Source organism: Heterodontus francisci, chromosome 22, assembly GCF_036365525.1.
Source record: "Heterodontus francisci isolate sHetFra1 chromosome 22, sHetFra1.hap1, whole genome shotgun sequence".
In the NCBI taxonomy this organism is placed as follows: domain Eukaryota; kingdom Metazoa; phylum Chordata; class Chondrichthyes; order Heterodontiformes; family Heterodontidae; genus Heterodontus; species Heterodontus francisci.
The window spans coordinates 42174000-42300401 of NC_090392.1; the positions used below are offsets into that span (position 1 = coordinate 42174000).

At 46.3% G+C, this 126402-nt stretch overlaps 1 protein-coding gene across 3 annotated transcripts; it reads left to right on the forward strand.

The window, feature by feature from the left end:
- The first annotated feature begins 10505 nt into the window (after positions 1-10505).
- nfrkb (nuclear factor related to kappaB binding protein) lies at positions 10506-97893 on the forward strand. 3 transcript variants are annotated; one of them, XM_068053763.1, is made up of 26 exons: positions 10506-10566; positions 12230-12390; positions 19058-19259; positions 19602-19729; positions 21566-21743; positions 34426-34527; positions 35612-35685; positions 44991-45075; positions 47323-47503; positions 48973-49078; positions 49836-49962; positions 50968-51045; positions 52641-52720; positions 55621-55664; positions 59013-59073; positions 61697-61871; positions 63118-63224; positions 63758-63881; positions 70643-70722; positions 72992-73200; positions 75868-76138; positions 79953-80150; positions 81094-81813; positions 90623-90729; positions 96623-96758; positions 97538-97893. In XM_068053763.1, exons 2-26 carry the CDS (start codon positions 12256-12258, stop codon positions 97658-97660), a joined length of 3831 nt encoding a protein of 1276 aa, XP_067909864.1. In that variant the 5' UTR covers positions 10506-10566; positions 12230-12255; the 3' UTR covers positions 97661-97893. The 3 variants fall into 3 exon arrangements, with proteins under 3 accessions (XP_067909864.1, XP_067909865.1, XP_067909866.1); XM_068053764.1 differs by having other exon boundaries at positions 72995-73200; XM_068053765.1 differs by having other exon boundaries at positions 49836-49956.
- Positions 97894-126402: the final 28509 nt, after the last annotated feature.

The window sequence follows — 126402 nt, forward strand, 5'->3', positions numbered from 1 at the left end:
GTGATGCGGATGATTTCCTCCAACAGGGTTTCTGATTGTAGCCAGAATATGCAAAGATGGTCTGTCAACAGGCAGGATTTGAAAGTTTTCAAGCTGGAATGGAGAGAGAGACCCGCTCAGGTCTGCACGTGTCAGAGTCCAGTTGTTTCTTCTCTCTGTGCTGCAGAAAGACAAGCTTAAAAATCACGGGTGGGGAGGGGCTTGTCACATGACATCCCGCAGTCATTTAAGCATAGCAGTTAGCAGTATTTCTCTCTTGCTAAAAGAACAGGTAGTTCCTTTAAACTTCTTGGGTCTTGATTCTTGCTGGGGAATTAGCAGACATTTTGTCTCTCTCCTCACAAGCATTGCAGTGTCGGATACAATGTTGCAAATTAGGTGACCGTCCTAACCTGCCAGCAAAGTCATCCTTGTAGCATTTCTTTTTTTCGTCTTTTAAAAAAAAAATTCAGATCTCCAATCAGTGGATTAAAGAAAATTATCATTCAACAAAGCACATTGGCGGAACAAAATATTAAATAAAGTTGTGACCTAAAAATGAGGTGTCAGTCTGGTGAAGCTACAACACAGGACTACTGCATGCCGAGCAGTGGAAGTGGCATGCTATAGACAGGGCTAAGCGATCCCACAACCAACGGATCAGATTTAAACTCTGCAGTCCTGCCACATCCAATCGTGAATGGTGGTGGACAAGTAAAAAACTAACAGGAGGAGGGAGCTCCACAAATATCCTCATACTCAACAACGGGGGAGCCTGGCGTGTCAGTGCAAAAGACAAGGCTGAACCATTTGCATCCATCTTCAACCAGAAGTGCTGAGTGGAACTCGGCCTCCTCATGAGGACCCCAGCGTCACAGATTCTAGTCTTCAGTCCATCCGATTCACTCCACGTGATATCAAAAAGCAGCTGAAGGCACTGAATACTGCAAAGGCTATGGGCCCTGACAACATTCCAGCAATGGTACTGAAGTCTTCTGCTCCGGAACTAGCTGCGCCCCTAGCCAAGCTGTTCCAGTATTGCTACAACACTGGCATCTATTCAGCAATGTGGAAAATTGCCCAGGTATGCGTTGTGTGCAAAAAGCCGGACATGTCCAACCTGGCCAATTACCGCCCCATCAGTCTACTCTCAATCACCAGCAAAGTGATGGAAGGGGTTGTCGACAGTGCTATCAAGTGGCACTTGTTCAGCAACAACCTGCTCACTAACACTCAGTTTGGGTTTTGCCAGGGCCACTGACTCCTGACCTCATTACAGCCTTGGTTCAAACATGGACAAAAGAGCTGAACTCCAAAGGCAGCATTTGACCGAGTATGGCATCAAGTAGCCCTAGAAAAACTGGAGTCAATGGGAATCGGGAGATCAAACCCCCTGATTGGAGTCATACCTAGTACCAAGGAAGATGGTTGTGGTTGTTGGAGGTCAATCATCTCAGTCGCAGGACATCACTGCAGGAGTTCCTCGACCCAACAATCTTCAGCTGCTTCATCGATGACCTTCCCTCCATCATAAGATTAGAAGTGGGGATGTTCGCTGATGATTGCACAATGTTCAGCACCATTCACAATTCCTCAGATATTGAGGCAGTCCGTGTCCAAATGCAGCAAGATCTGGACAATACCCAGGCTTGGGCTGATAAGTGGCAAGTAACATTCACGCCACACAAATGCTAGTCAATAACCATCTCAAACAAGAGAGAATCTAACCACCTCCTCTTGATGTTCAGTGGCATTACCATCGCTGAATCCCCCACTATCAACATCCTGGGGTTTACCATTGTCCAGAAACTGAATTGGACCAGCCACATAAATATTGTGACATCAAGAGCAGATCAGAGGCTGGGCATTCTGAGGCAAGTAACTTACCTCCTGTCTCCCCAATGCCTGTCTACCATCTACAAGGCACAATTCAGGAATGTGATGGAATACTCTCCACTTGCCTGGATGGGTGCAGCTCCAACAACACTCAAGAGGTTCAACACCATCCAGGACAATGCAACCCGCTTGATTGGCACCCCTCCACCACCTTCAACATTAACACTTTCACCACTGACGCACAGTGGCAGCAGTGTGTACCTTTTCCAAGATGCACTGCAGCAACTCTCTGAGGCTCCTTTGACAGCACCTTCCAAACCTGCAACCTCTACCACCTAGAAGGACAAGGGCAGCAGATGCATGGGAACACCACCACCTGCAAGTTTTCCTCCCAGTCACACACCATCCTGACTTGGAACTATATCGCCGTTCCTTCACTGTCGCTGGGTCAAAATGCTAGAACTCCCTTCCTAACAGCACTGTGGGTGTACCTACACCCCAAGGTCTGCAGCAGTTCCAGGAGGCAGCTCACCACCACCTTCTCGAGGGCAATTAGGGATGGGCAATAAATGCGGGCCTAGCCAGTGACGGCCACTTCCCGAAAACCCAGAGACAGTTTTTCTGTCATTGTGTTCATTCACAAATCATCAGAAATGCACTTTGTAGTTCCAGTGGAGCTGTTTGCTTCTAAATGTGGACTACGGTTGTTATTGGGGCATTATTCCCTCTGTTTAAAATCGCGGGGCAAGGGGGTGGGTGGAGATACAGCTACCAAGGAGGAGTGAGGAATATTCTGCTGTTAACAGGTGAATTGTGTGAATCCAGGTAGGGAGGAAACAGTCATGAATAGCAATGACTTGTGATGGTGCTGCATCACATCTGTCAAAATCTATGTGAGCCTAGCCTCCTTCCATAAATAGGGCAGAATGCAGTGTTGAATTGCCTAAACTGATCAGGATGTAAACAACAACAAAGTGCACTTATATAATGTATTTACCAGACTGTCTCCAAGGCTTTGGTCAAGACTTTTAAAATTACCACAGGACTCAAACTTTTTACCACAGATACTGATGTCCATGTACGGACACGTTGCTGACCCCTATTTCTGGTGCAAGAGTCACTTCTGGGCTCATTATCAGTATTTGCACTGCGCTTTCCCACTCTCTGCTCTTTTACCCATTCTGCCAGTCTGTGGACCTTGCTTCTTGACCATCATCCTGAACATTTAAACACTATTTAAACTTGCCCATAGCTTTTCCTCCTTGTCCCACAATTGTCACATCCCTCCATTTCATTAGACTCCTTCTGAAATATATGTCACCCAAGTATCCACTCTGGCAATTGGCATGTGGATGTGATAGCTCTGTCCTGTGTGTCATGGTCACTCACATTACCACTATACGGCCCTTGATCTACTGCATTCTGTTCTGCAAGACCTTCATCACAAAACACATGAGCATTTGAGATACAAGGTGACTCGTTTACTGCTAGTAGCTGCTCAGAGTCCAAGATTTTGTAATTAATTCCAATAAATCATGAATAATGAACCTTAACAGTTTGGTTGCCGTGTTTGAAAAGTACTGTCTTCCCATCACAACCTTCCCAGGGCTTTTCCATCCCTTATGACCCTCACTTCTATATTATACTAAATCGCCTGAATTGAAGTCTAACTTTGATGGTCTTATGCGATGCCTCTGAGCTCTCCGAATTTTCCCCGATACTTCAGTCTTGATTAAAGCCTTTGTCCTGGCTTTAAAGCATTCAAATGGTGCAGAAAAATTGAACTAATTGTTGTACCTTCTAGAGCAGGAGGACTATTGCACAGAACTGTGAGTAATTTGGGATTTTGCCCATAGACTAATTGACAGGGACTACACCATCTAACCATCTGGAGTGAATTTTTTGCCTGTACCGCCCATGCCAGGGCCATTGTTAACTTGCAACCTCGTTTATCAGCTAAAATTTTGTGCAGCATTTCATGGATCACCACATGATTCCTTTCACAAAGTCCATTGTTGAAAGGACTTTCAGCTGCGGTATTCATGACCATGATGTTCACCTTTTCATATGTCTCTGAAGTTGGCATTGGCAAATTCCCTTCCATTATTAGTCAGAAATTTACTGTTCCCTATCCATTTTTCCATGATTTTGTCTGTAATAACCTTTTTGTCCTTATTACGTAAAAAGATTAAATCTGATTGCCACGTCTACAAAATATTCAATGAAAATATTTCTGTCTTTATCCCATATCGTCACATCCATGACAACTACCTTGTTAAAGACCTGTGCCAATGGAAGGCTTACATTAGACATGCTGACGTCCTCCGATACCTTTTACACATTTCACAACTTCAGTAATCCCTTTTATTAGCCTCGCATACTCTTCAAGAACTATACCTGCACCTTTTAGCAGGATTTTTAACCTCTGTCAAGCAGGGTGAGCAAATTGTCAAATTGTCTCTGCTACTTCAGAACCATTTGTTTTTTTATTCTCTGATTCTTATCACCTGATGCTATCAATACTTGTCTAACAGTCTGATGAGAAACATTGAGTTTTGTTACAACAATGTTCTGACTGGGTAAACTGCAGATCAACTGACTTGCCAAAAATAATTGCCTTATCATGTTCCATGTCAAGTTTTATTTGTGCCTTTTTCAAGGTTACTCAACAAGGTAGGTATCTCACGAGAGACCACTATAGTACTTTACACCAGATATTTTACATGGAATTACAACTCTCTTTAGTGACATCAATGTATTGTTAATCACCAAACCTTAATCATGCAGTACTTTTATATTCCTTAATCTTGCATTGCTCCTTAGCACTAAGTGAATCAAGATAACATTTTACCCAATCTGTCCCACATACTGTTAATGTATAAGTACTATCTATTACTGCACAGTTAAAGGACTCCATGATTAACACATTAAGCACAGGACTCAAACCCCTTGTGACCAGTATAGTTTGTTCAGATTCATCATTATCTTCTTCCTCAGAATTCTCTGTGTCATCTGTCATTTCAGGACCCTGCCTCTTCACTTTGGACGGTTCACTGCATAATGCTACTTCGAGTCATACCTGAAGCACTTATTAACTGTTCCTTGGGCATTCCTGAGATTCATTTGCCTATTATTGATGTTCCAATTCTGCCTTCTGCTGTATTTGCCAGACCTGCTAAAGGTGCTTTCATTCTTCTTCTTCATCTCCTTAATCCTTCTGTTGTGTTGATGCCTGCATCCTGTGTCTCGACCATTTCGAAATCTGGCAATCATTGAGTTCTCTATTTTTCACTGTGGAATGTCCCATTTGTTCCATGAAGGATGAAGAAAATGACTGTTTCCCCAGGATTTTGTTTAAAGCAGCAAATATTTGATCCAACATGGTCTCCTTTTCTGAGACCTGGACAGCACTTAGAACCTGAAGCCTGTCCATATGAAACACATTTGCATAATCCAGTAATTTAAACACTAGTAATGATCCAGGCATCCTCAAGTTGAATTTTGTTAATTTTAATGCAACCTGTTGAAGTCCACGATATGCTGCATGGAATGACCATCTGTTTTCCGAAATCTATCAAATTCTGACCATGTCTTATCGGCATTTAACAGATCATCTTTCTCGGAGATTTCATTCAAGAACTCTAATTATCTCTTCATTATCCAACTGATGGTATCCATCTCACAAAATACTTTACTTATGATTTTACTTCTGGTAGGAAGCAACAATGCCAAGGCCATACCTTGATTTATCTTTGGGAGGGACGTAGCCCGTATCCACATATCCATTTCATTCTTCCACTGGTCATATGATTCAGACTCCAAAAACATCAGAGGGTAATAATACCCTGACATATACACTTGCTTTCTACCATTTTGCACAATGACCATGAGGATTTTAGTTTTCTATTTTAAATTTTTTTTCATAGTTTCCAACTTTCACTTTTAAGCAACCATTCTCTGCTACCATGTGATACCCCAGATAGCCAGGTGGTGAAGGATAGAACTGGAGCCAATCTTTCCATGCTTTTAAAAGCATTTATTTACAGAGATACACATTACAAATGTGCACCACCCCACCCAACAAATGGTCTGTTCCTTTTTGAATTGGCACAAGTGAATCCCAATTAAAGCCCATCACCTGCATACAATTAAACACAATTAATATATAATTAACAATAAAGATATTATTTCTGACTTTGATAAGGGCCGTTTCAGTGTTCTAACAGGGATAGAAACCTGATCAGAGGTTCAATCATGGAGTTGAGGGAAAGATAGGCACAGATTGGGAGGTGACAACACATTCAAAGACTTTGGAGAGGAAAGTGAGGTTGGATATGGAGTGGTAGTTTTCAAGGTCAGAGGGATCAAGAGTGGGTTGATGACAGTTCCTAAGCAGCAAAGGTAGTTGGATGTACAGTCTCAATCTTAGTGACAAAAATGTTCATGACCTCCTCCTATTTGTTGTGGAGTAACAGTGGAAGCAACAATAGAAGAAAGAAATGTAAAGAGTTCGTTGGTTGTTGAGAAAAGAAGTTGCAAGTTATCTTTGCTTTTGAGGATGATCTAGGAATTTGGACACTTTTGGACGAGGAGAATTAGGCCAAAGAGCATGTGTTCCACCAGATGGTTAAACCTGTTGTGCACCAGATCTGTCAGTGACCCTTGGGGACCAAAGGTGGATGGTGACAGATACAAGGATATGATTGGAGATGGATTTGTTTGTGACTAAGACCATGGGAGAAACCACAGGAGTTTGTAAGGACAAAGAGAATGGCCATGAATAAGGGTTGGAGAATTTGTATGGAGGGAGAGGTGAGAGGTTATAAGGAGCTGAGGACGAGCATGAAATGAGATTTTGAAAAGTAAATTTTTTTAAAAATCTCTTTTTTTCTCTTTTAATGCAATTTTTCTTTCCCTTTACTTCTGTTCCTGTGCAGGATATGACAATGGATTCACACCCTTTCGAAGTTTTCCAGTGGGTTCTGATTTTTTTTTAAAAAGCTCACTGAAAACCCTGAACTTGTCTGAGGTTCGGAAGCGCAGTCTCTGCTCTAAGCACCTGTCAGCTGTGATTTAAAAAATGTATCAACCACAAAGCTGGGAGTTCCCACTCTCTGCAACTGCCAGAGAGAGAGAGTGAGAGGGGCAGAGAGAGAGGGGGGGGGAGGGAAATGACATGGAGAGGACGACACAGAGAGGGGGAGAGAGAGACACACACACACAGAGACAGACTGAGAGAGAGGGAGAAAGAAGTGGGAGAGAGAGCGAGCAAGATTTTAGATTTGGTAATGTGTAATGAGGTAGGATTAATAAGAGATCTCATAGTTAAGGATCCTTTGGGGGAAGCGATCATAACATGGTAGAATTTCAAATTTAGTTTGAGGGTGAGCAACTCGGGTCTCAAACCAGTGTCTTCAACTTAAACAAGGGCAATTACAGAGGTATGAAGAAAGAGTTGTCTAAAGCAGGCTGGGAAGATGGACTACAGGGGAAGTCAGTAGATGAGCAGTGGCAGACTTTTAAGCAGATATTTCATAACACTCAGCAAACATTTATTCCAGTCAGACGGAAGGACTTGAAGAGAACGATGAACCACCTGTGGATAACAAAGGAATTTAAGGAGAGGATCTAATCAAAAGCAAAGGTGCACAATGTGGCGAAAACGAGTGGTAGGTCAGAGGATTGGGAATTTTTTAGAAACCAGCAGCGGATGACTAAAAAACTAATAAAGAGGGAGAAAATTGATTGAGAGTAAATTGGCAAGAAATATAAAAACAAACAGTAAGAGCGTCTACAGGTATATTAAGTGGAAGAGAGTAGCTAAAGTAAGTGTGGGACCCTTAGAGGATGAGACTGGGGAATTAATAACAGGGAACAGGGAAATGGCAGATAATTTAAACCAATATTTTGCATTAGTCTTCACGGTGGAGGACACTATAAACATCCCAACAATAATAGATGAGCAAGGTGTAAATGGGAGGGAGGAACTTGTAACAATCACTATCAGGAGGGAAAAGGTGCTGGACAACCTGATGGGACTAAAGACAGACAAGTCACCAGGACCTGATGGCCTGCATCCAAGGGTTTTAAAAGAAGTGGCTGCAGAGATAGTGGAGGCATTGGTCATAATATACCAAAACTCACTGGATTCCAGTAGGGTACCAGCGGATTGGAAAACCGCTAATGTGATGTCCCAATTCAAGAAATGAGGAAGACAGAAAGCAGGAAACTATAGACCAGTTAGCTTAACATCTGTCATTGGGAAAATGCTAGAGTCTATTATTAAGGAAGACATAGCAGGACATTTAGAAAAACATAATGCAATCAAACAGAGTCAACATGGTTTTATGAAAGGGAAATCATGTTTTACAAATTTGTTAGAGTTCTTTGAGGATATAACAAGCAGAGTGGATAAAGCTGAACCAGTAGATGTTGTGTATTTGGATTTTCAGAAGGCGTTTGATAAGGTGCCACATAAAAGGTTATTGCACAAAATAAGAGCTCAGGGTATTGGGGGTAATGTGTTGGCATGGATTGAGGATTGGCTAACACACAGAAAGTCAGGATCAATGGGTCTTCTTCAGGTTGGAAAGCCGTAACTAGTGGGGTGCCACAAGAATCGGTCCTAGGGCCTCAACTATTTACTATCTACATTAATGACTTAGAGGAAGGGAAAGAGTGTAGTGTATCCAAATTTGCTGACGATACAAAAATAGGTGGGAAGGCATGTAGTGATGAGGACACAAAAAATCTGCAAAGGGATATAGGGAGGTTAAGTGAGTGGGCAGAAACTTGGCAGATGGTGTTCAATGTGGGAAAGTGTGAGATCATCCACTTTGGTAGGAAAAATAAAAAGGCAGATTACTATTTAGATGGAGAAAGACAACAAAATACCGCAGTACAGAGGGATCTGGGTGTTCTTGTGCATGAAACACAAAAGGTTAGCATGCAGGTGCGGCAAGTAATTAGGAAGGCAAATGGAATTTTGGCCTTTATTGCTAGGGGATTAGAGTTTAAAAATCGGGAAGTCCTGTTACAATTGTACAGGGTGTTGGTGAGGCCACACCTGGAGTACTGCGTACAGTTTTGGTCCCTGTATTTAAGAAAGGATATACTAGCATTGGAGGCAGTTCAGAAAAGGTTCACTAGGCTGATTCCTGGGATGAAGGGGCTGTCTTATCAAGAACGGCTAAACAGGTTAGGCCTTTATTCATTGGAGTTTAGAAGAATGAGAGGTGATCTTATAGAAACATATAAGATTTTAAGGGGGCTCGACAGGGTAGATGTTGAGAAGATGTTTCCACCACTGGGGGAATCTCGAACTAGGAGACATAGTTACAGAATAAGGCAGCACACATTTAAAACTGAGATGCGAAGGAATTTCTTCACTCAGTGGGTGGTGAATCTCTGGAATTCTCTGCCTCAGAGAGTTGTGGAGGCTAGGTCACTAAATGTATTTAAGGAGGAGGTAGATAGATTTTTGAAATCTCGGGGAGTCGAGGGTTAGGCAGAGCAGGCCTGAAAGAGGAGTTGAGGCCTGGGACAGATCAGCCATGATTTTATTGAATGGTGGGGCAGGCTTGAGGGGCTGAATGGCCTATTCCTGCTCCGATTTCTTATGTTCTGTGATTACTCCTGACAGATGGATGTCTATCCGGAGTATTCCACATCGCTACAAGAAGTGTGCAGGCAAACACTGACTACTTGTGCAAGCAAAAAAATGCCAGGTATCTCACTAAATCACTGTCTAACATGGTGACCAGAAAGTAAGTCAATAAATTAGTTTTTCCATTTAAAGCTTCTTCACCAAAATGCACCTTTTTGTTTTAATAGTAAGATACATTTTTAATGCCTTTATCTTTCCGAAATGGTCTCACCAGCCCATGTTAAAACAAACATTGTAATGTGCACCACCCCCACCCCCACCCCAACAAAAATGTCAGACGCCCCTGCCTCAAACTTTTAACCTTGTGTTTGAAAATAACCTCGCAGCAAAAGCATTGGCATTGCATGCTATCTTGCTTCCTAGCTAGTTAATACAGTCGTCCTGCTCTCCATTGAAGTATGCTTTGCTACTTTATAGGGAGAAATGTGTTTTAAAATGACTGTATTTTGATGGCATTAGGTTGGCTTTATACACTTCATATACAGATTAATCGCCCACATGTCCGTGGCTGAGTCGATAGTTTTGTCAAATGTCCATGGTGCAGCATCGCAATCCTGAAATCTCAGTCAGGAGTTTTCCTCTTGGTCGCCAAGATGCCCTGTTTGCCCCTCGGTGCCATTACCAGCAACTGATACAGAGGTAAGTCTAACTAATGGCAGGAGCTGCCGGATGCCTTGCCCTGGCGTGTATTGTATATAATTTTTTTTTTTTGTATATAATGTATTGTAGATTATGGGGTGTAGTGTACTTTATAGATATATTACATTTTAAGTGATATATATATATATTATTGAATATTGTAGATTATGGTATATCTTCTATATTATACGATGTATTGTATATTTCTTTCTTCTTTCTTTGGATTACATGATGTAAATTATGGGATGTGCTGCATGTTATGGCGTTTGCTCGTCTCCTCCCGCTCTCGGATCCAACAGGCCGCTGTGCTGGCGGCGGTCGGCCCGGAGACGGAGCCACTGCCCCTGGCGGCGGATGCGGTTCCACCGGACCTAGTGCTGATGTTGCAGTTTCCGGTCCGTCAGATGATACTTCCCCCCGGGCCGGAACAACAAAAGCCGGAATAGGTGAGGGAGGAGGGAACACGGGGGTGATGAGGGGTTACGAGGGTCGAGGGCGACGGTGGTGACGAAGGGGGAGTGGGGTCGGGGGGAATGAGGGGGTGACGGGGGGAGTGGATGGGGTTTGAGGGAGAGGGGGATGGAGGGGGGTGAGGGAGCGGATGAGGGTTGAGGGAGAGGGGGATGGTGAGAAGTGTTGCTCTTTTATCCTGGGATGCTCCTGCTGGCTCAATCAAATATACTCTGTTGTTGTTTGCCTCAGGATTTATAAGGAACTAATCAAATTCCTTATCAGATGCAGAGATGAACCAGGTTTCAGGTTCACAAGAAATAATGTTATAGAGACAAACAGAAACAGGGAGAAGGAGACAGCCTGGAAGAGAGAGGGTGAGGGTAGACTGAGCCAGAAAGAGAGCGAGAGAGAACTGGCTGCTCAGTTCAACCACAGGTTTCCCAACTCCTGGTGTGCACAGGCTCCGCTAGAAATTAACCCCAAATCACCAGCTTTGAAACTACAATTGGCCAGTTGTCTCCCATATTGTGGAATCTTCCAGAGATACATTGTTCAAATCCCTGCATAGTTTTGTGACATAAAGCGGCCCCAACAAAAACATCCTTACAGCTCAAGAATCAACCACATTGCTGTTTGTGGGTCTGAAGTCACATATCGGCCAGACTGGGTTAGAATGAAGGACAATCTGGTAGTTTCATTGTCAGCATTGCTGATGCTAGGTTTTGTTTCAATTCCAGTTTTTATTTTAATTAAATCTAAATTCCCCAGCTGCCGTGGTGGGATTTGAACTCATGACCTCAAATCATTAGTCCAGGTCTCTGGTTTACTAGTCTAGTATCAGAACCAAAAAGCTGCAGAGGGTAGCCAAGCTACCCTTGGCTGCAGAGTTTCCTACATTACAACAGTAACTATACTTCAAAAAAAACTTAATTGGTTGTAAGACATCCTGAGGTTGTGTAATGTGCTATTTAAATGAAAGTTTTTTTTTTAAATTGTGTTACGTTTCTGGAGGTTCTAACCTATCACTGGTCACCCATTCATGTGAACAGCCACGTGTGAGCTGCTGGGAAGTTTCTGACTGGAGCGTCAGTGCTGATCGCAGTGAAGCTGTTGTAGGTGGAGCAAAGGAAACATCAGGGCTGGGCATGAAAGGAATGCTTCCCTGGTGAGCACTGGCCGATGTCCGAGAGCAGGACAAATCAGGTTTATGTAACAAAAACAAGAAATGCTGGAATCACTCAGCAGGTCTGGCAGCATCTGTGGAAAGATGCTTTTCCAGCATTTCTTGTTTTTGTTTCAGATTTCCAGCATCCGCAGTATTTTGCTTTTACAGCAGGTTTATGTGTTTGAATGTTGTCTTGTGTTGAGTGAAATAAAAACAAGAAATGCTGGAAATACTCAAAGTCTGGCAGCATCTGTGGAGAGAGAAGCAGAGTTAATGTTTCAGGTCAGTGACCCTTCAAAATTGAGTGAGTTCATCTCAACTGAGGCAATGGAACAGACACATACTTTGATCGCCAAATAACTAGGTCAGGAGAGGATAAATTAGCTATGGATCCTGGAGTAGATGTTTCGATGTGAACAGTTTCAGATTCTCTGAGAATCATTTCTGTGACTTTACTAATGTGATTCGTGTCCTCTTGCTTCCTTGCCCAGTGTTCTCTCAGGTTGGATAATTAAGAATGGACTGTCTTGATAATATGCTGACAGACCCCTTGGAACTGGGATCTGCTGGTGAGGTCAATGGTACTGGTATAATGGAGGAGTGTTTGCTTGGTGGAACAAGGGTCAGTCTTCCGGAGGATCTGCTGGAGGATGTGAGTACTGTACAACCTACGAGCCCTTGCGTTGAGCTGTACACTGGCACTGAAGCATTTATGGTCTTCTACTAACTTTGTGTGGCTCTTAAAGTTGCCTGTAGCTGTTGGTGTGAATCACTGCATGGTGCCGCCATGGTAGAATCAGTAATGGCAAACAGACCAAAGCAGATAAATGCATCGAGGGAGCAATGATCCCAATGTAAGGTGTCAGCTGTGGCTCAGTCAGCAATACATGTTATTCTGAGTCAGAGGATTGTGGCTCCAAATCTCATTCCAAAGTCTTAAGTACATAATCCAGGCTGGCACTCTAGTGCAGTACAGAGGGACTGCTGCACTGTTATAGATGCCGTCTTTAGGCTGAGACATTAAACTCAGGGCCTGTTTGTTAAAATCCAGAAAGCCAGTTGGTGAAGTATAGAACTGGAGCCAATCTTTACACGCTTGTATAAGCATTTATTTACAGAGTTACACGTTACAAGCATACAGCTCCTAACCCAACAACCACAGTTTCAATCTGCTCCTTTTTTAATAGGGGCACAAGTGAATCCTTAGTTAATACCCACCATCTGCAGATAATCAATATACAATTAGCTGTTTCCCTTCTCGATCTTTAAATAAAAATTAGAGTTTATTTATACAAATAAAACTTCAAAACAAATTAAATCAAACACATCCATATTCTGTACTGTTGCGATCAGGTAAGGAGGGGTTGAAGGGCTCCCCTCTTTTGCTTCTTCTTGTTTGACCACAACAGGGTTTATTTCTTTTTGAAAGTAAATGTGATTGCCAATTCAGTAAAAATGACTAGCTTCATGTTTAGATTAGAGATACAGCACTGAAACAGGCCCTTCGGCCCACTGAGTCTGTGCCGAACATCAACCACCCATTTATACTAATCCTACACTAATCCCATATTCCTACCAAACATCCCCACCTGTCCCTATATTTCCCTACCACCTACCTATACTAGTGACAATTTATAATGGCCAATTTACCTATCAACCTGCAAGTCTTTTGGCTTGTGGGAGGAAACCGGAGCACCCGGAGAAAACCCACGCAGACACAGGGAGAACTTGCAAACTCCACACAGGCAGTACCCGGAATCAAACCCGGGTCCTTGGAGCTGTGAGGCTGCGGTGCTAACCACTGCGCCACTGTGCCGCCCTGTTCTTTGGGTCACCTAAGAATGGGAGCTTCAGTATACATTTCTCCAGATTTAATTTTCATAATGTTTTACTTGCCCTTAAAACATTGTCAATTTTAGGGTGTTTCATCGTACTTAACTCCCAACACATCAAAACTAGCATCTGGTCTAGTCTGAGTGGACAACCAGTTCAGCTGACCAATCAAGCTTTGCAATTGCTCTGTCTCTTCTTTAGATATGACATCATCTTTCTGTGATGCCCAGGTATGATTAATTGGGATGGAAGTAAACTCTGTAACTAGGATTGTTGGTTTAAAGTTATTCCAGATCCACCCTGCGGAATGTCTAAACCAGTATATTTAAAAGTGCTATAAGCCTGACTCCCAATTTTAGTTTCTACTCTAATCTTATTAACATATTCCACGTGAAAGTTATCAACATGCATCATTAAGATGCTGAAAGTTTCCTTTTATGATACCAATAAAACATTGCAGCATCTGCTTTTAGTTGAACGCAAGCTATTTTCAGCCAAACAGATTTCAAAAAATACCACACCTTTGAAGCATCATTCAGGTCATAGACACATTTGTTTGGCTTCTATAGTTTTCCTTCTACATCTGCTGCCTCTTTGGGTGGTTTAAGAAACAATTTTCTCTGAAAAGTTTTGCCCTGCTGGAATGCGGCTTTTATGCCGATTGATCTACACTCCTATGAATATGTGGCCAAAAGAACTAAAAACGTTTTTACTTTTACAGCTGTGGGAGAGTCCACTCTAACATCTGTATCGTCCAGTCACTCTTCAAAAACCCGAACAACTTGCTTCACTTTATCCTTATAAGTCCCATCTGCAAGGACGACTTCAATACAAGGCCACTTATGTGTCAAATCTGGTTACCCCTTATCTAGTGCCTCACAAGAAACTCCAAACTATCTGATTCCCTTTCTTTTGCCTCTCTTATTCATTTATCCTCAAGTTTATTGGCAGCCAGCAAAATGATCATGAGGACTTCTGCGTCTAGTTCTGTTTCGAGACTGTTCTATAGCCTTTATTTCATTGTGTAATTTATTCAAGATGTGTTCTCTACTTGCATTTTTATGTCTGTTGCAACTCCTACTGCGGGATCTCCCTCTTATCGGAGGGTCTTTCTCCGATTCATCTTCATTTTTTGACCCAAGTCAGTTCTGGACCCACTATTGGTATTTGCACTGTGCTTTCTATCGCCCCATTTTGCCAGTCCATGGATCTCACTTCTTTGCTATTCAAACAATATTTATACTTGCCAGTAATTTTTCCTGCATGTCCCGCAATTGTTGCATCCCTCCATTCACTAGACTCCTCTGGAATATATGCCACTCGAGGCAATTGACCTTTGGATGCAGTAGCTGTGTCCTGTATGTCATGATCACTCACATTACCACCATCCAACTCTTGATCTACCGCATTCTGTTCCTCAGGATCTTCATCACAAATCACATGAGCATTTGAGATGCAAGTTGCCTCATTTACTTCTATCAGTTGCTCAGAGTCAGAGATTTTGTAATTAATTCTGATTAATTGTGAGGAATTGTCATGTTTGAGAAGTAACTGTCTTACCATCATGACTTATTACCATACCAGGATATTTCCATTCCCTATCACCCTCTCTTTTATATTACACCAAATCTCCTGAATTAAATTCTACTTCGGATGGTATTATGCGATGCCTCCGAGCTCTCTGAGACATCAGTCTTGATGAAAGCCCGTCTCCCTGCATGTCAAGCTTTCAAATGTGCAGTAAAAATGGAACTAATTATTGTACCTTCTAGAGAAGGATGACTATCACACAGCATAGAAGGCAATTAGGGATTTTGCCCACAAACTAATTGTAAGGGACTATATCCTCCAAATCCCATTTGTTTTACGAAGGATGAAGGAAATGACTGCTTTCCCAAGAATTTTTTTCAAAGCAGCAGACGTGTTCCAACAGGGTCTCCCTCTCCAAGAACCGAGCACCAGTTACAACCGGGAGCCTGTCCATCAGAGACACTGTAGCATAATCTAGTCATTTAAACACTACTACTGATCCAGGGATCCCCAAATTGAATGTTGTCAATCTTTTATACAATTTGTTAAAGTCCATGATTAATTCCTCCATGTAATGACCATCTGTTTTCCAAAATCCATCAAAGCCTGACCGTGTCTCATCAGCATTTAACAGATCATCTTTCTTGTAAATTTCAGCCAAGATATCTAATAGAAGGGAGGCGCAGTGGTTAGCACCGCAGCCTCACAGCTCCAGCGACCCGGGTTCAATTCTGGGTACTGCCTGTGTGGAGTTTGCAAGTTCTCCCTGTGCCTGCGTGGGTTTTCGCCGGGTGCTCTGGTTTCCTCCCACAGCCAAAGATTTGCAGGTTGATAGGTAAATTGGCAATTACATAAATTGCCCCTAGTATAAGTAGGTGGTAGGGGAATATAGGGACAGGTGGGGATGTGGTATGAATATGGGATTAGTGTAGGATTAGTATAGATGGGTGGTTGATGGTCAGCACAGACTCGGGCCAAAGGGCCTGTTTCAGTGCTGTATCTCTAAATAAATAAACTAAATAAATAAATAAGGTTCAAGTTCCATCAGTATCTAGCTGACGGGCATCCATCTCACAAAATGCTTTACTTCTGACTTTGTCTTGTAGAAGCGATGATATCAAGGCTACACCTTGTTTTCTTTTTGATAGGGGCGTAACCTGTGTCCATATATCCATCTCATTCTTCTACTGGTCATATGGTTGAGACCCCGAGAACATCAGTGGGTAATCATACCCCAACTTGCTTTCTACTATTTTCCACAATGGCCACTGGGATTGTAGTTTTCTGTCTGAAAGATTTGTTCTTAGTTTTGCAGCAAGGCTATTCTAGAAAGGAGGGGGAGAGAAAACAGGGAACTGCAGGCCAGTTAGCCTGACATTAGTCATCGGGAAAGTGCTGGAATCTATTATTAAGGAAATCTTATCAATGCACTTAGAAAATCATAGTTATGATCAGGCAAAGTCAACATGGTTTTACAAAAGAAAAATGGTGTTTGACAAATTTATTAGAGTTTTTTGAGGATGTAACCAGTAGGGTAGATAAAGAGGAACCAGTAGATCTAGTATACCTGGATTTCCAAAAGACAGTTGAGAAGGTGCCACACAAAAGTTTAATAGGCAAGATAAGGACTCATGGAATTGGGGGTAATGTATTAGCATGGATTGGTTAATGGACAGAAAGCAAAGAGTGGGCATAAATGGGGCATTTTCAAATTGGCAGGCTGTGACTAGTGGAGTGCCGCAAGGATCAGTACAGAGAGGCTGAAAAGAGGTAGAGACAGGTTAAGTGAGTGGGCAACAAGGTGGCAGATGGAGTATAATGTGGGGAAGTGTGAGGTTATTCACTTTGGTTGTAAGAATAGACGAGCAGAATATTTTTTAAAAGGCATGAAACTTGTAAACTTCTAAAACATGGGGTCTCCTTATCTCAGGATAAAGGGATGATCATTTCGGACTGAGATGAGGAAAAACTTTTTCACTTAGAGGGTGGTGAATCTTTGGAATTCTCTACCCCAGAGGGTAGTGGATGCTGCATCGTTGATTATATTTAAGGATGGGATAGACAGATTTTTGGTCTCTCAGAGAATCAAGAGATATGGGAAGTGGGTGAGAAAGATGAGTTGAAGCCCGAGATTAACCATGATTATATTGAATAGCGGAGCAGACTCGATGGGCTGTACGATCTACTGCTGCTGCTATCTCTGTTGTTCTTATGTTCACCTTTAGGCAACCATTCTCTGCTACCATGTTTATAATCCAGAAAGCCAGTTGGTGAATGATAGAACTGGACCCAGTCTTTATACACTTTATAAACATTTATTTACAGAATTAGACATTACAAGTATACACCTCCTAACCCAACAACCACAGTTTCAATCTCTGTTTATTTGTCGGGATTCAAGTGAATCCCAGTTAATGCACCACCTACATGCAATGAGACATAATAAATATACAACTTAAACTGGCTGTTCTCTCCAGTGGCGATCTTGTGAAGCTATTTGAAGAGGAGTAGTGAAATTCTCCCAATGGTCAACGTCACTAAAACAGATGATTTGTTCATTTATTTAATTGCTTTTTGTGTGGCCTTGCTGTATGCAAAACTGGCTGCTACATTTCCCATTTTACAACAATAACTGCTCTTCAAATTTTGGCTGTGAATCACTTTGGGATGTCCTGAGATTGTGAAAGGTTCCATATAAATGCATTGTCTCAATTTTTCAAAATGTAACCAAAACTGTAGTATATGGCACAAAGATTGGCCTCTTCCCATTGGTCAAAGGATCAAGAACAAGAGGGGACAGATTTAAGGTAATTGACAAAAGAAGCAATAGTGACATGAGGAAAAACTTTTTCATGCAGCCAATGGTTAAGATCTGGAATGCACTGCTGAAGAGTAGTGGAGGAAGGTTCAATCGAGGCATTCAAGAGGGAATTGGATTGTTATCTGAAAAGGAAGAATGTGCAGGACAACGGGGAGAAGGCAGGGGTGTGGCACTAGGTAAATTGCTTTTTCTGGAGAGCAAGCTCAGACAAGACGGGCCGAATGGCCTCTTTCTGTGCTGTAACCATTCGGTGAATTCCGTAAAAGTAGAGGTTGCCTGTCACTCAGCTGACAATTTGATTTAAAAATAGTGGCTCCTGTTAGAGGCGGGCATTCGTTTGTGTCTCCAGGAAATCTTTGTGTCTAGTATTCTGTTTATTTCTGTGCTAAAGAATTAACTCATCGCTTTAGTAACATTTTGATGCCTCAAAAATGATCAGATTCCGAAGCCACTGTAAGTGGACAGCTGGGAGCTCTCTGTGTTAACACAAGTGTGAGTATAACTCAGCAGTTTGGGGATAACTGAATAGTTTGATTTCCTCTTGTCACAGTTCGGGGTGATTTGGTAGTAAGAAACATCTTGCTTCCCAAAGGCTCGTTTTATAATCTTAAGCCTGGAATATGACTTTCTGACTTGCTGCTTTAATGTGAAATCTCAGTGTCAGCTGGGCACGAGGGAGCCTTCAGTAAATGCAATGCTGTAAGCTTGAAGCACTGTGGCGTCACCAGTTACACCTGGAAAAGCCGAGGTCATTTCATTGGGCAAATAGTGTGCAAGTCTCTCATCCTTCACTGTAATTGTTAGTGGTGTATCATTTCCCAATTTCCAATATACAGTTCGGGATCCGTTTGCAGATTATTTGGAATGGCTGGTGTGGAAAAAAGAAATGGCGATGGTGTTGTTGGATCCAATTCCACTGTGGAGGCAGGATGAGGTGATGGTTCGGAGAGTTTGAATCATCAAAACAGTCTGCGCTGTTCCTTGGCTCACCTGAGGCTGGTATTGGTGCAGTAGTGGAAATGTGTTCCATTCTACAGAAATTCACCAACAATATTTTTGGAAAGCTCTTTAACTGGGGAATTTTTGACTATGGCACAGCCTTCAGGTATTGCAATTTAAGTCTTTGTCTCCACAGCCTGATATCTTCTTTGAGGTGGTGAGTCGCAGCACCTGGGATGAGGTCCTGTCTCAGTCCCAGAGAGACCACTTGAGGAAGTTTCTTCCACAGTTCACTGAAGATAACCTGGAGCGACAGAACAGCATCATCACAGGTCTCTTCAATGGAGACAACTTCCGATTTGGTAATCCTCTGTACATCGCTCAGAAACTCTTCCGAGGTAAATCCCTGCAGATTGTTGTAGCACCTTGTCAGTGTACAGCCATGTAACAAGGACTTTATGCTTAACAGAAATGAATGGGAGGGGCTTTGGTTCTTTGGAATTCTATAGAAAGGGGATGAATTGCAGAGAGTTGGTCCTTTGAAATTCTGTTTAATGTCAGTGAATAGGAAGGATATTTCATACACAGAATTCTAGAGGATGGGACTGAATGGGAAGGAGTTTGACTGATGGGAATGTGGGGATTGAATTAGAAGAGTTGATTGAGCTTTGTTGGGAGTGGAGGGGTTTTATTTGTTGGTTGGAGTGTTCATGTTGCTGGTGATTGTCTTTTGTCTGCAGATGGCCACTTTAACCCAGAGGTGGTTAAGTACAGAAGGTTGTGTATGAAGTCACAGTATAAGAGGTACCTGTACTCCCAACAGCAGTACTTCCATAAGCTGCTGAAACAGATCCTCGTCTCCAGAAAGGTAGGAATGACTAGAAGGATGGTCACGTGGTGGGAGAGAGGTGAGAGAGTTAATGAATCAGTTAGCTCAAGGAATTAACTAATTATTCTAATATTTGAAGTGAAGCGTTGAAGGGATCTCTCCATAACATGGTTCATGGTAATTGAGGGGACAAGAACTCTGGAGCAGAGGATAATACAACAGATCCCAGAATAATTAAAGGGTCAGGTTTAAGAGCAGAGTGGAGTGGGTTGTAGCAGCAGCGACTTGAGTTAATTGAATCAGAACTTGTGCCTTGTCTGTCAGTACGGGTGCGTGGGGGCCGTTACCTGGTGAGTCTCTGCAGCGGAGATCGGACGTTGCTGCAGGAGTTCCTCAGGATAGTGTCCTAGGCCCAACCATCTTCAGTTGCTTCATCAATGACCTTCCCTCCATCATAAGGTTAGAAGTGGGGATGTTCGCTGATGATTGCACAATGTTCAACACCATTCACGACTCCTCAGATCCTTAAGTAGTCCATGTCCATATGCAGCAGCTTTCAGGTTTAGGCTGATAAATGGCAAGTAACGTTTGCACCACACAAGTGCTAGGCAATGACCATCTCCAAAAAGAGAGAATCTGGCCATCTCCACTTGACGTTCAATGGCATTACCATCGCTGAATTCCCCACTGTCAACATCCCGGGGGTTACCATTGACTAGAAACTTAAGTGGACCAGCCATATAAATACTGTGTCCACAAGAGCAGGTGAGAGGCTGGGAATTCTGCAGCGAATAACTCACAACCTAACTCCCCAGTGCCTGTCCACCATCTACCAGGCACAAGTCAGGAGTGTGATGGAATACTCTCCACTTGCCTCGATGAGTGCAGCTCCAACAACATTCAAGAAGTTCAACATCATCCTAGACAAAGCAGCCCGTTTGGCACCCCATCCCCTACCTTAAACGTTCACTCCCTCCATCACTGACACACAGTGGCAGCATCACTGACACACAGTGGCAGCAATGTGTACCATCTACAAGATGCACTGCAGCAACTCGCCAAGCCTCCTTCGACAGCACCTTCCAAACCAGTGACTTCTACCACCTAGAAGGACAAAGGCAACAGGAGCATGGGAACACCACCACAATCTGCAAGTTCCCCTCCAATCCACACACCATCCTGATTTGGAACTATGTCACCGTTCCGTCATTGTTGCTGGGTAAAAAGGCTGGAACTCACTCCCTAATAGCACTGTGGATGTCCCTACACCACAAGGACTGCAGCGGTTCAAGAAGGCAGCTTACCACCACCCCTCAAGGGCAATTGTGGATGGACAGCAATGCTGGCCTTGTCAGTGATGCTCACATCCCATGCAGGAATATAAAAGAAGAAGTTGGGTGCTGGTGTGTCAGTGCATAGTTCTGTGAAGTTAGCGGTCTCTGTGGAGAGTTTTGCTTCTGAACTAGTCTGATCACTGACTAAGGAATGCACAGTTTATTGTACCACCTGACAGACCCTGTAGGGTTAAAATATTGTGATCTTAAGTTTATTATTTGCACGTTTTGACTATTTTAAGGGTCGAGAAATACACCTGTTTTAGGACGGGGAGAGATTAGGGTGCTGGGAGGAATGGGGGTGGCGAATAAGACATTGCTAGGTATTGAGACGAGCAGGGACACTACAGATGTGTGCAGGACTTGGTAAAGTGCATTATTAAACACTGGTCATGAAGCAGTGCTGGAAACTGGTACTCACTTCAGATGAGGAAGGAATTGGTTACACAGGTTGGGTACATTAGATCTAGGTCTAAACTTGACCCTATTGTAACATCAAACGAAACCAAGGAGTGTTTCTGTTCAATGGTTGGTGTTTCAGGAGTTGCTGGAGCTGGCGAAAAAGAGTGGTCCTGAAATGGCCCTGAAGAGGAAATACCATGCAATCTCCAGTCAGAAGGAGAAGGAGGAGGAGAGGCGAGCGCACAGTCGATATGAGAAGATTCTGCGAGAGGTCAAGGAGGAGTGCGAAGATAACAGCATCTCATCCGATGAGGAAGGTAAGAACCAGTGATGGCTAGCTCACTGCAGGACATCCAGCTGCAGGTGAGTTGATAAAGTGTTGGGTAAGAATGACTGGAGCTGGGGTGAGCCCACTTACCCTTAGCATGCATTCAACGAGAAGAGCATCTTTCTGTGAGTCAGTACCCACAACTGTTCACAGCACTCCAGTAGAAGATGGTTGTGGTTGTTGGAGGCCAGTCATCTCAGCCCCAGAACATGGCTGCAGGAGTTCCTCAGGATAGTGTTTTAGGCCCAACCATCTTCAGCTGCTTCATCTGTGACCTTCCCTCCATCATGAGGTCAGAAGTGGGATGTTTGCTGATGATTGCAGTGTTCAGTACCATTCACAACTCCTCAGATAATGAAACATCTTGTGTCTATATGAAGTAACAGACTTGGACTGATAAGTGGCAAGTAACATTCACACCACACAAATGCTAGTCAATGACCTTCTCAAACAAGAGAAGATCCAACCAGCTCCCCTTGATGTGCAATGGAATTGCCATTGTCAACTCCCTGCCCCCCCCCCCCCTGTCAACATCCTGGGGATCACCACTGATCAGAAACTTAACTGGACCTGCCAGATAAATATTGTGGCTGCCAGAGGCTGGAAATGATGCAGAGGTTGGGGGGCTGGGGCAGGGGATGAATCAGCTCCTGACTCCCCAAAGCATTTTCATCACCTATAAGGCTCAGTTCAGGAGTGTGATGAAGTAATCTCCACTTGCCTGGGTGACTGCAGTTCCAACAACACTCAATATTGTGGCACAGAAAGAGGCAGCCATTCAGCCCATCTAGTCTATGCCAGCTCTCTGTAGAGAAATCCAGTAATTCCCCTTCCCATCGCATATCTCTTGCCCAAAACCTTAAATTTGTTTCCCCCTCGTCCTTGTACCATCAGCTACTGGGAACAGCTTTTCTTTGTCTACCTTATCTGGACCTGTCATAATCTTGTACACGTCTGTCAGATCTCCCCTGAATCTTCAAGGATAACAAACCCAGTTTCTCCAACCTAACCTTGTAGCTAAAATCCCTCATCCCTGAAACCATTCTGGTAAATCTCCACTGCTCCTTCTCAAGGACCTTCACATCTTTCCTAAAGTGTGGACCGGAACTGGATGCAATACTTGTAGCCGAACCAGAGCTTTATAAAGTTCAGCATAACGTCCTTGCTTTTGTACTCAATAGCTCTATTTATGAAGCTCAAGATACATATGCTTTTTCTAACTATTCTCAATATGTCCTGCCACTTCAAAGGTCTATGCAGATGAATCCCCCAGGTCCCTCTGTCCCTGCACATTCTTTAGAACTGTGCCGTTAATTATATATTGCCTCTCCTTATCCCATCTGACAAAATGCATCACCTCACACTTCTCTGTGTTAAATTCCATCTGCCAGTTGTCTGCCCATTCTGCTAGTCTTTCTATGCCCTGTTTGTTGATTGGTATCATCCTCATTATTCACCACATCTCCAAGTTTGGTATCACTGGCAAATTTAGAAATTTTACTGTATTCCAATATCCAAGTCATTTATATATATCAAAAAAGCAGTGGTCCTCGCACTGATCCTTGGGTAACACCTCTGCCTACCATCCTATCATCTGGAAAAAAAAACATTTATCGCAACTTACTGTTTTCTGTCATTAAGCCAATTTATAGCAAAACTAACACTGACTATCCGATTACGTGAGCCTCAATTTTGTTAACCAGCCTTTTATGTGGTACTTTGTCAAACACCTTCTTAAAATTGCATTCCTCTCATCAACCTTCTCTGTTCAAAAAATTCTAATAGATTAGTCAAGCATGATCTGCCTTTTACAAATCTGTGCTGACTTTCCTTAATTAACTCAAACCTCTCCAAGTGCCTGTTAATTTTTTTTCCTGGATTATTATTTCTAAAACCTTACCCATCACTGATGTTAAACTGACCAGCCTGGAGTTACTAGGAATGCCCTTATATCCTTTCTTGAACAAGGGTGTCATATTTGTCGCTTTCCAATCTTCTGGCACCTCCCCTATATCTAGGGAAGATTAGAATATTATGGCAAACCCATCTGCTATCTCCACCCCCACCTCCCTTAGCAACCTTGAATGCAAACCATCCAAACCACGTGACTTATCCACTCTAAAAATAGCCAACCTTTCCAGCACATCCTGCCTATCAGTTTTCACCCCATCCATTGCCTCTAGCATCTCGGTTTCTACTGGTATTTTGTAAGCATCCTCCTCCTTAGTAAACACCGATACATAGTACTCCTTAAGTATTCTCGCCTTGCCCTCTGTCTCTAAGCAAATCATCTTTGACCGCAATAGAAACCACCCCGCCTCTTACTACCCCTTTACTATTTACATACGGTAGAAAATTTTTGCGTTCCCTTTTATGTTAAATGCCATTCTATTCTCATTTTCTCTTTGCCAGTCTCATCTTCCTCTTCACTTCCCCTGTCAACTGTCTGTATTTGGCCTGGTTCTCGCTTGAAGAATTCACCTGACATGCATCATACACCCACTTTTTGTTTCATCATATGCTCTATCTCCATCGTCATCCAAGGAGACATGGCTTTTATTCCTCTACCTTTTCCCCTTGTTGGGTTGTACCTAGCCTGTACCTGAATCATCTCTTTAAAGATCATCCATCGTTCCATTACAGTTTTTCCTGTCAGTCTTTGGTTCCATTTTACCTTGGCTAGATACTTGGCCCTCTTTCCTGCACCATGCCACCATCCTCCCTACCTATTTTTATTCTCGCTGGCACATGGCACAGGGAGTAATCCAGAGATTACTAGCTTCGAAGTCCTACTTTTTAACTTCCCTAGCTCCTGAACTCTGGCCATAGAACTTCAATATGTGTACCATAGCACCTGGCTTGCTCCCTTCCCCCTGCAGAATATTCTGCACCTTCTCCATGATGTCCTTTACTCTGGCACATCATGCAGGACTCACGATGACTCACATAGTCCTCCAAACTATGAACAATCCTATAACGACTGAATTTCTACGCTTTGATGTTCGCTCCCCCCACCTTCTGCTGTCCCTTGCCCATTGGTGCCATGGTCTGGACTGCACTCCTTCAAGGTGTTGTCACTGCCAGCTGTCTCCACTGCTGAGTACTGGTTTGAGAGTGGCACACACCCTGACGAGTCCTAATCTTCCTGCCTCTTCGTACTCTTCTGGTTGGCCACCCATCTACTATCCTGAACTGTCTCTGCCTGTATAGTGGCCACCTTCTGGAATGTACGATCCAGGAAACTCTTACCCTACCTGATGCTCTGCAGTCACTCCAGCTGCCCCTCAAGCTAGAAACCCTGAGATCGAGTTCAAGCACCTGGAGACACTTCCTACACACATGGTCCCCCAAGACACATGACTTATCCTCAAGTTTCCACATGAGACAGGGATTGCAAGAACAGGTCTCAGCTGCTCATTCGTGATCTAAAAAAATCTCTTTGCTCTTTTAGAATCTAGTTATTACTTTGTTTTAAGCTATTAGTTTGGCGATTAGGATGTAGACCTCAGCTGTCAGGGCTTGCTTTCTCTAATTCCTTCTCTCTGACCAGCGCTTTTTAAAAATACTAGAACAGCACCAGTTCCCTCACTGCAATGCCCGAGTTTTGTACTCTGTAGAAGTGCTCCGTAGAACTGGACTCCGTGCTACTTACTGCGTGCATTAGCAAAAGCCTCCTCTATTTATACTCTCAAAAATTCCAAAGACCTGAGACAAAGCCCCTGCTGATAGTAATTACCAGTTCTAACTAGCCACCTAATTAATAACTGTGCAATTGCCATGAGCAGGCAGCTTGTTTACCACTGACTGACACTGTGAAAAAAACTTAATTTTAAGTTAAATGCTCAATGCAAAACGAAATTTTAGAAAGAGATCAACCCTTAAAGTGCCTAAAATTCCCTCACGCACCAAATTCCCTGAGTTTAGTACTCTGTAGAAGCAGTACTCCTTAGAACTGGACTTCATGCTACTTACTCCTTACGTTCTAGTAAGCTCAACCCAGGACAAAGCAGTCCACTAGATTGGCGACCCCTCCACCACCTTAAACATTCATTCCCTCCATCATCGACACACAGTGGCTGTACCATTTACAAGATGCGCTACAGCAACTTGCCAAGGCTTCTTTGACAGCAACTTCCAAACTCACAACCCTTACAAGGGTGGGAGGCACATGGAAATGTTATACACACCATCCTGACTTGCAGGTTTATAGCCATTCCTTCATCATCGCTGAGTCAAAGTCCTGGAACTCCCACTCTATCAATAGTAAAATAGTTAAAGAAAAACTCCAGGTAAGGCCAACACAATGGGTAACATGGCACTGGTACAATCTCTTTAGATTTGTGCTCCACCTCTATGCTAACACAGTGCCATACATAGAACAGAAGGAAAGTCCAGGATGACAGAGACCCATTAAAGCCCACCTCACCAGTCCCCTCACTCTCCCATTGAATTCCATACTTCTAATTATCCTTTAAAGCCAATCTCTTTTCTTTATTCATTCTCAGGATGTGGGCCTCACTAGCAAGGCCAGCATTTACTGTTCCTCCCTAGCTGCCTTTGAGAAGGTGTGCTGAGCCATTGCCTTGAACCACTACAGTTTCTGTGGTGACCCCAGAGTGCTGTTAAGGACTAGCAACAATGAAAGAATGGTAATATATTTCCAAATTAGCATGGTGTGTGACTTGGAGGTAATGGTGTTCCCAGGTGTCGCTACCTTTGTTCTTCCACATGGTAGAAGTTATGGGTTTGGAAGATACTGTCGAAGTAGCCTTGGTGAGTTGCTGCAGTGCATCTTGTAGATGGTACACACTGCTGCCACTGTGTGTCAGTGGTAGAGGGAGTGAATGTTTAAGATGGGGTGCCAAACAAGTGGGCTGCTTTGTCTTGGATGGTGTTGAGCTTCTTGAGTGTTGTTGGAACCACACTTATCCAGGCAAGTGGAGAGTATTCCATCACGCGCCTGACTTGTGCCTTGTAGATGATAGACAGGCTTTGAAGTGTTAGGAGGTGAATTACTTGCCACAGAATTCCCAGCCTCTGACCTGCTCTTGTAGCTACAGTAAGTTATATGGCTGCTCCAGTTAAGTTTCTGGTCAGTGGTAACCTCCCTCCAGGATGTTGATGATGGGGAAATTCGGTGATGGTAACGCTGTTGAATGTCAAGGGGAGGTGGTCATTGCTTGGTACTTGTGTTGTTACTTGCCATTTTTCAGCCATAGTCTGGGTTTGTCCAGGTCTTGCTACGTACGGGCACCGCTTCATTATCTGACGAATTGCGAATTGAGCTGATGACTCCAATCCCCACTTCTGACCCTATGCTTGAAGGAATGTCATTGATGAAGCAAATGTAGACGGTTGGGCCTGGGACAGTGCCCTGAGGAACTCCTGCAGCGATGTCCTGGGGCTGTGATGATTGGCCTCCAACAACCACAACCATCTTCCTTTGTGCTAGGTATAACTCCAATCAGTGGAGGGTTTTGCCCCTGATTCCCATTGACTTTAATTATGCTAGGGCTCTTTGGTACTATCTCGTTTGGATGCTGTCTTTATGTCACTCTCACCTCACCTTAGGAATTCAGCTCTTTGGCCCAAGTTTGGTTCTGTCTTCATAAAGGAAGACGCAAATAACCTCCCAGAAATGTTAGGGAACCAAGGGTTTAGTGAGAGGGAGGAACTGAAGGAAATCAGTATTAGTAAAAAAAAAAGTGCTAGGGGAATTAATGGGGTTAAAGGCTGACAAATTCCCAGCGCCTTATAATCTATATCCCAGAGTACTAAAGGAAGTGGCCCTGGGAATAGTGGATGCATTTGTGGTCATCTTCCAAAATTCTATAGACTCTGGAGCAGTTCCTACAGATTGGAGGGTGGCAAATGTAACCCCACTATTTAAAAAAGGGAGAGAAAAAATAGGGAATTACAGACCAGTTAGCCTTACATCATAGTGGGGAAAATGCTAAAGTCCATTATAAAGAATGTGATAGCAGAACACCTGGAAAGCATAAACGGGATTGGGCAAAGTCAGCATGGATTTATGAAAGGGAAATCATGCTTAACAAATCTACTGGAGTTTTTTGAGGATGTAACTAGTAGAATAGATAAGGGAGAACTGGTGTATTTGGATTTTCAGAAGGCTTTTGATAAGGTCCCACATAAGAGATCAGTGTGCAAAATTAAAGCACGTGGGATTGGGGGTAATATACTGGCATGGATTGAGAATTGGTTGACAGACAGAAAACATAGAGTAGGAATAAACAAGTATTTTTCTGGGTGGCAGGCAGTGACTAATGGGGTACCGCAGGAATCAGTGCTTGGGCCCCAGCTATTCACAATATATATTAATGACTTGAGTGAGGGAACTAAATGTAACATTTCCAAGTTTGTAGAAGACACAAAGCTGGGAGGGAAAGTGAGCTGTGAGGAGGATGCAAAGAGGCTCCAATGTGATTTGGACAAGTTGGGTGAGTGGGCAAATGCATGGCAGATGCAGTATAACATGGATAAATATGAGGTTATCCACTTTGGTTGTAAAAAAAGAAAGGCAGATTATTATCTGAATGGTGATAGATTGGGAAAGGGGGAAGTGCAACGAGACCTGGGTGTCCTTGTACACCAGCTGCTGAAAGCAAGCATTCAGGTGCAGCAAGCAGTTAGGAAGGCGAATGGTATGTTGGTCTTCATTGCAAGAGGATTTGAGTACAGGAGCAAGGATGTCTTACTGCAGTTATACAGGGCCTTGGTGAGACCACATCTAGAGTATTGTGTGCAGTTTTGGTCTCCTTATCTGAGGAAGGATGTTCTTGACATGGAGGGAGTGCAGAGAAGATTTACTAGGTTGATTCCTGGGGTTGCAAGATTGACGTATGAGGAGAGATTGGGTTGACTAGCGCTATATTCACTAGAGCTTAGAAGAATGAGGGGATTTCATAAAAACCTATAAAATTCTAACAGGACTAGACAGGTTAGATGCAGGGGAGGATGTTCCCGATGGCTGGGGAGTCCAGAACCAGGGGTCACAGTCTCAGAATACGGGGTATACCATTTAGAACTGAGATGAGGAGAAATTTCTTCACTCAGAGGGTGGTGAACCTGTGGCATTCTCTACCGCAGAAGGCAGTGGAGGCCAAATCGTTAAAATATTCAAGAAGGAGATAGATATATTTCTTAATGCCAAAGGGATCAAGAGATATGGGGAAAAAGCAGGAACCGGGTAATGAATTAGACGATCAGCCATGATCTTTTTTGAATGGCAGAGCAGGCCCAAAAGGCCTACTCCTATTTTCTATTTTTGGACTAAGGCTGTAATGAGGTCTGGAGCTGAATGATTCTGGCAGAACCCAAACTGAACATCAGTGAGCAGTTTATTGCTTGAGTAAATGTAGCTTGATAGCACTGTTGATGAACCCTTCCATTACCCTGCTGCTGATTGGCAGTAGATTGATGGTGTGGTAATTGGCTAGATTGGAGTTTTCCTGCTTTCTGTAGTTGGGTCATGCCTGGGCAATTTTCCACATTGTCGGATAGATGCCAGTGTTGTAGCCTGGAACAGCTTGGCTAGGGGAGCAGCTCATTCTGGAGCACAAGTCTTCAGTACTACAACTGAAAGGTTATTGGGACTCAGCCTTTGCCGTGTCCAGTGACCTTAACTGTTGCTTGATATCACATAGAGTGAATCGCATTGGCTGAAAACTGGCATCTATGATGCTGGGGACCTCAGGAGGAAGCCAAGATGGATTGATTCAGCTGTCCTTCGTACTCATGCTGGGCTCTGCCATCATTGAGGATGGGGATGTTCATGGAGCCTCCTTCTGCTGTTGCCCACCACCATTCATAATTGATCTGATCTGTTGGTTGTTGGATTGCTTAGCTATGTAGCATGCTGCTTTCGCTGTTTATCATGTGTATTGTCCTATGTTGTAATTTCACCAGCTTGTCATCTCTTTCGGCTGTTCCTGGCATGCTCTTCTACACTCCTTATTGAACCAGGGTTGGTCACCTGGTATGATGGTGATGGAGAAGTGAGGGATGTATTGCGATTACAGATTGTTGTGGTGAAGTGGATTCTAATCCTAGCCCCTTTTTGGGACCATCCCAGATCAGGCGTACTCCCCAGATGATCACTCTCAAGGTTGAGAAAGATAGATCTCACAGAAACTTCAATGGATCTGAAGAACTGATCTAACTCTCCCCAAAGGAAAGGAACCATCTTGATTCTGTAATCTTTAATAACCTTGCCGAACAAATATCTATCAATCTCAGTTTTAAAGCTTTCAATTGACGCCCAGTCTTTTTGCGGAGAGAGTTCCAGATTTCTACTACCCTCTGTGTGAGTAAGTCCTTCCTGACATCACCCCTGAATGGGAGAGCTCTAATTTTAAGGTTATTACCCCTTCTACTGGACCCTCCAAACAGAGGAAATAGTTTCTCTTTATTACCCTATCAACTCCTTAAGCATTTAAACACCTCAATTTGATCACCCTTTAATCTTCCAATCGCAAGCAAATACAAGCCTAGTCTGTAATTTAACCCTATTAAGCCTGGTGTCATTGTGGTGAATCTGCGCTGCATGCCCTCCAAGATCAAGATATCCTTCCTGAGGTGTGGTGCTCAGAACTGAACTCTGTATTCCAAGTGGGGTCTAATCAGAGCTTTGTACAGCTGTAACATAGCATCTACCCCTTTTTCCAGTGGGCTTTTAAAAATCCCCGAATCTGTCTGAAGTTGGGAAACGGCTGTTCCTGATGTCAGCAACTGTCAGCTGTAAAACTGACTTGAGATATTTTTTAAAAGTCGCTCTGCAAGAAGAAGACAAAGGGAAGTTTCTCATCTCCAGTCACAGAGCCCTGGTGAGGATGAGGAATGACCCCGGGTACGGTTTACAGCCACGAGCCGGATGGTAACCTTTGGCGGACTGGATCCTGGACCGCGTGCTGTATGTTGGACAACCCTGCTCTACACTTTTAGATTAGATTAGATTAGAGATACAGCACTGAAACAGGCCCTTCGGCCCACCGAGTCTGTGCCGACCATCAACCACCCATTTATACTAATCCTACACTAATCCCATATTCCTACCACATCCCCACCTGTCCCTATATTTCCCTACCACCTACCTATACTAGTGACAATTTATAATGGCCAATTTACCTAACAACCTGCAAGTCTTTTGGCTTGTGGGAGGAAACCGGAGCACCCGGAGAAAACCCACGCAGACACAGGGAGAACTTGCAAACTCCACACAGGCAGTACCCAGAATCGAACCCGGGTCCCTGGAGCTGTGAGGCTGCGGTGCTAACCACTCTCAGTATCTTACCATTTATTGTGTATTCCCTTGCCTTGTTAGCCTTCCCCAAATGCATTCCCTCAAAGTTCTTGGATTGAGTTCCATTTTCCATTGTTCCGCCCACCTGACTACTCCATTGACACCTTCCTGGAGTCTAAAGCATTCTTCTTCATTATCAACCACAGGGCCAATTTTTTTTATTGTCTGTAAGCTTCTTTATCATACCACTACATTCAAGTCCAAATTATACAACAAAAAGCAAGGGACCTAGTGCTGAGCCCTGCGGAACCCCACTGGAAACAGCCCTCCAGTCACAAAAACACCCATCAACCATTACCCTTTGATTCCTGCCTCTGAGACAGTTTTGGATCCAACTGGCCACTTTGCCTTGGGACCTTATCAAAGGCCTTGCTAAAATCCATATAGACAACATCAAATGCACTACCCTCATCAACGCTCCTTGTTAACCTCCTTAATAAATTCAATCAAGTTAGTCAGACACGACCTTCCCTTAACACACTGTCTTTGATCAATCTGTATCTTGCAATTTATCCTGTTCCTCAGAATTTTTTCCAATAATTTTTCCACCACTGAGGTTAGGTTGACTGGCCTGTAATTACTCTGTCAAATCCTTTCTCCCTTTTTAAACAATGGTGCAATGTTAGCTGTCCTTGAATCCTCTGGCACCACACCTGTAGCCAGGGAAGATTGGAAAATGATGGTCAGAGCCTCCACTCTTTCATTAAGTATGAGGTGATGTATTTCAGTGGGAAGAATGAGGATAGAAAATACAAGCAAAATGGTACAAGAACATAGGTACCTGGGGGTGTTTGCGCGGGAATCTTTAAAGGTGGCAAGACAGGTTTACAAAGCAATTAATAATGTGTGTGGGATCCTGGGCTTTATCAATAGAGGCAGTTATACCAAACCTATATAAAACTCTAGTTTGGCTCCAGCTGAAATATTATATCCAATTCTGGGCATCAGACTCTAGGAAGGACATGAAGGCCTTGTCGAGGATACAGTAGAGATTTAGTAGAATGGTTCAAGGCATGAGAGATTACAGTTACGTGAATAGACTGGAGAAGCCGGAGTTGTTTTCCTTAGAGCAGAGAGATAAAGAGGAGATTTGGTAGAGGTGTTTAAAATCATGAAGGGTTTAGATAGAGTAACTAAAGAGAAAGTGTTTCCAATGACCAGAAGCAGAAGATTTAAGTTGATTGGCAAAAGAACCCGAGGAGATATGAGGAAAAATGTCTTTACATAACAAGTGGCTAGGATTTGGAATGCACTGCCTGACAAGGTGGTGGAAACAGATTCAATGGTAGCCTTAAAAAGGGAATTCAATTAATACTTGAAGGAGAATAAATTGCAGAGATACGGGGTGGGAAGTGGGTTGATGGGCCAAATGGCCTCCTTTGGTGCTGCACAATTCTGTGATTACATACAGATCCCTGGGGGATACTACAAGTCACAACTGCCAATTTGAATAAAAAGAATTGCATTTATATAGCATGTTTCATGACCACTGGACGTCTCAAAGCGCTTTACAGCCAATGAAGTATTTTTGAAGTGTAGTCACTGTAATGTAGAAAATGCAGCAGCCAATTGGCACACAGCAATTTGATAATGACCAGATAATCTGTTTTTTGTGATTTTAATTGAAGGGTAAATATTGGCCAGGGGATAACTCTCGATTCTTTGAAATAGTGCCATGGGATCTTTTACATCCACCCATGCAAGCAGATGGGACCCTGGTTTAACGTCTTATCTGAAAGACGTCACCTCTGACAGTGCAGCGCTCCCTCAGTGCTGCACTAGAGTGTCAGCCTTGAATTTGTGCTGGAGTGGGCTTGAACCTAGAACCTTGTGACCCTGAGGCAAGAGTGCTACCAACTGAGCCACAGCTAACACTCTCCCTGCTCTCTTTCTCCTTCCTCCTTAACAATTCCCTACCCATTTTAATAGTTTAACTCCAGTTCCATGTACTGTCATTTGTTAGAAGTCTCTTGGGTGGAACGTTATCAAGTGCCTTCTGGTAGTCCATACAAATAACATCCATCGACACTCCCTTATCTACCACGTTACTGACCTCAAAACATTCAACTAGATGCATTGACAGGCATAACCTTTACAAATCCATGTTGGTTCTCATCAGCTCATGTTTGTCCACATGCTCAGCTACTCTGTCCCTGGTAATAGATTCTTGTAACTTCCCCAAAACAGACATTAGATTAATAGGCCTATAACCTCCTAGATTGTCACCCCCACCCTTCTTAAATAATGCAGTGATATTGGCAAATTTCCAATCCAAGGTGACAATTCCTGAATTGGAAGAGCATGACCAGAGCAATGGCCCATGGGCTTGTGGATGCTCACTAGCCTAACCCTCTTATTGAAGTCCGTCCCTCTAGCTAACTAACCTTCCTGTTGAGAGACGTATGGCCATCTTGCACCACTCTCCCTCGCACGGCCATCTTGCACCACTCTCCCTCACACGGCCATCTTGCACCACTCTCCCTCGCACGGCCATCTTGCACCACTCTCCCTCGCACGGCCATCTTGCACCACTCTCCCTCGCACGGCCATCTTGCGCCACTCTTCCCTCGCACGGCCATCTTGCGCCACTCTCCCTCGCACGGCCATCTTGCGCCACTCTCCCTCGCACGGCCATCTTGCGCCACTCTCCCTCGCACGGCCATCTTGCGCCACTCTCCCTCGCACGGCCATCTTACGCCACTCTCCCTCGCAGGGCCGGGTTACACGGACTCTCCCTCGCACGGCCGGGTTACACGGACTCTCCCTCGCAGGGTCAGGTTACACGGACTCTCCCTCACAGGGCCAGGTTACAAGGACTCTCCCTCGCTCGGCCAGGTTACGCCACTCTCCCTCGCAGGGCCAGGTTACACGGACTCTTCCTCGCAGGGCCAGGTTACACGGACTCTCCCTCGCAGGGCCAGGTTACACGGACTCTCCCTCGCAGGGCCAGGTTACACGGACTCTCCCTCGCAGGGCCAGGTTACACGGACTCTCCCTCGCAGGGCCAGGTTACACGGACTCTCCCTCGCAGGGCCAGGTTACACGGACTCTCCCTCGCAGGGCCAGGTTACACGGACTCTCCCTCGCAGGGCCAGGTTACACGGACTCTCCCTCGCACGGCCAGGTTACACGGACTCTCCCTCGCACGGCCAGGTTACACGGACTCTCCCTCGCTCGGCCAGGTAGCACCACTCTCCCTCGCAAGGCCAGGTTACACACACGTTCCCTCGCACGGCCAGATTTGACAGCTCTGGAAACCATGGTAGGTCCATTTATTTTGCAGTGAACCTGTAATGTAACCATGTCCTGTTCTCTCTGATCTGGTAATGGGTCATGTTTCTCTGTATTGTAGAGATGTGCTCCTGGCTTCCAAGTTCTCCAACGCACCCAACAAGTCCTAGTGTGGCGCTGAGAGCTGTACCCACCCTCTCCACGCAGGACATGAAGACAGTAGGTAAGTACAATAGTGCCTCATTGACTCTCCCTTTGAACCCTCCGGTCAGTCACTGAAACCACCTTCTGATGACTCTTGCTTCACTTCCTCCTGCTCAATTCAGTGCTTTCATTAAATGAGGATGTTAGTGAGTGAGAGAGAGAGACGGGCCTTGCCATGTGGTGAGAGTCAGACTGTGCCAAATACGGTTTAAATTTATCTTCACGATAGCTTTTGTGGATTTTAAATTCACTGCTTGGGCTCATCAAATGACTCATCAAGTTTCTGCAGGAAGTAACAGAGCTATTAAACACCTGGTGCTGTTCTGTCACGGCGATATCCAACCCCCCCCCGCCACACACACACACGCAGGATGAGGGTGGGGGTTGATGTGAGGGTGGGGGTTGATGTGAGGGTGGGGGTTGATGTGAGGGTGGGGGTTGATGTGAGTGAGGGTGGGGGTAATGTGGGTGGAGATTGATGATGGTGGGGTTGATATGAGTGATGGTGGGGTTGATGTGAGTGAGGGGGAGTTGGTGAGGGTGGGGTTGATGTGGATGATGGTGGGGTTGATGTGAGTGAGGTGGGGGTTGGTGAGGGTGGGGATTGATGAGGGTGGGGTTGATGTGAGTGAGGTGGGGGTTGGTGAGGGTGGGGGTAATGAGGGTGGGTATTGATGAGGGTGGGGTTGATGTGAGTGAGGGGGAGTCGGTGAGGATGGGGGATGATGTAATGAGGGGGAGTTGGTGAGGGTGGGGTTGATGTGAGGGAAGGGGAGTTGAGGGTGGGGTTGATGTGAGGGTGGGATTGATGTGAGTGAGGGTGCGTTTGATGTGAGTGAGGGGGAGTCGGTGAGGATGGGGGTTGATGTAATGAGGGGGAGTTGGTGAGGGTGGGAGTTGATGTAATGAGGGAGAGTCGGTGAGGGTGGGGTTGATTTGAGTGAGGGTGGGATTGATGTGATTGAGGGTGAGTCGGTGAGGATGGGGGATGATGTAATGAGGGGGAGTTGGTGAGGGTGGGATTGATGTGAGTGAGGGGGAGTCGGTGAGGGTGGATTATGTGAATGGCCAGGTACACACACTACCAACCTTTTGTGTTCCAGATAAGCCTGAACTGGGGGATGAAGAGTTGAAAATCATGTTAAGGAAACATGTTGAAAAGCGACGGCAGCAACCGGTAAGCCGGGTTGTAGAGAGGTGTTGGGAACATGATGTTCTGTCCCTGTTTATTTAGTATGGTTTGCAGGTGCTGTGCGTTTGAGGGCAAACATATTGCATTGGGCCAGAGTTGGCCCTCAACCAACTGTGATATGATCAATACCGCCCGGAAGGCCCCTGGTTTGATCGTTTTTTAATGCTAAGCAAGGTGACCAGAGGCTAGGAAAGTTGAATGTTTTGTACATAAGGAGTAAGGTATTTCAGCCAGGATTCCTGCTTCTGATCATTATTTGAACATTTGAAAGTGGCCTCCCGATCTGAAAAGCATGAAAGCATTAAACAGGTCAACCAAAGGTTTCTTTCAGGACCAACCGAACAAGATAATTGGTCCAGCACTCCACATTTATCAGCTCAACATTGAAGGTCTATTTCGAGCAAAGTGTGCAAATTATCAATGTTCTTGTCCTCCAAGAAACTCACCACCTGAACCCAGCCCAGACTGGATGGAAGTCCATGGGTTCCATATGATGACATAACGATACCATGCAAAATACGATGTGGCCACAAAGTCTCAGTCAACCTGATTACCAAAGCTGAAGAAATCCCACCAACCGATAGCTGACCGTTCTCTATTACAGTCAAAGTGGGCAAACTGACCGTCGTGAATGTTTGCAAGCTGACAACCATCGCCCTACCAGCCACTCAGCCATCCACATCGGTAATTTCAACATCAAGGCCCATTGGCTCAGCAGCGTGTGAGGTCTCAGTATGTAAGCTGCAGCACATTGAAAGCTCACAGAAAGGGCTCTGGAAATGTGCAGTCACCATGTTTGATTTACTTTCTGCATCAGAATTTAAAATTAGCTTGAAATCTAAAGTGCAGATGTGGGTTTCAGATCAGTCCCATCTTTTATGATGGAGTGGATTAGGGAGTGAAGTACAGTTTTGTTGATGATCACTTTCTCTGCTCCCCTTTGCCTGCCCCAGTCATAAAAACCTCAGAAATAGGAGCAGGAGTCGAGCCTGCTTCACCATTCAACAAGATACAAGATCGTGGCTGATGATCTACCTCAATTCCACCTTCCCACGCTATCCCCATATTCCTTAACTCCCTTAGTACTCAAAAATCTATCGACTTCTGTCTTGAATATACTCAACAACTGAGAATTCAGGGTTCTCTGGGGCAGATTCACAACTCTTGAGTGAAGAAATTTATCCTCGTCTCAATCCTAAATGGTTGACCCCTTATTCTGAGATTGTGACCCCATGTTCTAGTTTCCTCAGTCAGGGGAAACATTTTCTTAGCATCTATTCTGTCAAGCCCCCTAACAGTTTTATATGTTTCGATTCGATCACCCCTCATTCTTCTAAACTCGAGGGAATATAGGCCTAATTTACTCAATCTCTCCTCATAGGACAATCCCCATATCCCAAGAACCAGTCTAGTGAACCTTTATTGCACTCTTCTAGTGCTAGTGGTCATTCCTTAGGTAAGGAGACCAAAACTGCATTCAGTACTCCAGGTGTGGCCTCATCGATGCCCTGTATAATTGTAGTAAGACTTCTTTATGATTGTATTCCAATCCCTTTGTGACAAAAACGAACATATCATTTTCCTTCCTAATTGCTTGCTGTACCTGCATGTTAACTTTCTGTGATATAAAAACAAAAAGTGCTGGAAATACTTAGCAGGTCTGGCAGCATCTGTGGAGAGAGAAGCAGAGTTAACGTTTCAGGTCTGTGACCTTTCATCAACTTTCTGTGATTTGGTCCCTCTGAGTGTGGATATTTCCCAGTCTCTCACCAGTCCAATAAAATTCTACATTTTTATTTTTCGTACCAAAGTGAATAACTTCACATTTTACCGCAAGATTACAAAACTTCCTGTTCCAAAACAGTCGAAACAAATTTCTTGATGTCTCCGGGATGGTACTTGGCCATAATATAGAAATACAGCCTAGTTTCCATTTGGCGGCCTGATGAAACAGAAATTGAATCTTTAATAAAGCTGTCTAATTAGTCCCACACCTCTGCTCTTTTCCCATAGCCCTGTATTTTTTTTCCCTTCAAGTATTTATCCAGTTCTGTTTTGAAAGTTACTATTAGAGTTTTTTGAGGATGTTAATAACAGAATTGATAAAGGGGAGTCGGTGGATGTGGTATACTTGGATTTTCAAAAGGCCTTTGATAAAGTCCCCCACAGGAGGTTGGTTAGCAAAATTAAAGCACATGGGATAGGAGGTAATATACAGACATGGATTAAGGATTAGTTAACAGACAGAAAACAGAGAGTAGGAATAAACAGGTCATTCACGCGTTGGCAGGCTTTGACTAGTCAGGTACCGCAGGGATCAGTGCTTGGGCCACAGCTGTTCACAATATATATCAATGATTTGGATGTGGGGACCAAATGTAGTATTTCCAAGTTTGCGGATGACTCAAAACTAGGTGGGAATGTGTGTTGTGAGGAAGATGCAAAGCGGCTTCAAGGGAATTTGGAAAGACTTACTGAGTGGGCAAGAACGTGGCAGATGGAATATAATGTGGAAAAATGTGAGGTTATCCACTTTGGTAGGAGGAACAGATATGCAGAGTATTTCTTAAATGGTAAGAGATTAGCAAGTGTAGATGTGCAAAGGGACCTGGGTGTCCCTTGTCAATAAGTCACTGAAAGCTAACATGCAGTTGCAGCAAGCAATTAAGAAGGCTAATGGTATATTAGCCTTTATCGCCAGAGGATTTCCTTACAAGACTAGTCTAGAACTTTGGTTAGACTGCACCTGGAGTATTGTGTGCAGTTTTGGTCCCCTTACCTTAGGAAGGATATTATTGCCATAGAGGGAGTGCAAAGAAGGTTGACCAGACTTGTTCCTAGGATGGCGGGATTGTCCTATGAAGAGAGATTGGGGAACCTGGGCCTGAATTCTCCAGAGTTTCGAAGAATGAGAGGTAATCTCATTAAAACCTACAAAATACTTAAAGGGATAGACAGGGTAGATGCAGGTAGATGTTTTCCCTGGTTGGGGAGTCTGGAACCAGTGGACACAAATTTCAAAATAAGGAGGAAGCCACTTAGGACAGAGATGAGGAGAAATTTCTTTACTCAGAAGATTGTGAATCTTTGGAATTCTCAACCCCAGAGGGCTGTGGAAGCTCAGTCATTGAGTATGTTGAAAACAGAGATTGACAGATTTCTAAATACACATGACATAAGGGGATATGAGGATAGTATGGGGAAAAAAGGCATTGAAGTGGATGATCAGCCATGATTGTATTGAATGGCGGAGCAGGCTTGATAGGCTGAATGGCCTACTCCTGCTCCTATGTTCCTATTGAATCTGCTTCCACCACCCTTTCAGACAAAGGACCCTGTTCATTTTTTAATAGCCTCCTCAACTTGTCCTGCCACCTTCAAAGTTTTAGTTCAGTTCAGAGATACAGCACTGAAACAGGCCCTTCGGCCCACCGAGTCTGTGCCGACCATCAACCACCCATTTATACTAATCCTACACTAATTCCATATTCCTACCACATCCCCACCTGTCCCTATATTTTCCCTACCACCTACCTATACTAGGGGCAATTTCTAATGGCCAATTTACCTATCAACCTGCTGTGCACTTAGGAAGGATATTATTGCCATAGAGGGAGTGCAAAGAAGGTTGACCAGACTTGTTCCTCGGATGTGCATTCAGCTCCAGATCGTAACATGCTGTGTAAAAAAAGTTTCCTCATTGCCTCTGGTTCTTTTGTCAATCACTGTAAATTTGTGTCCTACTGCCTCTGGAAGCAGTTTCTCCTTATTTACTTGATCAAAACTATTCCTGATTCAACACCTCTATGAAAACTCCTGTTAACCTTTACTGCTTTAAGGAGAACAACCCCAGCTTCTCCACTCTTTCCACATAACTGAAGTACCTCAACCCTGCATCCATTGCATCATTGAAGAAATTCAGTTCGGAGCCTATACCCAACCAACATAGGAACAGGAGGAGGCTAAGTACCCACATGAGCCTGTTCCGCCATTCAGTGAGATATGTGACCTAACTTCGCCCTATACCCCTGAATATTTGGTTAACAGAAATCTATCAACCTATGATTTAAAATTAACAATTAATCTTAAATCAACTGCTGTTGGTGGAAGAGGGTTCCAAACTTTTACCACCCTTTGCACGTAGAAGTGTTTCCTAACATCACTCCTGAAAAGTCTGGCTCTAACTTTTAGACTATGCCCCCTAGTCCTAGACTCTACCTACCCTATCTGTTCCCCTTAACATCTTGAAAACTTTGATCAAATCACCCCTCAGCCTTCAAAATTCCAGGGCATGTAACCCTTTGTATAATTTCTCCACGTAATTTAACCCTTAGAGTCCTGGTATCATTCTGCCAAATTTATGCTGCCCTCCCTTCAAGGCCAATATATCTTTCCTCATGTTTGGTGCCTAGAATTGAACACATAGAAACATAGATAATAGGAACAGGAGTAGGCCGTTTGGCCCTTCGGCCATGCTCCGCCATTCAAAAAGGATCATGGCTGATCATCCAATTCAGTACCCTGCTCCTGCTTTCTACCCATATCCCTTGATCCCTTTGGCTTTAAGAAATATATCTATCTCCTTCTTGAATATATTTAATGACTTGGCCTCCACTGCCTTCTGCAGTAGAGAATTCCACAGGTTCGCCACCCTCTGAGTGAAGAAGTTTCTCCTCATCTTGGTTCTAAATGGCATACCCTGTATCCTGAGACTGTGACCTCTGGTTCTGGGCTCCCCAGACATCGGGAACATCCTCCCTCAATCCAGCCTGTCTAGTCTAGTTCGAATTTTGTAGGTTTTTATGAGATCCCCTCTCATTCTTCGAAACTCTAGTGAATATAGGCCCAGTCGACCAAATCTCCTCATACGTCAATCCTGTCATCCCAGGAATCAGCCTAGTAAATCTTCTTTGCACTCCCTCCATGGCAAGAACATCCTTCCTCAGATAAGGAGACCAAAACTGCACACAGTACTCTAGATGTGGTCTCACCAAGGCCCTGTATAACTGCAGTAAGACATCCTTGCTCCTGTACTCAAATCCTCTTGCAATGAAGGCCAACATACCATTCGCCTTCCTAGCTGCTTGCTGCACCTGAATGCTTCTTTCAGCGACTGGTGTACACGGGCAGTATAGCAATTCCACCTGCTCTCCTTTGCATAGAAATTCAAATCAAAGAAGTATCAGAAATGTGTCTCCTGGTTGAGGTCATAGACTCATCGAGTTATACAGCATAGAAACAGGCCCTTTGGCTCAACGCGTCTGCGCCGACCATCAAGCACCCATCCAATCTAATCCCATTTTCCCGCACTTGGCCGTATACTTGTATGCTATGGCATTTCAAGCGCTCATCTAACTTCTTAAATGTTGTGAGAGTTCCTACCTCTACCACCACTTCAGGCAGTGTGTTCCAGATTCCAACCACCCTCTGGGTGAAAAACCTTTTCCTCAACTCCCCTCTAAACCTCCTGCTCATTACCTTAAATCTATGCCCCCTGGTTATTGACCCCTCTGCTGAGGGAAAAAGTTTCTTCTTGTCTATCCTATCAATGCCCCTCATAATTTTGTACACCTCAATCAGGTCCCCCCTCAACCTTCTCCGCTCCAAATAAAACAACCCCAGCCCATCCAGTCTCTCTTCATAGCAGAAATGCTCCTGCCTAGGCACAACCTGGTGAAACTCCTCTGCACCCTCTCCAGTGCAATCACATCCTTCCTATAATGTGGTGACCAGAACTGTACACAGTACTCCAGCTGTGGCCTAACCAGCATTTTATACAGCTCTAACATAACCTACCTGCTCTAAAATTCTTGGCTGCGTTTGTTGACAACGCTACTACTAGGTGGCGCTGCAGTGGCACATGTGCAAATGCAGCATGTGCCACTAAAACGTCACAGTCTGCGACTTCAGGCAGCTGCCAGGACTAAAGATGGCGCTGCTCAAATAATCACACGAAGGCAACCTAACCTAAATACATGGCAGCACACATTGACGGGAGGGAGAGAGCGAGCGGGACGGGGAGGTGGGGGGTAAGCGGGCCGGGAGTGGGGGGCAAGCGGGCCGGGGACGGGGGGTAGGGGGGCAGTGGAGCGGACCGGGGGAGCGGAGCGGGCCGGGGACGGGGGTAAGCGGAGCAGGACAGGGACAGGCTGGGGGGTGAGGGGGGAGTGGAGCGGGCCGGGAATGGGCGGGGGGAGGGGGGTTGTGGGGAGCAGAACGGGCGGGGCCGGGGGAGAGCAGAGTGGGCTGGGGACAGGGTGGGGGGGCAGCGAGGGAGGGAGCAGAGTGGCCGGAGAGAGCAGCGAGGGGGGGAGCGGAGCGTTAGCGTTGCATTGCTGTCTGCGTAAAGTGCATGTGCAGAGGCCGACCAGGCACGTTGCCCGAAGATGCACACGCCATGCGATGACGTCATCGGCGCATGCGCTAACCAGTCCTGGCAAGTAGGAAAGCAGCGCACGCGCAGAGAGCAGGAGACCGGCTGCTCATGTGCGCACCTTGGCGCAGCCTGATGACGTCAGTGGCCGGCTGCATTGTCAGGAATCACTTTGTATATTCTATGCCTCGGCTAATACAGCCAAGTATCTCGTATGCTTTCCTAACCATCTTATCTACCTATGCTGCTGCCTTCAGTGATCTATGGACAAGTACACCAAGGTCCCTCTGTACTCCCTAGTGTGCTACCATCCATTGTTTATTCCCTTGCCTTGTTAGTCCTCCCAAACTGCATCACCTCACACTTGTCAGGATTAAATTCCATCTGCCACTGCTCCACCCATCTCACCAACCCAACTATATTGTCCTGTAATCTAAGGCGTTCCTCCTCACTATCCTCGACACCACCAATTTTCGTGTCATCTGCGAAGTTACTGATCCTACCTCCTATATTCACATCGAAATCATTAATGTACACTATAGTGAGGGTCCCAGCACCGGTACCTGCGGCACACCACTGGTCACAGATCTCCATTCACAAAAACAGCCCTTGACCATCACCCTCTGCCTCCTTCCAGTAAGGCAAGTTTGGATCCAATTTGCCAAATTGCCCTGGATCCCATGGGCTCTTACCTTCTTAACCAATCTCCCATGCGGGACCTTATCAAAAGCCTTACTGAAGTCCATGTAGACTACATCAATTGCTTTACCCTCATCTACACATCTAGTCACCACCTCAAGCTGACTATCCCTGATCAATCCCTGCCTCTCCAAGTGGAGATTAATCCAATCTCTCAGAATCTTTTCCAATAGTTTCCCTACTACTGACATTAGACTCATTGGCCTATAATTACCTGATTTATCCCTGCTACCCTTCTTGAATAATGGTACCACATTCGCTGTCCTCCAGTCCTCTGGTACCTCTCCTGTGGCCAGAGAGGATTTGGAAATTTGTGTCATCCCCTGCTATCACCTCCCTTGCCTCACATAGCAGGGTGGCATACATCTTATCTGGGCCTGGGGATTTATCCACCTTTAAGCCCGCTAAAACAGCTGATACTTCCTCCTTTTCAATGCTGATTTGTTCAAGTATATCACAATCCACCTCCCTGATCTCTACACGTACATCCGTCCTTCTCCATTGTGAACACAGATGAAAAGTAATCATTTAAAACCTCACCTATGTCCTCCGGCTCCCCACACACATTACCACTATGGTCCCTAATGGGCCCCACTCTTTCCCTGGTTATCCTCTTGTCCTTAATATACTTATAAGACGCCTTGGGGTTTCCCTTTATCTTGTCTGCTAGTGTTTTTTCATGTCCCCTCTTTGCTCTCCTAATTACTTTTTTAAGTACCCCCGCCCCCCCCCCCCCCCCCTGCACTTTCTATACTCCTCTTGGGCCTCTGCTGTTTTCACTGCTCTGAATCTGCCATAAGCCTCCTTTTTTCCCCTTATCCAATCCTCTATATCCTTTGACATCCAGGGTTCCCTGGACTTGTTAGTCCTACTCTTCACCTTTACGGGAACATGTTGGGCCTGAACTCTCACTATTTCCTTCTGAATGACTCCCACTGGTCTGATGTAGACTTTCCTACAAGAGGCTGCTCCCATCCACTTTGGCCAGATCCTGTTTTATCATATTGAAATCGGCCTTCCCCCAGTTCAGTACTTTTATTTCCGGTCCCTCTATGTCCTTTTCCATGACTACCTTAAATCTTAGAGTTATGGTCACTATCCCCAAAATGCTAGCCCACTGCCATTTCTACCACTTGTCTGGCTTCATTCCCTAGGATTAAGTCCAGTACCGCCCCTCCTCTTGTAAGATGCTCTACATGCTGGCTCAAAAAACTCTCCTGAATGCACTTTAAGAATTCCGCCCCCTTAAAGCCTTTTGTACCAATACTATCCTCTCTAATATGGGGGAAGTTGAAATCCCCTGCTATTATTACCCTATTATTCTTGCACCTCTCTGAGATTTGCCTACATATCTGCTCCTCTGACTCTCCCTGACTGTTTGGAGGCCTGTAGTACACTCCCAGCCAAGTGATTGCCCCCTTTTTGTTTTTAAGTTCTAGCCATATGGCCTCATTAGAGGAACCTTCTCAGATATCACCCTTACCGCAGTAATTGACTCCTTAATCAACAGCCTACAGTCTTTCACACTGTAGGCTTCAAGAGCATCACACTGGTTTCTCTAATATGTAATTGAAGCCACATAACCCCACGCTGTTAGTGCAGTGCTTGTGGGACTTTCTGATGGGACAGGCATTCACTAGCGGTTAACTCTATCTCTGTCTCATTGTATTGTTTTTGAACAGTTGCATCCTTTGTGGAGAGGATATGAAGAAGTGTTGGATCAAACAGCCCTGTAGCCAATGCAAGTGTGGTAGTGATTTGTGAACAATAACATTGGAAAACTTCCCCTTCCAGCATCCAATCTGTGGCCGTACATCCTCTCCTCAAATGTAATTCAAGATATGAAAGACCTAAAGGAACTCGGGCACCCTATTTATGTAGATCGGAGATTATCATGTTTTATGGTCTCCACCCCTTCTCAGTTTGCCTGTTGTCGAGGTTCCAACAGTGAGTGATTGAAGTTGGAGTTTGTTTTGGATGATAACCTCAATCAGCCTGCTCCAGTAACAGACCTCAGAATGGCAAGAGGCCATTCAAAGTCTGTTTGGATTCTCTTCAATAGGTGTGGAGAGTCACCAGCAGGCTGGGATCCAGTTTTGAAGCGATAGTTAAAACAGTTGCTACACCCTGTACCACACCCATTCCCTCACTCCTTCCACCCTAACCCCTCCCTCCTGCAGCCTCTGCCTCATCTTGCTCTCTGTTTGTTGATTCACAGGACCATCCAGACCTGGCTACTGGTAACCTGACTCTCAGTGACATCATCACCCGGATGAATGCTGGCCGAAGGGGCTCACTAGCAGGTGGATGAACCCAGTGTCTGTTGTATTCATTCTTGGGCTGTGGGAATTGTGGCAAGTCTGACATTTAATCCCCATCCCTAGTTACCCTGAGAAAGTGGTAGTGGGCTGCCTTTTATTCAATACAATTGTATATTTTGCTAGGCTATTTCACTGAAGAGTCACCATATTGGCCAGACCAACTAAGGACAACAGGGTTCCTTCCCTGAAGGACATTTGTGAACCAGTTGGGTTTTTATGACTGTCTGTCAGCATCGTGGTCACTCTGACTGGGGCTAGATTTCTATTTCCAAATGTTTTTATTTAAATTAAATTCAAATTCTCAAATAGCCATGGTGGAATTTGAACTCAAATTCTCAAGATTATTAGATCCCTAAGCTACCAGTGTCTTGGCCTGGTGCCAGTGTCTGGACAGTTGTGCCATGGCTGGTGACAGTGACAGTGGCTGGGTGGGGTACAGGTGTCTGGATGGGGGAGGGGTTGGCTGGATGCTAGTGTCTGAGTAATTGGGAGTGGGAGGGTGCTGGTGACTGATTGTGGGGGTGGGGATGGTGTGGTGGGTGTCTGTTGGAGGTGTCTGGGCAAGTGTGGGGATGTCTGGATTGGGGTTTGTTGGTGTCTGGACAGGTGTGGGGGTGGGGGTGTCTGGGCGGGGGTATGCTGGAGTCTGGGTGGGGGTGGGGATGTGGGTGTCTGGGTGGGATTGGAGGTGTCTGGGTGGGGGTGGGGATGTCTGGATCGAGGTTTGTTGGTGTCTGGACAGGGGTGGGGGTGTCTGGGTGGGGGTATGCTGGAGTCTGGGTGGGGGTGAGGATGGGGGTGTCTGGTTGAGGATGAGGGTGTCTGGGTGGGAATAGGGGTGTGTGGGCACGTTTGTTTTATGTGTCAATACAGAGCTGCTTGGCTGCGTTCAGTGGTCGTGTTTTAGATCTGTACCTTAGCTGTTGAAATGCATTTACATTCGCTATTGGCACACTTCAAATCTTGGCCAGAAGACAAAAACATCAGTGCAAGGGAGTGAGCAGGAGCCATGATGGGCAACTGGTTCGTGGTTTGAAGGATATGAAGATGACTGGAGGGATGGCAGTGTTGGGAAACAAATCATTTCCAGTTTGTAGACTTAGCGTTCGTGTCAAGTACTCTCAGATCAACAACAACTTTTACTTGGAAAAACTCAATGCTTCACAGAAGCATAAGGGGGAAAAAAAAGACATGAGCCAAAGAAGGAAATATTAAACGTTGACCAAAAAGAGCTTTGAAGAGAGCCATAAAGGAGAAGGAAATGGCAAGGCAGAGGGAATTAGGGAGGGAATTCCCGAGCCTGTGGCCTCGGTCATTGTTGTGCTACTGCCAGTAGTGGGCAACGCATGGAGGGTCAGTGAGGAGTCAGAGAAAGAGAGATTGAGAGGATTTAGAAGGTTACAGAAATAAAGGCAGGGACTTAAAGGGGTTTAAATGCGATGAGTTGATAGGCATTGGGGAACTAGGAGAACTATGCGGGTCAGCCAGAACAGGGACTCTAAGTAAGTGGGACTTGGTGCAGGACAGGATACGAGCAGCTAAATTTTGGATGAGCTGAAGTTCATGGAGGACGGAGGATGGGAGGTCAGCCAGAAGAACATTGGAATTGTGGAGTCTGGAGGTTAGAAAGGCACAAATAATGGTTTTAGTGGTTAGTGGATTGAGGCAGGGCTGAAGACAGGTTGTACCAGAGGTGGAAGTGGGGGGTTTTGGTGATGGAGGGAATAAAGGGTCGAAAGCTCAGCTCAGGGTTTAATAGGAACCTGAGATTGCTGACAGTCTAATTCAGTCTGAAGCAATATCTGGGGAGGGGGATGGAGTCGGTGTCGAGGGAGCAGAGTTTGGGCAGTGGGGTAAAGATAATGACATTGCTCAATGTTCAGCTGGGGAAAACTGTGGATCATCCAAGACTGGATATTGAATATAATCTGACAGCATGGGAGGAGCAAGTGAGGCCTGGAGAATTAGAACTCTGTCTCATCAGTGTACATATGGAAGTCTTTGGATGGTGTTGCAAAGAGACAGCATGTGAAGCATGTAAATGAGAGGGAGGAGGGGACCAATCCTTGAGGTATCTGTGGATTAGAAGGCTGAGTTCAACCTCTGGCAGTGATATAGGCGGCAGTAGTCACTTGCCATGTTCAATCACACTTTCCCCAGGATTAGGCCATGAACTCGGTACATGGTGGGAAAATCTGGAATTAATCTTTTGTTCTCTATCCCACAAAGCTTTATTAGATCTTACGTTCCCAAAGAAGCGGGTGAAAGATAAAGAGGAGAGGAAGAAAAAGAAACTCAAAGTGATAAAAACGGAGCCAGAGGATTTGGCAGAGTCATCGGGAGCAGAGGGGCCCATTGCAGCACCTCCTGAGCAGCAGATCATACCCAGGCCAGTCACTGCTCCTGAACAGTAAGTAACCCGCTGCTTGTTGGATATTTAAACCTGTTGTGAGAGATTGGTGGAACTTAGCTGAGATAGCTGGATCCCAGCTATAGTGAGCACAGAGCCAATCTCAGCATCGAGAGTGTTCCAGCTACTCCATTACATAAAGATTCCCCAAATGAAAGGCAGACAGTTAGTGTGGGTTCTGTCTAAGGCTCTGACTTCTGGAGACAGTGTATGTGAATTGTGCTGTAGTAGTTGATTTATAGGAAATACTTGAACTGTACCCTTGTATTTGAAAGACCCTTTGGTCTTTTCTGCACCGCCAGCACCTGGCAATGCATTGGAGGGGCCTATGGCATTATGAAGTATCAGCAGGGAGCGTTTGAAAGGCTGGACAGGTAACCGGATTCTTCGGCAGAGTCTCCCAAATCCATGTCCTCCATCACCTCAGAGGGCAAGGGCAGCAGGTGCATGGAAACACCATCACGTCAAAGGTCCTGTTCGAGTCACACACCATCCTGACTTGAACATATGTCACTGTTTCTTCATCTTCACTGGGTTGAAATCCTAGAACTCCCCACCTAACTGCACTGTGGGTGTACCTTAACCACATGAAGTGCTGCGATTCAGGAAGATGGCTTGCCATCACCTTCTCAAATTGGAGTTAGGGTTGGGCAATAAAAGCGGAACTTGTCAGCGATATCCCCACCCCAAGAATGAATGAGAAAAAGCATGGAGACTTCCTGAATGAGATGGGGAGATGGGAGCTAAAAGAACTGCTGCACCTAGAGCAAGAGACAGGAACCTGCATTTATTTATTTAACATAGAGAACGTCCAGAGTCATTTCACAAGTTCGCTTAAGGAAGACGGAGACCAGGACAGGAAGGGAGAGGCCAGGATCAGCGGCCAGTAGATGGCTTCAGAGAATGTTGTTAGAGGGCAGCAGGACAGGTTTATAAAGGAGTTCTCGGAAGTAAGAACCTGTGGAACAGTGTGTTCAAGGAGGAATTATAAAGCAAGGAGAAATTACAGAGATAGGAATAAGGCTGTGAGGGGTTTTAAAGACTAGATTGAAGGTTCTTAATTAGATTTATTTGGGGAAGTGGAGTCAGTTTAGGTGAATGAGGACAGGGGTGTTGAGCAAGTGAGACTTGAGTAAGGGGCGATAATTCCTAGAGTGAGTCAGGAGGTGATAGAGGGAAGAAAAGCCAATGCTGCAGATGATCTGTGCCTGTTCTGATAGGAGTGAAACCATGTGAGGGCAGCTGGAGAATGGAGCAGAGACATAGGAAGATAGGTTTTCTCGCTGAAAAACCATGGTTGAGAAACTGAGTATTCCATTAACAGCAAGTGCATTCCATTCTGTCTCGAACTAAAAGTTTAGTGATGATGAGTAGATTATGTCAGCATCTTGAAGGTACTCTTGTGCTGTTAAACTTGTTGGTCTGCTTGGGCGGCCCTTGTGATTGAATGCTTTGTGTGTGTTGTGCAGGACTGTGGATGCAACGAAGCTGACAGCAGTTCCTGGAATCACGGCCAGTTTCTTCAGTTTGCTGCAGGAGATTTTACTGGTAGAGGGAGAGGCAAGTGTGGCTGGGGTAAGTAGCTCAATAGTCACATCCAGAGCAACAGCAGCTTGTTATAATTTTGATTTCTTCTAGTGCTATGATTGCACTGTCTGTAATCAGTTTGCATCAGGTGGGTTATGAGTCACAACTGGGTCCTGCCTCTCCTGATCTACTTCAACTACGTTATAGTACTGGCCCTGATGGGATTGCTCCTCACTGGTGAAGGATTAATGTTAGCTGCAATCGAAGTGAGATATTACGGGAAAACTCTAATTTGCATATACCCTGGGAGTCACTGTACTTCTCTAGAGTTTCCTGCTTCATTCCCCCACCTTGGGGTCCTCTCTCTATTTTTTCCCCTCCCCCCAACTTCTCTGGTCTTCTCCCTTTATCCTATCCTCCTGCCACGCAGCCCCCCTCACCGGTTCTCTCGCATCTCCCTTCCCACCCCACCCCTGTTTTTTCTTAGACCCCCCCCCCCCCATCGTCTATCTTTCACCTATCCTCTTCCTCCTGTTCTTTCCCTTTCTCCATCTCCCCTTCTCTTGTTCCCTCTTACCCCCCACCCCCACCTGCCCCTCCTCCCCCTCCCTCTTGCCTTGTAATCTATTCCTGTATGTGGGCGTTGAAGCTCTGGTTTGTCCGCTGCTTGTATTGTATGTTATGTATATTGTATATATTATGATAGTGAGAGATGAGATTTCCCTGAGCAGGACTGGGACCAGTAGATGGGCACAGGGGTTGTCTCCAAACATTCTCACCTTGCAGTATGGTTTTCATTTTACAGATTGAGGAGAAGGTGCTTGAGTGGCAAATCTCTGCTCCCAGTGCATTAAACTCTTGGTTCTCAGACGCCTCCAACTGGTCAGAACTGGTTCATTCTGCTCTCCGCTTCCTTTCTGGTGAAGGTGTGAGTAAGTCTGGTTTCTTATAAGTTAGTCAATTTCTAAGTACGAATACATAATGGTTGGGTCTCCACATGAATCACTTTCTTAGACCGTTATTGTGGGTAGGATTTCTCTTGACCTTTCTCTGCTGTCCCCAGTATGTGCAGTTAAGGCTGTGGGTGATTGCAATCTTAGACAGGGGTTACTCTAAACTCCTCATGCTGACCCATCTGGCAGGCTTGCTTTGAGTAACAACAGGTTGCAATCATCTATGATTTGAGCGTATCTTATCGAAATGCTAATATTTCATGTGGTTATTGGCCCGCCCTTTGGAAATGCAGCTTGTGATGTCCAGTATGTACCACTCACCGCTGCTGATACTCCTTCTGCAGCTATTAATCCCACCACCTCTCCCTCACTTCCCATCTCTCTGTTGCAGTCATATTTCATGTCATTTGGTGTTTCAGATGGACTCATTTACGATGAACACATGCCAGGTACAAACCTTCAGCTCACTATTTCAGGTGACAGAGAAGAGCTTGTCAGCCATGGTTCCATTGGTAGCACTCTCACCTCATAGCCTGAAGGTTCTGGATTTAAGTCCCACTACAGGACTTGAGCATAAAAATCAAGGCTGACACTCCAGTGCAGTACTGAGGTAGTGCTGCACTGTTGGAGGTGCCGACTTTCGAATGAGATGTTAAACCGAGGCCCTGTCTGCCCTTTGAGATGGACGTAAAAGATCCCATGGCAGTATTTCTATGAACAACAGGGGAGTTATCCCCGGTGTCCTGGCCAATATTTATCCCTCAATCAACATCACAAAAACAGATCATCAGATCATTATCACGTTGCAGATTCGCTGCCGCGTTTGTGACTACACTTCAAAAATATTTTATTGGCTGTAAAGGGCTTTGGGATGTCCTGTGAAAGGCACTATAGCAGTGCAAGTTTTTTTTTTCTTGAGATGCATTGTGAACCTTGTAACAGTGCCTGGGAGATGATGTCATAATGTAACTTGATTTCACACAGGTGGAATGTCAGCACTTCCCTCCAACTTCACACCATATGTAAACTGCACAGAGCGAGGCCAGCAGTGGAAGTGGATTGGTGAGTCTGAGACATGCTACTGCCTTTTGGGGGCAGTGTTCTATCTTCAACGAAAAGTGTTTGTTTATGTGACTGCTGAATGGCTACTCCTTTTCCCATGCTCCTATATAGCGCCTCACTGTGTCTCACAGATAGCTCTCAGGGTACTTCACACACACATTGAAGTACAGTCCTTGCATAAAAGACTTGTTCTGCCCCATCACGCCTCCTGCCACCTGTTATCAAAAGAGGAATTTCATTTGCATCTATCCTTCATACTTGACTGGTTGGTAAAAAAAAGTGGGTGGTGTTGCTCTTTGCCAGAGTTGCATTGAGTATGAAGACAAGGAAGGGAAGCTGAAATTATACAAAGCATTGATTCGTTGGCGTATTGTGTGCAGTTACAGGAAGGATATTAGAGTCCTGAACAGTGTGCAGTGAAGATTCACTAGAAGGATACCAGAAATGAGAGGTTACAGTTTTGAAAAAGGCTGATAACTTTTTTTAACTGGAATAGAAAAAGCCGGATAGATCTAATACAGGGATTCAAAATTATGAAATGTTTTGAGAGGGCTGTTTACTGGTTACTGAATCCATAACAAGGGAGTACTAATTGAGGGTTATCACTAGAAGAATGAAGTTCGAGTTTATTTCACACCATGGGTTACTGGAATATGGAATGATTTATTGTACGCAGTTATTGAGGCAAAGGATATATCATGCTAAATGCAATTAGTTATGAAGGATCAAAAAAGGAAAGGAGATTAAAGTGGAGTAGATACTCCTGCTCCTATTTCTAATGTTCTTATGAGAGAGACAGATGTTTCATGGGGGTTGTCTTTCTTACTCTTTTCCTGTGGAGCTTCAGTACCCAACCAGGTAAAATGTATACAAAGGACAACTAATATGAGGTAGTTGGTGAACAGGAACAGTTTCCTGTTAGCAGTTTGCACAGTTTAAGCCATTACTAAAAATGCTGAATTACATGTTGTCTGGGACAAGATATTGCAGAATGGGCCAAGGGCAGAAGAGGATCTTACGAGATGCTTTGATGTGGACCTTAGACTTCACAGTTGGAGTCAGCCAGGCTGAGACGATGACAAATGTCAGGAATTGGTCACTGAGACAGAAAATACAGGAAAAACCTCTGGGCAGCATCATTCCCAGTCAGCTCCAGCAGGAACGACAGATGTATTGCAGGAATCAAGGGCACGGAGAAATCCTTCATCGCCATGCAAATAACTGGGAATGATGATGAAGGAGGGAAGAATAAAGAAAGTTAGTTGCATCTTATTAATGTGTGGTAAATGCAATTCCAGCTATATTTGCAAGTCTCTGTGTTTCAGCATCAGTGAGGCGTTAATATTTTTTCTTCAAATTAAATGTGAATTCTCTGTTTTGCAAAGATGGACAAGCTACAGTCGGAATTAGTGAGATCATAGTAACTGTTAGAAGCTACAGTCGGAATTAGTGAGATCATAGTAACTGTCAGAATGCACTCTGGGTCCTGCACTACTTGTAAGCAATGTTAGCAGAAATTGGTTAGTAATTAAATTAAAATATGTGATCAATACCTGCTCAATCATCTTAATAACTGCCTATCCTCAATTGTTCAGGTTCTGGACGGGACTCTGAGAAGGAAGTGTCCTCGTTGTGTCAGCTGTGGTTCGAGGTCAAGGATCAGACATTTCCCAAGGTACAGCAGCATAACATTCAAGAGTTGGAAGGTGGGATTAGACTAGATAGCACTTTCTGGACGGCACAGACACAATGGGCCAAACATGTGCCGTAGATCTTTCTATGTTTCTATAACTGACTCATCCCTTCATTTATCTCACAGCACCTTTCACAGGCAGAAGGCAAAATTACCAGTTCTATCCCTATCAGTCATAGTCATTTATAGCAAAGAAGGAGGCTGTTCGGCCCATCGAGTGCATGCCAGTCATTTTCAAATAATTTACAAGGGTAATCAAGAAGCTTAATGTTTGGTTCGAAACCCCTCTCATTGCAGCAACAGCATTTGTTAATCTGAGACATTTGACTTCATGTAAGTAAGGAGCTTCCAGCTGCTTCAGTGAATTTGGGTGGGTTTATTTGTGAATGTGATCACTGAAATTTCTCTCAGTCCTGGCCCATCTCCTACCTGAGCACTGCAAAGTACGACATCAGGGAGCATTTCAAAACTTCTGGTTGTAAATAAAGTCAGAGACTGGTTGTTCAGCCTGTTGAAACCAATCTATCTGGTGCATTAATTGTGTGCTGTGGTGTTTTGCTGTACTAGGCTGGGCTTGCATTGGTAACCAGGGATGCATTTGAGTAGTTCCAAACCCAGTGGAGTTGACAATTTTTTTTGATGTTTGGATGGGGGCAGGGGCCATAGGGAGGAGTTGACTCCAATAGCATAAACAGTGGATGAATTTGACGCAGTTCTGCAATGTAACTGCTGATATTCAAAAAAGTTAATCTCGTAATTTACAACTAACCACATGCACGTGTTGCTCACCAGATTTCACTCCCTTATCAGTGTGATGAAGTGAGACCCTACGTTAGCAGAGGGCAATCTCATTTAGCACATTGCTGTTCTGTAGTCCAGTGCTAACTGCAAATAAGAGATTTTATCCCTGCCTTTTGGGGGAGTCTCCCTCTGTCACCTGGCCTCTCGGGAGCCTCCCCCAATCATCCTACCTCACAGGGGAGCCTCTCCCCCATCATCCTGCCTCTCGGAGGAGCCTCCCCCCATCATCCTACCTCTCAGGGGAGCCTCTCCCCCATCACCCTGCCTCACACTGCTGCATTAGAAATCAGGTCCCTGAGGCAAAAGACCTGAGACCTTGGCTGTCCCAAGAGTTGGTTCTACCTCTATCCCTGTGCCAATGAAAATTCAGCGTCTCCTTAAATCCCATTTGACCCTATTTCTAACGTCAGTCCCATTAGTGGTAGTGTGGCTCAGTAGGTCGCACTCTCACATCTAAGTCACAAGGTTGTAGGCTCAAGTGCCAATGCAGGACTTGAGCACAAAAATCCAGGCTGACAGTCCAATGCAGTAGTGAGGGAGTGTTGCACTGTCAGACATGTCGTCTTTCAGATGAGCCTGAGGCCCAGTCTGCCTACTCAGGTGGACGTAAAAGATCCCCTGGTACTATTTCGAAGAAGAGCAGGGGAGTTATCCCAGTATCCTGACCAATATTTATCCTTCAATCAACATCACAAAAACAAATTATACGGTCATTATGTTACGACTGTGGCGGGTGCAATGCACTGTCAGTTCAGCCCCATCATTCCACAGGTCGCAGCATATTATTAAAGTTTTCCCACCTAACCAGGAAACAGCCAAATTGAACACTTTATTAACCCCCAGAATAAAATACACCAAACCAGGTATCTTTAGACAACAACAAATTAACTGTTTATTAAAAGCTAAATCTTAAACACTATTAAGATAAACCTATGTCTAAAGACTTTATAACTTCTTATTTAACCTAAGCCTCCACATGCGCACACGCATACATTCAAAAACTAACAATGGTTAACCGTTTTTTTTGGAAAAAAGGTGTTTCTCAGCAATAAAATAAGTAATTGGGTTGTAAGTCCTGGTAAGTTACTATCCCGGTGGATGAGGTATCCCAGAGTGGAGTAACCAGATGCCACTCAAAGTCTCCCGGAGAATTCAATGAAGCAGTTTTTAGTTGATAGGGATTCAAAGTATTTCAGCTGCAGCAGGCGTCTCTCAGTTCCTTCAACGAGAAACACAGCAATACGTCGACTTGGATTTTAAAATCGGCAGTCTTTTGGTAAAAACTTTATTGAGAATTCCAGCAAACACAAATAGGCAATAGAGAGAGTCACTTCTGTAACAAACTTCTCAAGTTTCGAAGTAAAACGGAACCAACCACCTCCAACAATGCAAATTGTTCTTTTTTCAGGGGTTTATTCCTCCTTAGGCAAACACAGTCTGAGCCCAATGTGGGTTTTCTCTGCTGAGATATAGATAGCTTCTTTCCAGTGTACAGCACACTTTGTTTTTTCTCCAGTTCAAACTGGTTATAGCTGGTTTTTACACACAGTTAAAAGTTACAGTACACCATGTGACACCTCTCTCCTGCTATGGCGTAGGAAACAGGTGCAGCTGTCACACTGTGCCCCTGAGTTTTTAAAAGCACGCTGTTTTGAAGCAGTCTTAAAGGCACACTATTTTAAACAGAAAAAAACCCTACTTTTCCATTACAGTTATCACATTGCTGTTTGTGGGAGTTTGCTGTGCGCAAATTGGCTGCTGCATTTCCTATACTACAGCAGTGACTACACTTCAAAAGTACTTCATTGGCTGTAATGCGCTTTGGTACGCCTGGTAGTTGTGCAAGGCACTATATAAATGAAAGTCTTTTTATTCCTCATCTCTGTCAGTTTTATTATTTCACTAAAATGTCAAGTTCTGAAGTCTTCTGTTAAATACATAGTTTGATTTGCAGTCTGTGTCTGTTCCATGAGGGTCGGTCACTGTCCTTACTGGACTGAAGCTGTCCACACTGGGTTTTCCAAGGGTTAATGTTGGTTAGGGTCAAGCAGGCTGTGACCAATTGCTTTTCTCTCCCACAGGAATCGGAAGAGCTTCCGGACATCACACCCCCAACCCCCAGGGTGTAGGTATCATTTAATTCATGTTTGGTTCAGGGGCCTGAGGGGATTCTGAAAATGAAAAAGGGGCTGTCAGTTGTAATGCTGTCAATGCTCTGGAACCAGGAAGGAGTGAGATATGAGATTGTGCTTGATATAAAATTGTACTTGCCCTCAGAATATAATCTATTCATAGCTGTTTAAGAAGGGTGGCAAGGATAATCCAGGAAATTATAGGCCGGTGAGCCTTACGTCTGTGGTAGGGAAACTATTAGAGAGGATTATTCGGGACAGGATTTACTCCCATTTGGAAACAAACGAATTTATTAGCAAGAGCCGGCATGGTTTTGTGAAGGGGATGTCGTGTCTTACTAATTTGATTGAGTTTTTTGAGGAAGTGACGAAGATGATTGATGAGGGAAGGGCGGTGGATGTTGTCTATATGGACTTCAGTAAAGCCTTTGACAAGGTCCCGCATGGCAGACTGGTACAAAAGGTGAAGTCACACGGGATCAGAGGTGAGCTGGCAGGATGGATACAGAACTGGCTCGGTCATAGAAGACAGAGGGTATCAGTGGATGGGTGTTTTTCTGAATGGAGGGATGTGACTAGTGGTGTTACGCAGGGATCAGTGCTGGGACCTTTGCTGTTTGTAGTATATATAAATGATTTGAAGGAAAATGTAGCTGGTCTGATGAGTAAGTTTGCGGACGACACAAAGGTTGGTGGAGTTGCGGACAGTGATGAGGATTGTCAGAGGATACAGCAGGATATAGATCGGTTGGAGACTTGGGCGGAGAAATGGCAGATGGAGTTTAATCCGGACAAATGTGAGGTAATGCATTTTGGAAGGTCTAATGCAGGTGGGAGGTATACAGTAAATGGCAGAACCCTTAGGAGTATTGACAGGCAGAGAGATCTGGGTGTACAGGTCCACAGGTCACTGAAAGTGGCAACGCAGGTGGATAAGGTAGTCAAGAAGGCATACGGCATGCTTGCCTTCATCGGTTGGGGCATAGAGTATAAAAATTGGCAAGTCATGTTGCAGCTGTACAGAACCTTACTTAGGCCACACTTAGAATATTGTGTGCAATTCTGTTCGCCACACTACCAGAAGGACATGGAGGCTTTGGAGAGGGTACAGAGGAGGTTTACCAGGATGTTGCCTGGTCTGGAGGGCATTAGCTATGAGGAGAGGTTGGAAAAACTCAGATTGTTTTCACTGGAACGACGGAGGTGGAGGGATGACATGATAGAGGTTTACAAAGTTATGAGCGGCATGGACAGAGTGGATAGTCAGAAGCTTTTTCCCAGGGTGGAAGAGTCAGTTACTAGGGGACATAGGTTTAAGGTGCGAGGGGCAAAGTTTAGCGGGGATGTGCGAGGCAAGTTTTTTACACAGAGGGTGGTGAGTGCCTGGAACCTGTTGCCAGGGGAGGTGGTGGAAGCAGATACGATAGCGACGTTTAAGAGACATCTTGACAAATATATGAATAGGAAGGGAATAGAGGGATATGGGCCCCGGAAGTGCAGACGGTGTTAGTTTAGGCAGGCATCAAGATCGGTGCAGGCTTGGAGGGCCGAATGGCCTGTTCCTGTGCTGTACTGTTCTTTGTTCTGACCTTAACAATTGCTGAGGTGCAGGAGCTGGGTGTAATGGTGTACTCAGGATTGGTGGCTTTGGGGTTTATACTAGTGTTACGGACAGGTAGGAAGTAGTGTGGTAACTTCCACTTTTCACCTCTCAGCTGACTTCAGGTAATGTTTTAAAATAGTGTTTTAGCCTCTGAATGTTTTAAGGGTAAAATAAATAGACAAATGACAGGTTTTCTTGTAAGTTTAAAGATAAATGTTTAATTTTACCCAATAATTGAAAAGTATTCGAAACTTCACCCACTCGCACATTTGCGCGCACACACAAGAATAGATAGAGTGATAGCATGCAGTTCGAAACCAATTGTAAAAAAGTTTGTTGTTTTAAAAAACCTTTAGAACCTTTTCAGGGGAAATCTTTCAGCAGTGCAGGCCTGAATGTTTGTTGTCTTGAAAAGGAAGAGGTGTCACAGGCTCCTTGTGGTTAAGCCTCAATCCAAAGTCAGTGGTGGAAATCTTGGTTCTCTTTTGCAGATGGGGAGTTCCAAAGTCACCTTACAATTTCTCTGCTGCAGTAGTTAAAAGATGTTGTCAACAGGGCTCCTGCTTAGTTGGAACTGTCTCACAGATGTTCTGGTTGGAAAAGAGCTTTTCTGGCTGTGTTCTGCCTCTCTCTCTGTCTAGAGAGATATCTTTTAAGGTAGAAACTGGTTAGGTTGGGGTGTTGGTCAGCTTATTAAGGGCTCTCTCCCCTGGGGTGATACATAAAATGTTCCAGGATATGGGAACAATTGTTACATGCTGCCATCTTAATGTGGTTCATTCTGATAAATAGGTGTTATTTCACACCTATTATTTTGGCCTTGGCTTCAGAGTCAGTCTGTCTGTGAAAGTCTTTGTTAACTCTATTCCAGCAGATAAGAGTTGTTGGCATGGAATTTTCCTGTTTTCCATTTCAATGTGTTTTCCCCAAAGCTAATTCTGGCATGGCTAATGTGTTTTGTCCTCAACAGATAAATGTGTTTACTGACCATACAGGAGGGGTCACCTGACCTCTACTCCATTTTGTCTGTGGCACAAGTGTGTTTTTTTATAGTTCAGTTCAACAGTTGACTTTTATTTCATAATTCCTCCAGTTCATTTCATATTTCATCACTGGTCCCTTTGAGAGCATGACACTAGGAAAATTCTCTTCAATAACAAAAACAGTTTGGATAATGAGAGGTAGGTGGATGAAATGTGAAATATTTACAATGTGAGCTATCTCCTGGGCTGCAAACCACTGGAGCAGTTTGCTTGAACGTACCCCAAGTGGCTAGGTAAATGTTTGGCACATACTGCCAGCGATAACCACAAAAAGATTCAAGCTATCACACCGCCTCCTTCCTGGCCAAGCTCATCACTTTTCATCAAAGATCTAATGCCAACTCCCAAAATGGAGCTCGAGAAGAGCTGTCTTAATTCACAGAGCATAAGGAAGAGGCACAAAGAGAATCTGTGGATCCAGTGAACAGGAGTGATTTCAGTGAGTGATTATGGGGTGCTGGTTGTAGTCCCAGGGTATGGTTCTGGGCAGTCCAGTGTGCGGGGTCAGTGAGTTGTTCCAGGATGCAGGTCTGTGGTTGACGAGTAGTTCCGGGATGAGGGAGTGCAGGGTCTGTGAACAGTTCCGGGGTGCAGGGACGGTGAGCGGATCTGGTGTGCGGTTCCGGGATGCAGGGTCAGTTCTTGTGAGCCAGGGCGGTTCCTATGAGTGACTGGTGACATTTGTATAATCATAGGAGAACGGACTATGTGGTGAGACCCAGCACTGGAGATGAGAAGCGTGTTTTCCAGGAGCAGGTAAGAATCTGGGCTGAAATGAAATGATGGTACCTTGGTCACGGTATCCTGCGGCAGATCGTTCCCTCCCCCCAACTACCCTGCAACAGCACCCTCATCACAGTACTCTGTGACAACCCCCCAGTACCCTGTGACACAGCCCCGCCCCCCCATACCCTGTGACACAACCCCGCCCCCCCCATACCCTGTGACACAACCCCGCCCCCCCATACCCTGTGACACAACCCCGCCCCCCCATACCCTGTGACACAACCCCGCCCCCCCATACCCTGTGACACAACCCCGCCCCCCCATACCCTGTGACACAACCCCGCCCCCCCATACCCTGTGACACAACCCCGCCCCCCCATACCCTGTGACACAACCCCGCCCCCCCATACCCTGTGACACAACCCCGCCCCCCCATACCCTGTGACACAATCCCCGCCCCCTGCGTCATCGTCATCCCCCAGTACCTTGCAACACCCCCATCCTCCCAGTACCCTGCGACACCCCCACTCCCACTGCCGTGCGACTCCCCCACCCACCAGTACCCTGAGACTCCCTCACCCCGCAGTATCCTGCGACACCCCCCCTTCCCTGCCCCCAACTAGCCTGCTACACGACATCCTCATTCGCATTACCCTGCAACAATGCCCCAAATCTACTGATAATTAACGTGTTCAGACCAAGGCTGTATTTCAAAATATAGTTGGCTACATCCTCTTCAGACTCTGAGCTTGTTAATAACGAACTGAGTGACTCTATATCCACATACTGAAATGGTGTTATAGACCATTGACTGCTGTTACGAGGGTACAGGTTGGAGAGGTGCTGGAGCCAGACAGTATGCTGTGCCCCAATCAAAAGTGACAGCATTATTGAGTTGTGCCTATGGAACAAAGTCCCTAATGACTGTTTGATTCAGGTTCTTGTAGAAGAGGAAACTCTTTATTCAGTTCCAGTTGGAGAGGTTTGGGCTATGGATCAGTGTTGGGTGCCTTGCTTTTCCAGGTATATATTAATGACATAGGCCTTGGTGTAAAGAGCACAATTTCAAAGTTTGCAGATGATATGAAACTTGGAAGCATTGTGAACTGTGAGGAGGATAGTGTAGAACTTCAAAAGAACATAGACAAGATAGGGGGCAGATGAAGTTCAATACAGCAAAATGTGAAGTGATTCATTTTGGTAAGAAGAACATGGAGAGACAATATAGAATAAAGGGTACAATTCTAAAGGGGGTTCAGGAGCAGAGGGACCTGGGTGTATATGTACATAAGTCATTGAAGATGGCAGGACAGGTTGAGAGAGTGTTTAATGAAGCATACAGTATCCTGGGCTTTATTAATAGGACCGTAGAGTACAAGAGCAAGGAAGGTATGTTGAACTTGTTTAAGACACTAGTTCGGCCTCAGCTGGAGTATTGTGTCCAATTCTGGGCGCCGCAGTTTAGGAAAGACGTGAGGGCATTGGAGAGAGTACAGAAAAGATTCAAGAGAATGGTTCCAGGGATGAGGATTTTCAGTTATGAAGATAGATTGGAGATAGGATTGTTTTCCTTGGAGAAGAGAGGTGATTTGATCGAGGTATTCAAAATCATGAGGGGCTGGACAAAGAACATAGATAGAGAGAAACTGTTCCCACTCGTGAAGGGATCGAGAACGAGAGGGCACAGATTTAAGGTAATTGGTAAGAGAAGCAAAAGTGACATAAGGATAAACTTTTTCACGCAGCAAGTGGTTAAGGTCTGGAATGCACTGCCTGATAATGTGGTGGAGGCAGCTTCAATTGAAGCATTCAAAAAGGAATTAGACAGTGAGATGAAAAGGAAGAATGTGCAGGGTTATGGGGGGAAGGCAGGGGAATGGAACTGAGGGAATTGCTCTTTCAGAGAGCCAGTGCAGACACGATGGGCTAAATGGCCTCCTCCTGCACTGTAACGATTCTGTGCTCAAATAAGCACAGGGTATATCAATCTAGTGGTTCTCATACTGCACCAGTGACCCACAGATTGTCTGATCAGTCTCACCAGGGCAAGTTGAATTCTATAAAAATCTGCAACCAGAAAAAAAGCTGCTGCAGTCTTGTAAAAACCCAGATGGTTTGCTCAGTTCAGGGAAGGGAATGGCCACCCATAACCTGGACTGCTGTACATGTGACTCTAGTCCTAATCAGGCTAACTAGGGATGGGCAGTGAATGTGATCTTGCCAGCACTGCCTGTAGCCTGAGAAGAGGGAGGTGAAATCTCTGTTGTTTGGATCCAAAGCTGTTCCTTTTGGCTGTTTGAAGATGTCCCCAGGGCTGGAGTTGGAGTCAGCTTTTTTACTGGAGGTGGAAACCCGGGGCTGTGATATGGTGTGAGCTGGAGAATGTCCCGACACCAGTGCTTTTGAACAAGTTGTGGTCAGTTTTCTTTTGATGTGTATAAAACCCCACACTATACTTGTGGATCTTACTGTAAAACTAGTTGTATAGATCTCTGTTCACAGCCAGCTAGCCCTACTCAGCCTCCAGCTGACAGACATCCTTATGTTTCAGTTGTTCTATAAACCTTGAGTGGAATTTCTAAGCTCAATTTAGCCTGTATTATTGAGCAGCATGTCACAGACATCAGCAAATAGTTTGTGCTTCTTTCCACAGGAACGCCAGCGATACAGCCAGCCCCACAAGGCCTTCACCTTCCGCATGCATGGCTTTGACTCTGTTGTGGGCCCAGTGAAGGGAGTGTTTGACAAGGATCCCGCTCTCAATAAGGCACGCGAACATTCTCTGCTGAGATCTGATAGGCCAGCCTACGTCACCATTCTGTCACTGGGTGAGATTCTAACACTAGACTTCAAAACTTGGGAATTGTCTCACATCATCCTGACTTGGAATTATATTGCTGTTCCTTCACTGTCACTGGGTGAAAATCCTCGCTCTCCCTCCTTGAAAGCACTGCGGGTGTACCTACATCACATGGACTGCAGTAGTTCGAGAAGGCAGCTCACCAGTACCTTCTCGAGGACAATTAGGGATGGGCAACAAATGCTGGCTTTGCCAGTGACACCCACATCCCACCAAAGAATTAAAAATTAGGCAAGGGAGGGAAGACAGATGGATTGTTTTTATATAAATTTGCTTTCAAAATCATCTTGGCACATTTCTGGAAAATGGACTTTGTCCAGAATCAAATAGAAAAGAAATTCAGAAATGGGTTAAAAGACTAAAAATCTGTCATGAGTTCGTGCACCCTCAGCAGAATGCTCGCACCCCTCTTCCCTGCTCCCCCAGCTGCCTCGGGGGTTATAAGCACTTGGTATGGGACTAAACCATCTTGACCACCGGCTCTGCTGATGTCCCTCTCCTTGGCTCAGTGTCTTATGTGTGTGCATGTGTTTGCTGAGACCAGAATTGTGTTTGGTGATGAGGCCTTGTGCAGTTGAATTGATTTCTCCAGATTTTTTGCCCTCTGCGAAATACTCTTAACTTGTACCAGGAAACGGGTTTGGGGAACAGTTTGAGGGAAAAGGAAGCCCCCTGGAGGGGTGTTGAGGGTGGGGTGGGGAGATGTGCACCAGGACACATTAATGATGTTGTCTAAGTGTGAATAAGGCAAGTGTTATGCTGCTGATTATGAGCCTTGTATTGTTTGGACATATGGAGGATTTTACCCTGGGAATGCTTCAAATCTGAACTAAAAACTGACCACGTCATCACCTGTGAGAGGAGACAGATTGACATTTTGGTGCCAGTTCTGTCAGGGAGTCTCTACCCCACACAGCCTCTCTCATAAGGTGCTGAAAGACCTGATGCTTATTTGCAACAGTTTCTGCTTCTAGTGCTAACTCTGGTGGAGACCCAGTATCTCAACTGTCATTTGTGTCACTGGGTTTATACAAATGTCGCTGTACTGTGTGTAAAGGAACTTGCACAGGTTTTGTATCATTAGTCAGGAGATGGTATGCCTGTCCTCCAAACTCCACAACACACATCTCACTCCCTCTTCCATTTCTGAGAAGGTCTTTGTAAGAATTGTTTGTTTAAATGTTCTGTTTAACACAGTGGTTCCTTTCCTACAGTGCGAGATGCAGCTGCCCGACTTCCAAATGGAGAAGGGACACGTGCAGAGATCTGTGAACTGCTGAAAGACTCTCAGTTTCTAGCTCCTGAGGTCACCAGTGCCCAGGTAAAGCAACTGATAGTAGCTGGCTAAAAAACTGTAAGAAGACTGTTTTCTTAGAGTAAGGGATTGAAATATGAAGACAGTCTCTGAGAAAAGAGTCGTGAGGGAGTGGGCCGTGACTGTGTACGCGGTGAGGGAGTGGGCCGTGACTGTGTACGCGGTGAGGGAGTGGGCCGTGACTGTGTACGCGGTGAGGGAGTGGGCCGTGACTGTGTACGCGATGAGGGAGTGGGCCGTGACTGTGTACGCGGTGAGGGAGTGGGCCGTGATTGTTTACACAATGGAGAGTTGTGCGGGTGGAAGGGGATGTGAGGGAACCCTTGAATTCTGTAGCAGATGTGTAAGACGTGAATCGTGTCCAGTGGAGGACGGTGTGGTAGTGGAGAGCTGGAACTGTTGGGAGCGTGTTGCTGTGTGTTCGCCTCACTGACCGAAGCTGTCCCCTATGGGATCCAGCACTGGTCCCGCTGTCTGTCGCTCACCCCCTGGTTTCTCACTCCCACGTACCCTCCATATAACCCATTATTTTCTTGCAGATTAACACTGTAGTTAGTGGGGCTTTGGACAGACTGCATTATGAGAAAGATCCATGTGTGAAGTATGATATTGGGCGCAAACTGTGGATCTACCTGCACCGGAACCGGAGTGAGGAGGAATTTGGTGAGTCCATTTTTATTCAGGTTCTTTATCCTGATGCTGGTTCCCAATCAGGAGCAGCTATCTGTTTGTGTCTCTCTTTGTTGATGATCAGATTTCTAGTTGCCAGCTCTAAATCTGAAGAAGCCATTCACCTCTCAGGGATAATGAAAGATGAGTGAGGGTCCTGTCCTGATTGTCATCCAGTGTTGCTGCTGGAGATTGAGGACTGGATCTGCTATCCCAGCAATCAAATATTGAATCATTAGTTGACATTTCCTGTCTCAGTTACTGCATTAAGGATGTCCACTTGGATAAGACAACTGGCACCTATGGTATAGGACCTCAACTTCAGGAAGAAATTGGGAAAGGAAATGCAGACCAGCAGTGAAGTCACCTTACACATCCCCACTGTTTCAAACAAATCAAGTTGGCAGCTCTCCAACTTTATTACATTGGTCGAGGGACTTGCTGAAGGATGTGCTCTTCTACATAACTATTTGGCATCAAACTATTTGATGTCAGCCATGGTTCCGTGGGTAGCACTCTCGTCTCAGCGTCAAAGTTGTGGATTCAAGTCCAACTCCAAAGTTACGAGCATAAAATCCAGGCTGAAACTCCAGTGCAGTACTGAGGAAGTGCTGCAGTGTTGGGTGTGCTGTCTTTTAGATGAGATGTTAAACGAAGGCCCCATTTGCCCTCTCAGCTGGATATAAATGATTCCATGGCACTATTGGAAGAAAAGCAGGAGAGTTCTCCCTGATGTCCTGGCCAGTGTTTATCCCACCACCAAGATTACTCAAAATAAAAAGTTATCTGATCATTTACCTCATTGCTGTTTGTGGGAACTTGCTGTGTGTTGATTAGCTGCTGTGTTTCCTACATTACAACAGTGTCTACACTTCGAAAGTACCTCATTGGCTGTTAAGCACTTTGGGATATCCTGAGGTCATGAAAGGTGCTATATAAGTGCAAGTCTTTATCTTCAAAACATCACCAACAGTGTTCATCAAACGCCATCATGATAGTGACTTTGTTCACCCTGTAGTACCTGCATGCCCACATGTACTATGAGTACCAGCTCATCAGTGCATCTTCTTAGCTCTGCACTTGAGGAAACTGAAGCATTCAACACTTGAATTTGCTGGGTAGACTGAATTTTCTCGTGGATTGGAAGAATTGGCACCTTCACCAAGAATTCTGACCGTTCGTTGGATCCTTCCTAGTGCTTGTTCAAGAGCAGGAGTAAAAGTTCTAAATTGGGGGAAGGCGAATTTTAAGAAACTGAGAGGTGATCTGGCGAAAATGGACTGGATGCAGCTACTTGAGGGAAAATCAGTGGGAGGCATTCAAAAGCGAGATACTACAAGCACAGTGCAGGCATGTCCCCACTAAGATAAAGGGTGGTACGGCCAAATCTAAAGCCCCCTGGTTATCGAGAAGCTTACAGGATAAGTTAAAGCAGAAAAAGAAAGCTTATGATGATCTCAAAAATCTTAATACTTTAGAAAGCCTAGAGGAGTAGAAACATAGAAAATAGGAGCAGGAGTAGGCCATTCGGCCCTTCGGGCCTGCTCCGCCATTCATTATGATCATGGCTGATCATCCAACTCAGTAACCTGTTCCCGCTTTTGCCCCATATCCTTTGATTCCTTTAAACCCAAGAGCTATATCTAACTCCATCTTGAAAACATACAATGTTTTGGCCTTAACTGCTTTCTGTGGTAGCGAATTCCACAGGCTCACCACTCTCTGGGTGAAGAAATTTCTCCTCCTCTCAGTCCTGAATGGTTTACCCCGTATCCTTAGACTATGACCCCTGGTTCTGGACTCTCCCACCATCGGGAACATCCTTCCTGCATCTACCCTGTCAAGTCCTGTTAGAATTTTATAGGTTTCTATGAGATCCCCCCTCACTCTTCTGAACTCCAGTGAATATAATCCTAACCGACTCAGTCTCTCCGCATACGTCAGTCCCGCCTTCCCAGGAATCAGTCTGTTCACCCATCACTCCTGTGCTCACTGACCTACGTTGGCACCTGGTCCACCAGTGTCTCACATATAAAATTCTCACCCTTGTGTTCAAATTGCTATGTGGTCTTGCCCCATCCTGTCTTTGTAATCTGCTCCAGTCCTGCAGCTCTTGGAGATTTCTTTTAGTTTAGTTTAGAGATACAGCACTGAAACAGGCCCTTCGGACCATCGAGTCTGTGCCGACCATCAACCACCCATTTATACTAATCCTACACTAATCCCATATTCCTACCACATCCCCACCTGTCCCTATATTTCCCTACCACCTACCTATACTAGGGGCAATTTATAATGGCCAATTTACCTACCAACCTGCAAGTCTTTTGGCTTGTGGGAGGAAACCGGAGCACCCAGAGAAAACCCACGCCGACACAGGGAGAACTTGTAAACTCCACACAGGCAGTGCCCAGAATTGAACCCGGGTTGCTGGAGCTGTGAGGCTGCGGTGCTAACCACTGCGCCACTGTGCCGCCCCTCCAATCTGCGCTCCTCCAATTTTGGCCTCTTGTGCATTCCCGATTTTAATGACACCACCATTGGTTGCCATGCCTTCAGCTGCCTGGGCTCTGAACTCTGGAATTTTCTCCCTACACATCTCCACCTCTTTCTTTTCCTTTTAAGATGCTTTTTAAAACCTACCTCGTTGACCAAGATTTTGGTCACCTGTCCTAATATCACACTAAAATAAAAGCAAAATACTGCAGATGCTGGAAATCTGAAAGAAAAACAAGAAATGTTTTTGGGCGGCGCAGTGGTTAGCACCGCAGCCTCAGAGCTCCAGCGACCCGGGTTCAGTTCTGGGTACTGCCTGTGCGGAGTTTGCAAGTTCTCCCTGTGTCTGCGTGGGTTTCTGCCGGGTGCTGCAGTTTCCTCCCACAGCCAAAGACTTGCAGGTTGATAGTTAAATTGGCCATTATAAATTGCCCCTAGTGTAGGTAGGTGGTAGGAGAATTGTGGGGATGTGGTAGGGAATATGGGGTTAATGTAGGATTAGTATAAATGGGTGGTTGTTGGTCGGCACAGACTCGGTGGGCCGAAGGGCCTGCTTCAGTGCTGTATCTCTTTATGACTCTAAATGCTGGAAATACTCAGCAGGTCTGGCAGCATCTGTGGAGAGAGAAGCAGAGTTAACGTTTCAGGTCAATGACTCTTCATCAGAACTGAGAAATATTAGAAGTGTAAAAGGTTTTAAGCAAGTAAAACAGGGATGGGGCAAGAGCTAACAAAAGAGAAGGTGTTGATGGGACAAGGTCACAGAGAATAACTAGCCAGAAGGTCATGGAACAAAGGCAAACGGTATGTTAATGGTGTGCTGAAAGACAAAGTGTTAGTACAGAGAGGGTGTCAATTGACAGTAAAGTGAACAGCCCAGGCACAAACATGAAAAAAACCAGTGGGTAGGCAGAGTAGAAACAAACTGAACGAGCTAAAATAAAATAAACAAAGAAAAAAGAACTAAAAATAAATAAGGGGGGCCCCGTCATGCTCTGAAATTATTGAACTCAATGTTAAGTCCGGTAGGCTGTAGTGTGTCTTATCGATAAATGAGGTGTTGTTCCTTGAGCTTGCGTTGATGTTCGTTGGAACACTGCAGCAATCCCAGGACAAAGATGTGAGCATGAGATCAGCGGGGCCTGTTGAAATGGCCAGCAACCGGAAGCTCAGGGTCCTGCTTGTGGACTGAGCGGAGGTGTTCCGCAAAGCGGTCACCCAATCTGCGTTTGGTCTCCCCAATGTAGAGGAGACCACATTGTGAGCAGCGAATACAGTATACTAAATTGAAAAAAGTACAAGTAAATCGCTGCTTCACCTGAAAGGAGTGTTTGGGGCCTTGGATAGTGAGGAGAGAGGAGGTAAATGGACAGGTATTACACCTCCTGCGATTGCAGGGGAAGGTGCCGTGGGAAGGGGACGAGGTGGTGGGGGTAATGGAGGAGTGGATGAGGGTGTCACGGAGGAAGTGATCCCTTCGGAATGCTGACGGGAAGGGAGGGGAAGATGCGTTTGGTAGTGGCATCACGCTGGATGTGGCAGAATTGGCGGAGGATGATCCTTTGGATGTGGAGACTGATGGGGTGGAAAGTAAGGACAAGGGGAACCCTGTCGCGGTTGTGGGAGGGAGGGGAAGGGGTGAGGGTAGAGGTGAGGGAAATGGGCTGGACACAGTTGAGGGCCCTGTCAACCACAGTGGGGGGGACATCCTCAGTTGAGGAAAAAGGAAGACATATCAGAAGCGCTGTCATGGAAGGTAGCATCATCAGAGCAGATGTGTCGGAGACGGAGAAACTGGGAGAATGGAATGGAGTCCTTACAGGAGGCAGGGTGTGACTCAACTACACTTCTACATTGTACTGAAATACTGAGTGTTTCAAGCATTTCTTGTTTTTATGTCTGAATATCTCCTTTGGCTCAATATCAATTTTTGTCTGATAATGCTCCTCTGAAGTACCTTGAGACATTTGATTATGTTAAAGGTGCTATATAAATGCAAGTTGTCATAAAAACAGAAAGTGCTGGAAATACTCAACAAGTTTGGCAGCGTCTGGAGAGAAAAAGAGTTAACGTTTCAGGTCTGTGACCCTTTGTCAGAACTTAGATTAGTTAAGAGATGTAACAGTTTTTAAGCAAGGGAGGGGAGGAAAGAACAAAAGGGAAGGTCTGTGATAGGGTGGAAGACAGGAGAGATTAAATGACAAAAAGGGATGATGGAGAAAAGCACAAAGAGATGGTAATTGGACAAGTAAAGAAACACAAGATGTGGCTATAGGAAGTGTAAATGTGAAAAGTAGAATTATCACCAGCAGCTGCCATCAAAAAACAACAAACAGGTGTAGAGGTTATGATCTGAAATTGTTCACTCAATGTTGAGTCTGAAAGATTGTAAAGTGTTTAGTTGAAAGATGAGGTGCCATTCCTCGGGTTTACATTGAGCTTCATTGGGACAGTGTTGGAGGTCGAGGTCACAGTGGAGTGGGGCAGAGAAATTACCTGACAGGCGACTGGAAGCTCGCGGTCACGCTTACGGACTGAACAGTGGCGTTCCGCACTCAATCTGCGTTTGGTCTCCCGAATATAGAGGAGACTGCATCGTTGGGAACAAATACTGTATTCCTAAATTGGAAGAAGTACAAGTAAATCACTGTTTCACCTGCAGTTGTCTAATCTGATGCTGCGTTCTTCATGAGGTGATTGCAATTACATTTTCTCTATCAGTGGCTCCCAAGATTTGCATCATTATTTCAGGAATTTAAGATCAAGTTGGAGCCAAGATGGTGCTATAAAATAATCTCAAGGTAAACCCAGCTGTCATCAACAGACCAAAGAAATGGGAGCTTGTTATTTTAAAGGGTTTTTAATGGGTAGAAGGATCAGTCACTTGCAGCTAGCTGAAAACCGGAAATAGTGTAGTAACAGTCACCGAGACATGGCAGAGCTCCCTAAGGAGGACACCAAAATAACTAAGACCAAGTGAGCAGTGGGAGTGGGTGGTTGGTCCCTTTCAGAGATATATTTGTCAGTTCTTTGTTTGAAAATATTGCAAAAACAGTCATTCAAAGGCACTCAGCTTGTCTGTTTAACTCTTGTGAAGCGGTTTGTATTTGGACTGCCTTCAATAAAGGGCTTCAATATTGCTTTCTGCTGTAATGATTCAGTCTGAATAAACCTGCTTGGTGCCTTAGTCTGCTATGAAAGTTTGTGAAGCAACTGATTGCCTGGTTGTCTTCGAAAGTGATGAGGCCCTGTGTTAGAAATCCAAGAAGAATAAACCAGACTGTTCACCTGGGGTGTACTGTGCCATATTGATTTGCGTGTCAGGACTGCCTTCAATCCCAAGGGGATAATGGCTGTGCAAGTTGGCTTTTGTATTGGGTGCAGAGAAAAGTAACCGGGAAAACCTAGTGCTAACATAAGACATGCCATGTCTGCCGGAATCCAGTGCATTCAAATAATAGGCATGTTGCCTGTTTGAACATCGTGATAGCTGGAACAATTTTATCTTTAATCAGTAGAGTTCACCCCCAGCTCTCCCTGATTCTATAGTTGCTGCATGACTGGTGCAACAGCTCATTTGGTACATGGCACCATTCTGTACTGGCTCAGTCCCACCCCCACCCTCAGCAGTTAACCCTGCCAGCACAGCCCCCTGGTTAACTAGCAGCGTGGCCCCACACCCCCAGTTAACTACCGCGCAGCCAAACCACCCCCCCTCCTCCACCTCCCCGACCCAGTTAGCTACCAGTGTGACCCCTGCTTAACTGTACCTTTGCTATTTTGAAGTAACACCTGCTTGGATGCAATTGCTCCACATTAATCTGGAATCATTAGGTGAGACAATCTCAGGTCTAGAATTTAATGTAGTCTTTGGCTCACTTCTGTTTTAATCAATTCAGGTTCCTATCCTGACTGCTCCTTTCTTCAAGGCACTGACTCTACTGGGAGGTTTCACTGAGCGGCAGCAACTCCAGTCCCCTTTGCTGGGAAATTCACTGATTGACAGCAGCCCCAATCCCTTGCCAATTGGCCATTACTCAAGAATGTCTATGGACCCTGTCCTCACCAAACCCACCTTGTCATTACTGGCAGGTTATCAAGGATACTGGTGATCAGGAGTACAACCTATAGATACTTTGTGGCCCCTTCAGTTAAACATGTTTCTGAAATAGCTTAGTTTCAGGGTGATTGACTTTGCTCTGGTGTCACTGGCAAGCAGTCAGTGAAGTCTAACTCATTCTTGGTCTGGATTATTTCAGAACGTATTCACCAGGCCCAGGCTGCAGCGGCTAAAGCCAAGAAGGCTTTGCAACAGAAACCCAAGCTAACGACCAAGATCGTGAGTATTATTTACTCAGGAGCTGAGTATCCTGAGGCATTCCCCCAACCCAACCCAGGTGCAAGGGTCAAGGGTCAGGACCACCACTCTCGGTTTGTTGTGTGATTGTGTTGACCTTTGTAAAATACTTTTGCTTTCCTGTGTTCAGGTGGCTTTCCCTCTCAATTTCACTCTTATCCTGAGAGAGGCAGCTGGCCACCACTGAGCACTTACTCACAGCAGCAACTCTCACAATGCAACCCAGTCAGCACATGCAGCAGCCCAAAACCCTTCCAAACCCGCGACCTCTACCAACTAGAAGGACAAGGGCAGCAAATACATGGGAACACCACCATCTGCAAGTTCCTCTCCAAGTCACACACCATCCTGACTTGGAACTATATCGCCGTTCCTTCACTGTCGCTGGGTAAAAATCCTGGAACTCCCTTCCAAGCAGCACTGTGGGTGTACCTACCCCACATGGACTGCAGCGGTTCAAGAAGGCAGCTCACCACCACCTTCTCAAGGGCAATTGGGGATGGGCAATAAATGCTGGTCTGGCCAGTGACGCCCACATCCCGTGAATGAATTAAAAAAATAATAATCAAGGAGTCTAATGGGATGTTGGACTTAATCTCAACAGCAGGGAGGTTATGCTTCTGTAATACTATACTCAGTTCAGGGTACATTACCCTTGGAGGGGGTGCAGTGCAGATTCACCAGATTGATACTGGGGCCTAGAAGGCCTTGAGAAAAGGCTTTTAGGAATTAAATCAGGAAGCATTTTTTCAAAAAAGGTAGTGAAAATATGGAACTTGCTCCCCAAAGGTTATAGATGAAGGGGTCAGTTAGAGCTTTCAAGTCCAAGATTTGTTTGATTAGGATCTCAAAGGATGGGGAACAAAGACAGGCAAATGGAATTGAGATACAGAGCAGCCATGATCTAATTGAACAGTGGAGCAGTCTCGAGGGACTGAATGGCCTCTTCCTCTTCATATGTTGCTAGGTAACCCTGAACTCCACAGGCCCTTCTGGTGCATCATGGCACTGAGCCCTGAGCACCAGGACATTATGACCTCACATTACGGCACAAGCCTCGACTCGGGGAACAGCACCGGGTGGAGGTGGGGGCGGGAAGCGGTGGAGTTGGTAGTGGAGGTGGGTGGAGGCCACTGTAGGTGGGGGGGGGGCCGGTGGAGGCCACTGTCAGTATCATCCCAACACCTGAATCAAAGACTCCCTAATTATCAGCAGTGACTTTTACTGTCTCCTAGTGTGAGCTTGATCTGAAAATGACATCATCTACAGGAAAAGATTGAAGACATAGTCATTATGACACTGAAGGAGGCCATTTGGCCCATCGAGTCCATGGCTGTCCTGGAACTAGTTCATTTCCTGAAGAGTTTCAATCTGTATTGATAAAGATTAAGCACTTAAAGACTTGAAGCCGTTAAGCTGTCAAAATTATCCTCTACTGCATATCAGCGGAACAGTGAGGGATTTGTGCTTAGATTCTCATAGGAACACGGGAATTGCCACACGAGAAAAGACTAGGGTCCATCTAGTTTGCTTTCTACCATCCTGGCACTGACACAATACAATGATAATGGAGTTACTGACTGATCTCAGAAATCATTTTATCAGACCCCGACATGGGGCAAAAATCAAAGGTCAAAGTCATCTGTTCCTCACACACATGCTACACTTACTACATGTCGTTTCTCAAGTTACTGATATACTCTATCCTAAAATGTTATTTTTCTGTAGGAAATCTGTTGAACTTGAATGAATCAACCTGTTATGCTTCCACCATCTCCCTAGGGAACCTGTTAAACCAATTCACCACTCACTCAGTGAAGTAATGTTTCTGCAGATTATCATAGAATCATATAACACAGAAGGAGGCCATTTGGCCCATAGTGCCCATGCTGGCTTGTTCTTGCCCAACCAGGAGAAGCCTTATTTTCACGTGTCTTTCACCTAATGACATTGACCACTTTCTCTGCCCCTTAGTTTTGAATTCCCCCAGTAATTCTGCCCCGATTGGAACTGTACAATATTTATTCAGGAAAAAAGCTTTGTACAAGGATATCAGTTTTACAGCTGCTTTCAGCAAGATCCTGTCTGTCAAGAAGTCTGAATAAATTGAGTGATTGAGCGGCGAGCAGATCTCCAACAGCCAAAAGAAGGATTGCCCATTGGTATGAGGCGTGACTTGTAACCAGCTGCACCTTGTCTTCATTTTCCTGTAGCAGGAATGGATTTTAATGGCATATTTGTTTTTTTCTAGAAGTCCTCTGGTAAGGAGAGTGCAACAAAACTCCCTCTTTCTGAGCAGTCTCTGGGGTCCCAGGTGTTGGCAGATTCCAGCTTGCCTGTAACACCTGTAACTCCAGTAACTCCCACATTACCGATTACACCCACATCACCACCAGCATCAACCGATGGCAACAAAGTTCCAACAACCAGTGCACCAGAACTGGTCAAATCTGGTCAAAGGTCAGTTATTCCTGGTACTCTCGAGTTTCTAGACACAAGACTGTTCTATGCTGTTGTTTAGTATCTGCAGAAGACATTTAAGATCTGCAGGAAGCACCTGTATGGACCAGTGTTACAGGACAAAGCAGCTCTTCATTGAAGAACAGTGCAGTGAATATCTGATGCCGTGCTGTCAATGAAGGCTGATAAAGATGTTTCAGGCTGTTGAGTACATCATTTCCCCTCTCAGCTGGTTATTCTATCTGTTTTACAAAATCTTAGCTTTATTGATTCCCTTTTCTTTCCCTGCCCCTGGTTGTCTCCCCCCTCCTGAAGGCGTGCTGGCTTATGTTTGCATGGGGACTGCTTCTCCTCAGCTAAGTGATCATTCTCCATGGGCAGGATTTTACTGACCTCCCAACGTTAGGCTCCATGGCGGGGGGCAGCCGAAAGATTGTTCTGTGGCGGGTGTAGGGCAAATATTGAATTTAATTGTTATTGGGGGTGGGAAAGGGTTGACAGATTTTTGATCGGCACACTGGTGGGGGGGGGCATAACTTTTAAAGTATAAATTAGCCGGCAGAGCTTTAAAAAGGGCGCCAGCACCTGCGCTGGCATCAGGGAGCCCGCCCCTCCATGTGATTTGGGGGGTGGTAGCAGCCCAACCGGCACATTATTGTGGGCTGCCGCAAGGAAGATCGCAGCTGCATGGCGGCGCGAGAGCTGCCTTTTTATTCGCCTGGCGACAGGTGCATAAAAATCCAGCCCCATGTGTGAGATGAGATTCTATCAATATGCTGTTGAGAATATCACAGTTGAGTCCGATCCTGCTAAATCAGTACAGACCATTGGCTGAACCTGCAATGTTTCTGGTCTCGAGAGCTCAGTACTACAACCACTGATAGCAAGCATTTACTCAAAAAAGCTATTGGGAAAGAGGCGCCTGAGTACACTGGTCTTCGGTTCAGAGTTTTAATTTGCCATTTCATAGGCAAGGGAATTTCTGAAGTCACTAGTGTGTGTACAGCATATTATTCCCCTCGAAATAGTGTGTATACAGCACAATGTCCCGCCCCCCCCTCCCAACTGCCGTCTGAAATATTATTCAGGGTTGGCGTTTAGATTAGATCAAATCTGAAAGGAAGGAAGCATTTAGCACTCATTGATCAGGTAAAAAGTAGAAAGATAGGACTACTGTGAGGAATATGTAGATTAGATATAGGGAGCTCAAAAAATAAATGAATGACAATCACAGGACAATGGCAAGACTTTCGATAGGTGCATTCAGCAGCATTACCATCGCTGAATTCCCCACCATCAACATCCTGGGGGTACCATTGAGTAGAAACTTAACTGGACCAGCCATATGAACACTTTGGCTACAAGAGCAAGTCAGAGGCTGGGAATTCTGTAGTGGGTAATTCCCCTTCTCTTCCCCCCACCCCTCCAAAGTCTATCCACCATTTGCAAGGCACTTGTCAGGAGTGTGACAGAATATTGCCCACTTGCCTGGATGAATGCAGCTCCAACAATACTCAAGAAGCTTGACACCATCCAGGACAAAGCAGCCCTCTTCATCGGCACTCCACCCACAACCTTAAACATTCACTCCCTCCATCACCGACGCTCAGTAGCAGCAGTGTGAACCATATACAAGATGCACTGCATCAACCCGGCAAGGCTGCTTCGACAGCACCTTCCAATTCTATCGTCTAGAAGAACAAGGGCAGCAAGTCCAAGGGAACACCACTAGACTCCCCTCCAAGTCACACACCATCTTGATTTGGAACGATATCGCCATTCCTTTATTGTTGCTGGATCAAAATCCTGGAGCACCCTTCCTAACAGCACTGTGGATGCAGCAGTTCAAGAGGGTGGCTCACCACCAGTGTTCTCTGTAAGCTGTGCAACTCGAAAGATCCCGCTCAGGCTACACAGAGTTGGCCTTTTTAAGTTTCTGCGCATGCATGGCCGTACAAAAAAATTAAAGGAGCCGTGCACTTAAATAAATCAGCTGTACACTCCCAAAAAAAAATTAGAGGGGACATTGCGCACCAGCACCTTCTGAAGGGCAATTAGTGATGGACAATAAATGCTGGCCTTGCCAGCACTGCCCACATCATGTCAGCCATGGATCAGTGGGTTAACAGTCTTGCCTCCCAGTCAGAAGGTTGTGGGTTCAGTCCCCCTCCAGAGACTTGAGCACAAAACTCCAGACTGATACTTCCAGTTCCGTACTGAAGGGCTGTTACAGTGTTGAAGGTGCTGTTTTTCAGATGAGACGTTAAACTGATACCCTATCTGCTCTCTCAGGGAGGTGTTAAAGATCCAGTGGCACTATTCGAAGAAGAGCAGGGGAATTCTCCCTGGTTTTCTGGCCAGATTTTATCCCTCAACCAACATCATTGTTACAGTGCTGTCTGTGGGAGTTTGCAAATTGGCTGCCAAGTTCCCTACATTACAACAGTGACTATACTTCAGAAGTACTTCATTGGCTGTAAAGTGCTTTGGGATGTCCTGAAGTTGTGAAAGGTTCTATAGAAATGCAAGTCTTTTTTTTTCAGCTCTAGGGTGAATACTGAAAGAATGGGTCAGTGATGTTTGAGATGTATGCACTGCCTCAGCTCAAGTTTGAGAGAAATGAAGGTTCACATCTGTTTCATCTGAAGGGTTTTCTCCTCTTTGCAGCGTTTTGTTGGTGTCCTCACCTACAATGCCTCAGCTTGGGAATCTTCTATCTGGAACACAACCAGGACAGTATGTTGGGCCACAGACTCAGGCACGGGTCCTGTCTCAGTCTGTAGCAGCTTCTCTACCCCAGGTCCGGGTAGTCTCTGCTCAGCAAGGCTTAGCGTCCAGTGCACACCAAGCCTCTGTGGTACAGCAAGTCCAACAACACCAGCATCAGATCCGGCTCCCCACCGTCACTGCGTCTGCTCACACTAAGGTGCTACCTCAGGTAAAGAACAAAAACGCAGTCTGCGGTACACTGCGATTTATAGACATGTTGACTTGGAGAATGCAACTATTCTAAAATGAAATTCCTTTCATCTACTTTGGGATTGTTGACATTGCATTGTGTGTATCCATTGAATATGGGGTTTATGTTTATAGAGTTAGAAATTACAGCAGAAGCGGAGTCCATTCAGCCTTTTATAGCTGCACCAGTGCTCACTGTTGAACTGTTGCTTTCAACCCAATTCCCTGCTCTTCCCCCTTTTTTTATTGATACTTTTCAAATATTTATCCAATTCTGTTTTAAAGAATGCTCTAACCTCTACCTCAGTAGCCTGATGTTGTGATGTACTCTCTGTTCTAACAATTCACTGTAAAAGAAAAAAAGTTTCTTTTAACTTCTGCCCTTCATTCTTCCAGTGAGAATCCACATTCTCTGCCGCCCTTGTTACAGATTCGCTGACTAGTGGAAATAATATTTTACTGTTTATCTTCGAAAAACCTTTCATTAATTTAGAAGACTTCTGTCAGGTTCCTATTAGCCTTCATTGTTCCAGAAAAATAAATTGTCACGCCTTAATTCATAACTCTAACCTCTCAATACTGACATCATTCTAGTGAAACAAAAACAGACGATTCTAGAAATAAAAGCAAAATACTGCGGATGCTGGAAATCTGAAATAAAAACAAGAAATGCTGGAACCACTCAGCAGGTCTGGCAGCATCTGTGGAAAGAGTTCCGAAGAAGGGTCACTGACCCGAAACGTTAACTCTGCTTCTCTTTCCACAGATGCTGCCAGACCTGCTGAGTGGTTCCAGCATTTCTTGATTCTAGAAATAATCTGGCAGCATCTGTGGAAAGAAAAACTTTATTGCAAAGGGATTAGAGTATAAGAATATGGTCATCTGGTTACAATTGTACAGGGCTTTGGTGAGACCAAACTGTGTGCTGTGCGCAGTTTTGGTCTCCTTATTTAAGGAAAGATATACTTGCATTGGAGGCAGTATAGCAAAAGTTCACTTGATTAGGTCCAGGGTTAAGAGGATTGACCTATTATGAGGCTGTGTAAATTGGGCCTATACTCTGGAGTTCAGAAGAATAGAGGTGATTTCATTGAAACGTACAAGATTCTGAAGGGGTTTGACAGGATAGACACTGAGAGGTTGTTACACCTGGCTGGGAAATCTAGGACATGGGGAAACAGTCTCAGGATAAGGGGTCGATCATTTAGAACTGAGATGAGAAGAAATTTCTTCACTCAGGGAGTTGTGAATCTTGGAATTCTCTACCCCAGAGGCTTGTGGATTCTCCAGCATTGAGCATATTTAAGGCTGAGATAGACAGATTTTTGGTCTCTCATGGAATAAAAGGGTATGGGGAACAGGCAGGAAAGTGAAGTTGAGGCAGAAGATCAGCAATGATCGTACTGAATGGTGGAACAGGATCAAGGGGCCATTTGGTCTACTTCTGCTCCCATTTCTTATGTTCTTACACAGAGTGAATCTTCACTGATCCCTTTCCAAGGCACTAATATCCTTCTTATAATGGAAGCCCAGAACTGCACACAACAAATTCAGTATCACTTCCTTGCATGTAAATTTGGTGACACTGTGTATAAAATCGAGAATCCTTTTTGCTTTTTTTACACTTATACCTCTTCTACCTGCACTTCCACCATTAGGGATGTCTGTTTTTGTGTTCCTACATTTCTCTGTTCCTCTCCTTTCCTGTTCAGGCTGTACTTCTTCTGACTCTGTTTTTCCCAAGATGAAATATTTCCTCTTTCTCTACTTTGAACTGTATCTGCCATCTCTTTGCCCACTCCACAAAACTATCTGAGTCCTCCTGCAATTTTTTTCAATCTTCTCACAATCTGTCATGCTCCATAATTTGGTATCAGCAGCAAACTGTAATATAATTTCTCTTGTATCTATGTCCAAATTCCTTATATGAATGAAATTCCCTATATAAATGGAAGAATGCGTGTTAAATTCCATAAAGCTTGTTGTGGAAGGATAATGCTGGAGCCTATCTTTACTCAGTTTCAAGTTTATCGTGCAGAGTAAAACGGATGACAAACAAATAGCTCCTCACTCAAATCCTCAACTAGTCTTAGTAAGTGTCCCAAGAACAAACAAAGAACAGTACAGCACAGGAACAGGCCATTCGGCCCTCCAAGCCTGCGCCGATCTTGATGCCTGCCTAAACTAACACCTTCTGCACTTCTGGGGCCCATATCCCTCTATTCCCATCCTATTCATATATTTGTCAAGATGTCTCTTAAATGTCGCTATCGTATCTGCTTCCACCACCTCCCCTGGCAGCAAGTTCCAGGCACTCACCACCCTCTGTGTAAAAAAAACTTGCCTCGCACATCCCCTCTAAACTTTGCCCCTCGCACCTTAAACCTATGTCCCCTAGTAACTGACACTTCCACCCTGGGAAAAAGCTTCTGACTATCCACTCTGTCCATGCCGCTCATAACTTTGTAAACCTCTATCATGTCGCCCCTCCACCTCCGTCGTTCCAGTGAAAACAATCTGAGTTTTTCCAACCTCTCCTCATAGCTAATGCCCTCCAGACCAGGCAGCATCCTGGTAAACCTCCTCTGTACCCTCTCCAAAGCCTCCATGTCCTTCTGGTAGTGTGGCGACCAGAATTGCACGCAATATTCTAAGTATGGCCTAACTAAGGTTCTGTACAGCTGCAACATGACTTGCCAATTTTTATACTCTATGCCCTGACCGATGAAGGCAAGCATGCCGTATGCCTTCTTGACTACCTTATCCACCTGCGTTGCCACTTTCAGTGACCTGTGGACCTGTACGCCCAGATCTCTCTGCCTGTCAATACTCCTAAGGGTTCTGCCATTTACTGTATACCTCCCACCTGCATTAGACCTTCCAAAATGCATTACATCATTTGTCCGGATTAAACTCCATCTGCCATTTCTCCGCCCAAGTCTCCAACCGATCTATATCCTGCTGTATCCTCTGACAATCCTCATCATTATCCGCAACTCCACCAACTTTTGTGTCGTCCGCAAACTTACTAATCAGACCAGCTACATCTTCCTCCAAATCATTTATATATACTACAAACAGCAAAGGTCCCAGCACTGATCCCTGCGGAACACCACTAGTCACATCCCTCCATTCAGAAAAACACCCATCCACTCCTCATAAGTGCTCAAGTAAGACCCCATTTAACACCCTCTGCCTGCATGTAATTATACAATTGATACACAATTAACATGCCATGTGGTCCTTGGGCACACCACTACCCACATTCTGCTATCCCAAGGAACATCCATTTACCTCCTGCTTTTTCTTCCCTCTCCTAGTGGCTATATTCTTGCTAGTATCTTGTACTTCAATTTCTTTAGCAGGTTGAGTGTATGTTGAGAAATGGACAGGAAGCTCTCTCTGAATATATTGTGTACCATCTAATACAAGTAAATATTGAACTGCCAATACACGGGATTGGAATTCTGTGCATTGCTGATTGGACATCTCAATGAGTAGATTGTTGGAAATACTGGAAATGAGTGACTCAATGTGTTTTGACTTGATTTCTAAACTATAGCAATGTCTTTGGGGAGAAATGTACCAATGAATAGAAACAGGTACAGAATTAGAGTGTCCAATACTAATCTTATTTTAAACTGCACAGGACTGAGTGGGCTACTTCAGCTTAGAATTGTCTTGGAGGTGTGAGTGTATTTAGAGTTGGATGTAATTAAAATTGTTCATCTCGCTGAAAGAGTTTCACAAATGAGACATGGGTTTTTTGATTCTGTAATAACTTCTTCTTGCAGTCTATTTTGACAGTCCCAGTGAAGGCTCAGTCGGGTGCCAGTACTGTCCACATCCAGCAGAGCTCTGCAAAAGCAAATCTGACAATGGCTGGAATCAGCACAGCTTCCAAAACAGTGTCCAGTACACTCAACGGTACTGCATCCAGCTCTGCCAGCACAATCATACAGAGCGTAGCTGGACAAAGCATCATGAGGCAGGTGGGCACAAGAAGAGAGGACCTTTGCTTGTATTGGGTGGGAGGCGGAAGGGCGTGGTCGGGTTGTTTACTAGTGACATTGCTGGCCATTGGATTCTTCCTCCTTGCTGTGTGTTCCACTGAGTGAAGCCAGTGCTTAGAATGCAGCATTAGGCCTGCGGAGAGTTTTCAACTCCCCCTTCTCAGATATCCATGCACACTTCATTGACTGCCTTCGGTTCTTTCCTCCCATCAGCAGTATTAGTCACTATTGCTCCTTTGGAGGATAAAAGTCATGATGCAGAGATATCCTCATACTAGAATGTTGTGAGACTTAAATCTGCTACCTAAGATTGTGTCTGAGTCCCATCCAACTGCAGAGATTGTAGAGGAAGGGGAAGTGTTTTATTGGAGAGCTCATTGACTTTAAGCCCCCTGGTTTTTCTGTTGCCTAACTTCTACTTTTGTTCAATGAACAATCTGCGTTGTTTCCCACGTTGCACATGGTGACATCTCATCGCTCTAAACCACATATGGTACTAATCCCATTGCCCTCAGGACACAGAGGCAAGAACAACTGCTCATCTCCATTTAATGGATAGGGCTGCAGACTGCATGCAGTAAACTGCAGTTCTAGTTATCTGATTGGATCGCTTGAGCTACCCATTCCAGGCCAGGCACATGATTGCATTTCCTGCTCCTGCTTGTTTTGGTGTCTGGTCCTTTCTTTGTGCAGTTCCAGATCGCTCAGTGAATTGCTGCTGCATTGTGAGAGGTGTGTGGGTGTTTTATAAAATAACTGAAATATTAGCTGCGAAACAGACTTTAGATTAACAGTCCTCATTTTTCCAGGCTTTTGGCAGGGCTAAGGTCCCTGTTTTCAGGTCTGAATATTGAATTCGGGTTGTTACTGAGAATTGTAAATAAATACCTGCAGTAATTGATTGAAGAATATTTTTGTCTAGGTTGCTATTGCAGGCCAGCTTGGGATGAAAACCCAGTCTAGCACTGGGATCCCGCTCACAGCAACAAACATCCGGATCCAGGGCAAAGATGTTCTGCGACTGGCACCATCCTCAATCACCACTGACTCCAAAGGCCAGACGGTGCTTCGCATTACACAGGACATGATGGCGACGCTGACAAAAGCACCAGTCACCACTGTGAAACTCACCTCAGACATGCTCGCGGGCAAAGGCATTTCAGCCACTCTACATGTCTCCCCAGCCATGCAGCCAACAGACTCCATAGTGAAGACCTCCACCAGCACCGCTTCTTCCACCACCTCTACAGTGGTCAAGGTTACACCAGACTTAAAAGTAACAGAGGCGACCAGCACTGCCATCCGGCTGATGCCGGCACTGGGTGTAACTGTAGCTGACCAGAAGGGTAAAGCCAGTGCTCCTGTCTCTTCAACAGACACCAAGCCGGCAGCTACCATCCGGATAATGCCTGGACTTGGGGTCATTCCCAAATCGGGACAGGCCATTGCTGTGGCAACCTCCAGCAAACTGTTCACAGCTGCCGGTACAATGACTTCAGCTGCAGTAACTCTGTCAACAGCAGGATCAAAGGCAATCACTAAAGTAACTCCAACGGCTGGGCTGCCAATCTCCATAGCAACAGGTACAACCACAATGAGGCAGGTTCCTGTGAGTGCAACTGTGGTATCCACGACACAGGCGGTAAGTTTAAACCCTGTCCCATTCATTCTCAGTAATTATGTTCTTCTCTGGGCATTGTCCACACCAAGTATTTGGGGAGGCCCATCAGCAGCAATAGCCCAAAACCATGGCAGCACATATTCTACATGATTTGGGTCTCGTATATGTCCATCCAAGTCCCATTCACCTATCTGTGCTCTCTGACCTACATTTGGGGTACTAGTTGAGCAGCGTCTTGATTTTAAAACTCTCACCCTTGTTTTCACATCTCTGCATGACCTCTTCCCCTCCCTATCTCTGTAACCTCCTCCAGTTTCTCCATTCCTCCATATCTCTGTAACCTCCTCCAGTTCCTCCATTCCTCTGTATCTCTGTAACCTCCTCCAGTCCTCCTGAGATATCTGCATTCCTTCAATTCTGGTCTCTTACACATCCCCAATTTTAATCACTTCACCATTGGTGGCCGTGCCTTCAGCTGCCTGGGCCCTAAGCTCTGGAATTCCCTCTTTATACCTCTCCACCTCAACCTACTTCTTTGACCATGCTCTCATTACCTGTCCTATATATCCTTTTGTGACTTGGTCTTAAATATTGTTTGATAATGCTCCTGTGAAGGTCATTTTATTATGTTAAAAGCTGCTATTTAAGTGCAATTTGTTGTCATGTCTGATCATGTGTATTCAGATTTGGTTTAGCATAACAAAGTGTTTAAAGTGTCATCAGTAGGACAGCACCTCCAATAGTGTTACTCACTCTGTACTGAAGTGTCAGACTGAATCATGTTTTTTAGTTCTGGAGCGATGCAGGAAAGTATTGCAAATGGGCATTGGACAGGTGCTGGCTCACAGAACGAGGAAGAAATAAGCAGACCTTCCCTGATAACTGGAGATCAGTTCATTTCGATAATTTTCTGGCCTCTCTGGCTTGTCAGAAAGGTGATAATTTAGGGCACCAGCTGCCAGTGAAGTGCAAGGGGCTGATTGCCCAGTCATGGGGAATATTCTGATGTCGGATGTATGGGTAGGGGGCACTGGACACAGTGACAGAGGGGTTTGGGGGCACAGTGGGTCTAGGTTTTGGGCCACAATGGCGGGGGGGGGGGTGGTGATCTAGGGGTTTGGGGGTACAGTGGGTCTAGGTTTTGGGCCACAATGGCAGGGGGGTGGTGGTCTAGGGGTTTGGGTCACAGTGGGGCTAGTTTTTGGGCCACAATGGCAGGAGGGGGTCTAGGGGTTTGGGGGCACAGTGGCAGAGTAGAATCTCTGGGTAGAATAGAACTTCTGCCACAACAAGCAGGAGCTTGGCAGGATGCGAATCTGCACAGTTTGCACCAAGGTTACGGTGGGAGTTTGAGAGAACTGTAAGGAAGTTTTGCCACGGAGTTTCCAACAGCATGCTAAGTCAGAATCTGATATCAGTCTTTCAAATGTCTTTGATTGTAGGCTGGAATGAGGACTAATTTAAACTTTCACTATGCTGTGTGATATGTTCAGTATTTAAATGACTTTTTAAATTTGAATAGTTAGATATTCAAAATTCAGGAATGCTCCAGTACGATTTTCTGGGATATGAAAGGACCTGTTCTGTTCAAATCTGAGTGTTCTCAGAGAAGGAACCTATTGGTCGGAAAAAGAAAAGTCAGTTTGAATTTTCAAGAGAGTATTTAGATTAATTTGGACTCCCACAGTGATTGAAAATTCTAGGAATAGAAACACTTATTTAAAATTAGCTTCTTATTTTGTCCACTCTCAGTTAGGTGGAAAGATGTCTCTCATAAATAACTATTATGTCTCTTATTTATATGTGTGTTCATCTTTTACACAGTCAGTTTGATATTTAAACTTAAAATGAAGTCTGATGTGATGCTTTACTGGAGTGATCCAGTAGCTGTTAGCAGACAGGGTTTGTTGTTTATTTGCAAGCATGTTCCCAAAAGCTTACCTTAATCTCAAGGCAGTAATAGTCTTTCTCTAAGGTGTAGGGAGTTGAAATTTACCATGAATGTGATCTACGATACAAATGCCAAAATAATCACAGGTAAGGGAGTCAAAAAAAAAAGAAATTTCGCAATTTTACCATTCAGGTGAGATAGTGTGACTTCTGACTATTTTTGAATAGTCTTAATGCTTGACTTACAAATAAAATAGCTTGGTTCTGAAAACAAGTGTCCATAAGTTTTGTGTCCTGACCAATATTTATCCCTCAACCAACATTACAAAAACAGATGATCTCGTCATTATCACATTGCTGCCTGTGGGAGCTTGCGAGGCTGAATTTAATGATTCTGGTGGCGGGCTTGGAAATGGGTGCTGTTCCCATCTATCACATGGGCGGCTGACCCACTGCGATCACATGGCGGGCAGCCAGTTTGCATAGTGGAGATGCAGCCCTCCCCCTAAATCACGCGGCGGGGGTGGGATACAAGGTGTCGATTACGGCGTCAGATGACTCCATTGCAGGTGCGAGTGCCACATTTTAAAAGCCTGCCAACCCTGCATTCGCTCCTGCCTTAGAGATATTGTCAGCTTTATGCAGCTGAAAACATTGCTGGACTAGTTCCTGGAGCCCCCATCCTCCCGAGGAGGACAGCACAAAATGGCCAAGGCAAGACACGGAAAGGCCCCATGTTTCAGATTCAGATTCTTCTCCTGGCTGCAAGGAAAAGGCAGGAGTTTCCCTTCCCCATCGTTGGCAAGAAAAGAGGTCCTCCAGCCTGACCAAGCAAGCCTGGGTGAAGATGCAGAGGAGGTCAGTAGCAATGGGTCACTCAGCGGACATGGGTTCAGTGCTGAAAGGGGGTCAACGTTCGGCCAAGGTGAGTGCTCCATACCACTCTCCTTTTTGGGGATTGCATGTGAATACGTGGGAGGGTGTGCAACACGGGGGAGGTGGCATTACCATGGTGATGGCAGAGGGTATTACTTTATTTTGACAGAAGCACGGCTACATCCTAGCTACAGGCCACCTTACTTCATAGCTCACCCCCATTAACTCCCCTGACAGTGTGTATCAGCATGAGATACGTCAGATCCCCCAGTACAAGACAAGGGGCTATCAGTAGCAGAACTGTCATGTTGATCTCTCTGCCAATTTTTACTATCTACATCCTTCCCCTTGCAGGACAAGAGGGCCCACAACAGGAGGGAGACAGCTTGGACTGGCGGAGGAGTTCCAGATCTGAGTCGTCTCACTGCTGCTGAGGAAGAGGCCTTGGAACTGACCGGGACCCAGGGTGGCCGCACAATCTCAGATGGAGAGACTGGAGTCACTGCACAAGAGAGTGAGGATTGGCTTCAATGGACATATTCATCACTTTTGGAGACCCACATCACATCTGTTTGGCATGACCGAGATCTGCACATCATAACCCACTCACGTTTGTCTTCTCTCATACAGGTCGACGTGCACAGGAGACTGCAGCTACAGGGGAACAGCCATCAACCTCTGAGGAGGCGGACCATTCAGAGGATGCAATGTCCCATAACTCTTCACCTTCCATCAGCGCAGATACTTTCACCACAGTGGGTAACCACTCGGTTGTAGAATCAGGGTCACAAGCTGGTGAGAGCACCACACACGCATCTGAGCAGCTGGCTGAGGCTGAGACAGCCGAGGACTGTAGGTGGCCAGCGCAAGCTGAGCCTCAGGCTCTTGGGTCAACAGCACAGGGCATGCTGGAGCTGCAGCGAGAGGTAAGGCAACATCTGGCGGAGATGCCAGAGGCCATGCACAGTCATGAGCAGGTGATGGAGGAGTCCGTCCATGCCATGAGTACTGCCATGTCTCAGTCATGTTGAGTGCATGGTTTCCTCCATTGAGAGGTTGGCACCCCTCATGGAGAATCAGATCTAACGGGCCAGTCAGTGGTTGACAGAGATGTGCGCAGACCTGCATACCATTGCATTTTCCATGAGCTCTGCAGCAGTGGCAAAGAGAGAGAAGGAGCAGGAGCCTGGAGACATCTCCCGCTCCTCGACCTTCTCTAGTGAGCAGGGAGGTTCAAGTGAGCCCTGAAAGGGAGGAGGAGAGGATGATCTCCAAAGTTAGGGGCTCCCCTCAGGGCTCTCCGGGTGTGGACACCAGTTCCTCAGTCCCTTTGCCAGCTTCAGCAGCCGCGATGCCTGAGGAGAGTCCAGCGCCAGTGCAGGACACTCTCAGGCAGCTGGGGCCCTCCAGGCCTCAGGTCAAAGTCATCACAGGCCAAGGACAGCCTGATCAGCAGCCTGCCTCCAGCCCAGCTCCCGTCATAGGGATCACACCGCATAGGAGCGCTCGAAAACATATGAAGATCACCTAGCTATACTTGGGGACCCACGGATGTAAGAAATAATGTATTGATTCATTAAAAGCTCTTTTGTGCCATTCATTAGTGATTATTGTCAGAAAGCCATTTTCCATTATGCCTCAGCTGTGAGCTGCTTACTTCCCCTCCCTCCCCCCGCCACCCCAGTGCAATGACAGTGTGACCACAGCCCTCATTACCAAGGGCACTAGCACACATTTCAGTTGGTCTAATGTCAGAACACAAATGGAAAGGACGCGACAGACTACACGACAGGTGTTTTTCTGAATGGAGGGATGTGACCAGTGGTGTTCCGCAGGGATCAGTGCTGGGACCTTTGCTGTTTGTAGTATATATAAATGATTTGGAGGAAGATGTAGCTGGTCTGATTAGTAAGTCTGCGGACGACACAAAAGTTGGTGGAGTTGCGGATAATGATGAGGATTGTCAGAGGATACAGCAGGATATAGATCGGTTGGGGACTTGGACGGAGAAATGGCAGATGGAGTTTAATCCGGACAAATGTGAGGTAATGCATTTTGGAAGGTCTAATGTAGGTGGGAGGTATACAGTAAATGGCAGAACCCTTAGGAGTATTGACAGGCAGAGAGATCTGGACGTACAGGTCCACAGGTCACTGAAAGTGGCAACGCAGGTGGATGAGGTAGTCAAGAAGGCATACGGCATGCTTGCCTTCATCGGTCGGGGCATAGAGTATAAAAATTGGCAAGTCATGTTGCAGCTGTACAGAACCTTAGTTAGGCCACACTTAGAATATTGCGTGCAATTCTGGTCGCCACACTACCAGAAGGACGTGGAGGCTTTGGAGAGGGTACAGAGGAGGTTTACCAGGATGTTGCCTGGTCTGGAGGGCATTAGCTATGAGGAGAGGTTGGAAAAACTCGGATTGTTTTCACTGGAACGACGGAGGTGGAGGGGCGACATGATAGAGGTTTACAAAGTCATGAGCGGCATGGACAGAGTGGATAGTCAGAAGCTTTTTCCCAGGGTGGAAGAGTCAGTTACTAGGGGACATAGGTTTAAGGTGCGAGGGGCAAAGTTTAGAGGGGATGTGCGAGGCAAGTGTTTTACACAGAGGGTGGTGAGTGCCTGGAACTTGCTGCCAGGGGAGGTGGTGGAAGCAGATACGATAGCGACGTTTAAGAGACATCTTGACAAATACATGAATAGGAAGGGAATGGAGGGATATGGGCCCCGGAAGTGCAGAAGGTGTTAGTTTAGGCGGCATCAAGATCGGCACAGGCTTGGAGGGCCGAATGGCCTGTTCCAGTGCTGTACTGTTCTTTGTTCTTTGTACATGCATTGAGGTGAATCTTTATAGGATTCTCTGTGAGTGGACATCAGGGTGGCTGCAAGTCGATGATTATGAGATTGTCTCTTGCCTGCTTGGCATGTCACTCAATCTGCCTGGCTTCCGCCGCAAGTTCTTCACCATCCATTGCTGCCTGCCCTCTCCCTCCTGTGCGTTCTCCTCGTTGGTGGAGGTGTGTCACTCAGGCATCTCCATCATTTATGGCCTTCCCCACCACCCACCCCACCCCCTCCCCCCGCAATCCTCTGCTCCCTGCAGTGCTAGATTGTGCAGAGCACAGCAGACCACCACGATAAACAAAACCCTCGCTGTGACATACTGCAGGGCTCCACCAGATTGATCTAGGCAGCGGAATCTCATCTTCAGCCTAATAGCCTGCTCGATGGTCACTCGGGTGGAGCCGTGACAAGTGTTGTACCTCTCCTGCGCTGCATTGTGAGGATTCCTCACAGGCGTCAATAGCCATGTCTTCAGTGGGTAGTGCTTGTCCCCGAGAATCCATATCTGTAGGCGAGCAGGGGGCCTGAAAAGCTGTGGCACCTGGGATTGTCGAAGTATGTAGGTGTCGTGGCTGCTTCCTGGGAAGCGGGCATACATCTGCAGGAAATGATTGGTCACAGAGCAGTTGTACGTTGATTGAATGGAAGCCCTGCCTGTTGATGAAGGCAGCTGGCTATCTCACCTTGCACCCAGGGAAAACTAGTGATCGTCCTGCACCTATTGGCCCTCTCTGCCCGACTGTCAGGGTCGGTCCGGTAGAGCGCACAGCTGTCGTCTTGAACAAGGCATTGATCACCTCCTTATGGGTTTCTGCCTGGCAGACCCAGGAAGGGTCCAGATGCGTAAAAGTTCTGTGCCACTGTGATCTTCATGGCCATTGCATAGGGTGACCCCCTAAATCCCAGAGGTCACAACCCGTCCTGCAGCAGGGCGCATAAGTTGATGGCGGCCTCCCTGGAGAGGCCCCTCCACTGTCTCTGTGCTGGCAGTCTGCTTCGCTGACATTGCCGCTCAGACATTAGGAGGTAGCTGATACGAGTCCGGTATACTCTGGTTCAGGTGGGCCCTTCTTGGCATAGCTGGCTACTGCTGCTCTTGTGGAGCTTCACGGACAAGCACAGCAACCTCTTGGTTCTCCCTTTGTCGGAGGCGCTGCATCATGCCCCAGGGGCCCAAAAAGACAGGGTTTATGAGACCCATGCCAGGTGATGTGTGGACCTGCAGATCACTGTTGATGCAGAGACAGACCTGCCTTGGCAACTGAGCTTTTGACAGTTCTCTCAGCAGGGTCCCTGATGGCTCTCAGAGTCCAACCTTGCTGATGGGCGACGCTTTCTTCCAGCAGTATGAGCGGCCAAACATATCAGGCAGCAGTTTGGTAACCCAATACATCCCACACAAAACCCTTATAGAGCCCCCCGAGACCACGAACCCCCTTGCGGAGCACAGAGAAAAAACAGGCCGACATTGGACTCTGAAACTCCCTCTTCCCCTGCACAGAAATGCTCAGGGCTGCCTCCCCGTCGTGGCACTGAAACCTGTTGCCTCGGTGCCACCAGGTTTTAATGGTCGTGAACCCGAAGGCATACGAGTGCCGCCCACTATCCACTAAATCAAGAGCCAACCATTAAATCGAGGATAGTTAGCTTTAAATGCATTTAAAAAAGAATTTAAAATAGCTTCCCATTGGGGCGGCAATACCGCCACAGTCCTTTCCCACCACTGACAAAATCTGGAACCGATACCACAAAGCCAGATTTGTGGGCGGACGGGTCCAATACAAATCTCTGTTTCCACCCCGCCCCTCCCCCCTGCCACCATTCCCACCTTAAATGGCGGCATTAAATTCTGCCTCGTGCAAATTGGTTGCTGCATTTCCTACATTGCAGCAATCCCTACACTTCAAAAGTAATTCATTGGCTGTAAAGTGCTTTGGGACCATTTAGTTGTGAGAGGCACACTTATAAATGGAAGTCTTTAATTTGATGCTGCTAAATGGAGAGGTGGTTAAGCTCTCTCTTGTTGGGGATGGTCATTGTCTGACACTTGTGTGATGTGATTGTTGCTTGCAATGCCTGTCCTTAGTCAGCCAGCTCGGTGGGACTGCCCTCTCTTGGTTTCATTTTTCTCTATCCAGTTGTATGTAGAGCATCTCGAACAATGGATTTTCCTCCCACTTCCATACTGTTAACCCTGGGAGACCCCAATGGTCTGTTACTGTTCCCCACTTCTTTCTCATCTATATGCAACCCGTTGGCGATGTCACCTACTGATTTGGGGTCAGGTTTCACGTGCACTGACGACACCTAGCCATATCTCTCCCTCACCTCTTTCGACCCCTCCACTGTCTCTGTGCTGGCAGTCTGCTTCTCTGACATTCAGTGCTTGATGAACCACAGTCTTCTCCAATTAAACATTGGGGAGATTAAAAATATTTTATCTCCCACCACAGACTTTTCACCCTTGCCATTGCTTGCATCCACGGACATTGTTTCAGATTGCTGAAAACCTTGAAGCCCATATATTTTCTATTACAAAAAACACCTAATTCAAAATCCATAATATTGTCTCTGCCGTTACCTCAGCCCATCTGCAGTTGAAACCCTCATCCATGTTTGTGTCACTTCCAGACTCAACTACTTCAGTGCTCTCCTTGATGACCTCCCATCTCCCAACCCACATAAACTGCAGCCCATCCAAAGCCATGCTGCCTGTATCCTATCCTGTTCCACCATCACCCTTGTACTCACTGACCAACATTGGCTTCCGGTACCTCTGGGAGGACTGGGAGAGACTGTATCAGGAGGTTGTATATAATAGGCTCTGGGAATGTTGTGGGAATATAGTAGGTTTGATAAATAGCTGAATCTGTGAGGGACTGTGTACTGGGTTTTCTATAAAGCATCATCTGGCAATAACGCTATCAGGGCGAGTATATAGTTTGAAATGAAGTAACTGTGTGCGATTTGAATACAACGCAGTATGGGAATGACTGACCTGCGCTTGTACATAGCAGGGTTGAGGAATGACTGTACAAAGCATACTGTTCCACTGACGGCTGTTACTCCCTTTGGCTCATGTGCTTATTCAGGTGAGCTATGTCCCAATGTTTGAGGAAGATATTACCTCCAGTAAGTAATCCTGAATGTATTATAGCAGCTGGAAGCATGTTAGTGGTGATGAACTAATGATTTGTTTCTGATTTCTTTCTGCAGACCAAGCTGCCTGCTACAATCACTGTGCCTTTATCAGTACTGAACCAGCCACTTAAAGGAAAAGGGGTGATGGCAGGACCAATAATCAAGGGCAACCTTGGGGCAAAGTAAGTAATACTTGGGATGAAGTGGGTAGATTCAGTAATTTAAAAAAAATTCATTCATGGGATATGAGCGTCGCTGGCTAGGCCAAAATTTATTGCCAATTCCTAATTGCCCGTGAGAAGGTGGTGGTGAGCCGCCTTTTTGAACTGCTACAGTCCATCTGGTGTAGGTACACCCACAGTGCTGTTAGGAAAGGAGTTCCAGAATTTTCAACAGCGATATAGTTCCAAGTCAAGATCGTGTGTGGCTTGGAGAGGAACTTGCAGATGCTTATTTTCCCATGCATCTGCTTTCCTTATTCTTCTAGGTGGTCGAGGTCACGGGTTTGGTTTGGAAGGTGCTGTTGAAGGAGGCTTGTCAAGTTGCTGCAGTGCGTCTTGTAGGTGTTACACATTGCTACGACTGTGCGCCGGTGGTGGAGGGAGTGAATGTTTAAGGCAATGGATGGATTGCCTGCTGGCTGCTTTGTCCTGGATGATGTCGAGCTTCTTGAGTGTTGGAGCTGCACTCATCCAGGCAAGTGGAGAGTAGTCCATCACATTCCTAACTTGTAGATGGTGGAAAGGCTTTGCGAGTCAGGAGGTGAGTTACTTGAAGCAGAATTCCCTGCTCTTGTAGCATTTATATGGCTACTCCAGTTCAGTTTCTGGTCAATAGTAACCTCCAAGGGTGTTGATGGTGGGGGATTCAACAATGGTGATGCTGTTGAATGTCAAAGGGAAATGGTTAGATTCTCTCTTGTTGATGGTGGTCATTGCCTGGCACTTGTGTAGCGCAAATGTTATTTGCCACTTATCAGCCCAAACCTGAATGTTGCTGCATGCAGAAATGGACTGCTTCAGTATCTGAAGAGTTGCGAATGCTGCTGAACATTCTGTAATCATCAATGAACATCCCCACTTCTGACCTTATGATGGAGGGAAGGTCATTGATGAAGCCGCTGAAGATGGTTGGGCCTAGGACACTACCCTAAGGAACTCCTGCAGTGATGTCCTGAGGCTGAGATGATTGGCCTTCAATAACCACAACTTTGTACTAGGTATGATTCCAACTGGTGGAGAGTTTTCCTCTGATTCCCATTGACTTCAATTTTGCTAGGGCTCCTTGATGCCACACTTGATCAAATGCTGCCTTGATATCAAGGGCAGTCACTCTCGCTTCACCTCTTGAATTCAGCTCTTTTGTCCATGCTTGGACCAAGGCTGTAAAGAAGTTGGAGCTGAGAGGAACCCAAACCGAGTGTCAGTGAGCAGGTTATTGCTGAGCAAGTGCTGCTGGATAGTACTGTCAACGACCCCTTCCATCACTTTGCTGATGATTGAGAGTAGATTGATAGGGCATTAATTGGCTGGATTAGATTTGTCCTGCTTTTTGTGGACAGGAACTACCTGGGCAAATTTCTACATTGTCAGATGGATAGTAGTGTTGTAGCTGTACTGGAACAGCTTGGCTAAAGGCGCGGCTAGTTCTGAAGCACAGGTCCTTCCACCAATGGGAGCACTTTTCCCTTATGACCCCTCATGATTTTGAATACCTCTATCAAATCTCCTCTCGGCCTTCTCTTCAAAGAAAATAGTCCCAACTTCTCTATCTAGGTAACATATGTTCCTCATCCCTGAAACTATTCTCATGAATTTTTTCTGCACTCTCTCCAATGCTTTCACATCTTTCCTAAAGTGTGGCATCCAGAACTGGACGCAGTACTCCAGTTGAAGCTGAACCAGTGTTCTATGCGAGTTTAACACAACTTCCTTGCTTTTGTACTCTATGCCCCTATTAATAATGCCTAAGATACTGTATGCTTTATTAACCATTCTCTCAACCTGTTCTACCACCTTCAATGATTTATGCACATATTCACCCAGGTCCCTCTGCTCCTGCACCGCTTTAGAATTGAACCCTTTATTTTATATTTTTTCCTACCAAAATGAATCACTTCAGACTTCTCTGCGTTAAATTACATCTGCCACTTGTCTGCTCATTCCACCAACCTGTCTATATCTTTTTGAAGTTCTGCACTATCCTTCTCACAGTTCACAATGCTTCCAAGTTTTGTATCATCCAAAAAGTTTTAAATTGTGCTCTGTACACCAAAGTGTAGGTCATTAATATATCAGGAAGAGCAAAGGTCCTGACACTGACCTCTGGGAGACTCCACTACAAACCTTCCTTCATTCTGAAAAACATCCATTATCCACTACTCTATAATAAAAGCAAAATACTGTGGATGCTGGAGATCTGAAATCAAAACAGAAAGTGCTAGAAATACTCAGTTGGTCTGGCAGCATCGCTGGAGAGAGAAGCAGAGTTAATGTTTCAGGTCTGTGACCTTTCATCAGAAAATCTGAGGCTTCTATATTCAGCCTGGTTCCTGGTTGTATTGTCCACCTGACATCTGTCATAAGCACACTTCTTTTTCTTCCTCTTAATGTCGACCTTTTTCATCATCCGGGGAGATCTAGATTTGTTTGCCCTACCTTTCCCCTTCATGGGAATATGCCTTGACTGCGCAAACTATCTCTTCTTTAAAAGCAGCCTGTTGTTTATTTACCGTTTAGCTTGCCAACCTTTGATTACAATTTATCTGGGTCAAATCTATTGAAGTTGCGTTTCTCCCAGTTAGTCATTCTTGCTCTAGATTGTTCCTCGTGCTTTTCCTTAGCCAACCTAAACCTTATGTTACAATGGTCACCGTCCCCTAAATGTTCCCCGACTGACACTTGATCCACTTGACCCACCTCATTCCCAAAAAACAGGTCTAACAGTGCCTCTTTTCTCGTTAGACTGGAAACATACTGCTGTAGAAAATTCCTGAACACACTCGAGGAACTCTTGCCCATTTCTGCTCTTTGCACTACTACTATCCTAAATGTCAAAGTGTTTGGGAAAGAGTTCTGGGAGTGAGGTCCTCACCAGCTCTAAGTTGCCATTGCAGAGCAGCAATCGATAAAAGTAAACTGAATGCAGAGCCAATGCAGTGCAGTACGTGTCTGAGGTCATTGTCTTGAAGCTGCTCTGTGCTCAGACCAGGCGAGGGCTGCTGGTATAACACTATCCCTACAAATCAGAAGAATCATTATCAGTCTCTGTTGCATTAGGCAAACTGGAGCTAAAAGAGTTAAATTATGAGGGCAAGTTGCATACTCTAGGCTTGTAATTCCTTCAATATAGAGGATTAAGGGTTTATCTAATTTTATGTGTTGGGAAAACTTTGAGAACCAAAGTGATTCCTGACAACGCAGCCGGCCATGGACTTCGTCAGACTGCGCCAAGCTGCGCACATGTGCAAACGGGCTCCTTCTCTCTGTGCGTGCGTGGCATTCTGCATTGCCAGGACTGGTTGGCGCATGCGTGGGAAAGTGGGGAGAGAGTGGGGGAGGGAAGCGGGGAGATAGCACCCCCCTCGCCACCCCCCCCCCACCCCCCCACCCCCGGCCACTGCCTGCAGGCCGCTTGTCCCCCCGCCTGCTCGCTCCCCGCTACCCCCCGCCCGGCCCCTTTAGTCCTGGCAGCTGCCCGAATGTCGCAGACTGTGACGTTTTAGTGGAACAGGCTACATTTGCATTTGTGCTAGTACAGCACCACCTAGTGGTTGCACTGTCAGCAAATGCAGCCTTTAGAAACAATAATCTGGGACAAGAGTTAATGAAAGACAACATGGATTTATTAAAGGCAAATCATGCTTAATTGATTTGATTTAATTTTTTGATGAGGTAACAGAGAGGGTTGATGATGGTACTGCAGTTGATGTAGTGTATATGGAGTTCCAAAAGGTGTTTGTTAAAGTACCACATAATAGGCTTGTCAGTAAAGTCAAAGTCCATGGAATAGAATGGACAGTGGCAGCTTGGATACAACATGGGCTGAATAACAAGAAACTGTAGCAGGAAACGGTTGTTTTTCGGACTGGAGGAAGGTGTACAGTGGAACATAGGAGCAGGAGTAGGCCATTCAACCCGTCAAGCTTGCTCTGCCATTCAATTAGATCATGGCTGATCATTACCTCGGCACCACTTTCCCCACACTATCCCCATATCCCTTGATGTCATTAGTATCCAGATATCTATTGATTTCTGCCTTGAACACGCTGAATGATTGAGCTTCCACAGCCCTCTGAGGTAGAGAATTCCAGTGATTCACCACCCTCTGAGCGAAGAAATTCCTCCTCATCTCAGAATTAAATGGCCTACCCCTTATTTTGAGACTGTGTCCCTGGTTCTAGATTCATCAGCCAGGGGAAACATTCTATCTACATCCACCCTGTCACCCCCTGTAATAAATTTGTAAGTTTCAATGAGATCACCTTTTAGTCATTCTTGGTTGTTTTTTATATTCTGTCCAATCTTCTGACCTGCCACCCATCTTGGCGCAATTATATGCTTTTTCTTTACTTTTGATTCTATCTTTAACTTTTTCAGTTAACCATGGATGGTGGGTCCTCCCCTTGGAATTTTTCTTTCTTGTTGGAATGTATCTATGCAATGTATCCTGAAATGGCTCCTTAAGTGGCCGCCACTCTCTATTGACCTATCCCTTAACCTAATTTGCCAGTTCACTTTTGTAACCTTACAACTAAAATCCCTCATCCCTGGAATCATTCTGGTAAACCTCAAGGACCCTCACTTCCTTCCTGAAGTGTGGTGAACAAAACTGGATGCAGTACTCCAGTTGGGGCTAATCTAGAGCTTTATGAAGGTTCAGCATGACTTCCTTGCTTTTGTACTCAATGTCTCTCTTTCTGAAGCCCAAGATTCCATATGCTTTGCTAACAACTCTCTCACTATGTCCTGCCACCTTCAAAGATTGATACACATGCCCTCCCAGGTTCCTCAGTTCCTGCACCCTTTTTAAAACTGTGCCGTTAAGTATGTATTGCCCCTCCCTATTCCTTCTGCCAAAATGCATCACCTCACACCTGTCAGTATTAAATTCCGTCAGTCACCTGTCTGTCCATTCTGCTAGCCTATCTGTGTCCTGTTGCAAGCGCTTCGTATCATCCTCACTGCTTGCCACACCTCCAAGTTTGGTGTCATCGGCAAAGTTTGAGATTCTACTCTGTATTCCAAGATCCAAGTCATTTATATATGGCAAAAAAGCAGTGGGCCTAGCACTGGCCCTTGAAGCACGCCACTGTCTACCATCCTTCAGTCTGAAAAACAGCCATTTACCATGACTTGCTATTTTCTGTCCTGGAGCCAATTTTTAACCCAGTTGATCTCTGACCCTCCTATTCCATGAGCCTCAGTTTTGTTAACCAGCCTTTTATGTGGTACTTTATCAAATGCTTTCTTAAAATCCATATAGACAACATCCACTGCATCCCCTTCATCCCCTTCATCAACCTTCTCTGTTACTTCATCAAAAAATTCAGTTGGATTAAGTCAAGCATGATCTCCCTTTTCAAGTGTCTGTCGATTTTTATTCCCCCTGGTTATTGTTTCAAAAACCTTATCCACCACTAACTGGCCTGCAGTTGCTCGGAATGGCCTTGCACCCTTTCTTGAATAAGGATGTCACATTTGCCACTCTCCAACCCTCTGGCATCCCCCCGTATCCAGGGAAGATTGGAAGGTTATGGCAAGCCCTTCCGCTATCTCCAACTCCACTTCCTTTCACAACCTGGGATGCAAACCATCTAGACTAGGTGACTTATGTACCCTAAGCATAGCCAGCCTTTTTAGTGCCTGCCCTCTCTCGATTTTTACCCAATCCATTGCCTCTACTCTCGCTGCTTCTACAATATTTTGTCAGATTCCTCTTCCAGAAGGTGTTGAGTAGACAAGTGAACTATTCCTGAAGGGAGAGAGCCTTCTGGAGTAATGGGGAAACTTACATTTGTTTTTATCAAAGTTCTGAAAATGTATTGGTTTCTCAATGAATTTTATCTCTTTCTAGTATCAGTGGACTTGGCAGAAACATCATTCTAACGACCATGCCAGCAGGGACCAAACTAATCACCGGGAACAAGCCTGTCAGCTTTGTTACAGCACAGCAACTCCAGCAGCTCCAGCAGCAAGGCCAAGCCACACAGGTAAAAGGGAAGAATGGGAGGGATCAGGGAATGGGCAGGGATTGGAGACAGGGAAAATGGTGGAGCCATCCTTTGGTGTTTGTGTGTGCTAGGTATTAGTCACTAAGAAAAAAAAAGAAACCAGTGGTGGTTGAAAGGTCAAGGTAAATAAGTTGTGTCCATCATTATTTGACACATGTTGTTTGATTTTCCCTCTTTTGGTACTTTGATTTTGTGTTCTTAAGCTGACTGCTTTATTAAATAATAATCCCCTCGCGCTCCACCACTGATACTGATGGGATTCTCAGGGGAACACCCTGTGTGACGTGTTTGGTAGAGGCTCTGAGGAGGGATGACTGGCAAGTCGAACTCTTGAGAGGCTGTCTGTACGAATGGACTGGCAATGCTGGTACCCTCACCCTCGCATCTGCAGAGTAGTGAACATTTCCCCTTTTAGTTAACAATGTAGAGGTGCCCGCACCAAAGGAAGCAGACAGCAGATCTCTACACCCTGAGATAGCTGAATACCTAATGTCAAATGTTTCCTCAGTTGCTTAAGTTTTAACCCTAATAAAACTCCTGATGGTTTTCCCAAATAACAGTCTGTGAGGATTTGCCCCCAATAACAGTCCCTGAGGATTTACCCCCAGTAACAGTCCCTGCGGGTTTACCCCCAATAACAGTCTGTGAAGGTTTGCCCTCAGTAACAGTCCATGCGGATTTACCCCCAGTAACAGTCCGTGAGGATTTGCTCCATAGACCTGCCCTAATATTCTGTCTGTCTCATTTCTTATATTCAGGTGAGGATCCAGCACTTACCAGCTCAGCAGCTTCACCAAGGAACAGTCATCAGCTCCACCAAACCTATCTCCACTGTTGTTGTGACAACTGCACCATCAGTGAAGCAGCCACAGGACCTGTAATTATTGGAGCAGGAGGGTCAGACATGAGTGCCAGGAGGGATTTATTTATTACCCAGATCTTCAACTGTCTGCTCATTGTTACATGATTTTGCATTTCATTGGTGGCTGTGCCCAATGATTGGGGCCCTGCTCCCTCTCTCCCCTCATGTACTGATTCCAAGTGTACTCTACTTCAACCTATGAAACTATGTCATTACAAACCTGTACAGTAAATGCAATAAAACAGCTTCTGAGTCATGTACATTTTGTACTGGGAATCCTTTCTGACTGACAGGGCTCCAGTATGTGTACAGTGAAGACAGACCGACACTTTGTTACCCATGCCTGAAGATCCCCAATCAGAAGGCAGTCTGTGTCAGGTTTGCTGATCTCTGGTACTGCAGTGGACGTCCTGCAATCAGTCAGGGCCCTCGGTGCTGTGTGAAATATCAGCTTCTGTTCCTGATCACAGGTGGGTTTGTGCGTGTGTGAAGACAAGATTGGACATTGTAACACCACTGTCTGACAATGGGTGTTTAAGTGAGGTGCCTTAACTGGGGCCACGTGACTGTTCCCCTGTGAGAGGCAGTATCTTCAGGACAGGGGGAAACATCCTGCTCAGCAGTTTGCGAGGTCCTGTGTATATGCAGTGCTGTGTATACAGTGATGTTTGCATTGCTTTGTATTGAAGCATGTTTACAGTGCTGAATGTACATGTGGTGATTTGAATCATAGAATGGTCACGGCACTGTTACAATCCCGTTAGGGACTGTTAACTTTTAAAAAAAGAGTGTCAAATTCCCAGTTATTTCTGAAAGAATTATGCCACAAGGTTTCACGTCTTAAACAAGACCTTTACTGTACAAGAATTAAACAAATCAAAACACTACTAACAACACTGCAATTTGGAAGCTTATATTTTAAACTGAAAATCTTAACAGAATATGAAGCTTAGTTTAGTTTAGTTTCGAGATACAGCACTGAAACAGGCCCTTCGGCCCACCGAGTCTGTGCCGACCATCAGCCACCCATTTATACTAATCTCTAAATACTAAGCTGTAAATCTCAACAGAACATTTCTATTTGACAGTTACTTCCACCCCCAAGAATTTCCCTATATATTATAGAATCTTGGTGGTTCGTTCACGTCTCCTGGGACCAATCCAAAGAGGACCACAGCCCTTAGGAATTCACTTCGATTTTCCTTAGTTTCTCAGCTGTCTTCTGAGGTATGAGATCACCTTCTGAATCTAGACTTCCCAGCTTGAACATGGGCCTGCTTCAAAACAAAAACACCCCTGGTTCCTGATGGCCTCTTTGCGCCTGAATCCAACTGACTTCCAAAAGCCAACTTGCTTTTCTAAATGCCAGCTGCTTGTCTAAACACCAGCTGACTGACTGTCTCAGCAAGCACACAGATCGAAAAAAGCAACGGACACCCCCTGCATCATCTATCTCCATAGCAATGTGGTATAGGTGGGATGTTACAGATAGCAATTTAAACTAATTATTTCCAACTCCAAATCTTCTCTTTGATTCCTATTGCCCACATAAATAACTGATATTGCTAACAATGAGAGAACAAACTCTCCTAGACTTGGGGCAGCACAGTGGCGCAGTGATTAGCACCGCAGCCTCACAGCTCCAGCGACCCGGGTTCAATTCTGGGTACTGCCTGTGTGGAGTTTGCAAGTTCTACCTGTGACCGCATGGGTTTCCGCCGGGTGCTCCGGTTTCCTCCCACAGCCAAAGACTTGCAGGTTGCTGGGTAAATTGGCCATTGTAAATTGCCCCTAGTGTAGTTAGGTAGGTGGTAGGAGAATGGTAGGGATGTGGTAGGGAATATGGGATTAATGTAAGATTTTTATAAATGGGTGGTTGATGGTCGGCACAGACACGGTGGGCCGAAGGACCTGTTTCAGTGCTGCATCTCTCTGTGACTTCCTGCTTCCAACTGCCCAACTAAGCGAGGCCACCCATGGTTTTATCGCTCTCACCTCTCTAACTCTCTCTCTCTGTAAGCACTCATGGAGAGATTTTAGAACTTTAACTCTTGGGTGGTCTGTAACCCTTTGAAATTCTTACAACTACACATTTAATTTCCCAAAACCAGAAGTGATCTCTAAAATATTAATACAAATCATTAACCAGGTGATTGTAGAGCACAGAAGGAGGCCATTTGCCCCATTATGTCTGTGCCAGCTCTCTGCAAGAGCAGCTCACCGAGTACCATTCCCCGTCCTTTTCCCCATGACCCTGCAAATTTTTTCTCTTCAGAAATTGTCCAGTTCTGTTTCATGGGCTTTGATTGAATCTGCCTCCACTACACTTACTGGCACAGCAATCCAGATCCTAACACTCACTGTGTAAAAAAAAAGTTGTTATGGACAGGTGAGAAATGATGTGGCTGGTTTCCACTGGTCACCTCCCAACTGACCACAGATAGTGTTTTTGTTTAAACTAGTGTTTCAGCCCCTGTGTTTTGTTGGCCAAATAAATAGACAGTGACAGGTTTTCTCATGAGTTTGACAGAAGATTAAATATTTATTGAACAATAATTACTGGAAATGATCGCAACACTGCCCACGCACGCATGCACACTCAAGAAAGGATAGAAGGTAAAGGGTAAGAGGCATTAACAGTTCAAGGTGTAAAGGTCTGCTGTTTTCAGGAGAAATTTGTGGGATCCTCTTGGAAGGTAAGTTTTTAAAAGTTGCATGTATGCTGGTTGTCTTGCACTTGCTGGGTTTCTGAAGTTTTCTGGCAGTCAACACTTCAGCTTGAAGACGGTGCTGGTATTTCTCAGTTCACAGGTGGAGGAGTTGTTTAAAAGGCACTCTCTGCCTTTTCTGCTGCAGTTGGTTGCCAGTTCATCTCAGCAGGGTTCAAATGTCTTAGCTGGAATTGATCTCTCTTTCTTAGCCTTGTGCTGGAATTGAAAGATGGCTTTCAATGTTCTCTCTGTGGTTGAAGATCTCAGACTGATGTTCTGATGACTTCCTTTGTTCTCCAAAAAGGTTACATTTAAAGGTAAATTCATAAATTTATCTTAAGCTTAATCTTCTCCAAGGGGAGCAGGTCCAGCTTCTCCAACCTATCCATGTCTATCCTCTTAAGTGCCTGTTCCCATCTGCACAGGCTGTATAGTACGTGTGACATATAATTTCACAATTGTCCCATACAGGAGTTGGTGAGTCAGAATTATTCATGATACCTGCCTTAATCTACTTGGTAATTGTCATGTCCAAATAAACACTCAAATTGATGTGATAATAACCAACTACTTTCATTTCCAGACCCTCGAGAATATTCTGTCAAAGAATAACAAAGCAACGTCCTCAATCTCACTTCATGGTCCAGTTTCTTCCTCAGGTCCTTGTCAGAATCGATGGATTGGAGACTGGAGTTTCTGTTCTGTAGATTCCTCACAGCACTGTGATATGATTTGGGACTTTCTGCCAATCTAGCAGCAACTTCTGGCAACACTGAGCTAAATGGCCCAATTCCATGCAGATATGACATTTAACCTTCTCATAAAAGCATCAGCCTGCATGACAATTATTTTCACCTCCAGCATAGTTAGGTTTAAGGTTCTGTTTATATATTGCTGTTTACTATGCTGTGTATATGTGGTGCTGTGTGCTACACTGTGTATATATAGTGCTGTTTATGGTGCTATCTGTGTTGCTGTCAGTAGAAGCCTGTTTATATTACTGCTCTAACAGGTGCTTTCTGTTTGCAGAGGATGGTTTTGGAAAATGAAATGTTTTCAGAAGCTGTGAACACCAGGCCACTGGGTTTACTGAGTGATTGTGCGGTACCATCGTCTGTGTTCTATAATATACTCAAAAGCTATAGTTGATTTTACTGCAAGACTTAAACTTGAAGTCCTTGAATGCGTGTTGCCTTCCAAATCCATGTCCATTTTTTCTGTTTTGAACAGATTTCCATCCCTCCCACAGCACTGAAACAGCCCTAATCCAAATCACAAATTGCATATCTCTTCTCATCCTTTTCGATCTCTCTGCAGCCTTTGACACAGTTGACCACACCATCCTTCTCCACCTCTTCTACGTTGTCCATCTAGGTAGGACTGCCCTCGCTTGGTTCCACTCTGACTTATTCGGTCATAACTAGAGAATCTCCTGCAATAGCTTCTTTTTCTGCTCCCACTCTGTTACCTCTGGAGTCCCCCAAGGATCTCTCCTTGGCTTCTTTCTATTTCTCATCTACATGCTGCCCTTTGAAGGCTTCATTCGGAAAACAAAGTCAGATTCTATATGTATACTGATGACATCCAACTCTACCTCACCACCACCTCTCCTTCACCACCACCTCTCTTGACTCCTCCATTGTTCCTAAGTTATCTTCTGCTTGTCTGACATCCAGTACTGAATGAGCAGAAATCTCTTCCAATTAAACATTAAGATGACAAGACATTGTCTTGAGTTCCCAACACAAGCTGTCTTCCCAGCAATCAATTCCATCCCCTTCCCTGGCCATGATGAGCCTGAACAAGGCTGTTTGCAACCTTAGATGATGAAATGATCTTCCATCTCTACGTCCATTCCATCACTAAGACTGCCTACTTCCACCTTGGTAACATCGCCCAACTCCCACCCTGCTTCAGCTCACCTGCTGTGGAAACCCTAATCCATGCTTTTGTTACTTGTAGACTCAACCCTAATCCATGCTTTTGTTACTTGTAGACTCGACTTTGCTAATGCTGTTCTGGCCAATCTTCCATCTTTCAACCTCCATAACCTTGAGCTCACCCGAAACTTGCCTGTGTCCAAATTTGTGCTTTCCCATTCACCCAAGGCGAGACGGTGGTGTAGTGGTAATGTCACTGAACTAATAATTCAGAGGCTGGGGACAGGGATTCAAATCCCACCACGGTAGCTGGTGGAATTCAAATTCAATTAATTAGTAAAAATCAAGAATTGAAAGCTAGTCTCAGTAATGGTGCCATGAAACTATCATTGTCATAAAAACACACCTGACCTGTTACCAATTCCACTTTTTATTTCTTGCAATGACAAACAAATATTTGAAATGAAAAGACATGTGTTTTCACTGAATCCATTAATTGTGAGTCTCTACAGAGTCCAAGAGTCTAACTTGTCCTTTTGAGAATTCAAATGTAATTATTCTTAATGTCCTCATTTAGACCTTATTGAAAATCAGCAATATAATTTGTTCACGATAAATAGATGTTTGCAGTTGCGACGATAGATCTTGCCATTCACCTTCACCTTGTACGATCGAGGTGACAACTTCTTTATGCAAGTGTCAAGTTGCCAAGTGGGCTCATTTTTCTTGAGTATGTTGAATGTTTGCACTCAGACCTACTCTCCAACCCTCAGCTCTGGAAATGATTTGACAGCTTTATCAAAGCAAAATTTGGCTTTCTGTTGTTTCAATTTGATCTTGCCACTCACTCCTGTAACTAAAGGCTGGCTTCCCGACTGGGACCCGACGACATGTGTTGGGTTTGGGTCGGGTCGCACTTCCGGGTCTGGCATTTGGGCTCGGGTCGGACATGCTGTATCGCAACCTCTGGTAGGTGGCTCCAATGTTAATGTAATTTTTGGACTGGAAAGGTGGTTTTGTTAGTTATTTTAAGCTTGTGCACATCAGCAACAAAGTGAAAAACAGAAGGTAGGTTAACTGATGGTCGGGTTGGGCGCGGGAAAAAATGGAAGGACTCAGACCGGATCGGGCTCAGGTCGGATGTGGTTCTGTCAGGCTTGGGTCGGGTTTCATTTGCAGACCCGAGCCGGCCTTTACCTGTTACTACTCTAGCTTCAGTAGTTTTTTTTTCGCTAGAGTAGTCTGGAGACATTAGTTGCTGGTTTGGACTACTTTCCAAGCTTTCAGTAGGTGTGTACCTCCACTCTAAGGTTGCCTTGTACACATCTATTCTGGATCTAGTAGATTTTTTTGATCCTTTTGGCAATTTTCACCATTGCCTCAGCCTTTCCATTTGACTGGGCATAGTGTGGAGATGATAAGTTCTGAATTTCCCAAATGTTCATGAAGCATCTGAATTCTTCACTCATGAACTGAGGGCCATTGTCGCTCATCGCAATGCTACGATGACTGAAGTATGCCTTCAGGTGTTCTGCAATCTCACTGGTAGTTGTTGACATTAGTTAGACTAACTCCCAGTAGTCTGAACAGTAGTCAACTGTGCCAAGATGATCTGCTCCAGTATGACTGAAGAGGTCTACTCCAAGCTTCATCCATGGTCTGTCTGGGATGTCATGAGTCATGTGGGGCTCTTTAGCTTGCTCAGCTTGATGTTCACTGCACTGAATGACATGGTCTTTAATCTCATTGCTCATGTTTGGCCAGTAGAGCACTTCTTTTGCCTTTCTCAGACTAGACTGGATTTCTTGATGGCTTGCGTGGATGCACTTCAGCATCTCTTTTCTCATCTCTTTTGGATAATTACCCTAGTCCCTTTGTGTAAGATGCCATCTTGTATGATCACTTCATCTCTGTACGTCGAATACTCTCTTACAGCAACAGGTGTATCCTTGATGGTTTCAGACCATCCTTTCAACACAAGTTCCTGTAGCACTTGAAGAATTACACCTCGCCACAGTTTGCTTGATCTGAGCATGATGCTTGTCTGTCAGATTCAATGTCTCTGCTGGATTGATAACTTCCAGAGCATGTTGTCGAGTCTGGAAGACTTTGCACTCTACTAACATCATCAACTTCCCTCAGAGGGAGCGCAGTTCTTGACAGCATGTCAGTAATGTGCATTTGCTTCTCTTGCTTGTACGTCACCTCCAAGTGATATTTCTGCAAAGTAACATCCATTGTAAATGTTTTGGAGCAGATAGAAGCTGTTTGAGAAGGGTGCTTTGAAGTGGCTTGTGGTCAGACTTTACCATCATTTTCTCTCTCCCAAACAGGTACTGGTTGAAATGCTCACAAGCAAAGACAATAGCTAGGCATTCTTTCTTTCATTGCATTAATGTTCTGGATGCAAACAAAACTGGTTGTTCTTGCTGTATGAAAGTTGTTCCAAGTCCTGTTTCACTGGCATCACACTGCAGGGTGACCTCCTTGTTGACATCATAGTACTTCAGCATTGGTGTTGTCTTTACTAGCTGTTTGGTGCGGGTGAAAGCTGCTTCTTGTTCTGTGTCCCAATACCACTGAACGTGCTTTGCAGTGAGTTTGCGTAGAGGTTCACACTCTGATGACAGATTGGGCAAGAACTTGGCTAGGTAGTTCACAAATCCAATAAATTGTTGAACTGCCTTCACACCTGTTGGTTTCTGTATCTCTGCTACATCTCGCACCTTATCAGGATCAGGGCGAAGTCCTTTAGCTGTCGGTACATGCCATATGTACCTGACTTGAGTCATCTTCAGCCACAACTTTTTCTTGTTCAGCTTCAGGTTCATCTGGCGAGCTCTCTCTCACAGTCTCACTAGATTTTGATCATGTTCTGCGATGGCATTTTCCATCGTATCTTCACATCCATAGACTAGAAGGTCATCCACAATTGCATCCACTCCTGGTAGACCATTGACTGGATTGAATGCAGTCTGCATTAATACTCTTCTGGAGCAGTAGAAATGCCAAATGGCGTGCATACCTATCTGTACTTCACAATGGTGTACAGAAAGTCGTCAAAAAGCTGCTACTTTAATCCAACATCACTTGCCAGTATCCATCTTCAGCACCTAAAGTAGTAAAGACCTTTGCCTTGGCAAGTTGAGGCAGAATCTCTTCAGGGGTTAGTATAGGATATTGAGATCTCTTCAAACTTTATTAAGGTTCTTTGGATATGGCCGGGTGGGTGATGGTGTGGCTTCTTCCCAGTGTTCACCTCCCAACTGACCAGAGCAAGTGTTTTTGTTACTAGTGTTTTAACCCCTTGTGTTTTATTTGCCAAATAAACAGACGTATGACAGGTTTTCTCATCGATTAAAAATTTATATTAAACAAATCCCAAAATAATCTCAACACCACTCACGCACATATTCATGCTCACTTGCACTCGAGAGAAAATCAATGGAAAGGTAAAGGAGAAGAGCTGTTCAAAGTTCAGGTTGTAAATGTCTGTTGTTTCAAGAATAACCTGTGGGATCCTCCTCAGAAGGTGAATTTTTAAAGTTGCAGGCCTGTTTGCTGGTTTGCAGTCTCCTGGTGGTTCGCGTTGGGTTGAAGACGGTGCTGATGTCTTAGGTCAATTCTCACCTACAGAAAAGTCATTTTTGCAAAGACATTGTCTCTGCTGTAGCTAGTTTCTCTCTCTCTGAGCCTTGCTGGAATTCAAGATGGCTTTTTATTACACTGTGTGGCTGGGGACAGACCAGACTGATGATGATGTCTCTAGTCCTGTCCTGAAGAGACTCCCCCTTTGTTCCTCAAAACAATTAACTTTCTAAGGTGAATTTTTACAAGGGTTGACTTCACCCATGTGACTTCAGTCCTAGCTGGGCTGTATAATGGCCTTGATAATGGCTCCATTCTGAGGAGATGAGGGTGGTTCACATTCCATTGTAATGGATCTTATTCGGAGACATGAAGTATGAGAAAGGTCTTGTCCCATTGTGTTTGAGTATAACTCCCATCCAGATGTGATTATCTGTCACATTTCCATGCAGACGGGGCTTAATTGGTTTTCGAACTTAGATATGGATTTGAGTGCAAAAGATGCTGAGGGTCATGTGTCTAGTCCTCCATTTTGTTGACAGCACATGTACCAGTCTCTAAAATTGTTCCAAATTTTTATAACTCTTTCGTTTGATTCTGTAGTTTCCTCACTGCACTTCTTGTGAGTGTGACATTGGATCTATACACTCAGCTTTCCAGGTTTTTTTCTCTGCTACCATTTTGCTAATCCAGTCTGTAGGAGTTGTCACTTTCTTGATTGCTCCCACTTTTTCAAGCTCCTCTATCTTGTCTTTTGGGCTGGACTTGAGGGCAGCTGGAATTCTCCTTGGAAGATGTTGAATTAGCCTCACACTCTCCTCTACTTCAAGATGATGTTCACTTGGACGACATCCAAGACCTGTGAAACCATCGTTGTAATCTGTTATGATCTGTTCAGCTGTGTCTTGCGAAGCACTGGTATGTGGAGGGTTACCAGTCCAAGCTTTTGACTTGTTTCAGCTGAGATGAGGGGAGTTTGATTAGTTTCTGCTGTCTGCAACTGAAGTTCTTCTTTCTTCCCATTGCATTGGATTCTCTGCTTGGTTTGTCGTCTTGGGGCATCGTAGAGCCTCAAGTTTACATTCGAGGGGTTCATATTCGGGTCACCACTCGAGCAACTTCACACAGATCTGTGATGCTCACGATGTTGCACATGAAACCAGTGTCTATCTGACACCTCACATCAGCTTGATGCTCTCCTTCTGCAGTTATCATTCCAACAGTCACAAACCACTTTCTGCTTTGATTTGATGGCACCAACATGTTCTAGTGTGTGATTTGTCAGAATCATCATCCGGCATCTTTTCACCAACCGTCTTTACAGGCTTGCTTATCTTCTTTCTAGCAAAACACTTGTGTGCAAAGTGGTTCAGCTTCTTGCAGTTAGAGCACTGCTTTCCCAATGCTGGGCATGCTTCCTTGTGGTATCCCCCACGGTATTTACATGCATTACTCTGGCCTTGATCTTTTTACTGACCCTTTTGAAAGTTATCCTTCCTTTTCTTCATTGACTTGTACTTGGAAGACTTGGACTGTCTCTCAGCGTAGTGTACAGCCGCATCGCTTCACCCATCAATACTCTTCAACTGTTCATTAGCCACCTCAGAGCTTCTTCACATGTCAATAGCTTTCTTGAGAGTAAGCTTCTCTTCTCTCAGCAGACGTACTCTCACAGGAGGATCTGTTTTTCCTCCACCAATCCTATCTCTGATGAGATCATCCTTCAGTTGCCCAAAGTCAGAAGACTCGGACATCTCAGTGCAGTTACATATTGATCAATATTCTCCCTCCCTTCCTGAGTTCTAGTGTAAACATTCATAAATTACATTAGGGGGTTCAAAGTGAGTGTCCAAGGCCTCCAAAATCTCTCAAGTCTTGCTTTTCTTCTCCTCTGTGTGACATGTAACACTCCTGCCCCAGCAATGATAACCGAGTTGCTACTCCTATCTGTTCGGGTTTCTTGTCCAACTCTGTGGCAATCTCATAATTCTGCCATTGAGGCTGGAAGAATTGCCAGCTCTCTCAAATCTCCCTTTATGTCCACAGGAGCAGATACTGGAAAATTCAAAGCCATAATGACTTACCAGCTGTTGATGTCATGTGCAGAAATTTTATGACCCATCCCCATGCAAAATGCACGGGTGGGCTAGAGAGGTCTGTGGCTTCTCAATATGCTAACACCACGAGGGCGTGGCCAAGCTTTGCAGTTTAAATTTTAACTTAAAATGAAACTTTCCCTGCTGGAACTCCACAGGGCATAATTATCCCCTGATATTTTGCCCATCTGCTGTCTCTCTTACAGCTGACTTGCCTCAATCCAAATGCTATCAAAATCTTCTCAAATCCCAATAACTCACTTCTGACATTATAGAAACATAGAAAATAGGAGCAGGAGTAGGCCATTCGGCCCTTTGGGCCAGCTCTGAAATTCAAAAAAGATTATGTCCGATCGTCTAATTCAGTACCCTGTTCGTGCTTTCTGACCATATCCCCTGATCCCTTTTGGCATTAAGAAATATATCGATCTCCTTCTTGAATATATTTGATGACTTGGCCTCCACTACCTTCTGTGGTAGTTGACCTAATCTCTCCTCATACGGCAATCCTGCCATCTCAGGAATCAACCAATTAAATCTTCTTCGCACTCCCTCCACGGCAAGAACATCCTTCCTCAGATAAGGAGACCAAAACTGCACACAATACTCCAGATGTGGTCTCACCAAGGCGCTGTATAACTGCAGTAAGACAGCCTTAGGTGTAGGCAGTGGCGTAGTGGTATTATCACTGGACTAGTAACCCAGAGACCCAGGGTATTTCTCTGGGGACATGGGTTTGAATCCCACCACAGCAGTAGGTGGAATTTGAATTAAATTAATAAATCTGGAATTAAAAGCTAGTCTAATGATGGCCATGAAACCATTGTCGATTGTTGTAAAAACCCATCTGGTTCACTAATGTCCTTTAGGGAAGGAAATCTGCTGTCCTTACCTAGTCTGGCCTACATGTGACTCCAGACCTACAGCAATGTGATTAACTCTTACATGCCCTCTGAAATGGCCTAGCAAGCCACTCAGTTGTACCTAACCACTACGAAGTCAATAAAAAGGAATGAAACCGGACAGACCACCTGGCATCGACCTGGGCACCGGAAACGACAACGGCAAACCCAGCCCCGTCGACCCTGCAAGGTCCTCCTTACTAACATCTGGGTGCTTGTGCCAAAGTTGGGAGAGCTGTCCCACAGACTAATCAAGCAACAGCCTGACATAGTCATACTCATGGAATCATACCTTACAGACAATGTCCCAGACACTGCCATCACCATCCCCGGGTATGTCCTGTCCCACCAGAGGTGGTGGCACAGTGGTATACAGTAGGAAGGGAGTTGCCCTGGGAGTCCTCAACATCGACTCCAGACCCCATGACGTCTCATGGCATCAGGTCAAACAGGGGCAAGGTAACCTCCTACTGATTACCACCTACCGCCCTCCCTCAGCTTATGAGTCAGTACACCTCCATGTTGAACACCACTTGGAGGAAGCACTGAGGGTGGCAAGGGCACAAAATGTACTCTGGGTGGGGGACTTCAATGTCCATCACCAAGAGTGGCTCGGCAGCACCACTACTGACCAAGCTGGCCCAGTCCTAAAGGACATATCTGCTAGACTGGATCTGCGGCAGGTGGTGGGGGAACCAACACGAGGGAAAAACATACTTGACCTCGTTCTCACCAATCTGCCTGCTGCAGATGCTTCTGTCCATGACTGTATTGGTTGGAGTGACCACCGCACAGTCCTTGTGGAGACGAAGTCCCGCCTTCACATTGAGGATACCGTCCATCATGTTGTGTGGCACTACCACCGTGCTAAATGGGATAGATTTCGAACAGATCTAGCAATGCAAAACTGGGCATCCATGAGGCGCAGTGGGCCATCAGCAGCAGCAGAGTTGTACTCAACCACAATCTGTAACCTCATGGCCCGGCATATCCCCCACTCTACCATTACCATCAAGCCAGGAGACCAACCCTGGTTCAATGAAGAGTGCAGGAGGGCATGCCAGGAGCAACACCAGGCATACCTCAAAATGAGATGGCAACCTGGTGAAGCTACAACACACTACTATCTGCGTGCCAAACTGCGTAAGCAGCATGCGATAGACAGAGGTAAGCGATCCTATAACCAATGGCTCAGATCTAAGCTCTGCAGTCCTGCCACATCCAGCCTTGAATGGTGGTGGACAATTAAACAACTAACTGTAGGAGGTGGCTCCGCAAATATCCCCATCCTCAATGAAGGGGGAGCCCAGCACATCAGTGCGAAAGATAAGGCTGAAGCATTTGCAACAATCTTCAGCCAGAAGTGCCGAGTTGATGATCCATCTCGGCCGCCTCCTGAAGTCCTCCGCGTGATATCAAGAAACGACCAAAGGCACTGGATACTGCAAAAGCTATGGGCCCTGACAATATTCCGGCAATAGTACTGAAGACCTGTGTTCCAGAACTTGCCGTGCCCCTAGCCAAGCTGTTCCACTACAACTCAACACTGGCATCTACCCTACAATGTGGAAAATTGCCCAGGTATGTCCTGTACACAAGGACAAGTCCAACCCGGCCAATTACCGCCTCATCAGTCTACTCTCAATCATCAGCAAAGTGATGGAAGGTGTTATCAACAGTGCCATCAAGGTGCACTTGCTTAGCAATAACCTGCTCGGTGACGCTCAGTTTGGGTTCCGCCAGGGCCACTCAGCTCCTGACCTCATTACAGCCTTGGTTCAAACGTGGACAAAAGAGCTGAACTCAAAAGGTGAGGTGAGAGTGACTGCCCTTGACATCAAGACAGCATTTGACCGAGTATGGCATCAAGGAGCCCTAGCAAAACTGAGGTCAATGGGAATCGGGGGGGAAAACCCTCCGTGGGCTGGTGTCATACCAAGCGCAAAGGAAGATGGTTGTGGTTGTTGGAGGTCAATCATCTACGCTCCAGGACATCACTGCAGGGGTTCCTCAGGGTAGTGTCCTAGGCCCAACCATCTTCAGCAGCTTCACCAATGACTTTCCTTCAATCATAAGGTCAGAAGTGGGGATGTTCGCTGATGATTGAACAATATTCAGCACCATTCGTGACTCCTCAGATACTGAAGCAGTCCATGTAGAAATGCAGCAAGACCTGGACAATATCCAGGCTTGGGCTGATAAGTGGCAAGTAAAATTCGCGCCACACAAGTGCCAAGCAATGACCATCTCCAACAAGAGAGAATCTAACCATCTTCCCTTGACATTCAATGGCATTACCATCACTATCAACATCCTAGGGGCTACCATTGACCAGGAACTGAACTGGAGTAGCCATATAAATACCGTGGTTACAAGAGCAGGTCAGAGGCTAGGAATCCTGTGGCGAGTAACTCACCTCCTGACCCTCCCAAAGCCTGTCCACCATCTACAAGGCACAAGTCAGGAGTGTGATGGAATACTCTCCACTTGCCTGGATGGGTGCAGCTCCAACAACACTCAAGAAGCTCAAAACCATCCAAGACAAAGCAGCCCACTTGATTGGCACCCCATCTACAAACATTCACTCCCTCCACCACCGACGCACAGTGGCAGCAGTGTGTACCATCCATAAGATGCACTGCAGCAATGCACCAAGGCTTCTTAAACAGCACCTTCCAAACCTGCGACCTCTACCAACTAGGAGGACAAGGGCAGCAAATGCATGGGAACACCACCACCTGCAAGTTCCCCTCCAAGTCACACACCATCCTGACTTGGAACGATATCGCCGTTCCTTCACTGTCACTGGGTCAAAATCCTGGAACTCCCTTCCTAACAGCACTGTTGGTATACTTACCCCAAATGGACTGCTGAGGTTCAAGAAGGCAGTTCACCACCACCTTCTCATGGGCAATTCGGGATGGGCAATAAATGCTGGCATAGCCAGTGACACCCACATCCCTGAATGAATGATAAAGAGAAATCCTTGCTCCTGTACTCAAATCCTCTTGCAATGAAGGCCACCTTACCATTCGTCTGCATAACTGCTTGCTGCACCTGAATGCTTGCTTTCAGCGACTGGAGGGCACCCAGGTTTCATTGCACATACTCCTTTCCCAATCTATCACCATTCAGATAATCTGCCTTTCTGTTTTTACAACCAAAGTGGATAACCTCACACTTATCTACGTTATACTGCATCTGCCATGCATTTGCCCCATCACTCAACTTGTCCAAATCACATTGGAGCCTCTTTACATCCTCCTCACAGCTCACATTCCCCCCAGCGTTGTCATCTGCAAACTTGGAAATGGTATATTTAGTTCCCTCACCCAAGTCATTAATATAAATATGTGAATAGCTGGGGCCCTGCGGTACCCCACTAGTCACTGCCTGCCACCCAGAAAAAGACCCGTTTATTCCTACTCTCTGTTTCCTGTCTGTCAACCAATTCTCAATCCATGCCAGTATATTACCCCCAATCCTATGTGCTTTAATTTTGCACACATTATGTTCCCTGTGGTGGAATGGCAAGAGCCTTTATTTGCGTACCTTGACGTCAGAGGTCAAGCCTTATCTGAACATCTCATTACGTGTGTTTGGCAAGCCAAAGTGTACAAAGATATTTATCCAAAAGAGGCTTGGTGCAAGGTGAGGAACAGGTCAGAGGTTAGAGTGGTGTTGCCTTTAACCCTGATTGATGTACATGGCAGTTAGTGGTGGGTGTGCATGACAGAAGTGGTAGGAACTGCAGCTTTTGATTCTTCCCAAATGAGTGTGGGATGGAATCCAACTGCTTAATCATCACTGACAGGACCACCCAGAACAAGAGCTGAACCGGCCCTGCTGGTCAAACCAGCCAAACAACAGGTTTCACAATCACCCTCAGGCTCAACATGTTCAACCTACAAAGGAGTTTCAGCATGAAACAGTTGAGCGTCAGAGCCTCCCTGGCTGTAGAAACAGCAACAAAGGCAAAGGCAGGGGAGTTTGTGTCACAGTAACATGAGTGGCTGAACACAGAAACAAACCATTCACCCCAACTGGTCTCTGCAGCTTTTTATTGCTCCACAGAAGCCTCCTTACACTCTGATCGCCTCTTCCCACCCTGCTCTGTATCCCTCATTTATGCATCAGCCTACCCTCAGTGATTCAATACTTTTCTGCTTCAACCACTGTGTGTAAAGAAATTCCTCCTCAATTCATTATTTAATTAATTAGTGGCTTCCTTATATTTATGTCCCCTTGTTCTGGACTCGCCCGTTAATGGAAACAGTTTCTTCACATCCACCCTATGTAGACTTACCAACTCTGGATACAATCCTGGAGGTTATAGCACATGCCCTCCCATCTCCAAATAACCTTTTTCTCCATCTCCAATAGCTATAACTAATAACCAAAAGTATTTAAAGGAATGGAAATTAGCTCTCCTTTTGTTTATAGCCCCTATGATTTTTCTCCTGGATTGCTGACAGCAGTGTCCAGATTTATCTGCAATTACTGGAAACTCCAGGACAATCCTGAACAGTTGGTAATCGAGTCTGAATCTAGTCCATTGACTTGAAAGAGCTCCCAGAGGATACAGTCCCAAATTGCTTTGGGTTTCACACCACTAGCACTATACCTTCAATCTGCATACAACTTTATAAAGTCAGACCTGTTACCTTACACTATTTACAGGGACAGAAGGGGTGAGGTCTGGGAATGGGGAATCCTTCAGTTAGACCAGGAGTACAGCCTGATCCCAGTGGTGTGGAGCCTGCCTGGGGTAGAGCCCAGGAACTGGGCCAATTACTGGACAATATGTTTTGTGGGAGGAAGTGACACCCCCAATAGTCAGAGAACACCAGGGATATCCAGATTCCTCTTGCGATGGACCCAGTCTCTCCCTGGGTCAGATGGATGTTGCTGGTGTTTCTTGGGGTCTTCTGGGTGGGTATACACCACAGACCACTGAAAGGTCACACCCTTCGTCCTGTTGCAATACAGCAGGGTCAGTGGCGAAGTTTGGGGTAGGTGCAGTCTTGGTGTTCAGGCCCGGGATCATGCACCCTCCCTGTGGGTTTTCTAGGCCTGTGTCAAAAGTTTCTAATGAAGCCTTTGATCCTGTAGTGCTATGGGTTGGAAGTTGTGAAATGAGGAGGAGGAAATGGCACTGAATGCAGAATTGGTTAAGTGAAAAGAAGTAATGTGGAGTGCACTTGGAGCTGGATCACCTGGTGAGAGATTTCAAGGGAACTTGATAGCAATTGGTTACAATAAATCTTTTATTGGCATACAGTAGAAATTATAGTATCTAGGCAGTAATCTACCATTGCAAGATAGGCGTGAGGCTCCAGCCAGCATTAACATCTGCCAACACAAGCTAAGGTGTCGTCATCTTGTCTTCTACTCCTGTGTTTGACTGTCCAAATCCCTCTTTTATCCCTCCAAAGTACTGGTCATCCTCTCAGGACCAAGCATACTTGTCCACATCAGCTCAAACTCTGGTTTTCCTGCTTAACCAACAAGTTCAAATATCTTGAGCTTAATTTTATAAAGGTATTTCCTAACATTTTGTAAAGACATAATTTTTTTTTTCCTGACCATCTCTGGACTGAACCAAGAACCACCATTGTTACACATATTGTTGATCTACAAACAATAGCAATTGCTGATGTTGCTCATAAGCTTCAGTTGTCAATCAGAGGTTACTTCCCTTAAGACCAGGAGGCACTCAGAACATGCTGCTTGCACTTTAGAATTATTCCAACCCATTCTTTTCTAAAACTATTTGAGTTAGGCACCTTTAAAATGTACTCTGATTATCAAAGACAAAACCCTATCTTTATAACATATGAGTAAATGATTCAGTAAAACAATTATTAGTAAATTAATCCATGAAAATCTCATTCAACATTTCATGGAAACACAACCCATCAATCACATGACATTCATTTCTGGCTGGTTAATACCAGGAAACATCTATTCTCTACCTCTGCTTTTTTTGAATGCATTTATCAACAGTTTAGTTCACATTTGAAACATCCTTTTACACCTTGAGTGACAATCACAAACCACAGTTCGTTCTTATACATATTATAGGTAAATAGCTCTATTAAAAAATAGTGAAAAGAAAGCTTATTCCATTGCCCGACACTGGGTTGCGGTGATCATCAGAGTGCTGAGGGAGCAGGGCTGAGTAAACAGTAGAGTGCTGAGGGAGCAGGGCTGAGTAAACAGTAGAGTGCTGAGGGAGCAGGGCTGAGTAAACAGTAGAGTGATGAGGGAGCAGGGCTGAGTCATCAGTAGAGTGCTGAGGGAGCAGGGCTGAGTGATCAGTTGAGTGCTGAGGGAGCAGGGCTGGGTGATCAGTTGAGTGCTGAGGGAGCAGGGCTGAGTGATCAGTTGAGTGCTGAGGGAGCAGGGCTGAGTGATCAGTTGAGTGCTGAGGGAGCAGGGCTGAGTGATCAGTAGAGTGCTGAGGGAGTAGGGCTGGGTGATCAGTGGAGTGCTGAGGGAGCAGGGCTGTGTGATCAGTAGAGTGCTGAGGGAGCAGGGCTGGGTGATCAGTGGAGTGCTGAGGGAGCAGGGCTGGGTGATCAGTGGAGTGCTGAGGGAGCAGGACTGAGTGATCAGTTGAGTGCTGAGGGAGCAGGGCTGGGTGATCAATAGAGTGCTGAGGGAGCAGGGCTGGGTGATCAGTGGAGTGCTGAGGGAACAGGGCTGAGTGATCAGTAGAGTGCTGAGGGAGCAGGACTGGGTGATCAATAGAGTGCTGAGGGAGCAGGACTGGGTGATCAATAGAGTGCTGAGGGAGCAGGGCTGGGTGATCAATAGAGTGCTGAGGGAGCAGGGCTGGGTGATCAGTGGAGTGCTGAGGGAACAGGGCTGAGTGATCATTAGAGTGGTGAGGGAGCAGGACTGGGTGATCAATAGAGTGCTGAGGGAGCAGGACTGGGTGATCAATAGAGTGCTGAGGGAGCAGGACTGAGTGATCAGTAGAGTGCTGAGGGAGCAGGGCTGAGTGATCAGTAAAGTGCTGAGGGAGCAGGACTGGGTGATCAATAGAGTGCTGAGGGAGCAGGGCTGAGTGATCAGTGGAGTGCTGAGGGAGCAGGGCTGAGTGATCAGTAGAGTGCTGAGGGAGCAGGGCTGAGTGATCAGTAGAGTGCTGAGGGAGCAGGGCTGAGTGATCGGTTGAGTGCTGAGGGAGCAGGGCTGAGTGATCAGTAGAGTGCTGAGGGAGCAGGGCTGAGTGATCAGTAGAGTGCTGAGGGAGCAGGACTGAGTGATCAGTAGAGTGCTGAGGGAGCAGGACTGAGTGATCAATAGAGTGCTGAGGGAGCAGGGCTGAGTGATCAGTAGAGTGCTGAGGGAGCAGGGCTGAGTATCAGTAGAGTGCTGAGGGAGCAGGGCTGAGTGATCGGTTGAGTGCTGAGGGAGCAGGGCTGAGTGATCAGTAGAGTGCTGAGGGAGCAGGACTGGGTGATCAATAGAGTGCTGAGGGAGCAGGGCTGAGTGATCAGCAGAGTGCTGAGGGAGCAGGGCTGAGTGATCAGTAGAGTGCTGAGGGAGCAGGACTGAGTGATCAGTAGAGTGCTGAGGGAGCAGGACTGAGTGATCAGTAGAGTGCTGAGGGAGCAGGGCTGAGTGATCAGTAGAGTGCTGAGGGAGCAGGGCTGAGTGATCGGTTGAGTGCTGAGGGAGCAGGGCTGGGTGATCAATAGAGTGCTGAGGGAGCAGGGCTGAGTGATCAGCAGAGTGATGAGGGAGCAGGGCTGAGTGATCAGTAGAGTGCTGAGGGAGCAGGGCTGAGTGATCAGTTGAGTGCTGAGGGAGCAGGACTGGGTGATCAATAGAGTGCTGAGGGAGCAGGGCTGAGTGATCAGTAGAGTGCTGAGGGAGCAGGGCTGAGTGATCAGTAGAGTGCTGAGGGAGCAGGACTGAGCGATCAGTGGAATGCTGAGGGAGCAGGGCTGAGTGATCAGTAGAGTGCTGAGGGAGCAGGACTGAGTGATCAGCAGAGTGCTGAGGGAGCAGGGCTGAGTGATCAGTAGAGTGCTGAGGGAGCAGGGCTGAGTGATCAGTTGAGTGCTGAGGGAGCAGGACTGGGTGATCAATAGAGTGCTGAGGGAGCAGGGCTGAGTGATCAGTAGAGTGCTGAGGGAGCAGGACTGGTTGATCAGTGGAGTGCTGAGGGAGCAGGACTGGGTGATCAGTAGAGTGCTGAGGGAGCAGGACTGGGTGATCAGTAGAGTGCTGAGGGAGCAGGGCTGAGTGATCAGTAGAGTGCTGAGGGAGCTGGACTGGGTGGTCAGTGGAGTGCTGAGGGAGCAGGACTGGGTGATCAGTGGAGTGCTCAGGGAGCAGGGCAGAGTGATCAGTAGAGTGCTGAGGGAGCAGGACTGCGTGATCAGTAGAGTGCTGAGGGAGCAGGACTGGTTGATCAGTGGAGTGCTGATGGAGCAGGGCTGAGTGATCAGTAGAGTGCTGAGGGAGCAGGGCTGGGTGATCAGTAGAGTGCTGAGGGAGCAGGGCAGAGTGATCAGTAGAGTGCTGAGGGAGCAGGACTGAGTGATCAGTAGAGTGCTGAGGGAGCAGGGCTGGGTGATCAGTAGAGTGCTGAGGGAGCAGGGCTGAGTGATCAGTAGAGTGCTGAGGGAGCAGGACTGAGTGATCAGTGGAGTGCTGAGGGAGCAGGGCAGAGTGATCAGTAGAGTGCTGAGGGAGCAGGACTGAGTGATCAGTGGAGTGCTGAGGGAGCAGGGCAGAGTGATCAGTAGAGTGCTGAGGGAGCAGGACTGAGTGATCAGTGGAGTGCTGAGGGAGCAGGGCAGAGTGATCAGTAGAGTGCTGAGGGAGCAGGACTGAGTGATCAGTGGAGTGCTGAGGGAGCAGGGCAGAGTGATCAGTAGAGTGCTGAGGGAGCAGGGCTGAGTGATCAGTGGAGTGCTGAGGGAACAGGGCTGAGTGATCAGTAGAGTGCTGAGGGAGCAGGGCTGAGTGATCAGTAGAGTGCTGAGGGAGCAGGACTGAGCGATCAGTGGAATGCTGAGGGAGCAGGGCTGAGTGATCAGTAGAGTGCTGAGGGAGCAGGACTGAGTGATCAGCAGAGTGCTGAGGGAGCAGGGCTGAGTGATCAGTAGAGTGCTGAGGGAGCAGGGCTGAGTGATCAGTTGAGTGCTGAGGGAGCAGGACTGGGTGATCAATAGAGTGCTGAGGGAGCAGGGCTGAGTGATCAGTAGAGTGCTGAGGGAGCAGGACTGGTTGATCAGTGGAGTGCTGAGGGAGCAGGACTGGGTGATCAGTAGAGTGCTGAGGGAGCAGGACTGGGTGATCAGTAGAGTGCTGAGGGAGCAGGGCTGAGTGATCAGTAGAGTGCTGAGGGAGCTGGACTGGGTGGTCAGTGGAGTGCTGAGGGAGCAGGACTGGGTGATCAGTGGAGTGCTCAGGGAGCAGGGCAGAGTGATCAGTAGAGTGCTGAGGGAGCAGGACTGCGTGATCAGTAGAGTGCTGAGGGAGCAGGACTGGTTGATCAGTGGAGTGCTGATGGAGCAGGGCTGAGTGATCAGTAGAGTGCTGAGGGAGCAGGGCTGGGTGATCAGTAGAGTGCTGAGGGAGCAGGGCAGAGTGATCAGTAGAGTGCTGAGGGAGCAGGACTGAGTGATCAGTAGAGTGCTGAGGGAGCAGGGCTGGGTGATCAGTAGAGTGCTGAGGGAGCAGGGCTGAGTGATCAGTAGAGTGCTGAGGGAGCAGGACTGAGTGATCAGTGGAGTGCTGAGGGAGCAGGGCAGAGTGATCAGTAGAGTGCTGAGGGAGCAGGACTGAGTGATCAGTGGAGTGCTGAGGGAGCAGGGCAGAGTGATCAGTAGAGTGCTGAGGGAGCAGGACTGAGTGATCAGTGGAGTGCTGAGGGAGCAGGGCAGAGTGATCAGTAGAGTGCTGAGGGAGCAGGACTGAGTGATCAGTGGAGTGCTGAGGGAGCAGGGCAGAGTGATCAGTAGAGTGCTGAGGGAGCAGGGCTGAGTGATCAGTGGAGTGCTGAGGGAACAGGGCTGAGTGATCAGTAGAGTGCTGAGGGAGCAGGGCAGAGTGATCAGTAGAGTGCTGAGGGAGCAGGACTGAGTGATCAGTGGAGTGCTGAGGGAGCAGGGCAGAGTGATCAGTAGAGTGCTGAGGGAGCAGGACTGAGTGATCAGTGGAGTGCTGAGGGAGCAGGGCAGAGTGATCAGTAGAGTGCTGAGGGAGCAGGGCTGAGTGATCAGTGGAGTGCTGAGGGAACAGGGCTGAGTGATCAGTAGAGTGCTGAGGGAGCAGGGCTGAGTGATCAGTAGAGTGCTGAGGGAGCAGGGCTGAGTGATCAGTAGAGTGCTGAGGGAGCAGGGCTGAGTGATCAGTTGAGTGCTGAGGGAGCAGGGCTGAGTGATCAGTAGAGTGCTGAGGGAGCAGGGCTGAGTGATCAGTTGAGTGCTGAGGGAGCAGGGCTGGGTGATCAATAGAGTGCTGAGGGAGCAGGGCTGAGTGATCAGTTGAGTGCTGAGGGAGCAGGACTGGGTGATCAGTGGAGTGCTAAGGGAGCAGGGCTGGGTGATCAGTGGAGTGCTGAGGGAGCAGGGCTGAGTGATCAGTGGAGTGCTGAGGGAGCAGGGCTGAGTGATCAGTGGAGTGCTGAGGGAGCAGGACTGGGTGATCAATAGAGTGCTGAGGGAGCAGGGCTGAGTGATCAGTAAAGTGCTGAGGGAGCAGGACTGAGTGATCAGTAGAGTGCTGAGGGAGCAGGGCTAGGTGATCAGTGGAGTGCTGAGGGAGCAGGGCTGGGTGATCAATAGAGTGCTGAGGGAGCAGGACTGAGTGATCAGTGGAGTGCTGAGGGAGCAGGGCAGAGTGATCAGTAGAGTGCTGAGGGAGCAGGACTGAGTGATCAGTTGAGTGCTGAGGGAGCAGGGCTGAGTGATCAGTTGAGTGCTGAGGGAGCAGGGCAGAGTGATCAGTAGAGTGCTGAGGGAGCAGGGCTGAGTGATCAGTAGAGTGCTGAGGGAGCAGGGCTGAGTGATCAGTTGAGTGCTGAGGGAGCAGGGCTGAGTGATCAGTTGAGTGCTGAGGGAGCAGGGCAGAGTGATCAGTAGAGTGCTGAGGGAGCAGGGCTGAGTGATCAGTAGAGTGCTGAGGGAGCAGGGCTGGGTGATCAGTGGAGTGCTGAGGGAGCAGGACTGGGTGATCAGTGGAGTGCTGAGGGAGCAGGGCTGAGTGATCAGTGGAGTGCTGAGGGAGCAGTGCTGAGTGATCAGTGGAGTGCTGAGGGAGCAGGACTGGGTGATCAATAGAGTGCTGAGGGAGCAGGGCTGAGTGATCAGTAAAGTGCTGAGGGAGCAGGACTGAGTGATCAGTAGAGTTCTGAGGGAGCAGGGCTGGGTGATCAGTTGAGTGCTGAGGGAGCAGGGCAGAGTGATCAGTAGAGTGCTGAGGGAGCAGGGCTGAGTAAGCAGTTGAGTGCTGAGGGAGCAGGACTGAGTGATCAGTGGAGTGCTGAGGGAGCAGGGCAGAGTGATCAGTAGAGTGCTGAGGGAGCAGGACTGAGTGATCAGCAGAGTGCTGAGGGAGCAGGGCTGAATGATCAGTTGAGTGCTGAGGGAGCAGGGCTGAGTGATCAGTAGAGTGCTGAGGGAGCAGGGCTGAGTGATCAATAGAGTGCTGAGGGAGCAGGGCTGAGTGATCAGTAGAGTGCTGAGGGAGCAGGGCTGAGTGATCAATAGAGTGCTGAGGGAGCAGGGCTGAGTGATCAGTAGAGTGCTGAGGGAGCAGGGCTGAGTGATCATTTGAGTGCTGAGGGAGCAGGGCTGAGTGATCAGTCGAGTGCTGAGGGAGCAGGGCTGGGTGATCAATAGAGTGCTGAGGGAGCAGGTCTGAGTGATCAGTAGAGTGCTGAGGGAGCAGGACTGAGTGATCAGTGGAGTGCTGAGGGAGCAGGGCTGAGTGATCAGCAGAGTGCTGAGAGAGCAGGACTGAGTGATCAGTAGAGTGCTGAGGGAGTTGGGCTGAGTGATCAGTAGAGTGCTGAGGGAGCAGGGCTGAGTGATCAGTAGAGTGCTGAGGGAGCAGGGCTGGGTGATCAGTGGAGTGCTGAGGGAGCAGGGCTGAGTGATCAGTAGAGTGCTGAGGGAGCAGGGCTGAGTGATCAGTAGAGTGCTGAGGGAGCAGGGCTGAGTGATCAGTTGAGTGCTGAGGGAGCAGGGCTGGGTGATCAATAGAGTGCTGAGGGAGCAGGGCTGAGTGATCAGTAGAGTGCTGAGGGAGCAGGGCTGGGTGATCAATAGTGTGCTGAGGGAGCAGGACTGGGTGATCAATAGAGTGCTGAGGGAGCAGGACTGGGTGATCAGTAGAGTGCTGAGGGAGCAGGACTGGGTGATCAGTAGAGTGCTGAGGGAGCAGGGCAGAGTGATCAGTAGAGTGCTGAGGGAGCAGGACTGAGTGATCAGTAGAGTGCTGAGGGAGCAGGGCAGAGTGATCAGTAGAGTGCTGAGGGAGCAGTACTGAGTGATCAGTAGAGTGCTGAGGGAGCAGGACTGAGTGATCAGTAGAGTGCTGAGGGAGCAGGACTGGGTGATCAGTGGAGTGCTGAGGGAGCAGGACTGGGTGATCAGTAGAGTGCTGAGGGAGCAGGACTGAGTGATCAGTAGAGTGCTGAGGGAGCAGGGCAGAGTGATCAGTAGAGTGCTGAGTGAGCAGGACTCGGTGATCAATAGAGTGCTGAGGGAGCAGGGCTGAGTGATCAGTAGAGTGCTGTGTGAGCAGGACTGAGTGATCAGTAGAGTGCTGAGGGAGCAGGACTGAGTGATCAGTGGAGTGCTGAGGGAGCAGGGCAGCGTGATCAGTAGAGTGCTGAGGGAGCAGGACTGAGTGATCAGTAGAGTGCTGAGGGAGCAGGGCAGAGTGATCAGTAGAGTGCTGAGGGAGCAGGGCAGAGTGATAAGTAGAGTGCTGAGGGAGCAGGGCAGAGTGATCAGTAGAGTGCTGAGGGAGCAGGGCTGAATGATCAGTTGAGTGCTGAGGGAGCAGGGCTGACTGATCAGTGGAGTGCTGAGGGAGCAGGACTGAGTGATCAATAGAGTGCTGAGGGAGCAGGGCTGAGTGATCAGTAGAGTGCTGAGGGAGCAGGGCTGAGTGATCAATAGAGTGCTGAGGGAGCAGGGCTGAGTGATCAGTAGAGTGCTGAGGGAGCAGGGCTGAGTGATCAATAGAGTGCTGAGGGAGCAGGGCTGAGTGATCAGTAGAGTGCTGAGGGAGCAGGGCTGAGTGATCATTTGAGTGCTGAGGGAGCAGGGCTGAGTGATCAGTCGAGTGCTGAGGGAGCAGGGCTGGGTGATCAATAGAGTGCTGAGGGAGCAGGACTGAGTGATCAGTGGAGTGCTGAGGGAGCAGGGCTGAGTGATCAGCAGAGTGCTGAGAGAGCAGGACTGAGTGATCAGTAGAGTGCTGAGGGAGCTGGGCTGAGTGATCAGTAGAGTGCTGAGGGAGCAGGGCTGAGTGATCAGTAGAGTGCTGAGGGAGCAGGGCTGAGTGATCAGTAGAGTGCTGAGGGAGCAGGGCTGAGTGATCAGTTGAGTGCTGAGGGAGCAGGGCTGGGTGATCAATAGAGTGCTGAGGGAGCAGGGCTGGGTGATCAATAGAGTGCTGAGGGAGCAGGACTGGGTGATCAATAGAGTGCTGAGGGAGCAGGACTGGGTGATCAGTAGAGTGCTGAGGGAGCAGGGCAGAGTGATCAGTAGAGTGCTGAGGGAGCAGGACTGAGTGATCAGTAGAGTGCTGAGGGAGCAGGGCAGAGTGATCAGTCGAGTGCTGAGGGAGCAGTACTGAGTGATCAGTAGAGTGCTGAGGGAGCAGGACTGAGTGATCAGTAGAGTGCTGAGGGAGCAGGACTGGGTGATCAGTGGAGTGCTGAGGGAGCAGGACTGGGTGATCAGTAGAGTGCTGAGGGAGCAGGACTGAGTGATCAGTAGAGTGCTGAGGGAGCAGGGCAGAGTGATCAGTAGAGTGCTGAGTGAGCAGGACTCGGTGATCAATAGAGTGCTGAGGGAGCAGGGCTGAGTGATCAGTAGAGTGCTGAGTGAGCAGGACTGAGTGATCAGTAGAGTGCTGAGGGAGCAGGACTGGGTGATCAGTAGAGTGCTGAGGGAGCAGGGCTGAGTGATCAGTAGAGCGCTGAGTGAGCAGGACTGAGTGATCAGTAGAGTGCTGAGGGAGCAGGACTGAGTGATCAGTAGAGTGCTGAGGGAGCAGGACTGGGTTATCAGTAGAGTGCTGAGTGAGCAGGGCAGAGTGATCAATAGAGTGCTGAGGGAGAAGGACTGGGTGATCAGTAGAGTGCTGAGTGAGCAGGGCAGAGTGATCAGCAGAGTGCTGAGGGAGAAGGACTGGGTGATCAGTAGAGTGCTGAGGGAGCAGGGCAGAGTGATCAGTTGAGTGCTGAGGGAGAAGGACTGGGTGATCAGTAGAGTGCTGAGGGAGCAGGACTGGGTGATCAGTAGAGTGCTGAGGGAGCAGGACTGGGTGATCAGTAGAGTGCTGAGGGAGCAGGACTGGGTGATCAGTAGAGTGCTGAGGGAGCAGGACTGGGTGATCAGTAGAGTGCTGAGGGAGCAGGACTGGGTGATCAGTAGAGTGCTGAGGGAGCAGGGCTGAGTGATCAATAGAGTGCTGAGGGAGCAGGGCTGAGTGATCAGTAGAGTGCTGAGGGAGCACGGCTGAGTGATCAATAGAGTGCTGAGGGAGCAGGGCTGAGTGATCAGTAGAGTGCTGAGGGAGCAGGGCTGAGTGATCATTTGAGTGCTGAGGGAGCAGGGCTGAGTGATCAGTCGAGTGCTGAGGGAGCAGGGCTGGGTGATCAATAGAGTGCTGAGGGAGCAGGTCTGAGTGATCAGTAGAGTGCTGAGGGAGCAGGACTGAGTGATCAGTGGAGTGCTGAGGGAGCAGGGCTGAGTGATCAGCAGAGTGCTGAGAGAGCAGGACTGAGTGATCAGTAGAGTGCTGAGGGAGTTGGGCTGAGTGATCAGTAGAGTGCTGAGGGAGCAGGGCTGAGTGATCAGTAGAGTGCTGAGGGAGCAGGGCTGGGTGATCAGTGGAGTGCTGAGGGAGCAGGGCTGAGTGATCAGTAGAGTGCTGAGGGAGCAGGGCTGAGTGATCAGTAGAGTGCTGAGGGAGCAGGGCTGAGTGATCAGTAGAGTGCTGAGGGAGCAGGGCTGAGTGATCAGTTGAGTGCTGAGGGAGCAGGGCTGGGTGATCAATAGAGTGCTGAGGGAGCAGGGCTGAGTGATCAGTAGAGTGCTGAGGGAGCAGGGCTGGGTGATCAATAGAGTGCTGAGGGAGCAGGACTGGGTGATCAATAGAGTGCTGAGGGAGCAGGACTGGGTGATCAGTAGAGTGCTGAGGGAGCAGGACTGGGTGATCAGTAGAGTGCTGAGGGAGCAGGGCAGAGTGATCAGTAGAGTGCTGAGGGAGCAGGACTGAGTGATCAGTAGAGTGCTGAGGGAGCAGGGCAGAGTGATCAGTAGAGTGCTGAGGGAGCAGTACTGAGTGATCAGTAGAGTGCTGAGGGAGCAGGACTGAGTGATCAGTAGAGTGCTGAGGGAGCAGGACTGGGTGATCAGTGGAGTGCTGAGGGAGCAGGACTGGGTGATCAGTAGAGTGCTGAGGGAGCAGGACTGAGTGATCAGTAGAGTGCTGAGGGAGCAGGGCAGAGTGATCAGTAGAGTGCTGAGTGAGCAGGACTCGGTGATCAATAGAGTGCTGAGGGAGCAGGGCTGAGTGATCAGTAGAGTGCTGAGTGAGCAGGACTGAGTGATCAGTAGAGTGCTGAGGGAGCAGGACTGAGTGATCAGTGGAGTGCTGAGGGAGCAGGGCAGCGTGATCAGTAGAGTGCTGAGGGAGCAGGACTGAGTGATCAGCAGAGTGCTGAGGGAGCAGGGCAGAGTGATCAGTAGAGTGCTGAGGGAGCAGGGCAGAGTGATAAGTAGAGTGCTGAGGGAGCAGGGCAGAGTGATCAGTAGAGTGCTGAGGGAGCAGGGCTGAATGATCAGTTGAGTGCTGAGGGAGCAGGGCTGACTGATCAGTGGAGTGCTGAGGGAGCAGGACTGAGTGATCAATAGAGTGCTGAGGGAGCAGGGCTGAGTGATCAGTAGAGTGCTGAGGGAGCAGGGCTGAGTGATCAATAGAGTGCTGAGGGAGCAGGGCTGAGTGATCAATAGAGTGCTGAGGGAGCAGGGCTGAGTGATCAGTAGAGTGCTGAGGGAGCAGGGCTGAGTGATCAATAGAGTGCTGAGGGAGCAGGGCTGAGTGATCAGTAGAGTGCTGAGGGAGCAGGGCTGAGTGATCATTTGAGTGCTGAGGGAGCAGGGCTGAGTGATCAGTCGAGTGCTGAGGGAGCAGGGCTGGGTGATCAATAGAGTGCTGAGGGAGCAGGTCTGAGTGATCAGTAGAGTGCTGAGGGAGCAGGACTGAGTGATCAGTGGAGTGCTGAGGGAGCAGGGCTGAGTGATCAGCAGAGTGCTGAGGGAGCAGGGCTGAGTGATCAGTAGAGTGCTGAGGGAGCAGGACTGGGTGATCAGTAGAGTGCTGAGGGAGCAGGACTGGGTGATCAGTAGAGTGCTGAGGGAGCAGGGCAGAGTGATCAGTAGAGTGCTGAGGGAGCAGGACTGAGTGATCAGTAGAGTGCTGAGGGAGCAGGGCAGAGTGATCAGTAGAGTGCTGAGGGAGCAGTACTGAGTGATCAGTAGAGTGCTGAGGGAGCAGGACTGAGTGATCAGTAGAGTGCTGAGGGAGCAGGACTGGGTGATCAGTGGAGTGCTGAGGGAGCAGGACTGGGTGATCAGTAGAGTGCTGAGGGAGCAGGACTGAGTGATCAGTAGAGTGCTGAGGGAGCAGGGCAGAGTGATCAGTAGAGTGCTGAGTGAGCAGGACTCGGTGATCAATAGAGTGCTGAGGGAGCAGGGCTGAGTGATCAGTAGAGTGCTGAGTGAGCAGGACTGAGTGATCAGTAGAGTGCTGAGGGAGCAGGACTGAGTGATCAGTGGAGTGCTGAGGGAGCAGGGCAGCGTGATCAGTAGAGTGCTGAGGGAGCAGGACTGAGTGATCAGCAGAGTGCTGAGGGAGCAGGGCAGAGTGATCAGTAGAGTGCTGAGGGAGCAGGGCAGAGTGATAAGTAGAGTGCTGAGGGAGCAGGGCAGAGTGATCAGTAGAGTTCTGAGGGAGCAGGGCTGAATGATCAGTTGAGTGCTGAGGGAGCAGGGCTGACTGATCAGTGGAGTGCTGAGGGAGCAGGACTGAGTGATCAATAGAGTGCTGAGGGAGCAGGGCTGAGTGATCAGTAGAGTGCTGAGGGAGCAGGGCTGAGTGATCAATAGAGTGCTGAGGGAGCAGGGCTGAGTGATCAGTAGAGTGCTGAGGGAGCAGGGCTGAGTGATCAATAGAGTGCTGAGGGAGCAGGGCTGAGTGATCAGTAGAGTGCTGAGGGAGCAGGGCTGAGTGATCATTTGAGTGCTGAGGGAGCAGGGCTGAGTGATCAGTCGAGTGCTGAGGGAGCAGGGCTGGGTGATCAATAGAGTGCTGA

Bases quoted from the DNA above. Each gene is read 5' to 3' on its own strand.
- nfrkb (XM_068053763.1), top strand. From the start codon at position 12,256: ATGGACTGTCTTGATAATATGCTGACAGACCCCTTGGAACTGGGATCT. The intron at 21,744-34,425 runs GTAAGAACCAGT...TCTGTATTGTAG, and splicing joins CATCTCATCCGATGAGGAAG to AGATGTGCTCCTGGCTTCCA. The intron at 51,046-52,640 runs GTGAGTCTGAGA...TCAATTGTTCAG, and splicing joins CCAGCAGTGGAAGTGGATTG to GTTCTGGACGGGACTCTGAG.